Genomic DNA, 140,126 nt, shown 5'->3' with positions numbered 1-140,126 from the left:
CCATACATCCGTCACAATATTTTTGTTTGGTTTGCTCTCAGTAAATGTTGTTCTTTATAATTGCATATCCTGCAATGTCAGAAGGAAATGAGTTTCACCCAAACAAATGATAAGGCCTGAAACACTTAATAAACACCACGGCACCCTAACCTTAATTGTACATTGTCATTTTAGGTGTTATTGAACTGATTAACGATAAAGAATGCCTAGCATGAATGAATGAATGAAGCAAACCAGCTCTTTTTCTCAGCAGCTGTGGATATGAGATTCTTACTTCGGAAGTACTAAGTTTTTCATAGCTGCTTGCTGTTAAAAGTCACTTTTGTTTATTACCGACCCATTTCCTCTTACGCAGGGTCCAACAAACCACTTCTTTTCCCTGCTTATGACCATATCACCTTTGTATGCCAGCTCTAGCAATTGTTTAAATGAAAAAAATTATCTAGCAGAACACTGTCTTTTAATGCCATTTTAGCTAGCACTGAAAGAAAACAGTTTGAACAACCTAGCTCCTTGCACCACTAGCCATTCATTTGCAAGCTGTAATTTTAAAATGAGAAACTGTACCTACATTTTTGCAGAAAATAACATCAAGTACGTTCTTTAAGCTTTTGTGACTATGTAAATGAAAAGTTAAACTGCACTGCTGCATAGGAGTTACCTGTTCAGAATACACAGCTAACTACAGAGATCCTTCCAGAGCATCTACTACCTTCTAGCCCCAGCGTCACAGAAGTCACTATTTTCATCTAAATCTGAATTTGTTTTCATATTTATACAGAACTAAAGGCTATAGTGGCTCATACTTACATAAATGGTTATTTCCATCACCAGTGGATTACATTATCTCACATTTACCAAACATATCTAAGCATAGATGGAATAAATCAGAGGTGTAAGAGAGGTAATGACAAATTATACAACTGAGGCTAATAAAATTATTTAAAACAGCTGACTTCTTAAAAAAACGTATACACTCAGGCAAGCTTATCAAGAACTCCAAATCAAACACTTGATAGACTATGTGTCTAAGGATGGTGGGTTGGGAAAGGACCAAAGCAGCACATGCCCTGGGTACTGAAGAGTTGACCGTGACGCACAAGTCCACTTTGTAATACAGGAGAAACTTTTGGCAAAGACCAAAGCTACGTCCCCTTCTGACAGAGCCACGTAACTCTGAAGATGTGACTCTGGCCACTTCTGAAGCTTCGCCAAAAACCTTTGGAGTTGTACCTGCGTGGTGTTGTTGGGGGTTTTTTTTGGTTTGTTTTTTTTTTTTACTTGAATCGCCTTGCTTTCCATTAAAAGCCAACACACCTAATTCAGCAAACTCACCAGTAACATTCTAGTACAAATAACACATACAGGTATGCCCAACAACAAAATGTCTAAGTAACTAAAAAATAATCAAGCCAAACCATTAGACTTCTACCAAACAAGACTAATCTGCATCCAGACAAATGTAGATGTACCAACGCTTTCTGGACTTCCCAACTGCTGTCTTTTGGACTTGTTCATCTCCTCCCCAAGATACCATACATTCTTTTTTATTTTCTTATAAGTGTCACACATACCCATGCACTTAAAACAACAGAAGTGTGACCAGCACCCAATTTAACCCAAGACAGTTGACTCAGCTCTGTGTGGATGTGTGTGCACGATGCTCTAGAGCAGATTTTTCACAACACTAAGCCACCCCCACATGGATACTGTGTAATTTATATAGTGTTCCTTTGAAAATGCTGCCCTAAAGCTGACTCACTGGCATACAATTCTACCTAAGGCACATTTCTGGGAGTGGAGCTGGCTCTTTATCAGATGATTCATAAATCAGGCCTGGTAGCAATCCTAAAGAATAGGACCCTTCACAACCAACATGGTAAGAGAATTGCTGTGCGAAACAAAAGAAGAAAGGATTAAACTAATGCTGTGTTTCAACTGGTTTTGCATAAACAAATGAAGGTTAAAAATAAGTTGCTCCTACTGAGTGCTCAACAGGCTGCATACACAAATTATCCAAGACTGAATAAAAATTACAGGTATACGTGTTAAAACAAAGGTTTGCTGAGCATCCTTTGCAACCTTGAAAAGCAACATTTTTCATCGTAAATAAGAAGCAAGACTTTACATTTAAATACAGGTTTTTGCATTGTAATGCTTCATGCACATATTCTGCCTCTTTCAAATGACAGGTAACTACCAGCTATGGGTTAGTTCACAAGCCTGCACACAGGCTTCCAGAAACATTCACCAGCTGCACTGGAATCCCACACACACACAAAAAAAAAAAAAAAATCACAGTCCTCATAAAAACAAATTCATTAGCATACAGATAAAGGCACACAGGGTTGGCTGCACTTAGCCTTCTAAAAGCCTCATTTCTTCCTCATAGTGAAACCATTTTTCTCAAGTGTGCAGCGATTTAAAGTCCACAATGCTCTCTACTCTAAAAATTAGAGGGTGCATATTTTTATTGCTATCTGTTCCACAAAATTTAAGCAACTCGCTCTTGTACTTTTTCATTATTTTCAACAAAACTATTGGCAGAAATCAATGCTAGGATAGCCATGCTTCATTTCTTTTTCTCTCTGCCATATATTAGCTTGCAGAAGATCACCCTACTGAAGATAGTCATACAGATGTACCATCTTTTTCTAAGATTTTGAGTTTAACAAATTTTCCCACATTACCTATTCATTTCTGTTACTCAAAGGAAATGTATTCTGTGCTTCCTCCGCTGGTTCATGCCATTCTATATAAACAGACCTCTTCTCCTCAAGAAATGTTGGTCTATTGTTCTACAATGGTCAATAAAGTAATGCTCACAGAAAAGCCACATTTTAAATTGCTTGAGCATAACAGTAACAAATTAATCTTGATTTTCAGAGCATATATTTTCTTTCTATTAAGAACAGTTATCTGAAATATCCTGAAACTAATCAAACATTGTGTTATTCACCAATAGCTCCAACTGGCAGATGAGGACAACTGCAATGTAACTTTGAAGTAGTAAAGTCTTCTTAGTACTGCAGTATTCATTCGAGAAGGGCTTGTGCTGCAGTCGCCTGCAAAAATCAAAGCCGGTCCAGCACAGACAGGCACAAATGTTAATTGCTATTATTTGGGAATCTTGAAGCAGCGATGAGTGCCATGGGACACAGGCTGCAGTTCCAGGAGCCCTCAAGTCCACTTCTCGTAGTCCACTGGCACTGTTAAGAGGAAGAACTGCCTACCTGCTGGGCCAGTTAGCACCCATCAAGTTCTTTTGTAATTCAACTTCCCAGAGGAAAGCTGTGCACCTTAACACGGGGCTAGTTGGCTGGATGAGATCGGAGTCAGGGTCCAGAAGGACAGCAAGGAGAGCATCTTACACAACAGACAGCAGCGACAGGCCTGGAGCAAGGGAGAGCATTGGACCGTTCACCTGATCTTGCAAAACACCACTCCAAAATTGCATAACCCTTGACATCAGGAGGAAAGATAGTCTCAGCAGATAAGAGAGCTGTTTTGTCAAGTTCTGCATAACGTTCCTTTCAGTAACAGTGCTGCCTACCGCACCAACGCTACAACCGCCCGGGCTGTCTTGCGGGCACTTCCACAGCTCACGCAGCGACTCGCCAGCATCTCCCCATCTTTTACAGCTATCTAAGAGCTCAAGTCACCGAACTAGAAGCGGTATGGATTTATGACAGCCATTTAACAAAGATGAGTTAAGAGATATTAAGTGACTCTACAGTTTGTAAGTATTTTATGATCGGACCTTTTTACACATCTTTGCCACAGAAAATAAACAAAACCGACCCTCAGGTATTTCAAAGCTTCAAATACTTTAATTCAACACCAGTACTGTGTCTTTGCTTTAAGCCAGTATCTTCCTGGCATAGGGCAGTAACATACCCATTTTATGGTCTGGCCAACTGAAGAAGAGAGATCAGGTGACATGCCCAAATTCTACAGAAAGGCTGGAAAGGAGCTGTAAGCCAACCAAACCCTGATCTGAAGTCATTTTCTCACCCACAAGCCACTAATATTATTCATTTGTTTCTTTAATTATTAAGCTAGTAATATAAAATCTAAATACTGCAACATGAATTTGCAGTAGGTATATTACTGAAAAAATAAATGCTATCAATACACTAAAGGCAAAGTCACATTGCATTCCAATTATGAAAATTTTAGTAACAGTGAGATACCAACTGTTGTTGGGCTGTTCTTGACACCAAACCCTTGATCATTTTTTGACCAGTAATAAGAGGTCCCAATTGATTTCAACACCCACAAGATTGCTAACGATCGATACCATAGTCTTTACATGTCCAAAGTGCTCCTGAAGAAGAAAGCACTCATGACACTGGTCTATGATGACCTAATTAGGACTCAATAAGCAACAGGTATAGGTAGCTTCACTGGAAACAACCCGCTACCTTCTCACCAAGAAAGCTCGCTCATGCCACTGAACCATACTCAAGAGCACAGCTAACTCAAGTTAGCTAACCTTTGAGTCTGTATCTTTACAAAACCTAACACTCTCACTTGAGCTTTCCTAAGAAACTAAAGCAACAAAAAAGTTAAATTCTTGTAGGATGCCACAGCCACAGACAAACGTCTGCGGGCACTGGCAGAATTAAAAGGACTGTGGCACGGTCTGTTATGGAAGGAGAACGAAGCGTGGTAAAGAAAAAGGACAGTGCAGGAGAGGGATAATTTAGAATAAGCTTTTGACAACAGATGAAAAATCCAGTATGAAGTAAACACAGGTTGGTTCTAAAAAAGAACAAAAGCCACCTTGGGTATTTCAAAAACCAGAACTGATTAGGTCGAAAGCCAGTTACATGTGCATTGTGAATAATGCCTTTAACACTGGTTTTACTATCAGATACTTCTTCCTACAGTGTTTACTCCCAATTGGCAAAGATGAAGAAATCTGACCTCTACTTTGAGAGGATAACAGACAGACCAGGAAACAGACATTTCTTTCCCACAACATACGGAAGACTTTGCATATATTTGACTACAGAAATTAAATAACAGCATGTAAAAGGATACCAAGTTACCAGCTATAAAAAGAACAAAAGAAAATTAAAAGGTAGTTTTCATCAGTACCATACAAGTGCTGTGGGGGGAGGGGGGGGACAGGGGACGACACACAACACAACAACACCCCCCCCCCAAACCCCCAAACTTACCGACCCTTAAATAAAAGCATAATTTACCCCCAAATGATTTGTTACATTATTGTTCTTGATTTAGGAAAAAGAGGCTCAGCTGGCAGAGCTTTCATAAGAATAAAACTAATGGTTAGCAACAGGAGACAAACAATACAACTTCCCCAGCAAAAGAATAGAAGGAAAAAAGTGCATCAAGTCGCGAGTATTAATTCAACCCCATTCTGTTCATTCAACACAGAATCTTATTATTGCTGTACCTTGATGAGTTCCACACAGACAAACAGTGAAATCCACTACAGGTGTTAAAAAGTAAGAAAACCATTTTGATCTTGTAAAACAGAAAAGGGAAATCAAGTGTCTGTTATCAAACCAACTTTAAATTGAGGCAATGTCTATAACTTCATAAGCCCTCAATAATTAGCTGACTCTGGCAAGATAGTCACTAAACTTCCCTAGCTTAGTTTTATGGTATTCACCAATTTCTGGATTTTCTTTATTACAGTGAGCGGACCCAAAGCTTGTGAATTGCCTTTATGATGACTTATTAATATCAGTAACTGGAACCATGGAAAATAAAACTTCACCTTAAAGGCTTTTTTAAAACAATACTCAAAGAAATGGGCTTTTTTATAACTCCTCACAGATTCTGCATAGTGCTGATCAAAAGTATTACCAGCTCTGGAGGAACCATAGCTATTGACAACTCAAATTGTATTTATCAGTCATTCAGCTCACGGGCACTGCTACCCACAATGACAGCTTCATTTCCAAAAGACATCTTACTAAACACAATGAATCCTCAGGCTACCAGCATTTCATCCAACTTACTTCACTAGGAGACAGCCTCTAAACCCCCCTTATCTTACATTGTATTTCCAACCACAAGCATATGGAATTAGTAGACAGCTTCCTGACCTACTCTTTACCAATCCTTCTTCCCTAAAATTTTTCTTTTGCCAGATTACTTAGAACTGTCTCTCCAGTAAGAGCTGGCACTCCCTGAGAGCAAGAACTGGGAGAGTGAGCTGAGGAGTCAGGAGATTACCAGCTGATGAGAAATCCACAGTACAAGAGAACAATACTGTCTTAACCTTACCTGGCTATCATGTTAAGCTGCTGCTTTTTACTTCACAAAGTTTGACAATACTATTGGAGCACGCAGCGCCAATCCCAAACTGGTACCATGGAAATGCAATACTCCCAATGAAAAACAAATTTCTGAAACGGTAATAACTGCATCATCACACAGACAACTCGTATTATAAAGTCTGGCTCTTAGTTATTCCCAGCTCTGCTCCTGTGAGTCACTTGGTCTCTACCCACATTGGATGAATGGAAGTGAAATCTGCCTTCTCTAAAATAAGTCTTGAAAAGCTAATGACCAAGCACCATGAAACAAGACATTACAGCAGAAACATAGCAAGAACACTTATCCAATCATGGTCTGGCTCTTCCTGCTCATTTCCAGGAAATTCTGAAGCATCAAAGCAGAAGCGCATTGTGCAGGGCACTGCAGAAGTCGCACTATGAAGTAAAATCCATGATCCATGTATATTGAAACAAAAATGCTAGCTTGAAAGAGTCTTGAATACTTGCATTTAATTAGAAAGTGACCACCTGTTCTGCTTATGATTAACAAGCTGTCAGATTGAGTCCTAACAGCTTTTAAGCTGTCCTCTTGGAGACCAAATATCACAAGGCATGATGCGACTGAAGCATGTACACTATTCTGCTACTTAATTTCTGAGCATCCAAGAGACAGAATATGTGGTCAAATTGATATAAAACCCTAAATACCTTCTTAAATAAAAAGGGATGTTAGGTTGGATCATTCAGAATCTAAAGCTGACTCACCAGACGACCACGGGCATGTTACTTGACCCCCCCGTGCATTCAGTAATGCATCTGCAGCAGTGTAACAGCAACACCTCAGCAACTGAGCCGCATCTCATTTTCAGTCCTGAATGAGTAATCGATGTGTGCCCAAACTGCAGAAAGTCAGTCATATCCGTGGAGAAACTGTACAGCCTCTATTCATGCTGTTCAGACATGAGAAGAGGGAATACTAACAAGTGGGAATGGGCAACCACAAATTTAAATTCTAACCCTTAGCAGTAACACTGAGCAAGTGACAAGGTATCAGTCACTCCAGTCTAGCTCAGAGATGTACTCTGTTATGAGAAAGCAACTGCAGAGGCTAGTATTTACACTATATGCACATTTTCATTTACAGTCTCTTTCATCCAGTTTTCTTTTTGCTCAGAATTGCACATTTGTAGACGTTGCACTCTATACCTCAAGTCGCAGACTTGGAACTGTATTATGCATTAAAAACCTGGAACAAAGATGCGACAGAAAGACAACACAAATCACCACGAAAATCATACTAAGTTCCCTGCAATAGTATTTGCTGCCACAGATTCTGCTGTTGTAACAGTTCAGCTGCTCCTGAGTTACAGTGCTAAAGTTAAAGGCACAAGTGTCGGTCCTCTGCTGAACTTCGACTCACGTACTGGAAAACCAAGACAAAAGTGGTTTCCTTGCCACGTAAGCCTCGGGTTCTCTCGGAGCTGCAACTGCGCAGTGACACGCACCGTACCACATAACTTTATCCCAGAGCTCTTTCCCAGCACTACGCCTGTCCCCCTCTCCCACTGCTGCTTCATTTCTGGTTCCCCATTGCTACCGATAACATTCAAGCCAGCGAAGATTTTCAAGTCTTAGTACTTCTTTTCCAGAGTGCTTGTTCTGACGTGCGAGTTATACGCTTGTAACTATGGTATTTAAATCTTTCACTCTGATCTAGTAAATGTGTTATTAAATCTGCTGCTCAGTTTCTGTCAATGTTTACAGTTTTCTAAGTCATTTAGTCAACTGCAGATAAAAACACAGAAGCTGAGATTGACCATAGACCCAATTCTGTCAAAAAGTACCATCAACACACTAACTTTGAAACATTATAGAAAACTAAATAGAGGTTGCTTGAAACTATTTACTCATTTTAAAAGTTTCCAAAGCTTTAACATATCTAGTGGTGACATTTCGGTCAGAGGGTAACCAGACAGTTGCGAATGCTCCGTCTGCGGCCGCTTTCACAGCGTGGTACGTAGAGACTCCCATCTCATTAGCAGATGTTTAAGTGAGATGTTGATACACAGGTGGGTCATAGATGGGCATACATCCTTGGTGGAGCAGGGAGTTGACGTGATAATATACAAGAGATAGCGAAGAAAGTGAACAAAATCAAGGCAAGGCAAAGTAGCCTACATTTTAAAGGTAAACAGACTGCAAGGAGATGGGAGGTCAGGACAACCAAGGCAATTCTTTCTTGTTGCTCTGATCAAGTTACACCAACTTATCTCGCTAATGCTTAGTGTTCAAAGCCCCTCATGATTCTCTATATTTACTCTTTGTTCATCCAATCTTATCTTACCTCATTAATCCTCACCTCCTCCACACTGTCAGCTGCCAGCGTGATCTGCCCATTTGTCAAACATACACAAACACCCTTCCTACCTCTCTTTTATCAGTTAGAGCAGTCCTTGGTTTGTGTGTGTTGTGACCACTCCATATCGACCATTCTCAACTGCCTTGCGGTTGGCTTCAGGTTCCTTCCCCTTTCCCCTCCCTCCACAGTACCCAGTTTAAAGTATCCACTCATTTCCCAACTTGTTTGTGTGCTTTAATTTCTACCAAGCAGGCAGCCTTCGTGCACTTATCGAGCACAAGCATAGATGGCCAGGCTGTACTGCAATACACATCATAACGCTTGACTGTGTAAGAAGACCACAGTCCTTTCCTCTTCCTGATTTCTCAGGAATTTCTCATTGCACCTCTTCATGATGCCAACTAGCAATTAGGCTGAAGAGCAAACAGAAATAGTCGACACATTATAATTAAAAATTCAAGTGTTTAAAAATGAGTCAGAACTGTTATCCTCGTACTTGAGCATAAATACCAGCTGCCCAAACTCACGTACTACCTTCCATCACCCCCACTGTCCCTCCTCCTAATCCCCTAGACAAAACACCAGTGTTACTGGTATACCAGAACCACAGAAAGCAGTATTTTACTAGCTTTTCGTAGCCGCATAACCCTCCCCTTTGGAGCTTCTCTTGCCAGCACCAGACTGCTCTAGAAGACTAGATGTGAGAAATACTCAGAAAACGATGCTTAAAAGTGATTGCTGTTGGATAGCTGAGTTCTCTGCACTTCATTCATCTCACTGCTTTTGAATCATACACGTATAAGGGGGGGGATGTTGGGGTTTTAGCAAACACATGACAAACAACTTACTGTACTCCTTAGAGCTCGTTACCAACATATTCGCTCTGCAAAGGCAATGTTTCCCTCCTCCAGGGCAACAGGGGAAGCTGCACTGTTGTGACTGCCTGACTTTCAGCTCTTGTATCACAGAAACGGCAATTACAGGTGTTAACTAGGGCAGGAGAACCACAGGATGAAGACCTCAAAAAAGCACCATACCCAGTTTCCACCTCAAGGTCAAACATTAAGTTTTTTAATAGACTTAAGCAACGTAAGATGCTTTAAGAGAAACATTTTAAATTTAACCTTTCTTTGCGGTTCTAAGGGGAGAGCTATTACTGTTTGTACTTAAAATTTTAGCTTGAAAACTGGAAATAGGCTAGCACTTGCCTATAAGTGAAACTTTTTCGGTCCTGTGCTTGACAAGTACCAGAGAAGACTTAAAAGCAAACAGAATCTTGGGGGTGGGTGGGTGAGGGGAATTCAGAGAAATTTTACGTTTTTAAAGAGATGCTCAAGGGTTCAAAGATTTACTACTCATTCATTTTTAAAAGCTAGAATTACTTGCCAGTGGAAAAAAACCCAAACCAATACCAAACAGGATTGACTTATGCCACAGCACCTCTACACACAGGTTTCTTCAGCCTTTGAAATGCTGTTGGGTACTTTGTGCTGGTTTACAGTGTGTAACTAGTTACAACCAAGACCTTGTTTAACCAAGTTACTGCAGTTACGGTTTCACAAAGGTACCTACAAACTTTAATACAAGTAGCCTTGTTCCACTTTTAACAAACTAAGACATAAATACAATTAGATGCTACTTAACAAAGGGGGAAGCTCTCCCTACCAGCTACACAATGTAAACAAAAAAAAAAACCAAACCAAACCCCAAGTCTTTCAGAGACTGGCCTTTTAAGTAGTTGTCCAATAACCTCAATGCAAGGGAAGTTACAATACTGGAACTGGGGAAATAGTTAAAATATTACAAGTTTGCTCAGACTGCCTTTTTCCTTTTTAAAGAGAACAAGTAGCACAGTTAAATTTTATATTCTCCTCGGATGGCTGTGTCGCCGAAAGCCACATCTGCAACCCATTAGATGTTAGGAGCTCAAGGGGAACTCAGGCTAGATAAGCAACGAACAACTTGAACTTTTTTTCCACATAAAATATATACCCCCACATCATCCAAGGTAAACAAAGCAGCAAAAAAAAAAAAAGAAAAACAACCTAGAGAAGCGTAAAACTAGAGCGATTACACGCCTTGTTTTTCAAAGCCCTTTCCCCCCCAATAGCTAACGCCATCCCACGACGCGTTACAGAAGTCCTGGGAAACACAAAGTGGCCAGAAGTTGCTTCCAGGAGCTGTGGCGAGGCTTTCATCCGATGACTCCGGGTAAGATTAGGACAAAAAAAAAAAAAAAAAAAAAAAAAAAAAAAAAAAGCGGCGGCTAGGCTGGACTCCTGCCTCCCAGGCACCGTGCCGGGCCCTGATGGAGGTCACCCCTCACCGAGGCGGTCACACCTAAAAGCCACCCAAGGGGCCCCCACGTTTGTCCTGAAACCCCTCTCCCGCCGCGGAGGATACCCGGCTCCGCTGGGACCAGGCCCCTCCGAGCCGCCCCGGGGCCGCTCCCGCCGGGCCCTGAGGGGAAGAAGCCGCTACACAAGGCGGACGACGAGGCCGCTACACAAGGCGGACGACGAGGCCGCTACACCCCCCCCCCCCCCCACGGCCACGGTTCCGGCGCCACCGCCGCTGAGGCGAGGCGGCCCGACCCGGCCCCACGCCGGAGAAGCGCAAACGGGCGAACCCCGACCGCGCCGGCCCCACTCACCTCAACGACTCAGGGCCCCTCCTGGCCTCCCCCGCGGGGGGCAGCAGCTGGGACATGGGCGGCCGAGGAGGAGCCGGGTCTCAGCCTTGTTGTTGTTGTTGTTCTTGCCGCCTCCGCCGCCGCCCGCCCCCCCCCCCCCCCCCCCCGCGCCCCCGACGCCAGAGAGAATGTCACCGGAGGCCGCGGGGCTCCGCTGCGCGGCGTCACTTCCTCCCTCCCTCCGCTGCCGCCGCCGCCGCCGGAGCAGCCGAGCGCCGCGCAAGAGCGGCCGCCGCCCGGCAACAGCGCCACCCCGCGGCCAAGAGCGGCGCCGGGGCCGTCAGGCTCCGCCCCCTCCCTCTCTCTCACTCCTCTGCCCCCTCCCGCGGCGACCTGAGGCGGGCGGGCGGGCTGTCACCCACCGCCCTCCTCACACACACCCTGACAGCCCTCACACTCTCCCACCCGTGACACTCACACAGCCCTCCCCGCCCCACAGGTCCTGTGGGGGTCCCCGCGGGGCATCGCCTGAGGGGACGCGCCCGGCTTCGGCCGGAGAGAGGCATGTGGTGGTGAGGCTGAGAGGGCGTGAGGGGAACGGCGGCTGGCAGCCGTCGCCGGGGCTGTTCGCGCCGTGGAGTCGCCCGCCGTAGAGGATTGCTGAGGTAAATCTGGCGGGAGGGAGAGCTGGCTGCGGGCTAACGGCACGCCGCTTGGTTTGGTTTCCCAGCGGCGAAGCAGAAGCGGGCAAACCGAGCGCGGCGGTTGGGGCCGCGCTCACCGGAGGAAAAGAGCAGTGGAGGAAGCAGAAGGAAACGAGAAGAAAGAAACGTCTTGCCCCGGCACAGGGGCCGGCTGACGAGGAGGGCCGAGCTCGGGAGAGACGCGGGCGAAGGCGGCAGGAGCCCGGCAAACGTCTCTCACCGGTCCCTCGGCCGACGCTCGTTCTCCCTCCGACGCTGATCCTGGTGATCCTGCTTCTGCAGTCCGTGAGATCAGAGACCCGGGGACTGGGTGGGGGAAGCATGGCGTGCAATTAGGGCGACATTATAATGCACGCAATAAACCTCGTTCTGACGTTTCTTAATCAGAGTATTTAGCTTTGCAGCCCCGGGGTATATATGCTGCAGAACTGCACAATACATTGTAGGTAGTGCTCGGCAATTTGAAAACGTGGCAGCAATCATTTCAGTATAGTCCCTAAATCCTGATCGGGGCCTACAAGCGCCTGGGAAATTCAAGTGTTGAACGTGCATCGTACAGCAGATGCTGTACCCTTGGAGGATCCCGCTCCTCCACAGCCACTGGTCATGGCACAGAATCGTTATAGGGTTGATAGTATAGAAACACATGTAGGCATCTACCTCCTCCCCCAAATCACGTACATGGATGTGCGAAACAAAGACAGACATCTCATACGACCTCAGAAGAATTTATCACACTGAGGAGAAATAAGAGTGAGATTCAGGTAGGAGTAGAGCTACATATTCGGGAATTCACGGTTCTCTTTTAAAACAGTACGTTGCAAGGTATTTCTCACCACACATGTAAGAAACTTCCTTTGCAAAAGCACCAGCCTTGTTGGTACATCCAATATTGGCGGTGTCAGCAGAAGAGGGAACAAGCAGGGCGCTAATGAAATCTGCACTTAAGAAAAGATAAAACCTGCCCTGCGTGGGGCTGCTGGGGGCTCGAATCCAGAGTCTGCTCTGATTTCCTATGTGGCTCAAGCCGTGCCCTGTCGCCAACTAAAATCAGCCTCCACAATCTGGCCGGCTACTTCTGGGAAAATAATCCAGAACCTGTATTTACAGGGGAGGATGTGCTTTGGAGGCATGACTCCTGAAAGACACCCGGAGGACGGCATGCTGTTGCACAGGCGTTAGGACACGGCGGCAAGGAACAGGCATTGCAGTTTTGGACAGCATACAGAAAAGCATAACGACACAGGCGAGGGCGGTGAGCATCTGCCTCGCATTTGCAAGAAGAGTGATAAATGGAAAGGAGCTGAAAGAGCCACGACTGAAGGAATCTGCAGGCTGGAGGCATTACGAAAGAAAAAAAGAAATTCTGACTATCATAGGTACAATGGAATTAGTAAACTAAGCAGGGAGACATTAGTGATCTGTAAATATTTGAATGAAGTAAGTGGCATGAAGGGAGAAGACTGGTGATACGTTAATGATTTTAATGGGGTGAAATTAGGGAAGGGCATGTTTAAGCTGAGGATCAGGGTGGAAAGCTTTTGAATGGAGAACTGTAGGCTGGAAAATTGTCTCCCTAAGTGAAGTGGTGAAAGCTTTATTGCCTGAGATTTTAAATGCCAGATTAGGAGATATACCAGGGGACTCATTCTGAATATTCAGGGAGATGGCTGTAAGATTAGGAAGGGAGAAGGAAAGGTAAGAGGTGGTACTGGCTCCAGGAATTTAGGGAGTAAGCCCAGCGCCTCTTCTAGGCTCCTTTGGCTTCGTTTTATCATTCTTTGACCACCGCTGCCAAGAGTGAAATGATTTCAGCATTAGTTACCTCCACGGGGAAGCAGCAAGAACTCCTCCACCACGAAGAAATGCGGTTGAGAAACGCGAGTCTCAGTGGGACATCTCTAGACAGGATCACCGGGGAACAGAGCGGCAGAAGCTCCTTCAGCTGCGGAGGGGCCCAGCGGTGCAGCCCCGCGCCCCGGCTTGCAGGGGACCGTCACCGCCACCACCACCTCCCCTCTGCGGCACTTGCGCTTCCCCAAAGACAATGGGAGGAAATTAGCTCAGCGCTGGAGCAGACGGCAGGAGCGACCCCGAGCCACGCTCCCGTGTCAAAGTAAAAGCTGGTTGTGAGAGCACTTTGGGTCCTAAGGGCTTCCAGGCTGGCTTCCCTCACCCGGCTCTTGGCAGGGAGAGCGGAGCTCCTCCGTCCCCGCTCCCATCTCTTCCCCAGCCCCGGGCCAAAAGTTTCCCTGCAGCTCCAGACTGGGAGAATGACTTTTCAAGAGCCCATCGCCATGCATCTGACGGCGGCATCCGTGGGCACATCGCTAAGCATCCTCTGCAGAAAGGAATATATAGAAACTTCACCTTCCAAGTAACATTTAAACAACGCCCGTTTTCCAAGCTGGGCTGCAGGCTGCCAAGCATCTGAAATCACAAATGCGCCGCTGAAACCCAGCCAAGCCATCCCCTCGCTGAGCGCCCGCTCCTTCGCAAAGTCACCCAGAGTCCTCCACAGCCACCGGTGGCGGCCGAACGGGGACCACAGGAAAGGTGCCCGGGACACTGCGGGGTTCACCCACCCCCGAGCTACAGCCCGCGTCTCCTGGGGAAGGAAGAGAGAGAAAACCTTTCCTTGCTGCTGGGTTTTACCAGCCAATATTGGCTAATTAAGCAGCTGTGCTATGCTGCTTAATTAGCATTAAAGGCATATTTAGCAAGGGGCTAGAGGAAGCGTTTATTAGATTAGGTCATAGTTTTGGAGTTGTTGCTTGGGTTTTTTTTACCGGAGATTACACGGTTCAGGAAGGACGGTGTAATGCTGAATGACTCCAAGGCAGATGGAGGTAGTGCTCTATCCTCCCACGTAGGTAGTACCCAGCGAAGAGAGAAGGAACTGCAAGTTTTACTTTAAACACACGCTTACTGGTAAAGCCTCTGCTTACTCGCTTGTGGGGTTTTTTTGCAGAAGAAATATTCCTGAATTGGAGAAGCAGAAATCTTCAGCCCAGTACTGAATTTTTTAATGAAGCGAGCGTATAAGAAAACAAAAATATTTCTAAAGCCACTTGAAGTTACTAACAGCAACTGTGTACTCAGAGACAAACTGAAGGATTTCCTGCAGCATGCAAGGCAGCACAGACCAGGATTACTATTGTTTCACTGCTGACCCTGTAATTTAAAAATTCAAAGAATAGCTCAGAAATACAAAATCTCTCCTACACCTGTCAGAACTATTTAGTACTAGATGCAATGAAAAAAAAAATCTTAAGTATGTTTACAGACATTTTTTGCTTGTAAGTTCCCAAAACAGAATCCTGTATTGGAAGAGTATTTGGCGTTTTTTACTGGAGACGGTGTAAAATGCAACCAACTTACTTTTAAAATAAACACTGAAACTACTTTAATATTTTTAAAATCGTATTTAATTACAAAGTCCCATGTTAATATTCTCTATCTACTAAAGGATTGATATGAAAAAAAATTTTGAATACTTTTGGTCAAAGGAAACTTGAAAAGCAACCACAATGAAATGTTTGCAACAAATAGAGTATTTCTATAGTACTAGCCAAAATATATAGCCAAAAGAGATTGCATCCGCTTCTTTTGATTCAATGCATTTTGAGTAGATAGATACATATTTCAGCTCAGTAGTCTTAAATTTGCTTAATGTATTTTGCATTTCTCCAGCATTTTATTTTTATTATTCTGGTTTTAGTACCCAAATGCTTTGTTTTAAATAAATCTCTATCCCCTAGCCAAGTTGGGGATGAATTCTAGTTTTTTTCCTAAAGCCATTATTATTTTGCCTATTGGCCTGATAAGAACAGTATGTCACTTTGTGGTAAAACATATACAAGTTTACACTTGAGGTTGACCACGGGTTTTCATATCTAGTGCATAATTTTAATTTTTTTTTTTTTCAGGTGGAATTTGGATCATCACAATTTCCAGGCAGAGGAATTGAGCACACGGTGATAAAGCACACACATCTTTCACACTTCATCCATAAAACTGAGGGGACTGCAGCTCAGCCTGGCTCTGGCTCCAGCCCCACAGCGTCACACACCGTGGGCAGCTGCCCCAGAGCTGCGGGATCTCCACACAAAGCTCCCAGCAAGCACAACTGCTCTCAGCTTGCAGGTGTTAGTAGACGGGTGTCTCCAAAAATCAGGCTGGGAGTTCAGAGCAGAGCAGCTGATGTAATCTGAAGTGAGGCTGAAGCAGCAGAGGCCTCTCCAGGCATTCGTGTCATTCTCAGTTGGGCAATTATTTCATAATATACAACAGCCGAGGGGTCCAGCTGGCAGTCTCCTTCCAGGCTGCCGCAGCTCCTCACCACCCAGTGTGACCTCTGTGGAAACACTCAACAGCTGCCAGAGTAGAGAGCAAAGCCCAAAATCTAACATTTTCTCAGCCAAGCACTCAGGCTGGCGTGCTCCTGTCTTGGCAGGACCTCTGTGAGGCATTCCTGCGCCGGCATCCCATCCCTGCGCTGGAAAAGCTGGACCGCCCCAAAACACCAGCAGCGAGGAAGGACACCTCCGCTTGCCCTGCAAGGCGCTCTGCCCTTGCAAATGCACAACTGAAGAGCTGAGAAATCTTACTGACAGTCCACTGGCTGCATAAAGCTTGTTTATTTGACTTTCCCCATATCCATCAAAAGCTGAACTGTCGCACCTGACAACCGGCTGCTGATTTATGTTGCATGTGCTGCAGATGGCACAGCTGTGGCACACAGCTCGAATGCAGCTGCTGGGTATTTTTTTTTTCTCCTTGCGTTTCCAATGCTAGGAAGCAACACTTGGCTATCTCTGGGCAGCTCTTGAGTCAGTCTGGCCCTGCCGCTGTCTCTGTTCAGGCTCTTTGCCAATGAATGGGACACAGCACATGCTGTGAAACAGCAGCAGCCGGGGAGCGGTGCAGCTGCCCTGCGGGCACAGGGGGAGAACACTCCCCAGGTTTCACAACTGGTGCGGTGTTACATGATGAAGTGGTGCTAAGGGAGTGCCACAGTCCCGGGAAATCCTCCCAAGCCTTGAGTCATGGTTACGCGTGTGCAATAAAAAGCCTTCATCCAATATTAGCTGAGTAACTCTTGAGGCTCTCATTGCAAAGCAGGGCTGGTAGCATCCTCGAGCCCTCATCTAATCCATCTTTCTATCCCAAAGCACGATCAATGCTCCCTCATGTTATAAACACATAAGCAAAGCATTTCTGATCTGCTCTTAAAAGCCCCCAGTGATTAAGATTAAGATTCCTTAACTGTCAGGCCATGACCTCCAGTGCCTTACAATGGCTTTCTTGCTAAATCATTCTCTGATGTCTACCCAGCTATCTTCTGATGCCTTTCAAGATTATGACTTCTTTCCCCTTCCACAAGAGGAACAATCAGATTATGCTCTTGCTCTTTCCAGATTCAAAGACTACTCCCTTGCCGCCTTCTGGTGTTTTTTTGGCAAGAGGCAGCTGTACCTGTAGTCACCCCTGCACAACTGTGCCTGCTCTGGATTTCACATCAGTTACCTCTGAGGTAATTTCCCCTTAGCCAGTTTAGCCTACCTGTACAAAAGACAGCTTGTCCACTTGCTTTTGCCATCTTGATTTCTAGCCCAGAAGGAACTGAAGATAAATAGCCATGAAACTAAGGCAACTAACCCTTTCCTAATGTCTTGATTTAAAAACCTGAAACTAAACAGCAACTCCCACTGGTGTACAGAAGATGAGGCCAAAGATTCCCACAAGCAGCAGCTCTCTGAACATCCTTCAATTCTTCCCCATCACAGTGAAAGAAATCAGGTGAAGAAGGTCACAAGGTGAGGAGGCTGTGGCACTTTACCGACACCAGTGTCATTCCGAGCTTGCGGCTTCTTAGAAATCAGAGCCACACCCTAAGCATAATCAGACACAGATCTCATGATCCTATTGCTTCAAGGGAGGACATGAAGCAATAGAAAGAATCTCTTCCTACAGATCAGTGAAATCAATTTCTGCAGTGAAGTAACAGCTCCGGGGGACAGGCACACCATGCTAAATCATTACCATAATCTTTTGCAACTCTAATCGTAAACAGATGTAGCTACAAATTGTCACCAAGAGCACTGCTGCTATTTGTCTGGACTTTGCCCAGTACAAACAAGCCCTAGTCCCTGCTTGGTGTCCTTAAGTGCTGCCACCGTATCCAGATTTTCATTTTTCCCCCATCCACAGGAGATTTTCCTATTTTGGCTTTAGTACAAAACAACTTTAAAAGCTGGGGTGTTTTAAGGCTGGTGTGGTGGTGGCATGGAAGTAAGAGGAGGGCTCTGGGGACCCTTTTGGAAGATGACGTTTGAGGTAGAATTGGAAGGGACAATCTAGCTTCAGAATGATCACATCCCACAGTGGTTCTAAAAAAATATTCACGTATTTTCAGACCTAGAAAGGTCTTACTATAAAGCCCATTTTTGTTTTTAAAGCTATCGCTTCACTATCCATAAAGCTATTTTTCTACTTCTGTTTGCTTAGCTCTATTTATAATGTAAGGAGAAACAACAAGTAGTCAACAGTAGACTGGTATCTCTAGGAGCCTTGAACATGGGCAAACCTTACAGGTTAGTGCCGTGAGCTTCCATTTTCTCAACGAAAACTACTGAACCTTAGGAGGTTGATGCTGCTACATCTCAGCTCAGCTCTTACCTGTGCGAGCAGTACAATTTGCTGATCCCTGAAGCCCATACTACGACCCACGTGAAACATGGTCAGAGCTCGACCTCTTTCCACGAAGGTAGACAGCCATCACACACACAAGAAAATCCCCTCTGTGGGCTGTCTCGGATGCTGCAGGGGTTTAGAAGGCAATGGGAACTCCTATTCTGAGCCCTAGATCACAATTTCCATATTGTTCACTTTGATTCACATATCAAATCCCTGCTGAGGACATTAAGGAGAAAATTAACTGTTCACTTCTGTTTAAAGAAAGTGCTCAAACTAAGAAGCACTCCAGGCACGATTCTAGAACTCATCTTCACAAACTTGGTAAACATCAGACAAGCTATTAGTGGGGAAAAAAAATTAAGTGTCCCCAACCCTGAAATGACAAGAGAAAACAAAACAAGGGAGCAAAAGCCAGTGATCTAGCAGATGTAAAGAAAGTCTGTCATCACTGTACTTGCACCACCGAAGAGAGGACTCCAGGAAAAAGCACAATCCAGAGCCTGGACTGGGAAAAAGAAGAAAACCAGACTTCCTGAGCAGTTAAATTCTAAGTGGTAATGGTCAAACAAATCCTCACAGGGACATCTCCTCGCGAAGGTGCCAGCTGGAGTCCAGTTACAGGTGTGTGTCACATATGGAAAAAGAACTGACAAAGAAAACAGTAAGTTTGGGTGTTATTTTATGAAAAACAGGTGATGTTTACAAATACAAGGCAACATGATCCCCTAAAAATGAGCATGCTTGCTGGAAGGTCACAACTGTGCCATCCAACAGCAGGAAGAGTAAGGCAGGAAGCTGCAGAAGTACGTAAGAACTCCAAAATGTTTTACTAGTGCAAATAAATAGACAATACAAGGAAAATCTTCCACACAGGCCTCTTCAGCTGAACTGGAGTTTGCTGGGCTCTGGCATCTCAAGAGTCAGCATATCAATCTGCTTTGAGAACTCAGCCTCCAAGGCATTCTAGTGGGAGACAAAACCAAGAGGAATCAGTGACCATGAAACAGTTTTCTTACGTTCCTGTTAGACAAACATATCTACAATGATCAAACCTTGGGATATTATTAGCAACCCAAGATTAACCCAAGTATTGAACTGGAAGGTCTCACTACTGCAAATGGCAGCAGCCTCTGTAGACAACTACAGAGAAATCTCCAAATGAAGGGCTAAACAAGCTCAGTTGCCTTTACACTGTGCCCCAATGGGATATTAGACACCTTCAAGCTGAACAGGTACTCTCCAGAGGTGAGTATTCTGACCTGGTAAAAGCCTCAGCCTGGTAAGGTGAGCTTGTATTTCTGAATCAAAAACAAGTGGCTTACCAACCTGAGCACTCCCACCTGAAAATGTACAAGATACTCTCAATTAGCTGTGATTTTTTTATCACAGCTTTAAGGCTTATCACTGAATACCTTGTGCTTTATCTATGAGCAAGCAGACAGTAGCCCAAAGAAACAGACAGGTTTTATGCTGAAACATGGCCCAGCTCACTCAGAAAAGCTACCTATGAACTCCCCAAACAGCTTTATGTGAACGTTTCCCAACAACCGTACCCGCAAATTACACAAGCATGGATGAAACAGGCATTATGTTTTATAGGGGAAAGTCCCCATTGCAGTCTACAAGGCAGCTGTTAGATAAAATATGGGCCCTAGAGCCCTCTGAGAGTTCAGGAGCAGCAAGGAAGGTTGTGAGACCAAGAAGCTGCAACGCAGCTGAGTGAATAAACATTCTGACAGGTGAAGCAGACAAAATCCAGAGGGATATAGATACCTAATCCCCACTGATACCATTATGCCCAACTGCCTTTGTAGCTTAGATATCATTCCTCCACCAGTTCCTCCTACCAATATGCACAGCTTCTGCCTTACCAGAGCAGAATTTCCCTCTAGAGATCATTAAGACTACAATCTGAGGTAGATAAATCCACAACCAATATATATAGCTTGTTTTGGAACGACAGCACTCATTTAAATCTCCATGAAAGATAAAAAGCTCTTACCAGTTCTCGTTTTACTTCTTCAATCTTCACTTGTGCAAGGGAAGGATTCTAATGAGAGAAAGTGGCATAAAAATCAATTTCAGCTGGAAACAGAGTCCCTGCATCATTGCAAGAATCTAATGATGTGCTGCAGGGGAATTCAGGGATAACGAAATCAGTTTTGTGTACACCCTTCACATCCATAAGGTACTGAAATTAAAAGCCTACTATCAGTTTGGTTTGAGCAATCGCATATTTTTCAAAAATCTGGTATGGCCTAAAGTCTAAAAAAAAAAAACAAAACCCACTTTCCAAACCCATCAAGGAACTGGATTTTAAACATATCTGTGCATGAATTTTCCTAAGCACAATAAGCTTGCAAGGACAAACCTTCCTCCCTCCTTCTGCCTGCACTAGAAGTGAGGCACCGGGGCTCTCCCTGTCTCCACTGACAAGAAGATGGGAGGGAGGGAGGAACTGGGGAACCTAATCCGAATTGAATGTCCTGTTTTGCTTGAGGAAAGAAGGCAGCTGCCTCTTTGAGTAAGATGGAGTTAAAAGAGAAGCAGTGCCACCCTCTCTCCCTTCATCCTTTTCTTCTAGGAGGGAGACAGTAGTAGTTGTTGAGAGGCAGGAACTCGATGGAGGAGCTAAGGAGGTGAAGAGAGAAGCATGGCCCAGCAGACAGGTCCCTAGTTCATAATACAAGAGATGTGATTAATCGCAGAGTTTCTATGGGTTCCTGGACAAGTCTCTTGGTTTCTCTGGACCTCTATGCCCCATTTATAAGAACCGGAGTAAATCTTTTTCACCTCTTACAGAGAAAGGTCTGAGGTTAGCTCTATTAAAGGCTGTGGGGTGCTCAGATGAGGAGGTAACAGGGGACAGACATAGCAGGTAACTCAAATACAAAACTATAAACAGTTACAATTGTATTTAATAAAACCAAAACCCATTCAACTAATCACACTCCAGTTTTTGCTACTTCTCCCCTGAATGACAAAGAGAAGAGTCCTTAATACCTACCTGTAAAAGGAATGGCAGCCTTCCAAAGGAGGCTGGAAATACTTGGGTTTAGTAGTCCCAAGTATCACAGGTGGCGATGTACCGATGCCGCACAAAGCCAAGGCCTTCTGTTTCATGGACTAAAGCCTTGTTTACCCATGATTTCTTTAAGCCACTATAAAGTTGTTCACAAAATCACGCTTAACTGGAACAATTTTTGTAACAAGCATTCTAATTGGAAAAAAGTAGAATTCCTTTATAAAAGATGCTTCCCACAGCAGTCTGATAGTAACTCCTAGCACAGGGACCAATAGTGACAACAGCCGAAATATAAAATGAAGAAGAGATACAGAGACAGGGGCTTTCAAAACTGCAATTTGGTCACCTAAATGAGAAACCTGCATTTTCAGAGCTGAGTACGCAGCATCCTCAATAGAAATCAAACAAAATGATGAAGCAGCCAGTACTCACACTAGCTAGAGTACTTGTTTAGGGGACAACGCCTACATTTGGCTATTTCTTCATAATCATTAAAATCTTGCTCAGAGCTCCAACCACAGCACAATGTGCTGTGTCCACCATATTGACAGCCTGATGACATGTATAGCTAATATATTGGTAAATCTCAAAAAATTTGTTATACTAAGGAATTATGTTTTCTTCCACATTTCTTTGTCTAACTTCTAGCTAATTTACCTCGATACTGAGCTCAGCCAGCAAATCTGTGCATTTTGTTAGAGCAAAGTTTGCCTGGTAAGCATACTTAATTTCTTGACTTTGATTAATAAATCAATAGACTTCTGTTTAAGTAAAGTCTTCTGTTTACACATTAATAGACCTGTAGGACATCTACCTGTTCACTGAAACCATCACAACAATAGCCTTTACATTCTGAAGTCCATCAAAATTAATCTAATGGCAAATACAATAGAACAGTGGAAAAAATAATTACAGGAGTTAAATCTAGGTAGGACTCCAGTTTCTTCTTCAAAGGCACAATTTCTTCCTGCAGACCAGCCAGTTTCTGTGAAGAGAGCAAGGCAGATTGTATTCTATAGTCTTACTTGTAGAAGTGATGTAAATCAGTGAAATAGATCCACAATTATCTACAGCATTTCAGAATCCACAGATGTTGGGAAGAGCTTTCACAATCCTTCTTAAAACCCATGGAAGACGAAAGCTCTGTTATTCATTCCGTTATCAGTCAAACCCAGCTCAAATTTTACACAGAGGTATCAATGAATTTTTCTTTGTTCTGAAGACATCTTCAGATGTCTTTTCTTACAGTATAACCACCTGATCTCACCTCCCTGAAAGGAGAGGGGATTTGAAATGAGAATCCACCAGACAGAGGATTTTCTCTGTAGGCCAGAGAGAGGACTGAGCCCCAAGGAAGGAGATACACTCTCATGCCTATGGCTTCTGTGTGAAAACAGTTTTGCACACGCGGCCACAAAAAAAGACAACCCTTACACTTGCACTGCTTTGCTTATTCTGTTAACAAGGGGAGATAATTCCTCTTAGGGGCTGAAAATTGAGTACCTTCCACAGTCCTCAACTCTTTTCAAATAATCAACTTAAAAGTGAAAAAAAAACAAAAAACCAAAGCGCTCCGAAGATAAGTCATTTGTGCTGCCCAATTCACTGAGCTCTTGGCAAAGCAGACACAGAAATGCCAGGGAGTCAAACCTGCCCTTACGCTCAGGTTCTAGAAGATGACAGGTGTAGAAAATTGCCTATGACTTTTTCTATGTAAAATTCCAACAGAAATTATTTTTGGCTAGTACGCTTCTGAAACACTGTGCAATGTAAACATTGCCACCCAGTGCTGGTTCATGAGAATGACAACAAAAATCAGGAAACCTGTCCCACTGTTCAACTTAACCGATCTGCAGGAAAAGCTAGAAAAAGAAATGGGGAGAAAGACTAAGTTCTCATTACAGTAATAGCAAATAATATTAAAATGTGGTGAGTGCAGACAGAACACCACAAATACATGTTACATGTGCACAAATGCTTCAGCACAAAGCTCGAGAATCTATAGCTAGTAACTCAAGAAATATGCTTTTTCCTTTAACAAATTATCTCGCTGGGTTTACAATACAGCTGAGAAATGTTGTATTTAAAGACACAAGAAAAAAAAAAAAAGCACACAGTGGTTCAGAATTTGGGTTCCACTTGACCTCCTCCCCTTACTCTGAAGCATTTGAAAGCAGATTTATTTCACACAAACTAGAAAGAATCACCTGGGTCATTCTACCAAGTAATTGCAATACTCAGGTAGCCATGTAACAGGATATAGTCCACAGAATACCCACTGTTTATAACACAGATCACAAAGAGAGGACGCAGATCACGGGCTGCCAATTTTCTTTCAGTGGCAGGGAATTTATTCTGTGGAAATTCTCTAGTAGGCTATATTCCCAATTACAGAGGCAGAAAGAGAAAAGAGGGAAAAACAAAAGGCAACAAAACCAAAGATTCCAATTGTTCCCCTCAATCAGTTCCAGAAGGAAAGCTTCTTCCCAAATCCAAAATAAGCCCACATCTAACCCTGAAGAAAAGGTACCACTTCAGCACCCAGATGCTTCTCAATTTCCAGGAGAGACAAAGCTATCCAACATACTCCAGTTCAGAGATAACCATCTACAAGATTTTTATTTGTGCTTCTTTTTACCATTAATATTTGTTCATGTAACCAAACAGCAAACTACATTTCCTGAAACCACCCAACAAACATGCCTGCTCTGTACCACTGTAGAAACATCCATCTTGTACCAAAAGACCTACCTCAGACAGGCTCATGAGCGACTCATGTGTCAGCGACTGGTCCAACCCCGTGGCAGCAAGCTGCTCCTACAAACAGGAAAGAGTTCGTTCATAACTGACCACAAAATACAACGGGGAGGAGAAAGATTTTTACCATTTCCTTGGGTTTTGATCTAAACAGGCCAACAAGAATGCAGTTCGTCAACACCAGAAATATCTATTTGAACCACAGCTATAGCTAGTATATGAAATCAGTTGCTACTAAAATTTGTATCAAGAATAACAAGTCTTTCCAGAAAACTACTGGGAGAAGAGCACATGGCAAGGCTGCGAAGAGGCTTCTCAGTAAAATGTCATCAACAATGTTTTCCATCTCATATTTGTCAAGGTATCGGACAGCATCCAAGTGTTAAATAAAGCATTCACATATCCTTCATCACACAGGAAAGGTGAAGGAGAAGACAGTGCAACTTCTGTCTTCTGTGTTTAATCATTTATTAATTTCAAAAAATGGCTATGTTCAGAATTTTGACACACAGTTTACCTCAGTGAATCAGCTGCTCTACTGGTAGCTGTCTGTATACTCTTATAGGACAGTACCTCACAATAAGCACAAGATAGTCCAAGCTAATGCAGTTCCCAGTGAAAGAAGAGAAAGTGTCCCTGCACTTATCATAGGATGTCATGGGGAGAGACCACGAATATAGCAAGAACAACTGAAGTGTTGTAACATGTTGTCCTGTTAGCCCGAGTCCTCAGTCCTGGAGTTTAGGAAGCTCCTGGGATGTCTCTGTAACTACATGTTTGGTCCCGACCAACCATGACTCTGCCATCCTGTCACAATGCCTTGTTAGAAAATTCCTTCCATCTACCTCAGCAGCCTTGATCCTGATTTTTAAATCCTCAGATTTATCTTTCAGAAACTTCAAGTTCTGGGATCGGCTGTCAGCTTTGGCCTTTTCTACCTCCAGGAGTTCCTCTGTTTTTTTAAGATCCCTTAAAAAAAAAAAAATACAAACAGAAACAAACTTTTACATTCAAAGAGATACCAGTATACCAATACTGCTTAATTATCTATGCTCAAGCTAAAACCTATAATACAACCAACACAAGAAGGGAGAGAATGGAGAAAAAATTGCATTTCCCTGTGAGATTTCCCTGTGGAAACATCCACAGCTGTTACATCCAGAGTCCCAAAGGCCAGGGAAAAAAAGAGGCCAAGGGGAAAGCCAGCTGCATAAAAGCAAAGAGTAATAGCCTTCTGCATAATTCCCTAATTTAGTTAGAAACCTGCTACGCAAGCTAAACTTACAATCACAGAGAGCAGCCATGGCAAACCTGCACAAAGCATACAGGTCTGGTATCTTTGCTATAAGCAGTGCCACGATTACTACTTTAAAAGACAAAAACCAGAAAATAATTGGACTGGAAGGGGGCTGCAGAGATCATCTGGGTCAATCCCCACTCAAGGCAGGGGTTGATCCTGCTATGCCTGGCAAAGCACTTCAGATTACATCCTCTAGGGAATGGACTTAATACCGATTTTTTTTTTTTTTAATTTTTTTTTTTTTTTTTTTAAGTCTCCCACACACTGGTTAAAGGAAATTCTTACCTGGGAACAGGTTTTGTTTTGCCTGACTCCTTCACTCTGACTTCCTTCACTCTGACTTCAGAGCCCACACTAAATGTGGTAAGAAAATCAGGTTTGCCTTCACCCTCAGATGAAGGCAACTGGTGGCGGATGCAAGCCCGTATCTGACAACTGCTTGTAGACCATTTTTGGTTTAAAATAATGAGTTTGATTCTATCCCGAATCTCCTTTGATTACTGAATGTGTCCACAGCACATGGCTTTCAATATTGTGAATTAGAGATGTCAGAACCCTGAAATTATCTGTGTTAGTTATCATAACCAATGTTCCACACTGCAGAGATCAGCAGTATTGCTTACATCTTTCCCTTTTCTCATCCATTACTCACTCCTCTAACTGCTTTTCCAGCATCACCGCTGCAGTTAGTTTTTTCCTGAGGTTGCTCAATTCCAGTTCCATTTCTCTGTTTTTTGATTCTGTTGCATACAGCTCCGAAGTCATATCATTGATGGCAGAGAAGAAGCTGGTGAAAAAAAGAGATTCAGTGGGAATGCTCAGGAGTCAGCTCTTCTGAAAATCAGAATTATTTTCTCTACACTTTCCACAAATGACTTTTTTTTTTGTTCTCATATTATGACATATCAGATAACTGCCAGCTATTTTAGAGGAGGAAAGTAAAATAAGTCACTAGGGGTATTTGCTTCCCTTAACTAACAAAGATTTCATGTGGAAGCAGAAATGGCCCAGTAATCTGAGTAGGAGGAAGTAAACAAGACCTAGCACTCTAGTGAATATAACCACTGGGTTTGACATGACCAGATGCTCCACTCCTGGCCTGCCAAATTGCCTTTAAGAGAAACTGTGTTCAGTCCCTGAAAATGCACGTCCCTGAGATATGCCCAGCAGTATTTCAGTCTCTTCCTCTTCTCAAATGGTTCAAAGCCGCTATCCCCTCCAGCTCAGGGGAAGAGCTGCAAGAGCCAAGCTCCTGAACATCATACAAAAATTGGATTCCAAGGCAGATTTTGGCCCTTCCTGACTGCCAGTGGTCAGCACAAACCTGCTGTGTTATGGGTCAAAGCCAGGCTAGGGAGAGGGGCCCAGGAAAAGCTGACTAACAGCTGCCATTTCCCTGTGGCTGAGCCAAGGAAATCTCCTAACATTAACTGAGGCCAGGCAAGAGAGGGAAGAAAGAGGAGCCGAGACAAAGACCAGTTACAGTTCCCCAGTCCTTGCCTAAGCAGTACGAAACCTGCTCTACCTTGTGCTACCTGGCATGACAGTCTGAGTGGCAGCATCCTGCAGCCACTCACCACAAAAGCAGGGGCAAAAGAGGGATTTAACTGTGGCTGAGGCACCTCTCAGGCTTCAGAGACTTCCTTTGCTGGGATAATCAGGAGTTAGAGCTTTGTGCTCAGTTCTCCTGTCCTCCAAAGCTGCCCAAGGGGTGCAAAAGAAGCTGGACAAGTAAGGTTCCTGGTACGAGAGTCAGGTTTGAAACTGTTGAATTGAAAAACCAGAGAGACACAGCACAGACCATCACTCCTGATGCACAGTGGGAATAATTACCTAGCAAGAGAAGTGTCCTTTGTTTCAAGTGTCATTGCGCTGTTTACCAAGACACTGAGGTAGCTGGTGCCTTCGCTGGACAGACTGGATAGGGAAAGACCCAGGCTTTCTGCCAGAAGGCCCTGTAGATAGTTAGCTGAAAAACAAATACAACCCAAATTAGTAATTTCATTTTACTGTTCTTTAAGGCCTAGATAGGACTCTCTCTTTTAACATGTGTGTTAAAAATGTAATTACGGTCCCCTGGACCGTTCACTTGCTCCAAAAAAACCACATTATCAAACACTCACTCTAGACAGCTCAAGCATAACTTAATCATCAAACTGCTGTTTCAGATTCCTCAAGCGCTTTGCTTAACAGTGGATTAGCACCAGCTCAGACTCTTAAATCAGCTGTAGGGTTGCTTCCCTGTCTATCCAGCCAATATTTCAATGCTGTGCTACTCAGCCCAGCAGGCTGGGAGGTTTTAGCAATTAATCTGCTTGTCCGTATTTACAGTCTGCTCAAGATGGCTTAAAAAATTGCTCTTGAGCAACCTTATGTCACCGTAAATTTTGCTGACAGGAAGGCATGGAATGCATTGTAGTAAAAGCCGTACCAGAACAAAAGCTGAGTCCATTCCTATATATATTTGTTTGAAAGATTTTAACAAAGACAATCTTCAGGGTCACTGAGAAAAACTAACTTTGATGGAACTGAGAACTGGAGCTTCAAACTCACTTTCTGCTTCGTATTCTGTTGCCTTCTGCTTCATGTCCTCTATCAGCAAAGAAACATCCCTGTCTCTGGCTTCATTGCATTCTACAAGCTCATACAAGATATCAACTGTCCTTGCATTCACTTCGTAGTGTGGAACAGGCCGATTCCCATATATTTTCTTCAGCCATAAAGTAACCTGCCAGAGAAGGGAAAAAACAGAGTTAATGGTCAAGTGAAATGACAGAAAATAGCTGATAGATGTGAGAAATATAAAGTGCTGCAAGCTCTGCATTCCTGAAGAATAACTCCTGCTATATCAGTTGAGGCATGGGTGGAAAAAGGGAATTCAACTTCCTTTGTCTCTTCTTCAAACACCCTCTGTAGTTTAGAAAACCATTTCCATTTTAATCTCCCTCATTTCTCTGGACTCCCGCTTATCTCCAGGTGATGAAATTTTAATGTTTTTATTCACATGACATGTTTGTTACAGACACACTAATGATCCAAGAGATGTTAAATGGGTATTTGGGCAGCTGATAAAAACTGCATTAAAGCAGCGTGGGATAAAACTGCCCAAACCACCATCACTGGGAACAGTCTCTATGGGCTAGCGGGGGAGAACGGGTTACTTCAGTGCGCAGTCAGGAGCCCCGCAGAGCACAGTTTCTACCACTGAAAAGAAGGTGGGAAATGGGAGAGAGATTGTGACTGATAATAATTGAACACATGGAAGTTCAGCACTGAGGTAACAAATTCTTGTCTAAGGCTCTCTAAGCAACCTGATGGAAAAGGACCCAGCCTTTTAACTTAAAAAGACATTTCTTTCTAGCATATCCTTCTTTACGCTTCCACCATACCAGCATCTCAGCTACATACGCTGCACACAGCAAACATCACCCTGAACTATCCCGGGGAGAAAACCATCAAGCCCTTAGAAGCAGACAGCACTAATTACGTGTAGATGAAAACTCTAATACTGCAAGAAAGCCAAGTTTGCGAGCAAAGGATGAATTACATCTTTCTGCCACTCTCTCCAGTGAGAAAGCTTTGAAACGCATAAAACTTCAGGCGCCCAAGACCTCCATAACCCAGCGTCTTAAACCAGCCTTATACTTAAAGGCCAGCGAGCTCGGGCTGTTATCTAGTAGGCAGCAGAGGATGAAGCGGGCGAAGGGAGGCTCCACTGCTGCAAAACCCGCCCAGGGACCACATCTTGCCCGTCCCCCAGCGCTCAGAGGGGCAAGAAACCGACACGGGCTCGTTTCTGCCCTTAACCCTCGCACGTCCGAGCGCCGGACAACCACAACGACAGCTGCCAGGGTCCCCCAAAGCCTTCAGCGACACCGCTCGGGTGTCGAAGGACCCAGACAAACGCTGCCGGCAGAGCGGGACGAAGGCTCCGACAGCGCACCGGGGCCGGCTCCGCGCCCGGGGTGGGGGTGTGGGGGGGGGGGAGACCCGGCGCCCGCCCCTCCGCCGCCAGGCCCTGCGCCCCCGGGCGGGTGGGGGGCAGCCGGACCCGGCCTAAGACGGCCCCAGGACGGGGCCCACCTCCAGGAAACCCCGCACCGTGACAGCCGCGCCCCGGCCCGGCCCCGTCGGTACCCGCCGGAGCTTCTCCTCCATGGCGGCCTCCCGCCGCCTGCGAGCCGCCCGCCTCCGCCCCGGCTTCCCCCGCGCGCCGCAGAGCCTGACGGGAATTGTAGTTCCGGGGCGTGGGCTCCCTAAAGCCCCGCCCGGCAGGACCCCGCCCACTTTCCTAGTTTTAAATTCTTTAAAGGCGGGGGGGGGCAAATCAGCTCAACTCACTGGCTGCAGCCAACGCTTTTACCAAAGTGGACTTAAACGCTCTAAATGTTTTGAAAGAGTTTGCTTTTCCCCTATACCCCATACTTTTAAGGAAATAATCTTGAATCAGTAACACCATTTGAGGGGATTTTGGGTTTTGATGGATGGAACTGTATGTTTCACATATATCACAAGGCAAATTGCAAATAACAGCGTATAAAGTCCTTCATCAAAAAGGCTTAAATCGTATTTTTAAGTTAAAGGCCAAAAATTGAAATTTGAACAGCTGGTATATCACTGCTTACATAAATTCATATAAAAGCTGTGCTCCTTATTAGAAAATACGCCATAAAAATGCATCTTCTGAGTCAAACCCTTTACACAATTATCAAGGAACCACCTTTCTTCAGCAATACAGAAAAAGCGCAATTGCACGAGACTTAAATGGGTTATTGAAATCACGGTGGGTTTTTTTTTTTCAGGCAGTTTTACAGAATTTGAAGTGATTACCGAAATAATCAGTGTAAGAAACATTGCTGAAGCATTGTGTTTGATATGACGCATGCCAAAATGGTTGAGGATGTTTCACTTAACCTTGTCAATTCCCAGAAAGGTCTGCTGTGATCTGTGCTTTACTAACCTCTCTGGATTACCAACGGGGACACGATCACACTGTGCCTGCCTGAGTTTCGGCGCTTTCTCCCCAGCAGACTAAATCCTACGTCTCACCTATGGGACTTGTTGCAAAGCGCGCTGTCCCCACAGGGTTAGGCCTTGGTAGACGGATCATGACGAGGGAGAGATCCCTGTCCGCCATAAGCACAACTGCCTCTTGCAGTGAGATTCTTCTCAGCTTGCGACACTGTGACCCTGTCACCGTCACCTCTGATGGGGTCAGCTTTTAGGTTTCATGTATGTAAAAGACAGCTTGTAACTCCCTGAAACAAAGATTGAGAGAAGCAGCCCGAGGGAAGCATGAACAATGGTGAGAGACAAAACTTGGTAAAGATAAGGGGGGTTGGGGGCAGAGGCTCTCCAAGCCTTTCCAAGGAATATCTCAAACACTCACAAGTACCCTGAACTGAATAATGCAGGATGATGCTCAATGAACTGATGAGGCGGACACTTGACCCATGTGGGAAGAATAGCAATGGATGCGGCTGGGGGAGGAAGCCCTGTGGAGACAGGACAGTTCTGCCCTGGTGTAACTTGTGAAGTTTGTTAACCCTCTGGTTTTGGGGACATCACGTCCGATGAATGACCTTCACCTCATTACCCACAAAATACATATTAAAAGTTGACGTGCCTGCATATGCTAATGAAGATTACAGAGATCGTGCTAAACATATGTGACCACCGCATCCCTCTCTCAACCCAAATCATGCTACATGTCACCCGGAGGAAGGGGGAAGAACCTGAAACAAAGCTGCCACCGTAGCAAGAAAGTGGGTCGTACTGATATGGCAAACATAAAGGGGGAAGATAGGTGCCACTAAAATAAGGAGAAAAAAAAAAGGAGAAGAAAAGAAGAAAGAAGAAGGAAAGTGTGTGGAATTCTGCAGAAGAGCACTCTTACAAACCAGAAACCCCGTTGGCTGGACCAACGCTGGAACCAGGACCGGTGATCTCTTTATCTCCCTCTCTCTCCAGTTCTCTTTTCTCTTAGAGTTGTTAAGTAACACAAAGTGTACTTTACAACTTGCCATAATTTGTCATATACCTAACCAATTAACGGAAAACCTAGTTTAAGACATATACTAATCACTGCAGGAATCTAGCAGATGTTTGTATACGGACCTTGAGAGTTATCTCACCTTAGTCCACACCGCTTGGGATTTGCGAATCTGAGTCACTCACCCTCCTCTTCCGAGTGGGTCGTGACACCGTATTACCAGCAGACTGGCTAAAAAATTTAAGCTCCTCTGTAGCATCGGAAAGAAAACCAACACGGTGCCACACATCGCATCCCTTTCACCCCCGTTTTCCACACTTTTCTTCTGCCACCAGCACCTGCTACGGGACGGAGCAGCTAGGAGCATGAGCACCCGCAGCTCCCACAAAAATTGAAATTTGAACACCCCCCCAAAAAGGGGGACACCCCCCAACCACCCCCTGCCCCACAACCCCTCGTACTCCTGCCCCACAGCCCTCACACCCCGACCTCCCGCGCCTCACACCGGCCGCAGCCCGCCTCATGCCCCCCCGACCCCGCCCCGCCGCCGCTCTCCGCCCCTTCCGCCCGCCGAGGGCCATTTCAAGGGCACCTACCGCAACGGGGTGTTTTTCTAAAAGCCCCGTTTGGGGGTTTTTTTTGGTTATTTTTTTAAAATATATAGAGATATATTCCCTCAGCGCTCTGAGGCGCAGGGAGGGAGAAGGCGCTACCACACCTGAGCGGCGCGATGGCGGCGGGGGAAGCACTTCCGGCCCTCGCCCCGCCCCGCGCTGTGGGCGTGGCCTCGCCGCCAACAGGGGCGGAGCGCGCCGCCGCCATTTTGTGGAGAGAGAGCGGGGCCGGCAGCCGCCTCCCGTCTGCTTCGGTCTTCTCCGGAGGAGCCCCCGCCGCCATGCTCTCCGCCCGAGTGGCTGCCGCCCTCGCCCGCTCCTTGCCGCGGCAGGCCGGTCTGGTGAGCACGCTTTCTTTTCCCGGGGGTGGACGGTCGCAGCCGCTCGCCGCCGCCGGCGCCATCTTGGGGGCCGCGGTGACATTGAGGGGCAGCGGCCTCCCGCTGTCGGGAGTCTGGGGCGGGCTGTATATGGGGGGATCGCCTCAGGGCTGGGTGACAGCGGGGCCCGATCCTCTGATGAGGAACGGGGGTGTCCTTGCCTTGGAGGTGGGGGGGTCTAGGGGACGGCGTGTCCTTCCCCGGGGATGCGGATTGGCACTGTTGGGGTTCAGGTTAACGTCTGAAAGCTGCTAGATCCCCGTCAGGGTTAGGGATTTGAGCTGCGAGGCTTTCCCAGGTGGCATTTTTTTCCCCCCGTGTTTGTGGGGAGAGCGAGGGTGAGAAGATCTGTCAGGACCTGTTACGGCCGGTGTCCCTTGTGAAGGTGAACGGAGGAGAGGCCTGCCCGGGCTTTCAAAGAAACGGCGTTAAGGCTGCATGGGACTGCACTGGGAGCTTTGCTTGGGATGTAGGATTATAATCTTTTAATGCGTTCATTACGACAGATTTTTTTTTTTTTCCGTTTCTGCTATAGTGTTTGTTCTAGCCTTACTTCAGCAATTCTGCAGTTAGATTTTTCTTAGAAAGGCCAACCCTTAAAAGACACGATCGTATTTCTCCCTTATGCAGAACCATGAGGGATGCACTGATTTCTTTACACCCCAAGCTTCTGATGTTCAGCGCAAAGGTGGCCAAGGAGAGGAGGTGTTGCTTTGGGAGCTGCTGCAGTGCTGTGATGGTGACATCAGTGCAATGCAGAAAAATGCAGCAAGTAATTTAGAGCAATCTCCTTTACCGTTTATCCATGCTTAGTACTGCTGGACTTGGTTCCATAACTTCAATTTGTGAATGGAGTGCTGTGGAGCTCAACGCAAAACTGTGAAATGTTAAATGTATGAGCTTATGATCAAAAATTTTGGCGTGTTGTCTCTTAACACTTTTTTTGAATGATAGAGGAAATCTCACTGTTACTGAAATAATTACTTATTTTAGATTTCCAGAAACACCCTGGGTGCAGCATTTGTTGCTACAAGAAACATCCATGCCTCCAAAACATGCTTTCAGAAAACTGGTGAGTCTGAGAAAGGTCTTCATATAAGAGTGCAGTTTAAGAACTTGCTCTATCAGACAAAAAGGAATGTGAATATAGAGTGTGAGGGGTGTGTGTGTCAGTTGACAAAACACTTGGGGACATTTATGTCCTGATAGTATTTAACAGTGAACTGTTACACAGTTGCATCCAGGAGACTTCACTTTAATAACTATTCAAATTAATGCCCAAACCAAAAGAGTGGTCACATGTCAGTTGGCTTACACAGCTTACCTGCTTCATGAGGATTTGATTCAGTCTTCAACTCCTGCAGAATTATTTGAAAAAAATGCCTCAAATTCCAGTTTCCTGTCTTGTTTGTAATAGTGTGAAGGAATGGATAACTTTTCCAGGCCTGCCTGGGTTTGACCTCGTGTCCTTGAGTATAACTTTTTTGCTGCCAGCATCTTGGTGTTTAGAGCAGGCAGTGGCACTGCATAGCTGTATTTGTGGCAGTGGTTTATGTACAATTTTTGAATTGGTTTAGGGTGATTAAAAGTATTATTAGGAAATAAGTTTCAGGGTGTTACTTACTGTTTCATAGCTGAGGAAATAAAAAGTTGTTGGAGGTACACTGCCAAATAAATTTGAGGAAGATGGAGAATGCATTTTTATAGCTTATATCGAAAAACTTCCTCCTTAAATGTATTGAGTTCCTTTAAATATGTTTGGATCTTGGATTACAAATCAGTTGACAGCGTGTTTTGATGCCTCCAGTTGAAGTAAGTGCTCTGCAAGCGGAGCTAGCATGTCTGTTCTTTCTGAGCTACAGCTAATTATTTAGTCGAATCGCTTTCAAGGGAGAGAGATTGCTGGTAGTGTAGGACATAATGAAAGAAATTGATAGCTAAACACCCATCAATGTTTTGATTGAAGCTGGCTTGTAATGATGAGTTGAAGCTGCTTTTATTGGCTGTGAATACAGAAGCTGTTATTTCTTACGCATGCTATGTAACCAAGAGTGTTGCTTGCCAGACCTTGTGGCATACCTGGAAAAGAGTACCTTGGCTTGTGAATTCAAGAAAAGCTTACTGAGTTCATACTGTCCCTTAATGTGCTAAATGTGGTTTCAAATGTCTCTTTCCAGGTACTGCTGAGGTATCCTCTATTCTCGAGGAACGTATTTTGGGAGCTGACACCTCTGCTGAACTTGAGGAGACTGGCCGTGTGCTCTCAATTGGTGATGGTATTGCCCGTGTGTACGGCCTAAGAAATGTCCAAGCAGAAGAAATGGTTGAATTCTCCTCTGGACTGAAGGTAAGCTTTCATTAAAGCAGTTTGTTTAGCCGAGAAATACAAAGAAGACTTTAAGGAGAATGTGAGACTCTGCTCAGAGGTTCCTGTATGGACCTTTTACAGACTTCATTGCAACTTTAATATGTAGTAATTAGTTGAAATAATACTACAAAAAGCAAATATTCTTTGGATTTGTAACGCTTTGATTGTAGTATCTGGTTCTTGGCCAACATTTGAGCTTTATTTGTCTTCATCTAGGAAGTATAAGAACTAGTCTGGCATTGGATTTTGTTTTCTTTGGTTTCAGGCTAGCTTTTCTGTTGCCTGTTGAGTAATAGCCTCTCTGCTCCAATACAGTGTGCAGTTTGCTGACTTCTTACAGTCCTAAGAGCAGACTAGAGTTAAGAAGTTGTCTGACTGTTGTGAGAGTACTGCAGCAGCCCTTCCAGTATTTTTAATGATCTAACTTGCCTTAGGCAGAGAAGAAGCCAGTGCTTTTCCCTTGTCCAATTCTTAGGCAAGAGAAATATGTTGTATTTGAACCCTGCTTATCCTTTCTGCTCTTTTTAGAGAGAGAAATGACTGAATGCTAGACTGCTGCAACTATAATTATGCGGTAAGCTGAAGGCTTAGGCAGGTTCTCTAACCAGTATGGAAGAACATATGTGCATTGTACATAAAAGCAAAACATTGACTGTTGTTACAAATAAGATTGAGGTAGATTATGTTGGATGTTCTACACTGTAGAATAATCACATCGGTATTAAAGTATTAAATTTTTTGTAAATGTCGGTATGGGTTTTTCTCAGGATAATGTGATCTTTGTCCTAGGGTATGTCCTTGAATTTGGAGCCCGACAATGTTGGTGTTGTCGTGTTTGGTAATGACAGACTGATCAAGGAAGGGGATGTTGTGAAGAGGACTGGTGCCATTGTGGATGTTCCAGTCGGGGAAGAGCTGCTGGGCCGTGTTGTGGATGCCCTGGGCAATCCGATTGATGGGAAGGTGAGTGTAACTAGGTGTTTACTACCTCTGCTTGTATCTATGTGATACAGACTACAACAGGTTTTCCCCTCTCTTTTAAGGGTCCTATTACGTCTAAGACGCGTAGAAGAGTTGGCTTAAAGGCCCCTGGGATCATTCCCAGAATTTCTGTGCGTGAACCTATGCAGACTGGTATTAAGGCTGTGGACAGCTTGGTGCCAATTGGTCGTGGCCAGCGTGAACTGATCATTGGTGATAGGCAGACCGGGTAAGTTAAATGCCCAAGCTAAAAATGTTTCCTTAAACAGAGACTTGAATACAGTGTGCGCCAACGTACAGAGCTGAACACAGAACTGCTTAGAGGTTGGGAGAACCGTAGGCAGCTTAACTAATCAACCTCTGTGTTACACAGGAAAACATCAATTGCAATTGACACAATAATCAACCAGAAACGATTTAATGATGGAACAGATGAGAAAAAGAAGCTGTACTGTATCTATGTTGCAATTGGCCAGAAGAGATCTACTGTTGCTCAGCTGGTGAAGAGGCTCACTGATGCAGGTACAGATTTTTGAAGATGGTTGAGCCTGGCAACTAGTGACGCCCTGTTCTCATTATAATTCTGAATACTGCTATGACCTCTCCTAGCTGTGAGTGTGGACAGAATTCTTTTCTTATTAGATCTGAGAACTGCTTGCTTTTCTGGACAAGAAATCTTTCTAGGTATCTGGGGAAAAAAACTCCTCTTTTGCTACATTGCATTAGGAGACTAGTATGAGGCCTGAAAACTGCTGCATTTGTTCTGGAAAGGTCATCTTCCGTGTTTTTCTTAGCAGAGTTCAGAGAGCTTCCTCGTGGTGGTCAGGCAGGCCTGATGACAAGCTATGGCCTGCAAGTATTTATGGACTTGGCAATTGTTTCATATGTATGCAAGTTGGTGTGAATGGCAGTTGCAAGTTTAGAAGAGAGACTTTACTGCCAAAACATAGACTTTACAGCCCAAACCTAAGGGATTAAATGATAGCATCTTGATCTTGATGAGTGATCTCATTGACCAAGGCTGCATATGTGACAGAGCTTGCAAGAGATCGGGCACCTTACCTCTTGTCTGCAGGTCAAGCAGAGTCATACCTAGCAGGAAAATAAACCCATTTTAAAGACAGTAATTTGTTTGGTACTGTGAAAAAAACAGTAGTATCTCCTTGCAGAAGCTAGGAAATCACAGACTTTAAGGCTGAGTTACTTCTAGAACCAAAGTGTATCTTCGTGAAAGTCTAAACTTCATTTTAAATGGTAAAGAAGTCTGCAAGTGTTAGCCATTAGCCGCCATGAACTTGCTCTTGAAACCTCTTCAGTTAGTTGAGCTAATGGATGTGTTAATCTAGTACAGCGGTCTTTCCTGTAACGATGTAGTGATGTTGCCTGGGCTTGCTTCAGCAACTAGTACTTCACGTGCGTGTTGTATTTGCTGATGATGGGTGTGATGAGGTAATATACTCACAGTGGTGTGTGTCTCCAATTCTTTCCAGATGCCATGAAGTACACTATTGTGGTGTCTGCAACAGCATCTGATGCAGCACCCCTTCAGTATTTGGCTCCCTATTCAGGCTGCTCCATGGGGGAGTACTTCAGAGACAATGGAAAACATGCGTTAATCATCTATGATGACTTATCCAAACAGGTCAGGAAATACTGTTTATAGGCTTCATAGTCTAGCATTGGCGTTTGTAGCTGTAAGATCACCTCAGGTTTAGAAATTCAACATTTTAAATGAGCTACTGAAGTCTGAGAGCTTTCTTTATACCGCGCAGGCTGTTGCCTATCGTCAGATGTCTCTGCTGCTGCGTCGTCCACCTGGTCGTGAAGCCTACCCAGGTGATGTGTTCTACCTGCACTCTCGCCTGCTGGAGAGAGCAGCCAAAATGAATGATGCCTTTGGAGGTGGCTCTCTGACTGCCTTGCCTGTCATTGAAACTCAGGCTGGTGATGTGTCTGCTTACATTCCAACCAATGTCATCTCCATCACTGATGGACAGGTAGGAATTCTTCCCATGCCAGTACTTCTGTCTAACTTACTGGCAGGTTGTGTAACTTACTGGCAGGTCTCTGAGGAGGCTTCCAGGCTTCTGACCAAGATGATAATAAAGCAATTTTCTCCTGCAGATCTTTTTGGAAACCGAGTTGTTCTACAAAGGTATCCGTCCAGCCATCAATGTTGGTCTGTCTGTGTCCCGTGTAGGTTCTGCTGCTCAGACCAGGGCTATGAAGCAGGTAAGCGTGAAACTGCTGCTCCTCCTCTCAGCAGAGACGAGTAGCGTGTAGGCTTTCCAACCCATTTCACTCTAAAGAGTTGTGAATAGAGAGGGAATAAAGCTTTGGATTCCTTAGCGTTATGAATTTATAAAAGAACAAACTTTGGGGATCTCTGATACTTCCATTGCCTGCTGAGGGTGGGGGGGGGGTGGCGGGGAAATAGTATCAGTGTAAAGATGTAGGACTAGTAAGTTTCAGTATGCTGAACTGGGTACTGATCTAACTAGAAATAGAGAATGCTTTCTTAACCCCACACTTCTTTTAGTCCAGATAAGGAATTAGAGAGGTTTAATATCAGCTATGCCCATTTTAAAGAGGAATAGTACGCTCATGTTAAAAGGCCAAGCAGATGGTGGGATATTTAGAAATGCGTATAGTCATCTGTCAGAATCTTGAGATTCACTTGACTGGTATACAAGGCAAGCTGACTTGCGACAACTGTCAGCTGAAGATAACCTGCAAACTACTAGACTCATTTAAAAAACTGGTCAAACTCAGTCTGACCTGTGTCTTGTCTTGTAGGTGGCAGGTACCATGAAGCTGGAATTGGCTCAGTATCGTGAAGTAGCTGCCTTTGCTCAGTTTGGGTCTGATCTGGATGCTGCCACACAACAGCTGCTGAACCGTGGTGTACGTCTGACAGAGCTTCTCAAACAGGGACAGTATGGTGAGTGTCTTGGACATAACAAGTCAGCATTTCCCATTAGTCTCTTCTGCTAATGAGGTTGGTCTTTGTGCCAGCATTTACCGTGTCCATTCTGTGGGTGTGGTAAATGCAGACTTACTTGAACCATGTTGTATGTGTGCATTGATCTCCAAAGGAGGACTCTGTAGTACTGATGTCTCCCGCTGTAAGAGTTACCAATGGCACGAGTGCTTTCTTTTCTGCAGTGCCCATGGCGATTGAGGAACAGGTTGCAGTCATCTATGCTGGTGTAAGAGGTCACTTGGACAAGCTGGAGCCCAGCAAAATCACTAAGTTTGAGAGTGCTTTTCTAGCTCATGTTCTGAGCCAGCACCAGGCTCTCCTCTCCACGATCAGGTATGATGATTTATCTTACTTCATCCCAAGGGTGTTGACTTGATGGCTGGAGTGCAGATAACGGTCACTGAACTGTTAATTTAGTGTATCCTAGAACATCAGGCTTTAAGCTGCCTGTACCAGAACTGGAGGTTAAATCAGCCTTCCTACTGTCCTTGTGCTGCTGTCCTGAGCTCAGCTTCATCTGTCCAGTTTTTACAGTTTTTCAAGCATCCAGGTTACAGTTTACAAGCATCCAGCTGATGCTTAAAATGAACCTACCTGCATATGTCTCCTCTAGTCCAATACTTAAGTGACTTAATCTTGTCAGTTCCCATTTTTTTGACAGCTTTAAGCCATTACACTACTGTGGATTAAGTGCTGCTCACTGCCTTCCCTGCTGCTGAGTGAACTGTTGGGGATTGAGTCTTTCCATAGCCCTGTACTGTAAACTGGTCTTGGCTTGTTTTGTCATGAGTCAAATCATGTGCCTTCCATCTCTGAGGCACAGCTGTATAGAAAGTGGAGCCTTGTTGAACTATGTATAGCTGTTTTGAAAGTATTTGTTGACAAACCTTAGTTCTTCAACAGGACTAACTTTTTTAGGAGAAGGGGAGCTACATTAGTTTCGGTGGTATAGCTTCATGCATCGGACAGAAATGTGTTAATTCATCTGCTAATTTTGTTAGAAATTGGAAGGTTTGTTGTAAAGTGTTGTGGGGGTTTTTTTTTTTTGTCCTAGTCCGGGATTGACCATATATTTATTCCTGTGTCAGAAGTTTAACTGAACTCTTTTTAACAGGACTGAAGGGAAGATCTCTGACCAGACAGAAGCTAAGTTGAAGGAAATAGTCACAAGTTTCCTGGCTACTTTTGAGGCATAAACTCTTAAAACTGCTCAGACAGACTGGGCTGTTGTGGTCCTGTGCTCTAGCTCCATCAAAGACTTAAAAGTACGTGCAACTTGAATGTACAGATCCCGGTGAGAATAAAAGTTTCCATGTATAAAGGCTCGTATATTCTGTTCTAAATTATTGCCTTTCTGGCTGGCTACTTGAGCAACACATGCCTTTAACTCTGTGGTTTTAAACTCCCCTGGACACACGCTTGCTAGAGGAACTCGGAAAAAATCGGGGCACATCTTACCTGCTGTGTGGATCAAACTCCCCTTTTAGGAAGGAGAAGGGGTAGCAGCTGGATTCTGTGGCTAACACTGCAGCTCCCATCGTGACAGAGCTGAGGGTTGCTCTTGCAGTTCTTATCCTTTTCACTAGGCAGCTCGTCTCGGAGAAGGACGTACAAGTGGGGAAGCAGTTTGCGCTGTCTCGTCATGGGTGGTAACTAATTGGACCTTGTGGTATTCCTTAACGGTCTGATACTGTGACAGCGTATTTCTTAGAATTGCTGTCTAACCCACCCTGGTACCTGGCTTTCAGAAGATGGGTGCTTTCAGAACTGGCTGTCCTTGTGTCTCAGGACAAGGGCATGTTTAGCTGTTACAGTAGTAACTGCTAAAGTTGTAAATGCCACCATGCTTTGTAGTTGACTCCTGTCAATAAACTCTCTGCAATTGTTAAGGGTTTGGGGGGAGGTTACACACCAGAGCATCTTTAGTTTTGTGACTTTTTCTGCATGCTAGGTGAAGTACAAGATCCCAGTGTTACAACTTCTGTCTGGAATGTGGGAAAGTTAAGTTTAAAGCAGCTCTGCTTTGTGTGGTGTATTCAACTTCACCTGGTACACTGGAACTTGGTCCTTAATCCTCGGTGAGCCTCTGCACCACGGTTACCTGTGATCAGGATTTCTGCTGAGGCTGTTTGCTCTGTTCCCAGCCAGCTGCCTTCACAGGAGCACCCTGCCTCTGAGTTCAAACCTGCTGTGTTACAAGCAGCTGGAAACATTTCATCTAAGCCCTTCATGCGGTTCCAGGTTAACAAGCTTCTCTATTAATAGCTTGGGTGCTTTGAGAGTGTGAGCTCTGGCTTCTGCCGTACAGGAAAAAATAAACACTTCTAGTCTGGGAGTGTCAGACTTCTTTCTGGGAATTGCTAGCATGGCAGAATAATGCTGTGCTCCTGGAGGAGGGCACCCTGTGGGATGCCTTTTGTCTTTCACAATCTCATTTCTTCGACACACAGCTCTAGCACCGGTGCCTGGGAGGCTTCACAGGCACGAAGGAATACTGCCTTGGAGCCTTTTTGCTCTGGCTATCCTGCATCGCTTGTCCCTTCCAGCACAGCTCTTACAGCTTGTGACTCTGTTCTTGCACAGTGACTAAACCCCAGTTACTTGTTGGTGTTGCTGTGCCATGTTTAGCTTGAATGCTGCTGTAGATAGGAAGCAGCAAGTTCAGGGGTGTCTTGGTCCAAAATTGCACAGAGATGTATTTGTTTCTGGTAACAGATAAACACTCCAAAGTTCTGATTTCTCTCCTGTTGCTGCTATGACTTAGGAAGGTGGTGATTTCCTCATCATTAAAGCACTGGGTGGTAAATATCTCCTGTCAAGTCAGGCAGAAGGACGGTGGGGCTGGTTTTGAAGGGTCGGTCGCAAGTCCCTAGAGGTGCTGTGGGCTGCCCTGGCTGCAGGGTGGTTCTGGAAAGCTGAGAAATAGCGAGTGGGTCGTGGCAGTGTGGATTTGCGGTGAGGGTTTGTGCCCTCTTCTCTTGAAGAGCCGATTCAGAAAATCGCAGAAAGATCCCAGAAACACCCTGTGACGTGTAACTGTCAGTGCCGCGGTAACACCCGCTCTCTCTGCTGGTGATGCCAAAGCTGATATGCTGATGATGACCATTAACGAGGGCACGCTGCCCTGAGCTGCTGTGCCTTGATCCACGCTGCTCTGTCCTGCAGGCTTTGGGTCTCAACCCCACTCGGGCTTATCTGCTTGTCCTAAGGCGTGCCCTTCCAGTGCAGTCAGATCAGACGAGGAAAACTCAAAAATTTATGCCAGAATTCACAATTTGGAGTTTTTTGTACGCTTGCAACTGGGCAGATTGTACCTCAGCTCATAGATGTTCCGATGAGGTTGGTAAAACCTCTTCAAAGCTTTCACTGAAACCTTTCGGACCTGAAACGCAGATGTGACAGTACCTCTGCTGCCGGGGCAGCCATGAACACTGAAACAAAAATCCATGCAAACCTGGTTTCTTCAGTATAAAACCTCGGAAATGTTTGCTGAGGGGCAGTGCCCTCAGGTCACTTAACTAATTAAGTGGAAAATGCCTTTTTTTTACCTTACTGGACTGTTTTAGCTGTCCCCGTGTTAAAGCAGAGGCAGCAGGGTGAGGGCAGTGGGTATGATTCAGGCTTTCCGCCACACAGTGTCCTCTCTCATCTGCTTTCATCTTTTTTTAAGAACCGCTCAGAGGTCGCTCACCCACCGCCTCGTCTCGGGCAGTGGCCCCTAATTAAGGACAAGAACAACACAGGTATGGCAAAACCTTCCCAAAACACTCCACCAACCTCTGGCCAAACCAGACGGGGAAAGCTACGATGCTCACCCTCCGCTCTGCGTTCCTTTCGTGAAACCGTGCGGGTGGGTGGGATTTGACCCGTCACTAGTGGGTTTCTCCCCGTGGTGCCTCGCGTCCCCACCGCTCTCATCCATGTGCGCTGGAGATGAGGTGCCCTCTGCAGCAAGCCCACCCCGCTCCCCCCCACCCCAAAACCCCTGGAGAACCCAGGAGGGCGCAGCCAAGCTCCACCAAGCGAGTGGGGTGGACGTAACAGGGTGTTTTCGGTGGGGAGGAAGGGACGGGACACGGGGTGGGGACACCGCACCGTGGGGTGGGGCCAGGCGTGGCCGGGAGCGGCGGCGAAGTTCGGCCGTGGAGTTCAGCCGTGGAGCTCGGCGGCGGCAACATGCGGGAGACGAGGTTCAGGGATCACTTTTGGGTGAGCGGGGGCACGGTGAACTGGGTGGGGAGGGGGCGAGCGGGGACAGGAGCCAGATGGAGCCGGGGGGCTCACAGCTGGGGCGGGGGGGTCACCCCTCTTTGGTCAAAGTTGGTTCCAAAACCGTCTTCGCGGTCCTGGGGTGCTTTTGCTGAAGGCTCCGAGCATCCCGCCGGCGAGCGGTGTCCGTCCACGCGTGTCCCAAGAGCTGTGGCTTTGCAACGTGTCCCCGTGCTGCCAAAATACGCCCCGGTGAGCTGCCGCTGCCGTGCTGGAGGAAGTCGGTGCCGGGCTGAGGGCTTGATTATATTAATTGGCCGCCGGTGAACTACTCGGAGACACCATGGGCAAAAAGGATCCTTTGATGGGGAGCTAATCCCGGACTAGGAGCGAGTCCCTCGGTGTGCTGCTGCTAGCTGCCGAGCTGCAGAGGAAAAGCCGCGGTTCGGGGAAAGCCGCAATTTATTGTTTTGAGTCTGAACTGTGCTTTTGGGAATGGAGAAGTGCTGAAGAGCCGCTTATCTGCTGCAGAGCATGGGCGCTGTGGCTGCCCAGTTCCTCTTGGTGTTCCAGGTAACGGCAACCGGGAAATAAATGACAAGTTTGGTTTTCAGGGCTGAAAATCCCCATCTGTGAATGGCACTCGGGTTTTCCTGGGTGATTCCTGGGAAGCAGCTTCCATCTTGCAGGATAGGGGAAAGGTGCGTGGGCCGTGGGAGGAGCGGGCGCCGGGTTTGGGGCTCCCGTGTGTTGTGGAATGAGAAGGGTAAGTGCAGAGCACCGGGCTCGCCCAGCATCATCAGCGTGTTATCTGGCGCAGCACCGTCAAATATGTAAATCCCACACAGGTGTCGAACCTGGCTTGGAAAATAAAGTCAGCTTTGCATCTGGCAGCCGTTTCTCAGCTATTTGTTGCCCGAGAAATTTCCACCGTGCTTCCTTTGCTTTGCAAATGTGCCGCAGGGGAGGGACGCGAGGGTGACGGCGGTGGCGGCAGCATCCCCCAGGCTGGGGGGAATAATGTGATACCAGGAGAGCTGAGTAGATACGGTTTGTCATGCTTCGGTCGTGCATTGGATTGAAAAATTGGTCCTCGCTGCCAGGCTGGCTTCGGCTAGCGCTGCCCGGTTAGTTCCTCTCCCTCCTTTTTGAAGGAGGATCCTGGAGGAGGGGGCTCGGTGGGAGAAAATACAGGGGCAGGAGCTGCCCCAAGCCCCGAAGGCAAGGAGGAGCCGGGACATTGCATAAGGCGCTCATGCCTGCCCGGTCCCTTTTATTAGCAAACACATCTATTTACTGAATAATTCTCTTGCTGAGTCCAAAACTACTGTCATTGCCAAGGATTTTGCTTGGCTTTTTCCTTTCCGAAGCCTGTGTGCTTCTGTTCCCCCCCTGACCGACGTGCCTGGGGCAGGCAGCCGGGGCGGAGGTTGGATGGGAGCGTGATGGATGTGACTCAGTGGAGAGATCGAGGTCGTGCTGTGGTCGTTTGGTAGATGGAAAAGGCAGGTACCGCCCCAAGCCGTCTCCATGCCACGTACGAGTGACTGTGTATCAGCTGCGAGGGCTGGGAAGGGAGGGGGAGAACGAGAGATGGGCAGAAAAAAACAAATTTAGACGAAGCGCGGAGGGCTGCTCGTCCGGCTGTGGTTTGCTGTTAAGTGCTGTGAGAGAGCGCAAACTTCCTCCTGCAATTTTTCCTCTTAAATTACTTTGCTTAAGTCAAAAAGGGAAGGAGAACTCTGCCAAAGCAAGTGATTTTTCAGTGGTCACGGCAGCCTGATAGGAAAGGGGAGATTTCCATCCCATCCAGGGAAGGGATGCTCTGATTGATGGGACGAAGTCTAAAAAATAACCAAACCCCCCAAAAGCTGAGCCGTTTTTGGTGTTGCATCTTCCAGCTTTGAAACGCGGCTCGTCGTGAACGGCGACCGCCAAATTTCTTTGTGGGGCTAAGCTGCAGCCCCCACCTTGCTCTGCCGGGGCGGCGGGGCTGTGCCTCAAGCCTTATCTGGGGACTGATTTAGCTTTAAACCCCAGTAATTCTGGTTTCTTCGGTGGGGCGCGTGTGTCTGTCTTTTCTTGCATCGGAACCCGGTCCCTGCCGAAGTTCACGGCGCGATGCTTGCGATGCACTGCGTCGAGAAAGCACGCTGCGACCTTGCTCTCGGCGTTGGAGTTTGCTCATGCTCTTAGGTCTTAGAACAAGATGATAAATTTCCTTAAATAAAGGGGTTTGCTCTTTTGCATCCTACCACAGCTCCTGCTCACGCAGAGGCCAAAGTCCGGAGATGCCTGAAGCTGCACGTGCATTGCTCCGAATGCTCCCGTGACGTTCCCTCCTGCAGGCTGCAGCAGCCTGCAAAAGAGCTGTGCAAAATTCAAAATACACCAAAGATCATGTTTGTTTCCTCTTGCCCTGCCTGTAGCAATTGCCGTGAGTTGAGCAAGTGTGGGGTTTTCTTTTCATTTTTTGCAACCTGCTGTTCTTCTTTCACTACATGAGGTCTCTTCTTTCACTTTAATCGTTTTCTTGGTACACGCCTGGTTCTCCCCAAGCCTGTTCTTGCAGAGTATTTCGGGTAACCCAACAGCAAAGGTTTGGGTCTCATCAGAGCACTTTGGTTCTGTAAAACTGTGTGGGAAAAATAGAAGTGATGATAATGCTACGCTTTAAGTCTGATCTATTGGCTAACAGCTTGCAACTCGGAGAGTGGATTTTTGGTCATTTTGCTTGTAATGAGACAAAACCAATGCTCTGCTCTCTGCAGTGTATTGCAGGGTGCATTAAAAAGAAGCATTTGGCAAAATATTAAAAAAATAAGCAAATAATGCTGAAGACTGAGACCTGCTGACTCTCACTGAGGTTGCTCTGGTTAAGCAATTTTTGAAAATCAGACTTAGGTATCTAAATCTTTCAGGCCCTCTCAAATACTTCTTTGTCACGCCAAGCAAAAGCGATGCTGCTAAAACAATCCACGGCTCAGGCGAGTCATCCGCAGCAAAAGCTGCACTGGCATATTTAATTTTCTAACAAAGCATGCAGCAAAGTATCTGAAAACACCGATTTACCCCGCAGCGCATAGGAAAGAGCTATTGCATCTCTTTTTGCAATGGCACAAACAAAGCGTGGGGGGAAAGAAATGCTTTGCCCCTGGCTGCAGAGCAAAGGAACACACCAATGTTTGCAAAGGAACCGTCGATTCCTCCCCGCTGGCCCCTCTACCATGGGTTGCGGGTGATATTTTGTCAGTGCTGCGACTGGCTGTATTTCTTCTTCATTGCCACGATTTTTCTTCTAGCCTCGTGGAGCTGGCCGGGGATAAACTCCTTTTTTCTGCGTCCCGGCTGTCAGGGGATGGGGCAGGGAGCTGCCAGCCCTGGGCTCCTGGGTTCATTCCCTGGCTGCTGACTCACGATGTGATGCTGGCTGGGCCATTTCACTTCCCCTTAGCCCTCCTTGCTCTTCTCTAAACGGGGACTGGGTTGGTGGAGTTCATCGGCAGCGTTGTGAAATCCTCGGGTCGTCGTTCGGAAGGAACAAGGTGGGGTTTGTGGGAAGAAGGAATTGCATCGAGGTGGGACGGTCCGTTGCTTTCTGCGTCTCTGGGATGAGCAGGGTAGGCGTGTCGGCGTAGGGGAAGGAAGCTTCAAATGGCAAGTTATTAATCAAAAAGCTGCTTTTCGCAGGACACCGTTCTCAGGTGGGTGAGGTGAATTTGCAGCGAGTCCTTTTCCTCCCTGCGGTGAGTTTTGTCTGTCCTGTTGTACCCACCTGGTTATGGGATGGGGAGGAACGGCAGCCTCTTGCAGCATCTCCTGCTCTCCTCACCCTGCTCCCTGCAGGCACCAGCGCAAACGTTTTTCTTGGCCTCAGCAACGTCTGCAGGACCCTGAGTGATTCTGAGGCTGTACTGACTGCGAGCAAGAATACCACAGCTACTTATTACTGCATGGTGTTTCTCACTACAGAAATAGTTATCCAACTTCTGCTGTGTTTCCCTAAGCAGAGAAGGCTGAGGAGAGATACTAAGAGCTCTGCGTAAATAAAGATCTTTCAAGTGATGGTCCATGAGCAGTGCAGTGCCCTAAACCTTTCATTTTTGGGAAGGCTGGGACAGGTTGCCTGAAGGTAGGAAGGCTCTGCAGAGGGATCAGGACGGGCTGGATCGATGGGCTGAGGCCAATTGTGTGAGGTTCAACAAGGCCAAGTGCCGGGTCCTGCACTTGGGTCACAACAACCCCACGCAGCGCTACAGGCTTGGGGAAGAGCGGCTGGAAAGCTGCCCGGTGGAAAAGGACCTGGGGGTGTTGGTCGACAGCCGGCTGAATGAGCCAGCAGTGTGCCCAGGTGGCCAAGAAGGCCAATGCCATCCTGGTTTGTGTCAGAAATGGTGTGGCCAGCAGGAGCAGAGAAGGGATTGTCCCCCTGTACTCAGCACTGGTGAGGCCGCACCTCTAGTACTGTGTTCGGTTTTGGGTCCCTCACTACAGGACAGACCTTGAGGTGCTGGAGCGTGTCCAGAGAAGGGCAACGGAGCTGGTGAAGGGTCTGGAGCACAGGTCTTAGGAGGAGCGGCTGAGGGAACTGGGGTTGTTTGAAAAATGTCTTCGTTTGAAAAACGTCTTCACCGAAAGGGTTGTCAAGCATTGGAACAGGCTGCTTGGGGAAGTGGTGGAGTCCCCATCCCTGGAGGTATTTAAAAGACGTGTAGATGTGGTGCTTAGGGACATGGTTTAGTGGTGGACTTGGCAGTGCTAGGTTAACGGTTGGACTTGATGACCTTAAAGGTCTTTTCCAACCTAAACGAATCTATGATTCTCCCATGTCATGGGCTTCATAAAGTGTGTGTCTGGAGGGGGTTTTCCATGTAAAGTGGGGTAGAAGATGGAAACGTCAAGCTCAGCAGCTTGCCTTTTAGCTGTGACTCACACAAGGTCACTTCAGATCCCCACCAGAGCATTTTAGCCTCTCTTTTGGCTAAAAGTGCAAACAAACCCCAAAATATCACAAGCAACACACAAATTCCTTCTCCTCATCGAGCCCATTGGGAGGATGGTGCAATCCCAGGCAGTAGATTGGGAAGGGGGGGGGGGGGGGGGGGGCACGTCCTGCTGAGCCCACGGGCTTGGGAAACATCAGCTGCTGCTTTGTCACCTTGAAGTCATCTGTTTGTAGTTTCCACGGGCTGTCCTCTAAATAGCACATGGGCTCAGAGCTCTGCCCAGTGGGGAGGACCAGGACAGCCACATGCTGCAGGGTGGGAGGAGAGATGCTCGTCCTCCCACGTCCTTCTGGTTGGGGAGGGCTTGGCGCAACTCCCCATCCTCCAGACCTGTCTTTGGCTTAGTTTATTACGTCTTTACATCTTGTCCTCTGCGCCCGTGGCTCTGTGCTCGCCGTGTTGCCTTTCCTCTTTCATTGCTTCCTGCCTTTGGGACATCCCACGGGCACTCGTGCTGGTCCTTTTTATTCTTTCCGTGCCAACATCTGCCCAGAAGGGCGCTGCGAAGGCTGGTTTCACAGCATACAACCCTGCCTGGCTCCTTCTGGACCAGGAGCTGCTCCTGCCTGGAAGCAGCTCTTTTGGAAATCTCCACCGTCTCTGTTACCTCTCATGTTTCGTATAACACCTTGCACTGTGAGGTCTGCTCCAGCCTTAGGCACTTAGGATATATATATGTTCGGGAATTAAATCCTTCTACTGGAGGAGGAAGAGGGATAAAATAAAGAGCTTAGTGCACATTTTTGATGGATGCTCCCAATTTTTCTGCCTGGCGCAGCGAGCCCGAGTGTCCCAGGCAGCAGAGTGGGGTGCAGGAGCCTTCGGGTGCCCCCTGACACGCAGCGATGTGGGTCTCATCGCTCCGTCCTGCCCAGGCTTGCAGCGACCGAGAGTTCTTCTCTGCTTCCATTTTATTTCCTTTGAAACCGGGGATAGGAAGTCAAGTTAGGACGTTCTTGTGTTTTGCAACTGCCACGAAGACTGACTTCAGTGCAAGCGTGTTTCCTTTTTCACAGACCCGATTAGCAAAGACGCGACACAAACTGAGAACTGGTTGTGGGTTTATCAGTAATAAGCCCATTTTGGAGAAACGTTTGTCCTTTGTAAAGAAACAGAAGGTGTTTTGGTTTCTGCTTAGGTCCTGCTCCACGGTTCTCTCTTCCCGTGCGTGCCACGGACGGAGCAAAGCTGATCTGGGATAACCGGGGATTTCCCGCAGGTCCCACTCCACCAGATCTCCGCTTTACTTCTTGTTTTCTGGCCACTGACATTCAAGTCCTTGACTCCTTAGGGAAATCCACATAATTAAACCCTTCATTTATCCCAAATAGCAGCCCTGTTCCTCCTCATTTCTTGCACCAGGTACGAACTCCCAAGAAATCCACCCTTCTGCTGCCCACACTTTCACGCCAGTTCTTGGTGTACTCTCACCCTGGCTTCCAACCATTTCCTGAATCTCTCTGTTCTGCCGTTATTCCTCTTCAAGCTTCTTAATAACTCTTTGTGGCTTTTCCTTCCTTTCCCTGAGTTTTGTATCTGCTCCTACCATTGCTTCCTTTCTGCAGCCTCTTTCCCTGTATTTTTTGCTCCCATATGTGCTGCTCTGTACATCACCGACTCGTCCTCTTTGCAGAAGACGACAAGTAGCACCTTCTGCTCAGCTGCCTCCATCCTCTTCAGGCTTCTTCCAGAGAAGGAGAGCTCATGGTCAGAGCACCTCTTTGTATTATCATAGCACTTAGCAGCCCTGCTCTTAAGTGGTCTCCAGGGTGGTAAATCTTCAACAGTCATAGGGCAAAACCCCATTTTTTGTCGTAAGGCGATTCCAGGCATGGGTATGAGGAAAGAATGGGGGAGAGTTAGTCAACCTTCATCCTAGCCCACCTACATCACTGCTGCATGTATCTTTCTTTTTTGTTGGTTTTTTTAATAAGCATCAGTACAATAGATGTTTTTAAGAAGTAATTTGAAGGAAAGCACTGATCCTTCAGAATTCTATGGGAAGTGTGAGAGGCACTGTGGGGCTGAGAGCCCTGGGTTGGAAGATGAGACTTGGCCCCGTGGGTGGTGGAGGCAGGACCTCTCCATGGCTGTGATGTTTTGTGGGGAGTGAAGAAGCTAGCCCCGTGTGATGTGTTGAAGGGCATACAGCAATGGTGGGGGACGACCTGGTACTTCGGGAAATGATCTTTACAGTGGTGTTTTGAATTGATGTGTGGGACAGTGTTGCTTTTTGCAAGGCCAAAGAGAAGGCTGTTGCAACAGCAGTCGTTGGGTGCATCTATACCTTACTGTGAGGGCAGCGAGAAAAGCCCACAGCTCAGCGATCCTGTGCAGAAAGGTCTGATAAATTTACCTCCAGCCCAGATGTAGGCTCCTACAACCAGATGTGAGGGTGATGCCCAGAATAGTGCAAGTCAACCCTAACCAAGATACATCTCCATGTCTGCAGAAACCGGGAGGAACAGTAGTAAGACGGGCTATATCTAGAGACTTGGAGGGTTTATGGTGTTTGATTTCATTAAGTTAGAGCTGACAGCTAAGCTCCTAGGAGGAGATGCCATGTGCTGTGGGGCCAGCTGTGCTTAGGTCAGGGGGGAGCAAATAGGATGTGGTAAGACTGAGCTCCTCTGTTTTCTGAAATTTATGGAAGTGTCTTGTCCCAGATTGCCACCATTGTTCTCATTCTGGAGCCTCTCCCAGCCCTAAAAGAAAAAACAATCTTATTTCATAAAGAGGCACTTGCCCACTTGCTTCCAGCTGAGCCATCGCTTGTGCAAATGACTGCACTGATGAGGATATGACTGCCGTTCTTCTGTTTTCAGAGTACAGATCTGACGAGCACAGTTGGCTACGACAGCATCATTCAACATCTGAATGACGGCAGGAAGAACTGCAAGGAGTTTGAAGACTTTCTGAAGGAAAGGTATGGAGCTGCCTCTGAAAACGGGTTGGGTTGAACCTGGGAAGTGAGGCGGTGGCACTATTTCTGCTTCTTGTATTCCCAGTTTGGTTTGTGTCACGTTTAGCTGTCCACTGTGTTAAAACACCTTTGATTTTTGACTGATGAGGAACTTGTTTTCTTACACCTTCCTTTCCTTGCACAGCTGGTGCTGTGGTATGAAGTCCATGCCTAGGAATCCTCAGCTGCGAGGCGGTGATGGTGCCCAGAGCTTAATGCTCACATTTTGAACTGTCTGGTAAAAAGAAAGAGGAATCAGGAGCAGTTTAATAATTCAGTCTTACATGTTGCCAGACGTCTGTACTGATGTGTTTGCAGCTGTTGGTGGCCTGCCCAGGCTACACGCTTGCCCATGAAGTTCAGCTTGCAGAAGATCAGGTGAAGACCTTGGCATAGGAGAGGCATAGCTTTGTACTGAGTTTATCTTTGTACATTATGGACAGCCCACAGATTTTATGTTAAAAAGAAGTAGTAGCATTAGATAGCGCGTTTCTTAATCAGAGGATATGACCTAAGTATAGGTTCTGTAGCTAAAAAGGCACAACTGAGATGGTCTGGCCATGTATTTTGACTTTTTGGTTCACCTGGTTAGCAATGGCTAAATATGAATAGCGCTGCAGAACAACCCTGAATTAATGTCATTTTGGTATTGAGAACTGGAGAAAACAAACCTCTGAATACAAGACTTGGTACAAAACAGCCTGGAACAAATGTAATGGGGAGGAAGAAGGGGGAGAACCTGCAGTTAGAAGTGTGTAATACACCTACATCTGTCTAGGCTGTAATCCCACGTTCCGGGAAAATTTGGGCTTTCCAGCTGCCCGAGGAACCATCCGCTGAACCCTGAGAACCGTGTCCCACTCGTCCGTGACAACGGAGAGAGTACAAAAAGCCTCCTCCACAGCCTGTGCCCTGTTCCTCTTTGCTGTTGAAGGAGGTGTAGGTTCCCACCGATGTGTCTAGCCAGGAGGAGATTAGAGCCTGGACCTGGACTTGCTACTGGTACCCCACTCTGAACATGGCCCAGTTCTCCATGTACAGCACAGCTGTTACGTGGTCCCAGCTGTGGAGAACATGCCTGTTGGATCTGATGCTTTGTCTCAGAAGGAAGTTCATGGGAATATTATTAGACAGAGGAAAAAAATTAATTCATAATCTTTATTTTTTCCATTTCCCTACAAGCTTTTGAAGTTTTTAAAGAGTTAAGTTGGGTGAACCCAACGGCCAGACTCTAGAAATCAACAACATAGGCATCTGCATCTGTGTTAGAGATACAGGCATTTTAGGAAGTTATTTATTTCACCCAGTAGACCTTCTAATCCATGCCTCTAGCAGTACTTGTTTCTCTCCCCTGACTGCAGACAGCTAGGGCGGCTTGCCCAGATGGAGATACTTACGTTTGAGCAAGCAAGTCCAGCCCTGGTTGTCTGTACAGAGTTCAAAGCAACTGCAGAGCGCTGGTTGTTCTTAGACTGCAACACATAAGCTTTCTTTCCCCCCTTCCTCTTTCTTCCAAGAGGGAAGGACAATACGATCTCTCAAAGGTGTTATTTACGTTACCTTACAACATGTGGCCTCTTCTTCAGGTGTTTTCCCTAAGGAGCAGAGGCGGGCAGGAAAGAGTACCTATTGCCCCATTTTAATAAGTCCTGAAAAGCTGAAATAGCCCAGCTGAGCTTTGGGGTGCGTGTATGGTGGCTGAGTGGTCTTTGAGGTGCCGACTCCCTTCCGTCACATTTGGTTTAAATCAGCCAAATCACCTTCCAAAGTGCTTTGTGTGGATGGACTGAAAATGTGTGATCGCACAAGCCTTGTTCCCATCGGAAACTGAGCTAAAAACTACTCGGGTGACTCACCTGGCTGCATCTAGCCACCAGCTGCACTGGCTGCTTAGTCCTCCATCTCCTGCAGAGGTGGTCCTTGCACCCATTGGCCATGGGGAGATGGGGAGAGCAACGCATCGGGACCACAGACACAAAAACCAAAGCGTTTTCACTAGAAAGGCTGTTGGGTAACTGCAAACAACAGTCTTCCTTTAGCCAACCGCCCACAGTTGGTTTACAGCAGGTCAGAAGGTAGGGAGGGTGTTAAGAGCGGGTTTTGGCCTCTGCTGCAAACACGTACCAGTTTCTGAAATAAGAACTTCCTCTCATTTCTCTCTTTCCTCAACAGGGCAATTATAGAAGAAAAATATGGCAAAGAGCTCATTAACTTGTCGAAGAAGAAGCCCTGCGGGCAGACGGAACTGAAGTAAGTTCCCAGTCCTGTGTGTGTTTTGCTTTTATGGGTGTCCTTGCTTGGAGCAATGAGGGAGGAGGAGAAGGAAGGAGGCTGTGAGAGAGAGAACAGTGTTGAACTGTGATTGGGATGCTACCAGAAGATGATCTGAAATTGGTCTTGTGAATGAACGGTGCATAGTTGGGTTGGCCTTTGCCAAAAAATGAGTTGGACTCCACCAAGTTCCCACCAGCTGTAGACTAACCGAAGCATCACAGATGCTCAGGCGAGATGTGGGCTGGTGGTTCAGCAGAGGGCCGAGGATCATGAGACCTTGTTTTTCTGGCCCGAGGGAAGTGCAGGTACTTCCTTGACTCAAACCAAGCAAATCTTCGAAGCCCAGCACGTTACCACCCTGCAGCGTTGCTGTGGCTGCTGCGGTTAGCTCCGTGAGTGGGTCTCCATTTCCCCAGTAACCCTTGGCACCATCTGCTTCCTTCTTTGTTTCTCTATTTTATACATGCCCGATCTGATATTCTCTGATCATTTATTTACAGTTTTATACTGAGGTGTCACATAAAATGTTTCTAAAATCTTTATGGTACAATGTTAATAGGGAGAAAAGTTCCCAACGTTTCCAGCCACTGGCCAATGCACCATGTAGAAGGTGTTCATATGTCTGAAATGATACTTTTAGGAGGTTGCATGAAATATTTGTTATGAAACTCAGAATTTTTAATAGCATCCAACGTTCAGGAAGATGTAAAGTAGATCTCATACCGAGCGAGCTGTGTTATACTTGCTGAGAGGGAAAAAGCTGGAGGTGTAAAGAGGGTAAATAAACCTGCTTCGAGCTGCTTTGGCTGGCATTAAGTGAGGGACTTGCTACCTGGTTTGGGAAGGGTGCTCTGCTGATGCCTGTGCCTGGCGGTGCTTTCCCACTCTTTTTAAAGCTCTGCCTGTGTTTTTCAGCACGCTGAAGAGATCTCTGGATGTTTTCAAGCAACGTAAGTAATTCTTCATGTTTGTCAGGACACTTGGCAACACCAAAGCCTGCAGGCAACTGCTTGGGAAGAAAATAGCAGAGGAACCTCTCTCTAAACCTGTGCGATGCTGCGGTCAGGCATAGGCTGTCCTCCTGGCCCAGCTCATCCCAGCGGGGTTTGGGACCAAGTGCTCCAGGGCACGGGTGGGAGAGTGGACCCACAGGGTGTCCTTTTGGGGATCTCTTGGGCTTTCGGGGCGGGCTGCAGCTCAGAGGTCGTGCTCGCGTTGTACATCAGAAGCTATGCATGGGAAGCTCATCTGGAGTTTGTTGGACTTGCTCGCCTTGCCTTCTTCACACACATATGCAGTAATTCGCACCTCAAATCCCGTGTTCAGTTTTGGGCCCCTCACTACAAGAAAGACCTTGAGGTGCTGGAGCGTGTCCAGAGAAGGGCAACGAAGTTGGTGAAGGGTCTGGAGGGCATTTCTTAGGAGGAGCGGCTGAGGGAACTGGGGTTGTTTTGCCTGGAGAAAAGGAGGCTGAGGAGAGACCTTATCGCTCTCTACAACTACCTGAAAGGAGGTTGGGGTCGGTCTCTTCTCCCAAATAACAAGCAATAGGACAATAGTAAATGGCCTCAAGTTGCGCTAGGGGAGGTTTAGATGGGATATTAGGAAAGATTTCTTCACCAAAAGGGTTGTCAAGCATTGGAACAGGCTGCTTGGGGAAGTGGTTGAGTCACCATCCCTGGTGGTATTTAAAAGACGTGTAGATGTGGTGCTTAGGGACATGGTTTAGTGGTGGACGTGGCAGTGCTAGGTTTACGGTTGGACTTGATGACCTTAAAGGTCTTTTCCAACCTAAACGATTCTATGATTCTGATTGGAGCATCTAAAAGATGACGCTTTGGCCACCTTACGTTGTCCCTTCATTGCCATATGTCACAGCCCGCCGGGGTACAGGCAGCCAGCACCCGTACCTGGAGACCTAACACTGCTACCCTGTGCTGAGTCCACCCTCTGCCCCAGCCACGTTCATCTACTGTCCCGTCCCTTGGCGGACCCCCCTAACGAGGCTCTGCCCTCGCAGCACCTGACTATTAATAGCTGTGGGTTTGAAACAGCTCTGGGGGTTGAATCGTGAGCTACGGTTTGGCTTAGCTCCCTAGATGAGCTTGCTGGTGTGGTGGTTCACGGTGTGGCCGCTCACCTTCAGCAAGATGAGCCTGAGATTTTTTTAGCGTTAGTTTTTCTGTACCCCAAGTTGGTTGCGTGCTAGCCCAGGGCAATGCTTCCTTCAGACAGCTCCTTCAGGCTGCGATGTGTTGAAATGTGCCTGAATTCATCTGGATGAGGGGGAGATGTGACTGTGCTTGTTTGAACAACCTCTCTTGACATGAGTTTTCTTAAACTGAAGGGCAGGCCCCAGCAGGACTGATCCTTACATAGGCAAGCGCTGCTTGGAGGTTGCTTCAAAAGTGCCGCTGCTTTTATATGTTTCTGCAAGGGGATGTATGATCTGGCATCTGTTTGATGTCAGCTACAACAGTTGACTTGAGCAACAGAGTCTTTTTAGCAATATATATATATATTTAAATTTTTTTCTTTGCAGAAGTAGACAATGTGGGACAAGGTCACATCCAGCTGGCGCAAATCCTTCGGGAGGAAGCAAAGAAAATGGAGGACTTCAGGGAAAAGCAAAAACTGCATCGGAAAAAGGTCAGGCGCTGCGGGAGCATGCTCCTTCACCGCAGGGTGTCAATCCTGCCCTGGCGATGGGCTGCTCCGGGTGGTGTGTCCCACCATGCCCCAAGCCCCTCTGTGCCCCTGGTGCCTGCTGCTGCCGTCCTGAGCTCCTTCCTACGTGTTGCAACCGTGTCGGTGAACCGTGCGGCAACCTCTGACTTCCTTCTTCTCACTGCTGTGTCTTCTCCTTTGGGTGCCTTTTGGGGTCAGCGATAGGAGGGGCTCAGCTCCAGGGACTCCAGCCTCAGCCAGGAATGTTTTTAAAGCATATATAGAGAGAATCATGGATTCATTTAGGTTGGAAAAGACCTTTAAGATCATGGAGTCCAACTGTTAACCTAGCACTGCCACGTCCACCACTAAACCACGTCCCTAAGCACCACATCTACACGTCTTTTAAATACCACCAGGGATGGTGACTCAACCACTTCCCCGGGCAGCCTGTTCCAATGCTTGACAACCCTTTCAGTGAAGATATTTTTCCTAATATCCAGTCTAAATGTCCTCTGGCGCAACTTGAGGCTATTTCCTCTTGTCCTATTGCTTGTTACTTGGGAGTAGAGACCGACCCCCACCTTGCTACACCCTCCTTTCAGGTAGTTGTAGAGAGCGATAAGGTCTCCCCTCAGCCTCCTTTTCTCCAGGCTAAACAACCCCAGTTCCCTCAGCCGCTCCTCCTAAGACCTGTGCTCCAGACCCTTCACCAGCTCCGTTGCCCTTCTCTGGACACGCTCCAGCACCTCAAGGTCTGTCCTGTAGTGAGGGACCCAAAACCGAACACAGTACTAGAGGTGCGGCCTCACCAGCGCCAAGTACAGGGGGACAATCCCTTCCCTGCTCCTGCTGGCCACACCATTTCTGAAACAAGCCAGGATGCCGTTGGCCTCCTTGGCCACCTGGGCACACTGCTGGCTCATTCAGCCGGCTGTCGACCAACACCCCCAGGTCCTTTTCCACCGGGCAGCATTCCAGCCACTCTTCCCCAAGCCTGTAGCGCTGCATGGGGTTGTTGTGACCCAAGTGCAGGACCCGGCACTTGGCCTTCTTGAACCTCACACAATTGGCCTGAGCCCATCGATCCAGCCTGTCCAGATCCCTCTGCAGAGCCTTCCTACCCTCGAACAGATCCACACTCCCACCCAACTTGGTGTTGCCTGCAAACTTACTGAGGGTACCCTCGATCCCCTCATCCAGAGCATTGATAAAGATATTAAACTGAACTGGCCCCAATATAGTGCTGTATGATCTCCATATGGTCTGCTAAATTTGGTAAGCCTTTTAACTTCTTCTGGCTTGAGATTCCTTTGTCTGGAAAATGAGGGAAAACTGCTAGAACCAGGGACTGGTTTGAACCTAGCAGAGGGCAGTGGGCTTCTCAATTTTGCCAGAACCTATGGAGATGATAGAATAGTATGTATTGCTAGGATTTCATTTGTAGAGCTCCTTTGCATACACAAGTGAAGGCTTAGATAGAAGCATAGAAAGATGAATGTCTCGGACGGGTTTTGTGAATATGCTTTGGATAGAAGAAGGTCCTTAAACCCATCTCAATCTGGTCCGTGCCTCTTCCTTTCCTAAAACATGTAGTTCATCCTGGAGTGTTGATGGTCAGTGACATGCTGACTCTGGGTCTGTTGTTTTCACAGATAGAGCTGATAATGGAGGCGATTCACAAAAATAGGAATTTGCAGTACAAGAAGACCATGGAGGTAAAGCAAACGTGCTGCTGTTTCTTGCCGTATGGGTTAACGCTGCTAACGTGCACACACGTGGTGCTGGGGCAGACATAAACGCGAAGGTCTTCCTCCTCTGCTGCAAGTCCCCACATCGCGTCTGCGTGAGCGGTGTGCAGGGCGTGCTCAGCAAAACTGATGAGTATGCGAGGGATGTGGCTGACGGTAGCCTTGCAGGGTTGGATAGGAGTGATTTAGACGTCATGGACTCGATTGCCATGAGCTTTTCATCTTGAATGAAGAGGAGCTTGTCTTGTGAGGTCGGTTTTGCCCAAGCAGTAGGGTACCCGGGACCTTGCGTGCTGTCCCCTGCTCTGCTGGCAGCCTGCATCTGCCTCTTCGCTCGTAGTCTGTGCTTTCCTCCAAAGCCTCCCGCGTGAGCTGTATTTGCATCTCGTTGCTTGCTGACACGCTCCTGCCCTGTTTGGTGGCTCTCCTAGGCCAAGCGGCTCTACGAGCAGCGCTGCAGGGATAAGGACGAGGCGGAACAGGCTGTGCATCGCAACGCAAACCTGGTGACACAGAAGCAGCAGGAGAAGGTACGGAGAGAAGGGTGGCCGTAGGCAGGGGGAGAAAGGGGTGTCTCGTCTCACAGTTTTCTTGCCCCATGCCTCTTTTCCCAGCTTTGGGGTGAGACGGGAGGGCTGGTGATGTTCCCTGGTTGGGCTGCAGTGCCGTCGTTGATGCGCCAGGGCTGTCCTCTACCGTTCTTCTCTCTCCCATTTTTGGCAGCTGTTCCTGAAGCTGGCTCAGACAAAATCGGCTCTGGAGGACTCTGGTGAGTGTGGAAATGGTGGCGTTTGGAGGGCGAGGGGAGCGTTTCCTGGGGCATGGCTCTCAGGTGAGCTCCAGCTCTTGGGTCAGGCACAGGTCCTCAAAAACACGTGCCCAAGATAACGGAGGTGGGCTCCTGCCCTGGAGAAGCCTGCGTGGCCCCACCAAGGCTGCTCCCATGGCACAACCCTCCGTCTTGCTGCCCGAATCTGCGTCCCCTCGCCGTGCCCACCCATAGCCAAGCTCAAGCATTACTGCTGCTTTCTCCCTGACATCCCAGCATTTTCAGGCTTCACATATTACCTTCTAGTGAAGGGTTTTTTTAATTAATGTGAATCAGATGACAGTGTGATTTCTCTCGCAGACAGGAGTTACCAGCAGAGCGTTACCACACTGGAGAAGATCCGGGAAGAATGGCAGAAAGAGCACATCAAAGCTTGCGAGGTAAATGCCCTAAAATGCCTTCATGTGGCAGTGTGTTCCTCTGGATGTCCGTCCCCTTGCTGTGGGGATCAGGGACAGTGCAGATTTGCCTTCTCTGTATTCCTCTGGCAGGTGTCGCAGCCAGCCCTGCGTGTGTCTCATGCTTGGCTTCTGGATTCAGTGTCCCACTACTTCGAGGTTTCTACTCTTTTGTTATTTTTATTTTTTTTTCTTCCACCGCCTTTTAAAATTGACAGAGTCAGTGCAGTAAGTAGTGACATTTTTGCCCATTACCTTCCTGCACATTTGGTGTGGCCGTCGTCTTGAACAGTCACAGTCATGGTCACCTCTGCACACCCGGCGACTCAAGGCCAATATGTGCTATAGCTGCAACACCACCCAGCACACTCTGAAACTCCGAAAGACTTTAAATGACTTTGCAGCAGAGGCTGGTGGCAGGCTGGGGACGCAGGCTGGGGACACAGGCTGGGTGAAGCCACCTCCATGCACCAGGAGCCCTTTACCTTGTATCTCATGGACCGCGTGGTAGTGAGGGAACCCCTCCGAGTGGTTAGATCAGCCTAAAGCAGACTGTCTCATAGCAAAATGGTCTAGCAAGGATTTCTAGCACCTGCTGGGGAAGTCCAGAGCTGGTGGCGAGAGGATAGTGCAGCTGCTTTGCTGCTGACCTGTGTCTTGCAGCTGCCTGTGATCTGTGACCGAGGGATGGACAGGGACTACAGAGATGCAGGTTTTATCCCAGGTCTGCTGCAAGCTTGCAAAAGGTCCTCCCATCCCCAGCCGTGCCAATCCCTTCCCAAGCTATCTCTCCTCAGGGCTCTATTTTACTTTTTCCTTTTAAAATGGAATTTGCTGTCTGTTTTGTGTGGCGTGCGTTGGTGTCTCGGTGCTGGTGTTCTTTTGGGGTCTGGGGTCTCCAAAAACCTCTCTGATGGTGGGGCGTGGGAAGCAGTAGTTTCACTTCCACAGATGGATCATTTGGAGGTTTTCCCCTCGGTGTGTTGCAAAGGTCATAACTGATAACTAGTGCATACTTACACTTGGGATGAAAGGTTATCTTTCATAGAAATGTGTAAAGGCATGTGAAATTGAGGTACACCAGACAACAGATTTCAAAAGACTTGGGTTTAAACTTGCTTGGAAAAGGGCTGGGCAGGAAAGAAGGAGAAGACCAACCAGTCAATGCACCTCTCTTTTTCATACATCCCCAGTGCTTTTTTATTGCTCTGTACCTGTGGGAGGGAAGTGAGCTGGGACCGCAGGACCACGGGGTACCTAGGGAACATGCACTGCCTTTAGGAAGCTGTCTTGGTGTCCTCAGAGGTAGCGGTGTGCCGAGCGACCCCTTCCACATCAGTCCTGCAGACCTTCCAGAGCTTAACACTCATCTTTGAAATACCTGGTTGCATAGAGGGATGATTTCTCCTCTGGATGAGCTGGAGGACTCGTAGTTTCCACGTTTCCTGCAGAAGACCAAAACCACCTGCTCCTCGCTGAGGATAGTCGTCTTTGAGGTGGCACTTGGGGATGAGAAACGATCAGGATAAGAGATTTGCTCTCGTTTTAAAGATGTTAGGGCCGTTTTGTCTGTGTCGTTTCAGTTCTTTGAGACTCAGGAGTGCGAGCGCATCAACTACTTCCGCAACGCCCTCTGGCTTCATGTCAACCAGCTCTCCCAGGACTGCGTCCAGAATGACGAGGTACGTCACATGAAGGTTTCTCCATACCTTCATTTTTCTGTTTGGAAAGCAGAGCCCAATTTGCTTTCCTGTGCACTGAGCTGTGTTATGTCTGAGTTGGGCTGTGGCCTTTGATCGGCCACCAGACACCAGCATGAGTGTGCAGGCAGAAAGTTTTGGCCAGAGCTCTTGCAGATGAGGTTTCCTCTGTCATTCCCACATTTTTTGAGGGTGGTGAAACACTGGAAGAGGTTGCCCAGAGAGGCGGTAGATGCCCCATCCCTGGGAACATTCCAGGTCAGGTTGGACGGGGCTCTGAGCAACCTGATCTAGTGGAAGATGTCCCTGCTCGTGGGAGGAAGGTTGGACTAGATGACCTTTAAAAGTCCCTTCCAATCCAAACCATTCTGTGATTCGATGATTCCCCTGCCATTGAAGCTTGTGTCCTGGGTGAACATTGGACTTTCACCCCATGTGTGATAAATGATTGGAAAAAACCCTCTTGGTTTTTGACCTGATGTATAGAAATGCTTTTTCTTTCCTTTTGGCAGAAATATGAGGAAATCCGCAAGAGTTTAGAACTGTGCAGCATTGAGAAGGATATTGATTTTTTTGTAAATTTACGCAAAACTGGAAGTTTGGCCCCAGGTAAGAGCTCAGTACAATCTCACAAAGTAGTGCTGACTTCCTTGTACTCGTCATAGAGCTGCTGCTCTGATCAGCATAATTTTGGATGCAAAACCATTCATTTTGCAACATTCCTCCTTTCATTAACCAGCATGCAGCACTAGTCTCTGCCACTTATCACCAGCCCCTGAAGATCAGGCATTTTCCCAGAGAGAGGAAAGACTTAGCAGCTGACTGTTGGTGTTGACAAGTAGTTTATGCTTATAAAAGGTCTGTACTTTACTACTGTTAACTTTTCCTAGCTCCTGTTGTTTATGAAAACTACTATAATACACAGAGAAATGCAACTCCTGTGAGAAGTCCGGTTCCTGTACCTATATCAAGGTAAGGCGTATAACATGTACAATAGCAACTGCTATTGCAAATGATGCTCTCCTGCCAAAAAAAGCGTATTTTGTTACTTTCAGTCTATTGGAGGCTTGACTTGTGAGTATTAGAGGAAAATACTTCCCACGCTATGTAGTCCATCACTTTTCACAGCAGGAATTATGCCAGTGTGCTGCCTACTATAAGCTGTTCAAGGACCCCTCAAGCCCAGTCAGAGGTTTTTGCTCCCCCTTTTGGGGTCATTTCTCCCTTCTCATGGCTGGGAATCTTATTGTGACAGTGCTTGAGGTGAGGCTTTGCTCATTTTTTCTTGTAGCAAGCCTATTCCAGAAGTCCTTTGCATGGAGGTGAGGGGCTGTGGTGCTCAGACAGCAGAAAAGCAAGGCAGCCTGTGGAATAGTGATTTTCATGTCTTACTGTCTCTGGGAACTATCTGAACTCCCTTCTACAGCAGCCTTTGATACCAGGAGGGCTTTCCTGAATGATTCTCCACGTGGTCTGTCTATCTGAGGAGAGATGAATCAGTTAAAAGTGTGTGTGGGTAGAGGGAGGAACAGCAGAGCTGAATTGACTCCTCCGGGACAGAAGCTGGGCAGAGAGGACAGGGTGAAAGATGCTTCTGCCGGGGGGCAGATGAGGATTCAGGGCTATTAAAGACTATTGCTAAAGATGAGTGTGCCACTTTGGCTGTTACACTGGGAGAGGAGTCATGTGCAATTATGGCTTCCTGATGTCTCACTCTGGGCAAAGGCATCTAAAAAGGCATGCCCTGGGGCTCACTTGTGAATGTTTCCCCAACTTAATGTTTTTTTATTACTTTTTCCTCTCACCCACCATATCAGCTTCAATTCCTGTGTTTGCCAAGCTGGCTGTCGGTGGTGAACCCACCATGACATGCCTTGGTACCAGGTCTCCATAAAGCCCAGGCTGGCCAAACCTCTTGCCCTCCTGCCAGCTCTCGGAGGGCAGCTTAGGAGTGTAGAGCCAGGGCAATGGGAGTCCCATGGCCATGCAGATCCTCAGCTCTGTGTTTTCTTCTGTGCAGGAGGGGACCTTTACCCACCCCGACCAGCGCGCCAGGTGAGTTACTTGCTTTATGGGGCTTCTGACCCCACAAAGGATCTCTCTGCTCTTGCTCTTCCCCGTCAGGTCATGAGCTTTAGCTCTCTGAAGGGATTGCTTTAGGTGAAGCTCCTGCTGTAATTCTGCTCCCCGCTGAAAGATGCTGGGAAGGTGGGCGCTGACTCTGGAGGCAAGGTGTCACCCAGGAGAAGTTCTGATCAAAGCCCTGCGTGTAGGCATTTTTGGAGCTGAAGGATGTCTAAGCTTGGGATCCCACCAGTCTTTGCAGTTTGCCATTCTCTGCTTCAGCAGCATGAGCTGTATCATTCCCAGTGCCTCTTCAGTGACGGGATACTGCAGCAGGACTTGGTAAAATGAGGTCCTGATTTGGCTCTTCGGCAAATCAAGTCATCTCTTTGAGTCTCATTCACCCTTGCCTCCCATCCCTTTAACACGAGTGGCCAGTGCATGATGTTTCTGTCTTGTGTAAAGTCTTGTAATGAGCACTTCTCGTGAGCAGACCTAATTTTTTTGTGCTCTGTGTTTCAGGTGAGCCTGATTACGCCACAGTTGACGGCTACAGCTTGATACATCACTAACAGCCACAGTAAGTACTCACATTTGATGAAGAAAGGATGTAATATGAGATGCAGCTACACTGAGGAGGGACAGTGGAGAAAGAAAGGCCACCGGTTAAGGGATGACATTTTGAGGTGACTGACTGGGAGTGATGATCATGTCAGCCCTCCCATCGCTTGTCTGAGCTGGAGCTGTGGTTTAGACGCTGTTGATCCTGTTCTGTAGGTTCTCCAGGCAGAAGACACTGTTCATCTGGCCAGCGTGGCAGCGGTGGTGTTTCCAGTTATTCCCAGCCACACAGAGCTGAAGCGCATCTCCATTTTAAGAAAGTATTTGAGGACTCTTATGATTATTTGTACATTCAGAAAGTGCCTATTAAAATCTGTGCCTTTGATCAGCAAACTCCTTGGATGGATATCCCATCTTCACACTCGGGGGAATATAAGCAATCGACCCAGACACAGGGGTGATCTGTGTCAGAAGAAATTTTTGAAGTTCTTCTAAAGTGCAGCCATCTGGGAGAGGCTGGAGCCTGCCACTCTCCAGATAACTAAGAAGTCCCATGTGCCGAAGGGAGCGGTGCGCGATGCTTTGGGCACGCTGGCTTGTGTTCAGGGCACATGTATCCCACTCAGATCTCAGGTTACACTTTTGCCTGTTTCTAAAGTCTTTCATTAATGGTAATTAAACTTGTAATTTAGGTTTTAATTTTGTCTCTCAGGGAGCTTACTTAGAGGAGCACCAACGGTTACACCATCTGTCTGGCTTAGCTGTAGATGTGCTCCAGGCTTAAGCGCCGATACTGGGAGCTGATTTGTATCTTGCCTGGTGCAGCAGTCCACAGCACAGCTACCTAGTGAGAAACTGTGCTGCCACAAACATGCTGGGACGTGCTGCACCCTACAGCGTTGTTGAGGATAGGAGGGGAGTCGGTCAGCTCTTCCAGCCGCCTCTCCAATGAGGGGCTTCCAGTTTTTTAGGTTCATGGTATAGCTTGTCCCTGGTAGGCCCTGGAGAATTCCATTTGATTAACTTCTGGGAATCCCAAAACTTTGGATTTGTTCTGACCATGCACCACTAGAAACAAACTTAGCTACTAATGTTGGGCTGGAGCCATGCAACTCCTTTTCTGACCAGTCTCCTCAAAATTCATGCCCTTCTTGTTAGCGTATATATGATTATGGCTTTGATTCGGAAGCTCACATGCCTCAGGGCTGCTGGTCTCTCTGAAGTCCCTGTGTGCAGTGTTGCTTAACAGCTCCTCAGTGCCTTATGACACTGGACATGGGGACCAGGACACAGTTTAGCTGTCTAAACCTAGTGCCAGGTGACTAACTTTGGAGTAACAGGAGTTGCTAGTTGTGCAATGTTCTTCAAGTTGAATCTGCATGACTTCAGTGTGTGCCTAAGCCCACCGGTCCCCGGGGCTTTTACTGAATTTCCTTGTGCGGAGAAGATCACGGTGAGCTTTAACATCTGTCCTGCTGCATTATAGTGAACTGTGGAAAGTGCCTATGTCAAGGAATCAGTTGTCCTATTTTATTTCTGAAAGACCAAATGTACAAATATTCTTCTGAAGGAGCCTGTTGTAGTCTTAGTTCTTTAAATACGTATTTTAAAAATAAGTTTTGAGGCTTGTGTGCTGGATATGTTTTTTTTAAAGGTTGTCACATTCACTTTCTGTCGGGGCTGGGGCTGGTACACCTTCAAAGCACCCTGGGATGTTCGGGTGGTGTGAATTGCCTCTCCTGGAAGGAAGCGTACAAGAGCATATCCTTGCTCAGCCTTTATTTCAGTACTTGCTCAGTACCAAGACAGTTGTGGGAGAGAACACCCCAAGGAAGGCTGGCATGAGGACAAGTACTTGTGATTAGCCATGAACTACAAACGGTGTAGGGCTGTTTCCCCTGGAAAAGTATCTACTCTACAATACATTGCGTGGTTTCTTTATTGGGATTTTTCAGCTGACTGAGCACAATAGATGGTGTTAGGCTTTTCTGGATGCTGAAGTCCCCAGTGAGGCTGAAACTTGGCTTGCACATTCACTAGTTGCACAGAAGTAATTCCAAAATAGAGGTGCTGGTCCTGAATACACCAACTGTTTGAATAGACCTAAAGCCAAGCAAACCGTGGCCTGGAAGCTGAGTGTCCAGACATGGAGCTACTGGGAAGCAAGTCTGTGTGCCCATGAGCACTGAAACGACTTTTTATCTTCAGCATTTTCCCTTGCCTGGTTGTCTTCCAAGCGGTGCAGAAGACTTTGCCCTCCTCCCAGGCCCCTGTGGAGGAGCCTAGCCTTCTCCTGGGCCCCTATAGTGAGGCTGGGCTTCCTCAGAGATGTCTGTAGAAGGGTCTGGCCTCCTCCCAGACCCCTATAGAATTGCCTGGCCTCCCTACAGACCCCGATAACCAGCTGTGCAGCTCCTGCCTTCCCTCCCCAGGGTGCCCCCCTGGGAGAGAGAGACAACAAATGCCTTAAGACAACTGCTTTAGTAAGATAGAATAATAAGAGGCATACAGATAGCGAGTAAATCTTATGTCCCTTCAGATGCTGGGCACCCTGCCTTAGGGCAGGGTCGGATGGAGCTCTTCCTTTTTGGTCCTGTGAGCTAATACACAAATTATCATAAGAAAACAACTCCATTTGTAAGGAAGTTCACACTTCTCACTGTATTTACAGATACAGGCAGGGCCAGGCAGATGGACTAAGGGCCAGTACCAGGTGGGAGCTGCCCGCAGGCCCCCCAGTTACCGTGAACTGGTTGAGCTCATCCTGCGGCCAAGGGGCTTGTGCAGCACAGCAGAGCCCTGTGCCTGCTGAGGGGGTCACTGGCTCCTGAACGTGCAATGGGCTCCTGGTCAGGATCAGTGCATCCCTGCCTTGACCCACGTACAGTTTACCTTTCTCACACGTATTACAAATTACAGATTACATTACTAACACGGTGGGCTTCTCAAGCTCTAAGTACAAAGCCCAGCAGAGTGGACATTGCCTGTTCAAGATCATTAACTCCTTGACTACGATGTCTTCTGCAAGGTGGGCCTGAGCTCTGCGGGGGCTTGTCTGTCTGGGGACTGGGAGAAGTCACTTCTGCTCCCAGTGGGGCTTGGACTCGCCTCCAGTCGCGGCTCCCTGGGGACAGCTGGGTGCTGTTGCCGAAATCCGGAATAAAACTCCTTAACAGCAGTGAGAAGTTAAGAAGCAGGCACTCCTTTATTGCAGCGCTGGGCACACGGGGGATCGCTCCACCTATCGTGCGCATCTGTCTGGTTTAACTATGCAGGTTAAATGCACACCTGTTATACATATTCACTAGATTTCCGAGAAATGTTATACATAATCATTAGTTTTCCAGGAAACTATTAACATATGTAAATGTCCTTTATGCAAGCGCAGTGAAAGTCTCTGGTGGTCTTCAGAAGCCCTCTGGTGGTCTTCCATAGTCTTCCTCACTTGTCCGCTTCTTGACCTCTCAGGTGATTCTGCGCAGTACGATTCTCACCATCATCTATATTAGTTTACATAAAAATGCATACTATGTCTATTCTTAAATTTAACCTTTCTAATAATTGGTCATTCAGTCACACCATCTTATTAATATTCTTATGTTAAAACAATCATTGGTTAATCTCACTTAACTCTACTGATTGGAATCCTCGATAATTAGATCGAGGTAGAAAGGGTAAGGGGTTTCCAGGCAGCAAACTGGTGTCCATAACGGCTTCCCTAGTTTCCTAAAACAAAACACTACAAACCAATAAATCTTTGTCAAAATTTCTGTGCTTAACTGATTTTAGACAATACTTGAATTCTTATAGTCACACATAGTACATTTTCTAAAGTTCCTAAGACTACATTTCAAACTTAACACTCCCATACCTATGCTTCACAATTTTCTACTTCTTAATCAAACCTAACTCTTTTATAAAATTAGATTTTAATTTCTTTATCAAAATATTTTCAACAGTGCCAGGGCATGGATCAGAAGGGACAGTGCTGCCTGGACCCCCGGGCTGAGCCAGCAGCTCCGCTGTACCTGGAGGTGCCTCAGGACAGGCTGCCCCACTCCAGTGGCACTTCCAGGTCCTGCCATGGCGCAGACAGAAGAGACCACACACTCCGCATCCTCAATAGTAGGGGCTTGGCTTCTCACCCCACATTCCCTCTAGCAGCAGCCTGGCTTCCCCACAAATTCTTACAGGGGAGCCTGGCCTCCTCCCAGGCCCCTATGGAGGAGCCTGACCTCCCCATAGATCCTTATGGGAGAGCCTGGCCTCCTCCCAGGCCCCTATGGAGGAGCCTGGCCTCCCCATAAATCCTTATGGGAGAGCCTGGCCTCCTCCCAGGCCCCTATGGAGGAGCCTGACCTCCCCATAGATCCTTATGGGAGAGCCTGGCCTCCTCCCAGGCCCCTATGGAGGAGCCTGGCCTCCCCATAAATCCTTATGGGAGAGCCTGGCCTCCTCCCAGGCCCCTATGGAGGAGCCTGACCTCCCCATAGATCCTTATGGGAGAGCCTGGCCTCCTCCCAGGCCCCTATGGAGGAGCCTGGCCTCCCCATAAATCCTTATGGGAGAGTCTGGCCTCCTCATAAATCCTTATGGGAGAGCCTGGCCTCCCCATAGATCCTTATGGGAGAGCCTGGCCTCCTCCCAGGCCCCTATGGAGGAGCCTGGCCTCCTCATAAATCCTTATGGGAGAGCCTGGCCTCCCCATATATCCATATGGGAGAGCCTGGCCTCCTCCCAGGCCCCTATGGAGGAGCCTGACCTCCCCATAGATCCTTATGGGAGAGCCTGGCCTCCTCCCAGGCCCCTATGGAGGAGCCTGACCTCCCCATAGATCCTTATGGGAGAGCCTGGCCTCCTCCCAGGCCCCTATGGAGGAGCCTGGCCTCCCCAGAAAGCCTTATAGGGGAGCCTGACCTCCCCATAGATCCTTACGGGAGAGCCCGGCCTCCCTCCCAGGCCCCTATGGAGGAGGTGACGCACCGCGACTCGGCGTGTCCCTCCGTCCCTGCCGTAGCTGCCCCGCTGCTGATTGGCCGCGAGCGGCCGGGAGGCAGTAGCTACAGACCCGCCCCTTCCGCCACCACCCCCGAGTCGCCCGGGCAGCGCCGCAGCGGGCGGGGGCCATGGCGGAGGCCGTGAGGGTTCCCCGCAAGGCCCGAGCCAAGAGCAGGCCCAAGGTAGGGGTGGGCCGGGGCCGGGGGGCGGCCGGGGAGCTCCTCGGGGTGTCGTTCCACCCTCCCGGGGGCGGGGGGCCTCGGCCCAGCGGCGGGTCTGTCACTGCCGCCTCTCGTTGGTGGCGGCTCCGGGCGCCCTGGGACTTTGGTCAAGGGGTCAGGCTCCTATTTGTGTTACTCTTTTTCGTTTGTTTTTTTTTTTTTTTCCTTGTTTGGTTTTGGTTTTGTTTTAAAGCGGCGGGAAGGGTGGCTGCTCCGGGCGGTGTTTATGTCCGTGTTTCTTCGTCTTCTTCTGCTGGAAGCTGTTAGGTCTGGGGGCGGGGGTGGGCACGCTTTTCTAAAAAGAATTCTGAACGTCTGCGCTTTCCTGAAGCGACGTAAGAAGACCTAGCTGGCTGCCAGGTGAAGGGTGTGATAGTTCCTGTGCTGTAAAAGGGTGTAAACAAGGTTTTTAGTCTTATAGCGTATAGCTGTGCGCAGCGAGGCAGCTGGAGCTGCATCAGTGGTGAAGCTGTAGAGCAGTAAAGCCTATTGGCCTTTAGCAGTGTTTTAGTACAATATGGGATGGTGGTCTTGCTACATCTCATACGGAAGGGTTTGACTTTGAAATGCTCAAAACATGAGGCCATGTATAGCAGACGGCAGTGTTTGTTCTTTGTTTGTTGGTGCTGCAGCCGTTAAGCATCACTCTTCCTAGGTTTTAATCCTGTTGTGAGTATGTTCCTCCTTCATGATGTTAGTACTGACAGCTTTCTGAAGGCTTTATTTTCCTTGCAGCTGTGCTATGCGGAATTTCAGTAGTTTGTGGAAATGATCCGAACCAAAATATCTCGCCTCAGAGTTGAGTCTAAATAGAAACATTTCCCTTAATTCCTTAACCTCTTTTATGTTGTAAACTGCACCGCGTAGAGCAAAGGCATTGAAGTCATGGCTGTCAAAGCCATGTGAAAACAAAATTAATGGATTAATTGACCATTGTTTTGTAAAATAAGGGTTAGATCTAAGTGTCAACGGCTGTGATTCCTGAACTCCAGGCAAGTAAAGTTTGGAGGGAAAAGCAATCCCAGAAGAGTAAGTGTGTCATTGTTTTTGTTTTGATTCAGCCCCATAGCATGCGCAAGGCAGTCAAATCTTAAGACTGCTGCTGAAGAGAATCAGTTCCCTGCAGAAAGGCAGTGAGTCACAGATGACGCTGGTAGTTCATTAAGGATGTATATGGTGACTCCAGCGGCTGCTGTGTTTGGCTGTCCCTTCCAGGTGTAATTCACTGTGAAACAATTCACTGGCGATGTCACGTGTGAGAATCCAGAATTCTTCAGTGTTACACATGACCCATTCCTGATATTTTTGTTGCTATTACTATGCTCAGCTCTGTTAATAGGCAGGGGTATTTGAGGATGCAATTTGGGCCTCAGTCACATTAGGGACTTTTCCATCCCCATGCCTCAGAAACAGCCATAATCCTTTGAAAAGCTGAAATTCTTGTGAACTGAGAGAAAGGCTGGCTCAGCTGTGGGGCTGCCAAGTAGTGGAACGGAGCCCAGGGCTTTCTGAAAATAGTAGCCCCAAAGTTAAGCTTGTCCAGCACCAGTAACACCAGACTGATTCAAACACAGTTAGGTGGCAAAACCAGTGAACCTGGAACTGGTGAAGGTGAACCTGTGTGTGTGTCCATCTCGGTGGGTAGCACGTAGTTACTCCAGAGATGTTTCCTGAGAAATGGTAGGTGTCCTTAGAGCTCGAGGTGTCATTCACCGACATGCTAGGAGGGGAGAATGGTTAGGCATGGGACAACGCTAAGGAGCAGCTGTCATCTTTGACTTAAAGGCTAAACCTCGGAAGAGAGAACAGCAGATTTTGCTTTCGTGTTAATTCAGAACCCGATTTCTCTCATCCTTTCTCAGATGAAATCCCTGTTAACGATTATGGCATTTTTTGCCTTGGAAGGTGAGAACTGAAAGGCACTTTATAAATTTTAAAAACAACTATTTTATCTAACAGTAGCATTTGTGAGGAATACAGAATGCTACTGAGAGATAAAGGGAGTTTCTTCTATATGAGGACTGCAAGAGGGAACTTTGAGATTCTAGAGAGGAAAGGAACAGCATGCGTTTGTAAAGTATGTGGATTAGTACACTGTCAAAAATATGATCTAGTGATATAGTGTCCTGTGGAAAGGACTGACTTTGAGTTAATTGTCCGGAGATGTTTATTATAACATCAAGTCCTAGTTTAAAGAATTGTGCTGATCTGTTTTTAACCTCTCACCTGTAGCTTTAGCTAGCCTTGGAGTGTGTCACAACTGTTTCATGATCAGAAGTGTTTACAGGATTTAATATACTGGAAAACACAATCTGTAAGCAAAGCCAGTGTATTGCTGTTTTGTAAAGGAGCTGTGAGCGTATGTTTGAGGTAAAATTAGGCTTGAGGTCGAAGGTAGTTAGGGCCTTGATTTGAGCTGTTTTCTTGTATGCCTTCTCATAAGGCAAAGTCATGTCAGATGTTTAATGAAAGTATATGTGATACTGTCAGCAAATTTCCCAAACTATCATCTTTTCCCCAGTTATGGAGGAATATTGAGAGCTTTTCCTAATTTCAGCTGTGTTCTTTTTTATATTATCTGGGTCATCCAAAACTGGAGCATTGTAACCTAACTCTTCTCAGTTTCGCTCCTAATAAACTGGTAGGTACACACAAACAATTTAAAAATTGGCAAAACACTTTGCCAATTTGTAAAACAAGAAATTGGCAAAATGATTTACAAATTGACAAAATCTTGTTGATTTCCTGTGCAACGTTATTTCCCATGCGGTGCTTTGGGAAGGAGGCTAATCTATACCTTAAACTAGGTTTATGGGAACTATTTACCCCCAAACTGATCTTAATTTAAAAGTGGATAATCAGTTTACAATTTTAATGTCACTGCTAAGTTCTTCTACACCTCTAGTGTGTAATACCTATTGAAAATAGGTATTTCAGTAAATGTACAGATGTTGTGATAGTTTTATAATGTAATTAGGGGGTGCATTCCAGGCTTTCTTTGTTCTGAAATTACTTTTATGAAAAGAATTTTCCATTCATTAAAATATTTCTGTAAAACTTAAGATGAATTGCAAAGTAACTTTTTTTTGCAATATGTTGAAATCTAGTGGCTGTTTTTAGAGGTCAGGGTCCTGTTATTTTGATTATTTTATATGTTAATGAAACATTTTGTCCTGTGATATTTATAGCTTTTTATGTAGAAACGTTGAAGCATTGTTCAAGAGATGACCAAGAAAATAGGCACTGATAGGCAGTCTTCAAAGGGCAGCTAAAGAACAAGGATCTGTTTGGTACATTTGTTTTTACATCTAATGTTATGAAAATTAATGTGTTAAGAGGGGCTTTTGGAGTTGTGATGTTGATAAATCCTATTTTTGGTGATGGTGGGGTTTGGGGATGCAAGGGGGGTAGATTCACTTGGTAATGACACTGTTAATTTTTTATTTTTCCCTAGGAAAAAAAGAAAAAAAGTAGTGAGGAGACCCACATACAAGAGCCTGATGATGTCTTCCTCCCTCCCGTGGCAGAAGTGTCTTCTCAAGCCAGTAAAGTGCAAGTGGAACATCCTGGAGAATTTACAGAAATTTGTCTCAGTGATGAAGTAGAGGATGGAAAAACTATAAAAGATGTGTGCGACATCTCCCAGAGTCATTTATCTTCAGCAAATGAAGGATCTTCGACAGTGACTCTAGAGCCTCCCACAGATGCAGAAGAGTTCAAAGCTGATCATTCCCATGAGGAATGCAGGGGCGGTGTTGAGAAGAGTGGAAAAAGCAAGTTGGACAAACCTCACAGCCCTGTGGAGGTGGTTGCTAGCGGATCAGGAAGCTCTGATTTATCGAGTAGTACATTTCATTCTAGTGCTGCTGGCTCTCGGACAGTAGTGGGCTTTGTACAGGACAAAGTAACTGAAAATGTGCAAGATGATAAAAATCCTCTTGTCTGTTCGTCAGAGAAGCTTCCTCCTAGTATCTTGCAGCAGTCTGAGAAATCCAAAACACGTGTTCAGCGATTGGGATTGAAACCAGTTTATCCAAACTTGTCGGCTGAATTATCATATGAGAGACCAACTGTAATAGCAGTTAAACCGCTGTCACACAACGAAAGGTTGTATCCAGAGCTCCCAACCGAACCAGAACTGGTGCCATTTACCAGAGAACAGCTGAAAATTTTTGAGCCGTGTTCATGGTTGGAGAATGTTGACTCCTATGCAGAGGAATTTGAAAGCGTTGCTCATCAGGACAGGCACGAATTTTATGAACTGCTCCTGAACTACATGCGCTGCAGGAAGCAGCTTTTGCTGGCTGAGGCAGAGCTGCAGGCTATGATGACAGACTGCCAAAATGTTAAGGGGAGATTATGGACTTTTAAAGAAGAACAGAAAACTGTGCAGGTGCTGTTGCTGAAGCTACTTTTGAGCCCAAACTATTGGGATGTGATTCCAGACCTTAATTTTACTTGCTGTCAAGTTTATTGTATTTAAGCTCTGTTGTTTTAAAAGACATGATTGCCTTTGCTTCCTGTCTCTCCACTAACCCCCAGTACTTCAGAGTATCGTTCTGTTGAGACTTAAGACAGTTTGTTGTTTGATTTTTAAACTGATGAATGTAGGGTACTAGGATCTCTGTTAGTGATCTCTTGGGAGTCAGACTCATGTGTAGTCAGTCAGAATGAGCTGTGTACAGCCAGTTCTGCCTGTAGTGTTAGGTGAAGTTTGTGCCACAGTGCTTCAGGTAGATGCAGGGGATACGTGGTGGAGTAGGACGTCAGAATGACTGTAGCGGTGATGTCCCATCTGGCCTGCTGCCTGTAGTGACAGTTTTCATTGACGTCATTCCTGACTGTCCTGCTTTCAGAGGTGGCAGCTGCAGAGGAGATTGAGTCATGCTTGTGGGTGACCCTGTTGCTCAAAGCAAAGGACGTGTGAGGTCCATCCACTTTCAGTAACAGTTGCTCCATAAATGTAGCTGTGGTTTTAGCTACTCCCAGGGTGGTCATGGTACTCTGTAGCATTTCTGTCTGCAAACCAGAAGGGTCTGGAGAGCTCTCTGGTGCACACATCAGAAAAATCTTTCCCCACACTCATTCTGTGTAACTTGTTTTTGGAGCTGAACATTACGGTGGAAGTGAATAAAATTGTTCTGGCGCTCTGATGCTGTTCATAGCCAACACACCATCAAAGTTGTCCAAGGGTGCTAAGTACCTATGTATGTGGTGGCTTCACTGTTGTTTCTGTGAGTGCAGTGCCTCTTCTGTGCAGTTCCTCAGAGCTGAGATGTTGAGAGACATTCACTGAACAGATTTGAATCTTTTCCTTTTTATTAGGGTATAACGCTGAACCTCACTGGACTCTGTTTTGTGTTGATCGCTTTCTACACTGAAAGCAATTTTGGCTTCACTCTTACATCCCCACTGGGCATCATACAGTTGGCTAAGCTTGCTGCTTGCTTTGTTCTATCCTGATTCATTATGTATTTATTGTATGTCAGAATAATTGTTTTATGCCAATTTAAAATTCTTCTTCTACTAATTTAGGAAACACAGGGATAATTTCAAGCTAAGCTTCCAAAGTGCTGGCTCTGAAGCACATTTCCTGGTTGCATAGAAGAATAACAGGAATGTTACATATTGTGGTTTTCTTGTGCTGAAGAATTAGAGGTAGGACAGAGGAAGACTGGCCTCAGCTTTTAATTCCAGTTTGAGGAAAAAAGTTAGAGTACAGTTCATTTCTGAAAATTTTAAATGTACAATGGGGAATTGCTATAAATATTCAGTTCTGGGAGCTTAGAAAAATATTTATCTTGTTTCAGTACATATTTTAGCTTTAAAATAGCAGACCCAAATATTTATGGAAATCTATAAACTGAGAAGCAGTTGCGCTCACTGGGAATAGAGAGACCTGATTTTGTTCACATCTGTCAGTGATACAGGCAAGTCACTTCATGTCTATTTCTAAATCTGAGTTATTGAGGGTTTGTAGAGTAATTTTTTCAGAAGTAAGGGATATGAATCTTCAGTAATCAGCAGCTCTAAAACGTATGTAGGATATTCTGACATGTTTGTCTTTTCCACCTGTTAAGTGGCCCCTTTTATGAAGGCTTTGAAATATGCTGAGGGGACGGTTATGTCAAGGTTAATTTCTGTAAACACGCTTGACCCAACAAAATGACAAAGCCACTTCAATAAAATAATTGCTTTCTTTTCAGGGTGTCTGTGCAGATCAGTGCAAAGTGACAGGTCACCATCGCTACCAGACGGTGGAGCTGAATGAAAGTGTGCTGGGGGAACTGAAAAAGTTGTTTGAAGCCAAAGCAGAGCATGTGCATCAGACGCTGGCGCTGCACTCGTACACTTCGGTGTTGTCCCGCTTGCAAGTGGAGTCGTATGTCTACAGGTTGCTCAGCAGCTCGTCCCTGCTGAGATCAGTGGCTCTTCAGCAGCAAGAACAAGGTGTGTTGCTGGTCTGGACCGCTCCCCGTGCTGTTCAGGGTGCCGAATGCCCTGTTCACCTGCAGTTTTGGAGTCTTGTGGTGGAATTTGTATGCTGGTGTGTTTCTCCTCTGATATTAAAACCTGCTGATCTTATGTAGAGATCAGGGAAACTTTTTTCTCACAGGAGAAACTCCGATTCTCTTGCCTTATTCACCTGGAGAGTAGAAGCTGAATGCAGGATTACCTTCTAAGCTACATACTGCCACTGATTACTGTAGAGGAACACTGGGTGGGGTGGGTCACCCAGACTCCAATCTTTTGTTGTCAAAGGCAACATACAATATAGTCCCTTTTCCAAATTGAGTATGCATAAGTGTAAAACCAGCTGGATATTTTTCCTGCTTTACTTCCTCTTGGAAGGCCATTCGAAATCTTGCAGCTCTAATACTGAGAAATCTTTTTGATTTTCATCCTAGGTATATTACTTACTTGGGTTTGTGCCAATATAATCTTTTAGCTAAAGTATTCCTCCCCCTCCCGCCCCGGGTGTTTATCCTTCCTAGTCCTCCTCCCTTTGCCCTCCACCTCCCAGATTGTTTATATGCATAGTAAATGGTGGTTCTTACAAAGTTTGTTTTGAGGGAAGGCCTTTTGTGAGAGTAACCATAGTAATATTCTTCTTGTAATTAATGTCCAGTGCTAAATTATAAGATGAAATAAAGTACTCTAAATAAGTGTTCTTCTCTGTCGGATTTAGCAAGCAACTGTGTTGAAACATCTTGGTATCTATAGATAGAGAGAGCAAGTTTTCTGTATCGCTTCAAAACCACTACTTATGCTACTACTCTGAGAGCTGCTTGTCAAAACTCCTTAATTCTGTTTTTGATTTACAGTTTCAAAGCAATCAGAAAATCTTTCTTCAGACTTGGGCCACTTGAAGGAATGTATCAGCGTCCTTTTTAGTTTCACTCGCAGAGTTATTGAAGATCCTCAGTTTCAGAGTGACCTTCTCATGTGGCTGCAGAGACTGGTGAGGGAGTAAGCATGGATATATCTGTCTGATCCAACACAAGGGATGAATTTGGGGGTAATTTCTGAAAGTGTTACTGTTTCTCTTACTGTCCCACATGCAATTTTTGGGGGGTTTGTTCTACTTGAGCAACAGAATCTGTTAGTGAATCTTTATAATGAATTCCCTTGGCTGATGAAGTCAACGGAGGTCAGCAGCATTAATGAGGACTGGCACCTGAGCAGCCAGCACTGCTCAGAGTGGACTTAATATTCAATATTTATTATGCTTTTACTTATTTTGAAATTAAAACTATTCAGACTTGTCATTTTTGAGAAACTTCTATTCTTGCTGATTTCTAAATAAATTTGTTTTTAATGCAGTTGTAAAGTAATTCATGTTTGTACACCAGAGAAAATGGTTTGTGGCTCATAAGCCAAGCAAACAGACTTTTAAATATTGCTCTCCTGTAACTTGCTCTGAAAATTGAGGTTTGTTAGAAAGCGTGGGAAGAGAAACGAAAAAACAGTATTACTCTAGTTAGCAAGACTATAAAGGAATGAACCTTGAAATTGTTTACAAGATTCCAGTATACTTCCCTTTAGGTGTCCGTGTTGCAAAGAATTGGCTGTCCAGGTGACCATCTCTTCCTCTTCAACCACATCCTTCGATGTCCAGCTGGGATCAGTGAATGGGCTTGTCCATTCATTCAGGTGTGAATGTTTAATTCTTTATTGTCAGGAAGTTGGAGTGGAGTGGGTAGGACAGTGTCTTGTGCCTAGGAATCATGGTAACAGTGAAGGGTTTGTCAGGGGATGTATTTACCCATGTTAGCCCAACTGTGAGCAGGTTTACAGGGAAACACACTTCTCATTCTTGTCTGGAGAGACTCCATGAAAGGGAGTCAGGGACTTGCGGTTCGCCTCAGAAGGCCTCAGGCAGCAGAAGGTTTGGAGTGCTGTCCAAGAAATAGAAAGAATATTTAGACTTGTCTCATACACAGCTGCTGCTTCAAGTGAGATTGGAGGCAGCTCTGTGATGTATAAGGGGTGAGGAAGAACAGATTTTTATATCCTGCACATTGAAATGGGACTGGTTTCACTGTAAAGTTTATTAGTTAGGTAATTTCAAGGGCAAGGGAAAGAGTTCACTTTGTATAGATCAGAGGGAGTGCAGATATCCAAAGCCACCAGGGCATTCTTGCAAAGAACATTTTTGCCCCTCCAAGAGGGGAAGATGTTGGAAATCTAGCCGTAGGAAAAGGATTGCAATTACACTAACAAGGGAAAGGCAAGCAATGAAATGAAAGCATAGAATAGAATAATAGAATCATTTAGGCTGAAAAAGACCCTTAAGATCGAGTCGAACCGTTAACCTAACATGGTAGGATCCTAACTTCCCCAGTGTTTAACATCCCAATTCCTGCTGGTGTCCAGAAGTACGTGTGAAACAGAGAAGTTGCCTTTTTTGTGGAGCTTTTGATGTGTTGTTTTTTTTTTCCTCCTTTATAAGTAATTATTTTGGACAACTCCCAGTATTTTGCCATAGCAATACTTTCTCCAGGGTGTGGGTACTGTCTTTTATGGATACCTTTTAGTATGAACAAAAAGCTAGTGAAAAACGTAAAGCTCAGAATTCGAATTTCTCTACTAAAACTAATTTGCCCTTTGTTTTACTTGTTTGGATTTACTTAGATTTTTGCATTTAATTTCAGATCAAAGTCTTGGATAACCCATCAGGTGTCTTTCATTTCATGCAATCTCTTGCCTTGCTTATGTCTCCTGTCAAGTAAGTATGAATATGATTTTATAAATATGTTCTGATTATTTAAGAGTAGAAAACATGACACACGATCTGCTTGTGAAACTCAGAGTTCATTGCAGGCAAAGTTATAAAAGCAGGCACAAGACAGACATTCACAGTTTAATTCAAACTGTTTTTACTCATTCATCTTAAAATACAGCCTTGGCAGTACATTCTCCTACTGTGCACAGTATGATGCAGCTTGCTTTCAGCTGTCAAGTAGCTTGTGAAGACTGACATGTTTTGTTACTGTGACTTTTGAAATATAGAGTTCTTGCCTTGCATGACGGCCTGTTCATTATACTGTCTCCTCAACAGAAGCCCTTGAGTAAAGGGTTTGCTAAGTTGGTGTGTATGCTGGTTGGGCTTCTTAACTGATTTTTCATCCTTTTTTTAATCTAGAAGGAATACCTGGTGCTTGGAGAAGCTAGTTGATGAACTCGGTCATTAGTGAAAACTGTTATGTGCTTCAGATAAAATATATAACTTGCCTCCCAGCTGCCCAAATTTTAATGTCAAAGGATCAAACTGCTGGTATTTAGGGTTGTCATTGTGTTCTTGATATACTGACCCTGAGTTAAGTGGGAGTCCTGTTTATTGGAGGCTATTATTTTTAAGGGCTTTGTTTTCACATTTCCAGTCTAGAGCTGCCTGGGGAAACAAGCGTATCCTCAGGGCATGCATACTGCCAATGCATTTTGATGCTTGTGTTTTGAACAAGGTCTACCTTAAGGTGTCTGGAGTGATGCTCTCAACTGTTGATACATGAATGCAGAGCCTCCACAATGGCTGTACTTACTGGTAAAAGAGCTGAGACTTGTCTGTTACAGTTGCTTCGTGTCAGGAACAAGTTTGAATTCTGAATTTGGTTTGTGAAATCAGTGTCTTAAAACTTGTATTTAATTTGTAATAGACTGGTATTATCAGAGTATAAGTTGAAGGTGATCAGGAGGTTGATAATTATTCCAGAGTTTTGTGGCACCGTGTGCAGAGTTCTGGCAGTACAGTTCAAGTTAGAAGGAAGTTGGATGTTATGATTTTAACTTTTTGTATAACCTTTCTGCACATTTGTTTAACTTGCTGGTATGTCTGAACAACTAAGGATTTATACAGTATATAGAGCCTGAAAACTAGTATCCCAGACTTGAGGTGGTCTACTACATGGAACGGGAACTGGGTTGATTTGAGGCAACTCTTTCCTGGAAGGTCTTTAGTTGTGGTAGTAAGACCAGTCTTACTAACATTGATATGGTATCCAGCTAGTGCAGCTACAAAAGTTGTATAGTGGAGCTGGCTTGTGCTTGTCCTGTTTGTTGTTGACTCACCAGATGATAGCCTTAAATGGTTGTTGTAGAGTACCTCTTCTGAAATACGATATCCTTTTTTTTTTTAAAAGGACTTTTCTTACACATGGGCAAGAATAGTGTTATTTCTTGCATATTTAAATATGCTTGCTATACAGGGCTGATAGCCATTTACATTGTTCAGAAAATTGCTTGGAAGATCATTTACAGAATACAGCAGATTGGTGTGAGTCTTGGAGGATATCAGGTTATCGTAGCATCATTTAGAATCATAGGGTCATTTAGATTGGAAAGGACCTTTAAGATCATCAAGTCCAATCATTAACCTAGCACTGTCAAGCCCACCACTAAACCATGTCCCTAAGCACCACATCTACATGTCCTTTAAATACCTCCAGGAATGGTGACTCAACAACTTCCCTGGGCAGCCTGTTCCAATGCTTGACAACCCTTTCAGTGAAGATATTTTTCCTAATACCCAATCTAAACCTCCCCTAGCGCAACTAGAGGCCATTTCCTCTTGTCCTATCACTAGTTACTTGATAGAAGAGACCAGTACCCCCCTCGCTACACCCTCCTTTCAGGTAGTTGTAGAGAGCGATAAGGTCTCCCCTCAGCCTCCTTTTCTCCAGGCTAAACAACCCCAGTTCCCTCAGCCGCTCCTCCTAAGACTTGTGCTCCAGACCCTTCACCAGCTCCGTTGCCCTTCTCTGGACACGCTCCAGCACCTCAAGGTCTGTCCTGTAGTGAGGGGCCCAAAACCGAACACAGGACTCGAGGTGCGGCCTCACCAGTGCCGGGTACAGGGGGGCAATCACTTCTCTGCTCCTGCTGGCCACACTATTTCTGATACAGGCCAGGATGCTGTTGGCCTTCTTGGCCACCTGGGCACACTGCTGGCTCATACTCAGCTGTCTGTTGACCGACACCCCCAGGTCCTTTTCTGCCAGGCAGCTTTCTGACATACTCATTAATTTCTTGTTCTTGTATCTGTTCTCTTAATATCTTCTCTTTACTAAAAGCTGACTTAATTCAGAATTTTTAATTCACTAATTTTTTGTATACTTGTTTTTTCACTTTAAATCAGAAATCGGGTAGACTTCATGTGCCATATGAAACCAAGTGAAAGGAAAAGTTCCTCTTCATCTGGGAAAGAATCTGGAAACTGGACCCTGGTAGATGAAGGAGGTGAAGAGGTACAGCAAATGACTTCTTTTTTTTCTTTTTTTCCTTTTATGCTTTTGCTCAAGCTTATTTTATTGATTTTTTTTTTTTTTTTTTTTAATGAAATGGAGGAAGAAAAGCTGACTTGTTCAGTTAAAAAGCATCATTTGAAACTTTGATCTATTTTACTCTCCTTTTATCTCTGTGATATAACTGTAGATAGTGGAGCTTCCAGGAATGAGTATTAACAGAATATAAACGTTTGAGCTATTGCATGCAAAAGGAGGATGGAAGCAGACATACGTTTGAATAGGTGCTTACCTTCAGAAGGTGGGTTGGACTAAACATAGCATTGCCTCTAGTTCTGTTTCCTAGCTGATGAGGGCTTTTATGTAGAAACACACACAGAAGAGGAATTTAGGAGCTTGTGTGTGTGTGTGAAGGAGAGTTCATTTGCAATTTCTTTGGTTTCCTCTTACAAGCAAACTGTAATTAGTACAGTAGTGAGGCCCTTTTACCATGTGTTTTATTGTAAAGCTACTAAAAGTGACTGTATTTGTCTGTAGGATGAGGATCCTGAAACAAGCTGGATTCTGCTCTTGGAAGATGACTTGATTGCCCTGTTGTCACAGTTTCCGTTTCATGAACTCTTTCAGCAGTTCCTTGGATTTAAGTCTGGAGGTAAATAAATCAGCTGCTAAAGAGCTGTTCTTCATTTTGCTTACGCTAATTATATTAATGACTAAAACTGCCAAGAATGCTACTGCGTTAGAGTCTCTCGGTGAACTAATAATGAACTTGTGCAACAGCTCACAGACTAAATAGATGAGATGGAAGTGTATGCCATGTGTATGGGATAACTTAAAAACTTATAGCAATACAAGCATGCAAAATGTTAGAGTCCTTTTCCCTTAGTTTTGATCTGCTCAGTAGTTACACTCACAGATGTGCTTTCAGGACTAAGTTTTCCCCTTTGCCTCTTAGCTGTAACATTACTGTGATTTTTCTCCAATTATTTATTCATTCTTTATTTTGCTAAATCTCTGGACAAGTACATGAAGGTAATTGCTTGCTAGAGGTCTTATAGCTTGCATAGTTTATTCGTACTTTCATACTTAACAGGTATTTATTGTACATTTCATAAACAAAACATAAATATCAGTTCACTACGTAGCTGTCAAACAATGAACTGTTTGCCAGCTGTATAGTGAATTGTTGTTTTGAGTGCTTGTGAAGTTACTTAAGTCCAGAATTCACAATTTTTTTTTTTTGAGACGTATTTTTCTGTCTTGGTCTTAGGTGCTTATTTTCCTGAAAAAACAACTCCCCAGGAGATGATGAAGATTTTTGCTTTTGCAAACTCGTTAGTGGAACTTCTGTCTGCGGGGTTAGAAACATTTAACAGAGCACGGTACCGACAGTTTGTGAAGCGAATTGGTCAGCTGATCAAGTAAGAGAATATTTTTGCTGTAATACAATTAAATCTTTTTCATACAGTCTGGTTTAAAGTTCAGAGCTGCAAAAAAAGAAAACACCAAAAAACAACCACCAAAACCCAAACCCCACCAACCAAAGCAACCAAACCAAAACAAAAAATCCAAACGGTTCTTGGGTAGATTTTGCTCTGAGAGTTGGTCAGTTTAGGGTTAGCCAATCTGGGAATCTGAAATTCCAGGGTCCTTGACTCTAAAGCTGCCTTTGAAGTGGGGTATTGCAGAATCTAAATGCTGTGGGTACAAAGGAGCCGGGTGAGCTGTGGAATACCAGGCTGGATTGCATCAGGGATGTGCTCAGGCTTGTCTTGGAAAGTCACTGAAATCCAACAAACAGTTTCTCAAATCGCCCCTATTTATAACCATTGTTACTGCTTTCTTTCCATTGTTATCCAGAATTGTTTTAGGGTTTTTAATTTGCTCCTTGAAAATTGTCATTGTTGCAGTAAGCAAATGTAATTGAAACCTAAAAGTTGCTCTTTATTTTTAAATCCATAGCAGTCACTTTATATGGCTTCTATGAGTGTGTTTTCAAGGGGGGGATACAGTTAAGTCAGAAACAAAATCCATGTTTTCCTTTGTGTTATTAGAGCAGTAACTTTCTTGGTATAATTATTCCTGTATGAGTTTTTTGCATGTACTGCCATTTCATCATTTCATCGTCATAATCATTCAGGATTACCTTAAGGCTCCAAAGTTCATACACAAACTAATTGGGTATAACAGAATATTATGCATTGTTTGCTTGCAAAACCAAGGAAGGATAACACAGGAATTTTAGACTAACCCTGTCTGAAGAGGGAAGGGAAATGCTATTTATGTGGAAATCTCTGGAAACCAGAGGACAAAGGATTGAACATGTCTCTTGTGACTAGACTCTGATCTAGTTGCACTTGTCTGCGTTTTTATATGGTGATGATGTACTTAATGATCCTTCTTCGACTTGTTTGTTCTGCTGTGTAGGATGACACTTTGTCATGTGAGTGACCACTGGGCCCAATATGTTAGCGGCAATAAACAGTATGGATCAGTAGCGCATCCCTACTCCGTGGAAAAATTGCAACTGGAGTTTGATGAATTGTTTTTCAGAGCTGTTCTACATGTTCTGAAGGCAAAAAGGTAGGCGGTCCCATGTGGTTGATACTGGCATTGTCTTGGAGGAGTCAGGTAGTTGAAACTGGGATTTGGAATAGCTTTAAATACTTAATGGTTTAAACAAGACTGCAATATGCAGGATTTTTCAGCACATTGGTAGCATCAGGATGGGGAGGAATTATGTCTTGAATTCTAGCCTCTGACAGAAGCTCTGAGGACTTGTTCAGTTCAGAATGAGGTTAGCTCAGAATTTGAGACGCTAAGACACATCCTCACATTCCTAATTCTGTTACATGGCAGAGATGTGGCTGTATGTCTCCTTTTCAAATGTTGGGATTTATCAGGGTGAAACTGTTTCTGTCTGCCTCTTCAAATCCAACAGGTTGGGAGTCTGGTTGTTCATGTCTGAGATGCCTTATGGAACCTTATCCAGCAATATGCTTTGGAGGCTCTTCTTTGTCATGCACTGTGCGGAGAGCGAGCACCTGGAAAAGCTCTGCTCTACTCTGCAACCTGCTGACTGCAAACAAAGACTCAAAGGTAGAATTTCTACACTCAGAACCAATTCTAATTGATCCAGCTACTGCTGCCTCAGCTACGGGTTTAGTTCTTCACATGCTGCATTGTTAAATACACCCTCAGCACCATGACTTGTCCAGAGGCCTTAGAAGTGTCTTGGGCAATTCATGGTCTTCCAGTACTTGTTTGACCAAACTCTCATTTTAACAGGCATTGTCAGATCTACTGTCCTTTTAGTTTTCTTTCTGATGGTGACTGCTACTGGCTGCTTCAGAGAGCTGCAAGAGTGCCATGCAGTAGGTACATCTTGTGTATCCTCGTATCAGGTCCCATCTTGGCCTTCGATAGTATTTAGAGAGTAAGATTTAAATCCTCAAATACAGAATTTTGTATCACTTAGGTGGGTTTTTTTGTTGTGGTTTTTTTTTTTTTTGTGAGCTGTTTACTGTTGATAGTTCTATAAATACCCCAGTCCTCTTCTCCCCCGCCCCGCTCCCCCATCTTGCTAGTTTTGGCTTCAGTAACTTACATTGTAGGAGATCTGCTTATCTTCCACAACTACAGATGTTTCCATTATCTCAAGCCTTCTTTTGATGCTTTTCTTGTCCTGTATGACGCCTTTTCTTTCTGTTTCCCCTTGACTTTGGTCCTGTGTTCATCTCCGCAGTGATTGTGGTGGCTTCAGCTGTAGCGGAGTTATTTAGAAGCCAGCTGGAATGCTACTTCCCCTTTGTTGCTGCCTTCATGGAAAATATTTCAGGACTTGATTGACAGGGAGACAGGTAAACAAAGCAGTAACTCCCTACTTCACAGCTTCTTTGCTGTCTTCAGGGAGAGCAAATATCACTGTCAGTTTTACTTTCCAGCTAGCTGGTAGCCTAGACAGCAGTTACCACATCAACCAAGTCTTTTGATGGAGAAGCAGAAGAAAATGTCGATCTTGAGAGGTTACTGAGTATCTTAACTGTGTGCAAGCTCAGCTAACATTTAAGGCAATGTGAAGTGGGAGAGAGAGATATCAAGGCTGTAGCTGTGTACACTTCATGAAGTGCTGATCTGATTAGCACTTGCCAGCCAAAACAGTAACGGTTACACTGTTTCAGTAGGACTTCTTTATTTTTGTTTTTGCAAGAAATTTTTACTGCATCTCAAACAAAGAGAATGTAATATGATGTAGTGGGTTGCAGCTCTGACAGCAACAAACAGTGGTGTTCTGGTGTGTGGGGTTTTTTTGTGTGGTGGTGTTTTTTTTTTTTTTTTTTTTTGTTGTTCAGCCTTTGTTTTGCTTCTAGCTAACTTCTATGTTTTAAAGTCCCTGGTATGCTGACGCAGGATATTTTTATCCTCTTCATTCTCCTCGATGGGTTATGTCAGCACAATACTATTTTTCACAAATGTCTAGACAGGGAATATCAACGGTTCTTTCAGTGAAATCCATCTAATCTTCTGAAGTAGCTTCTTTTGACTGACACTTACCAATATAATGCTGACTTAATTTCCTGTAATTCATACCCTAAAAGACCATGGCATTAACATTCTCCTGGGAGAGAACCATTTTTATTGATTTCCCTTCCCAGATTAAGTTTGAGAAATGTTAAGAGTGGTGAATCTACAAGGGGTAGCAAGCCTTGGTAATTGATGGAAGCTTTAGGCTTGCATATATGGAGGTGGGACCATAGTTGCTTTTAAGGGATAGGTAGAAAGAGAATGATAAAATGGAGTGCAGTGGTGGAGCTGCACTTACTACGATAACCTCTGGACTATGAAAGCTACCAGATATAAACCCCTTCTCCATGCTGTGGGTAATTCTGCTATGCCTTTATATATAGCAATGGCATAGTCTTTTTTTTTTTTCTTTTATTTTTGTCCTTCTGTGTTAACTTAAAAAAATCCCAAAACAACAACAAACACGGTGCTCTGTAGCTTCTGCTATAAGGATAAAAGGTAGCATTAGGAAAGGGAGATAAATGGATGAGATGTCTATTGTATCTATCAGGAGTGTAGTTTGTCCTACTATATGGAAAACTCTTTACTTAAATTGCCCAATTCTCTAGCACACTGTTCATGAGATGTTTTGGCTGTACAAGTCTGACCTTCTCAGGTTGAAGTACAGTTGCAAAATTCTTGAAAGCCCTTAAAATAGAATGTAACATAAGTGGAAGTGTTTAATCACAAGCCTGCTGAGCACGTGCCTGTGCAGATTAAGTAGTTGAGTGCCACAATGAGTGCTTTTTCAGTATATTCAACTGGTACGGTAAGATCACTGTAAACTGTTTACTGGCATGTTATGCTTCAGAGGAAGCACACCACTCTCCAAACAATTTTACAGCTCAAATGCTAGCTTTCAGTGATTGTTTTGCTGCACAGACTTTAAATAAAGTTATTTGGAAGAAATAAAAATCATTTTAAACTCCTGTTCAGGTTTTTGTTGTACCCTTCCCTTCCTGTTGTCCCCCACCCCAAGGAATGAAATGTTTATTTGCATTTGGCAACATCTCACTCTTGGGTTTAAAGAGGAAACCTGCCTTGAATTCAAGTGAAAGTATCTCTTATCCTTCCTGTCCTGTGCAACTTCACAGTGAAAACTTCTCTGTTTTCAGACATTTTTTTCCAAACAAGTGCATTCAGTAATTTTCTTGTATTGAGTTTGAGAAACCGAAACCGACCTTTCCTTGTAACTCTTGGACATAATCTAGGCCCAGGGCTAGATGCTTGAAGTATTTTTATTTGTAATCGGCATAGAATGATCTCCTCACTTTAATTGCTGCTTGAGATCATGGTATGTGGAATGAGCAATCTCTCAACTTGATCAAAACCTCTCTGCTGTGCTTGATGGGCTTAGTTTTAATCTTCTCTTGACTGTGTGCTGATTAAAATTAGAATTCTTTCATATAATTTGGACTTAAGCTGTGGAATTAATTGCTCCAATATGTAATGGCAGCCAAAACCATGATAACATTTTTAAAAAGCAAAAAGATTCAAGCAATTCTTCCTGTGGATGGTTAACATTGCATAGTTAAAATAATATTAACAATTGAATTCCAGCTGTTCTTGAAGCATTTTTAGCTTTCATTATGAATTATGAATTACTAGCGTATTTACTGAATCATATGGACTCACTGCATATTATGGTGTTTCTTGCACCTTATTTTAAAGCAGCCAATACCAGCCACTTCTGAAGAGAGAATACTAACCCAGTGATGATAATTCTGTTGTCACCGATTCCTTGTCTGGGATTGGACTGTCAATAAATGTATAAATATTGATGATGTATGTCCTATAATAGTTCTTTTATCATGTTGCTTGCATGTGACTCTTTTCTAGACCCAGAGCACCTTGAAAATTTTGAAAAGTATCTCAGATCAATGAACTGCTCAGAAGAAATTTGTCTGCTCACCACATTTGCTCAGATGGCACAAACCAAACGGGCTGATGTTGATGAGGATTTTATCAAAATCATTGTTCTGGAGATATACGAGGTGAGTAATATTACCGGTCCATTCAGGAAAAGAATGAATGCTCTTTTCCTAACAGTGGAAGGTGTGAAACGTTCATGGCTTCTATAGTTTATTCTACCATGGAACTAAGAAAGCACTTCTTCTGAGGTTTATTATCTAGTACTGAATTGAAATACCCTGAAGTGCATGTTCTTCAGGGAGAAGAACAGCTTTTCTGTAGACCAAGCCAGAATGAAACAAATGAACAAAAATATCTTTGTTTTGCTTAATTTTTATCGCATGGATCTAACTTGTAGCTCTGAAATTCCTTGTGTGGTGTTTTTTCCTGTTGTGGTGTGTAGCAGTTTTTTTGTGGGTTTTGTTTGTTTTGTTTTTAGTGTGTGTCTGTGGTTGTGTTGTTCCTATGTTTAGTTTTGCACTTTGTTTTTGTCATTGTGAGGTTATAATTTCCTTGTCTTCTAGGACAATCAGTTTCAGTTTTAGTATTGGTATTTATTAACTTTGTCCAGGATCGCCAAGAGCAATTTAGTTCTGTATTTTTCAGAAGACATTTTATTGCAGTCAGTGAAGGTCAGCCATAACCAGTAACTTCTCTCTGCTCATCTTCTCAGCTGTCTTATGTTAGTCTTTCCACAAGAGAGACATTTTCAAAAGTTGGTCGAGAACTCTTGGGAGCAATTGCCAGCATCCACACACAGATTATTTCAGTACTGCTGGATCGAGTTAAAGAGACCATTGAGAAAGTTGGGATGGTAAGTGCTAATATCCATCATTTAAAGCAGTTAAAACTAGAGGCCATACCAGACTGTGTTACAAGATACGGCTTGGTACGAATGGATTGTGTTAAAGACCCGTCCATGTTTTTTTGATCGTATCACTCTTTAAGATAGAAGGGCATAATGCTGATTATTGTTCCATACTGACTACCGATTAACCTTTTTCTTTTCTGCCCTCAAAGGTTTCTTTATATCTGTTTAAAGAACTGCCGTTGTACCTGTGGAAGCCTTCTTCGTCTGAGATAGCACTGATTCGTGACTGGTTATTAAATTACAGTCTAACGACAGTGGAGAACAAACTAGCCTGCATTATCTTGGAAGGGCTAAACTGGGGATTCGGTGAGCATGTATGTATTAAAAACAGGAGGTCTGAACTTGGTCAGTTTTGCAGAGTAAAAGTATTACTCAACCTGGGGCTATAACGGAATTTGAAGACAGTTAATTACATGCTTTTATATGATGGCTGTACACTTGATGGCATAGGATGGGAATTTCACAGTAGTTTTGCAGCATTCTGCCTGCGGATTTGATTGTGTTGCTTTCTTGTAGTCTGCAGCTGAGATTAAAAGAGATATTTAAGCAGGAGTTTCCTCTCTCTAGAGGAAACAGCTGACAGGACAATTTTTGTGAGTGACTTGATTAAGATATCTCTGGCTGCAGAAATAGAGGAATCCTCCAAGAAGTGTGTATGAGACGGATGTGACTCTAGTTTGCAGGCTGGTATCCAGGTATGGTTTTCACAGTGCCAGAAAACTAACGATTGAAATTAGAGATTTCAAAGCCCTCAGCATTCTTTAAATGGTTGGAAAATATTCCGTAGAATGGGTTATTCCAGGAGCTCTATCAGTTCAGGAACCAACTGAGGGTGAATGTTGTTTCAGAGAGAAACAGAAATAGATTGGGGAAAAAATCCTGTTGCCTGTGTTCAGTGATCCATTTTAGCATTGTAATCTGTGCATTTGATCATACTGAACTCTTCTTTTGGCTGTGCTGATACTTGTACATGAAGATTGCGTTTACTTTTTCTCCCTGTTTCTTGATAAAACATGAAAACAAAGGAATGGTAGGGAAAACTAACTGTGAGGTCTTTGCTGTACAATAACAGTGTCATGTCTGTACCATTTGATACAGGAAAAAATAGTTCTTTAATGTGGCAATTGATAAGAGGAATTACTGTGTTTTGATACAAAAAAACCATGATACCTTTTTTTGGTTTTGTTTTGTTTTTAAAGGAAAGATTTCCACTGTCTGTACTATGTAATTTAAAATGCCATCTATGGATTTTTTGATTAATTTCTATAAATCCACCAAATGCACACGAGAAGTGATTATGGTCCTTTTTTTTTCTGGAAATAATCTAGCTGTCGAGCTTTGTATTGCCCAGTGTGAGCTCATTATTCTTCAATGTTGGCCTGAGATTTTTCTCACTGGCCAAGATTTTGCCTAGGTATTACAATACTTAATCTCTTTCTGGCTGTTCAGATTAAGATTTATTTCTCTGTAGTGCAACTGAATGACACAGTTGTAGAGACCTTTTAAATGAGGCAAAGTTGTTGTGCAATTCTGTTTTTAGCAGGATGCTCTTCATCTGGATCCAGCTGTCCATTCTGAAGTTGCATTGATGGTCCTGGAAGCATATCAGAAATATCTCTCTCAGAAACCATATGCTGGGCTGCTCTCTGAAAGCATAAAACAGGTATTCCTTCTTCAGAATTACAGGGAATAGATTATTGATAGTGATAGATAGGAAAAACTTCAGGCCAAGACCTTGTTTTCTTTTTTCCTTGTAAAAGCTATACTATCTTGATAGTACTAGAACATTACAACATACCAACTCTCAGTATTTTTGCACCCACAAACCTATTTGAAGATACTGTTAGACTTATGTTGAACATCTATATGAGAAATAGAAATTTAAAATTTGTCCCCTTGCAGGTTTGCATTATTATCCAGCCTCTAGTTGGATAGTTGCAAACTGTTCTTGCAAAGCATCCTTTACTCGCGCAGAGTTGGCCAGTACTTGCTTAATCAAAGGCTACTTACTATTACTGGTGAACATAAGAGACATCCTTCCTGTGCCTCCAGCTCTTAGTCTTACCTTATTTAAAGACTCAAGATTTTAGGAGCTTTTCAGTAGTGATCGGTGCTGTGTTACGTGAACACCCTACAAACATTTATTACATTGATTTTACAGCACACTGGTGACTGAGGAAGGTATGGCTCCAAGTTACAGAAGGGGAATGGAAGGATAGAAAGATCAAGGTTAAAAATCCCTTTTTTGGATATTCAATCCAAGATGCTTCTATTTATTTATTCAGAGCTTTTAGCATTGTGTTGTGCTTTGTCTTCTCAGTATTTCTTGTACAGTGCTTTCTCCTCCCCTCCTGCCCTGTGTTTTTTCCCAGTCTTTTCTTCCCCCACTTTGAATGTTCCTTATTGTCTCTGCTCCTTTCTGACTTGCTTCTCTGCACTACTTAAATCATGGTTTGTTGTCTTGTGCCAGCTAGATGACTTTTTAAGCCTATTTCAGCCTTGGTTGCCACTTGTATTGGTGAATCTGTCCTGACTTGCATGAGCTTGTAACTGGAATTTGAGAGAAAATAATGCTTAGATTCTTGTACCCCCACTCGGAGAGAATGAAATATCTGCACTGACTCCCAGCTCTGCAATTTACACTGGTCTGTCAGAGCATGTATAATAGTTTTTCCCAAAGATTTGTAATTCCTTCTGATCTGGACAGGGTTTTTAAGATAATGGACACATGTACGTGACACAGAGACTCTGCCTGTCCACATTACAGAGTTCTTTCTAAGGAGAGGCTACGAGGTTTTAGGCTTTTTTTGACAGATGTTATTTTTGTACATATATATCTTTTGTATTCCTTTCACTAGCAGTCTTAAACATTACTGAAGGTTGTGTGTGTGGTTTTTTTTGTGTGTTTTTTTTTTTTTTAAATAGTAAAAATAAAATTTAATTTGAGACCAATATCTAGTTTGGAAAACTTTAGCCAAACAAGTATAGGTTGATAGCCTTCACCAAAAGGGATGGGTGCGGGGGGAGAGGGGTTGTGGAAATCAAGGCCATAGAAACAGAGATTTCGGATAAATTTAATTGGTGGTGCTACGTGGTGTGTCTGAAAACTAACTACTGCTGCTCTGATCTTGTGTCACAGTATTGTGACAGAAGAGGAAACTCATACAAGCTGACCCAAGTCCTAGACTAGTGCCATATGTGCTGTAATATGGCTGTGCTTCGTCTCATTCCTGTTCCTGCTGCTTTGTTCCAGGTCTCCTACTTAGCCAGCATTGTTCGTTACGGAGAAACACCGGAGACTTCCTTTAATCAGTGGGCGTGGGGTTTGGTTTTGAGGTTAAAGCTTCACAGAAATGACCGTGGCATGCAGCACGGCTGGCCTGCAGTCCCTGTGTCTGACAGAGTGCTTGACATGACAGAGTTGGTCACGCTTCACCCCCTCCTGAAGGCTGTCAAAGCAAGCATCCCTATCGGCTGTTATCTGGCGCTGGCAATGACCACGCTAGGTCACAGGTAAGTGTGCTTTTTTGTGTTTGCCTTGGCCGGATGGCCCCAGTGACTGAGCAGCCTACCTAATGGTGAACTGAGGGCTATTAACATCTTTATGCATGTTTAAAGAATAAAAGCCGTCAGATGCAAGGGACTGAGCAGTCTTTTGGGGACTGTAGTTTCGAACAACGTGCCATTTCCCTTATTTTGCTAATACTATTTTTTGCCTTCTGCGTGTTAGGGTCAAAATAGTCATTAGAAATAGTATTGCAACTGAGGGGTTAGCATGATTGCTATGGACAAGAATAACTTTTAACCACACTTACTGAAAGGGTTGTTCTACAGGTAATTTTTTTTAGCAGGGCTGAAGTAGACCATTCAGAAAATAGTGAAGAGAAAAAAACCACTTATGCTGGTAATGATAGAGAGCTTTATGACCTTGATACTGAACCTCCTAGCCCTGACTGTGTTCCAACAGTCTTTTCCAGTGCTTTCAGCTAGTTTGTAGGTAAGGCTTTGGACGTAATCAAATGTACTAGTTGATGAAGGTACAGAGCCACGGGTAGGTTAATCTCTCCCAGGTCTGTTTTCCCTGAATCTGTGATCTCTTTAATTATCTCTTACTCTATTCAAAATTTTCACTAACTTGTTTTCTGCATATAATACTGCTTTACTCTTTAAAGATAAATTGTCTTGGCTTTCTTCTCCTTCCCCAAGCCATTACTTGATGCTGAGGTTATGCCATAGATACATGTGTGCGTCTTCAGAGCACTGGAGTAATTTGAGACTGATGTGAAGATATACTGGTTTGAGAATGGAAATGTTTACATGTCTTGGAGCATGGAACAAAAGCAAGGAACCTCTTTACTTCTGTGTTGGTTTCCCCCCCTGTCCCCCCTTTGGCCTTGCGAAGAACCATTTGACATCCTTCTCCTGTCTAAACAATAACACTGATATTTATCACATGCAAAAGTTCAAGGCCAGTTATGTTAAGAAACAAAGCGCTGTACTGTATGCTAGTGACTTAATATAATATTTCATTTTCATGATCTCAGAGTAGACATAGGATTAATGTTTTACATCTTTTCCTAATGTGCAACCCTTCTCAGTTAGCAAAACTTGATGCAGAGCAATGTACCAAATACGTTGCTGCTAGTGAGTTTTCTAGACAGTAAGAGTAGGATTCAGCTGACTGCAACCATCGAAGTACCTACTGTAAGGAAACCCTCTGAGCTCCATCTGTAGGTAGTGAAGAAAGATGTCCAGAGCATCATCCATGCTGAGGAGATGTCAAAGCTGGATAATATGAAGCTCCTTCTGTAGGTTCTTTCTTTGCCTGGAGAGGGAGCCTGGTTGGTTAGGTTAGGCAAGAACACTGAGCTTTAAATTGATTGAGGCTTGATGGCTGAAGACCCCCATCTCCAGTGATTTTTGGAGGACAGAACACAACCCCCCCCAGAAGGGCAGGAAATACCAAATCTGTCAGCAATTGAATGACTCCTATAGCTGAAGAAAAAACTCTGTGGATTTAGCTGTTTAGGATTTCAAAGATCAAGTGTAAGTATATGAATGTCTTTACATCTCAGTTCACAAAAAAAAATCAACACCTTGTCTCCTTTTCTTTCTTGCTCGCTTTTTTTTTTTTGTTTGTTTTTTTGTTTGTTTGTTTGTTTTGTTTGTTTGTTTTTTTTACAGCATTGAGAAGTTCTGTGCTGAAGGGATCCCTCTGTTGGCTGTACTCATCCAGTCTAGATATCTGAGAACAGTAGTCCATGTACTGGATAAAATTTTACCCTTATTTTACTCTTGCCAGTATTATCTCCTGAAGAATGAACAGTAAGCATTATACGTTCCTAATATGTTTATTGATAAAGAACAATGGAAGTTAATCTTAACTTATCAGACTTTATTCTGGGTTTTGCATCTGGTGAGAATGTGACGCAGATGATGGGGAAGTACATCTGGTTTGTTTGCCGAGTTACTTTTTGACACTGACTGTGGTTGAGGAAGTAGTTGTAGAAGTGTGTCCTACTGACATCACGTGTACAGTCGTCACTGATGCTGCTGCTGTGCCACAGAAGGGGCCTTCAGACAGCTGTATTTACAAGTAGCTGTTGTATTCAGGTGAATGAGAAAGACAAGCAGCAATACTGTTTAACTGTGTCACTACTGGTAAGTTGAGCAACAACTGGGAGTGTTCTCAAGTGCTGGACCTCAGCTGTGTGTCCTGGTCCTTTAGTAATGTGGTCCCTGGGGTGCTTTTGGCTTGGACCACCTGGCAGTCTCCCAAACGGTTCCTGGGCTAGATTTGGATGCTGATGTGCATCAGGAACTTTATTCAGTCCTGATGAGCTGCATTGAATTACAGTCTGCCATGAACTGCTCATACTGTGCCTATGATTTGGTTAAATCTGTAGCATGGTTGTGAATCAGAGTCCTTGTCTGTGGGTGTCACTAGTGCTGTTGAGCTGGTTTTAAATTCTCTAGAAGCAGGTTTTCTGTATATTATGCAGTAGGAGAAATTTTAGAATTAATTTAATTTGTTGACATCCCTAGGTTTTTATCTTACATCCAACTATTCCTTCATCTGGATAGTGGAGTCCCTCAAGGCGTGACCCAGCAGGTTACCCATAAAGTAACACAGCACTTGACAAGTGTGAGCTATGGAGAAAATGTTAAGCTGCTCAGTAGTATGATACAGGTAAGAAGATTATTTAAATAAAAAAAAAAAAAAATCGAGGGGAGGTTGAAAAACAGGTCAGCTTTTTTGACTGAGTTAGTGTTGAAGGTTAGAAAGGATACTGAATCTGGCAGTTGTGCAGCCACGGAGTACCCTGTGTCAAGCAGAAATAGTTGGGTTTGGTTTCCTGAAATACTTCTGCTTAAACTTGCCTAAATCTGGCAATGCATGTGACACTTGACATGACAACAATATGTGCCTTCCAGACTTCTTGGAAAGCACATTTTGTAATACCAGGTCATAACTGCCTAAAAAGGGACTGTAATATGCAGCCCTGCTTTCTTGCTTGTGTTAGTTGAGGAATGCAGCAGATATATTAATGTTTGAAAGCTTTGCTTTTGACCATTAATTTATGGCTGTGGTATGAAAAAATGTTCCTGTGTTAGGGAACAGTATTTTTTTGAAGTGCAGGGAGGTCAAGAGCCAAGGTCCACTAAGAGAGGGGTAAGGACTAAAGGGAAACGGACATGCTCTGGGAAGTCCTTTTGCAGAAACAGCAGGTTACACTTCAGAAATAGGTGCCATTATGCCTGCAGGTCACAGGGGTCCCACTTATGGCTTTTGTGTCTGGTTTTGGTGATTTTGGTCTGTTTTTGGTACAATCTGCAGCTCTCCAGGCTGCAGAATCTGCAGAAATTTGAAGGTTGGAGATGCAAAGCTGTTTTTACATAGGCATGGAGAGCGTTGTTGTAAACTATTTATTTTAAGGATAGGCCCACAGCCTTATGCAATTTAAACAGTTCTTCAATAATTTCTTAAGCTTTAATTGAAGCTGCGATCTCTTGAATAATTTTACCCTTTAATTTGGCAGACTCACATTTTCCTAAGTGACCAGCCAAATGGAGTGGGGCCGGCTGCAGTACTGGAGTTCTGGGTTCAGGTCCTCACCAGCCAGCAGCTGTGGCACAGGGACCGGGCAACACTCTTCTTGTTGGATGACTTATGTAAAGCTGCTTTTCAGTACAGTCAAGAGGACTGTGTACAAAAGCTGCTTTACCAACAACACAAGGTAAATAGCTGTGGTGTACTGGTGTAGCTATTGAGTAAATGGTCAGTTCATGTGTTGCTCATTCTAATTTTGATATGAATATATTTTTCTGAAATGCAACAACAACAGTCATGATGATAAGTGATAATGGGGGTATGTGATTTGTTTCTGAGTAGGTCAAGATTAATGAAACCTGATATTTTAAGCATAATAATAATTAAAACCTATTTAGAACACAGGTTCATTCATATAAGTTCTATCATATTATTTTAGTTTGTGATCTTTGCATTTCAAATGTTCAATAGTGCATTTAGAACAAAAATAGACACTGAAAAAACAGACACTGTCACTGTAACAGTCTTTTCACTGAGAAAGGCATAAAGTACAAGCAGGCATTTTGGTGGTGACTGGCTGAGCTAAGGTTGGGAAGTAGCAACGTGAGGCAGAAAGGAACCTGGATGAAGGTAAAGTGACAAGTCTGTAGCTTGTAAATCATCTGTTAGGTTGCTTACAATAAAAACCCCAATGTTTAATGTTTCCATGCAGAATGCTTTGGGCTATCATTGTGACAAAGGTCTGCTGTCTTCGCTTGTTAGCTGGATTGTGGCAGGCAATGTGACACCTTCCTTTGTTGAGGGCAATGCTAATTCCTCTCAGGTAAGTGGTATGATGGTGTTGTATGAACAACCCTGGGATAAGCAATATTCAGGTGTCTAGGGTTTGGGGCTTGTTTTTTCTGCTTTCACAGGTTTTTGCAGATTTTTTCTTGTTCCCTCTTTCTTCCTATCCCAGTATTTGTGAGTTTTCTTGTGATAAAATCCTAATTTAGCCTAAGAGAATACTGTGGGTTTATTACACTAAAGGGAACATGGACATTTTGCACAGAGAGAGTTTGTCTGATTTGTGTCCAAGAATCCATATAATAGGATTTATTAGTTAAGATTTCTTTTAATCTTCAGTTGTTCTCGATATATTTAATGACAGAAAATACGTAAAGCCTGACTTTTCTGTTAATCAGTCTTTATCTGATAAATATTTTGAATACTAGTTCCTTTCTCTCTGCTTAAGCAAGTTCCTTATTCAAGCAAAAAGAAAAAAAACCTGCAGTACCCCAAATGAAATGTGTAGTGCAGGTGGGAGAGAGGAGATCTTATTTTACTGCATTTGAGTAAGTTGTTTTCTCCAGAACTCTCTGGATAATTCTGTCAGTTGTCCCTGGTTTCCCCCTTCTTTCTCATGATTGTACAAAATACACAGGGAAAGTTTGAATGTAGATAAGGAGGAAACTGATTTTCAGTTTTCTTGTTCAGATATGATACTGCTTTTGCAACTTTGTAATGAGATTCTGGCAAAAACGTGTTCCTCTTAAGAAAACAGCAAGCTTCCTGATCCTACCCCTGCCGTTTTGTTAATTAATATTTCTGTTACTACTGTGTTGTATAGGTCTGGTTTTCATGGATGGTGTTGAATATGGAGTCAATATTTGAAGAAGATTCACAGCTTCGCAGAGTTGTGGAGGGGGAGTTGGTTATTAATGCTTTAACTCCTGATCAAGCTTTGAAGGTGAGAGAACTGTTCATCCGCTTTTATTAGAGAGAACTGCTGGAGAAAACTGTTCCCTTGTATTGTTTAGTTTTTATCTTACATACTTTTTCTTACCAGGATAAAAGCATAACTAATGCTTTATCTGGCTTTCCAGGAGAAAATACATCTCAGGGAAGTTTGCTTTTACATTTTGAGTTGAACACTTAAAAACTACCATGCAAATATCTGTTTTTTAATATACCATTATTTACAGAAAACTTCAGTCACTAATTAGTGCTCTTGCATGATTATCTGGGTCATCTGAATGCCTTATGATCTTCAGTGGATTTATTCTATACCACTGAGATGGGGAGTGCAGATACTCTTATTTTACAGGTGGCAAAATGTGTCTATATTTCAAACAGCATTTCTCAGATGATCTGAATTTTGCAGAAGTCAGGGCTTTGCTTTTCTCAGTATTTGCTGAATTATTTTCCAAGACTTTCAGAACTATTTAGGTCTTTCCCTTAACAAGGCACTTAGTCAGGTGTGCTTTAAGCCACGTTGCAGCATTTTCCAGGTTCTTTGCCTAAATTCAGTTAGAAATTCTGGAATGAAGCAAGTGGAAACCAAAGCTGTCCAGTCTTGACGTGTAACTTTTGGCCCATCCTTCATCTCAACTTTTTCAGTGTGTTTTAATGAAGAAGGTAGTCTAGAAGCTCTATGAAAATAGGTTTGTTTGGGCTATGTCCAGACTAATACATGTCTTGCATCCTTGGAGACTAGTCTGGAGAGCATTAGCCCCTGGGCTTGCGTGTCTCAATTTAGCTAGAAAACAGTGAGATAGTATGTGGGTAGTGTGTGGAAAAGGGTGCTGATGGTTCCCGAGGTCTAGTGTGGGGGGTGAGGTAGTGCCAGGGTCTGCACTAAGACTTGGGAACTCAGAAAAGCCTCCCATTCCCCTGCTTCAGGCACAGTCCGTGGGAGCTTGGTGTGTGACTTCTTAATGATTTAATGGGTCCGTGGAGTAGCATTCCATGTTGCTAATAGGGAGTGCTGCTGCTCATACGTTGCTTTGCCTTTGTTCTGCTTTTGCAGAAAGAAATTTTTTTTTTGTTTCCTTCTGTATTCTTTCTTCACATTAGTTTTACTTTGTTTTAGATTTTCAATAGGGCTGTATGGAATGTAGTCTGGAAAAAGCTAAAAGTGTCATGCTGTAGGATTCTGTGTCCTCACGTGGCTTAAGACTGTTATTTTTACCAGTTGGAATGTGCCCTGTGCTTCACTATTGCTGCTTTGTTCTCTAACATCATCAGTCTTATGGAAGTCTAAACCAGGAACATCTACTTCTGTGAGGAGGAATGGTAACTGTAATTAACACCAATGGCCCATATGTTGGCCTGGCACCACAGAGCCATCATGCTATTTATTGTTTGTTTTTAAGCATCAGAGGTGTAGCATTGTTCTCTAACAGCTGTCCAACATAGCTGAGCAGGGCAGCTCTTCCTCTAAGACCTGTAACAGATGTGTGAATATTTCCAAAGTTTTCTCCTCCGTAATTGCTGAGTTTTCATGCTGTGTTAATCTGTTAAGTTAACCTGTGACAGCCTGTTACAGGGAACCACAGCAGAACACTCGTCTGAAAATGTTCTTTTTGCAGAAAGCACAGACCCAGCTGAAGCTGCCCATCGTACCATCCCTTCAGAGGCTCCTGATTTACCGCTGGGCTCACCAAGCCCTTGCTACCCCTGCTGACCACCCTCTCATGCCGCTAATCTGGCAGAAATTCTTTCTCCTTTACCTTCACCGACCAGGACCACAATATGGGTGAGTCTGATCATAAGGGCTTTAGCAGATTAGCAAGCACTAATGAGTTTGCACTGCAAGTGAGATGAAATGCCTCACACTAAGACTGCACCTGAAAGCAGTGGGTACTAGCAGCTTCTCTAAAGAGTCAATTTATTTGCAGACATGCTGATTTGACACTTGCAACAAGAGTTTGTTGTGCTGCTTTGTTTATTTTTAGATTACCTGTAGATGGCTGTATTGGAAGACGTTTTTTCCAGAGTGCAGCTCATGTTAACTTACTAAATGAAATGAAGCAGCGGCTAATAGAGGTAGCAGACTTCCACCATGCTGCCAGTAAAGCACTAAGAGTAGAGAGTCCTGCAGAGGGCAGTGACAGATCACCGGAGAAGGCAAGCTGCTCAGCAGATTACCTGACTTCACCAGAACTGCATAAGGAACTTGTCAGGTAAAAAAAAGCCTGCCCAGTTCAATCTTACTCAGTGCGACCACCTGAGCAACTAGTAGAGCACAGGCTTAGCTGTGGGAGGCATTAAGGGATGTGACCCTTGGCTGACCTAGATGTACTGCAGGCACTTGGTATATGCATAGTTGTGGTCAAATCCGTTCCTCTGTTGATATAACTTGTTTTGTTTGAGAGGGGCCTGATTTTACTACTAAAAATAAAACATCGTTGATGGGGTTGTTGCTCCCCTTAGGGGAGAGCTTTGCTTTTTTTAATTAATGGTATCCCCATGCTGGTAAAATATTTGTTGTGTAGACGTATCTGCTACTGGTATGTACGTCACTAGTTATAAATGTAAAATGCTACTTTGTGTGTATACATCTGTTTGTCACAAACCAGGGCCTAAATTCATGTCTGAATAAGATTACTTCATCAGGGAATTTACTGGGGACTTCAACACGTTTCAGTTAGTGCAGTTTACCCAGTTAGCATGCTAAAGTTGAGCTGCGACGAGTGTGTTATGTGCCAGCTGGAAAGTGATGTGTCTGCTTAACCAAAACCTTAGCAGAAGACTGTCGTCTTGTGTTGGAGTAGACTAAGGAGATGGGCATGGTCACTTACTGTGACTCAGCTGATGAACGCAGTTGATGAACGCTCACTTTTTGTAAGGGGTGGTAACTTCTGAGAGCTACGTACCTCATGCACACTGAAACTGTAGCTGTGCTGTTCAGAAGTCCGTGGTTCTGTTACACAGACTTTTGGTCTGAGAAGTCTACCTTAAGAAATGTTTGCAGTATTACAGTATCTGAATATTCCCAGAAACTAGTTGAAAGGATTATTTGGAAAGAGTCCCTTGTTCAGGGGGTTTGGGCATATGGGATCTGAGCTGCTTTTGGAGTGCTCCCCCCTGATTTGCCCCCAGCAATCAGTAGGTACTGTACAAACAAACAAGGGAGATCATAAATCCTCCTTGGTCACTTGTGAAAAATAATCCAGAGATGCTCACTGGGTGTAACTTCATTAATATTTTCAGTCTTTCATTTCGGAGAAGTTCCCTACTCCAACATAAAACCAGACTGCTCTACAGCTAAGGAAATCTTATGCTCAGGATGTTTAATGACCACCTAGACAGGAGGGAAAATATTGGTAGAGTTCATAAAGACTGATTCTTGGAACTAGACTACTTCCATTTTTTCACCAATGACACCGATATAGAAAACAGGAGTTTGCTAATGATATTTAATACCACAGTGTGAAGATTTAATGGCATTCTAGTTCTTCCTTGTCAGGAAAGCTTGGATGGTATGATTATAAAAAGGGTACCACTCAGTAGAATGATGCCAGTTGAAGAAAGAGGTATATTTATGTTAAAATACATTGTTAGCAGGGGAGGAAATGTGAATAAACTAGCTGTGAATTTGACTCTGAAAATAAATTGAAAGATGTAACTCAACTCAGGTGTGACCTTTTGGAGTGGGCATTCTAGAGAAGTCATGGGGTGAGAAGCCAAACTTGCTCAGATGGGCTCTGTTTTTTCCTTTGGTCTTTCGAATGGGATTGTGGATGAGATTTCCTGATATAAGAGACTATTCCAGTCCTGGGTCATGTGCTAATTTGCATAAATGTTTTCCATTTCAAAATTTGTCCTGTTAATCTTTGTTATTGCCCTTCATATTTTTCTAAATAGCTTCTTTTCACTGCTGGTCTTTGAACTGACACTTGGTAAACTAATCACAAAGCATCTGAAACACCTACGTTTTGAGCCATGTCACCTTGTAGCATTATTTGTTGCCTTAACGCTAAACCCCAGAATGAGACTGCTGTGTAATTCGTGCTGTGCATAGAATTAAAGTTCACATTGATTTATTTTTTCCTCTTTTTGTTCTTCTTCTCAGGCTTTGTAATGTTTTTGTTTTGTGGTTGGAAGAAGAGAGTTTCCAGAAAGGAGACACGTACATTCCTTCTTTACCGAAGCAATATGATGCACATAGACTTGCTAAAGTCATGCAGAATCAACAGGTGAACTGCTAATGACACTGCCAATCTGGGATCCCAGATTCACTTCACTCATTAAAATGGGTCCTCCAAAGTAGCGAGAGACTTGGTGTCACTGGTCTTTAATATACATACAGCATGTATGATACCTTCACAGCTCTAACTTTTTTCCTAAAAATCCTGTGCTATCCCAAACTGCCTTCCTTTATGTTTGAGCGAGGACTCATGAGTAGATTTCTTGCCTATCTTAATGAGAACACAGTTCTTATTCTGTACTGTTCTGTAATTCCTTTTATTTTCTAAGACGGTTTTAGAGAATTATTGAAATTGGAACTTTAAATGACAGAATATTAGAAGTCAAAATCTGCTCATGTTGGTAGTCCGTAATATGTCAGGTTCAAATATAAGTTAGCGAGTGGGAAGTGTATATTAATATGTCCAGTAAACCTAAAGAGTTAGTATAATTAAAAAAATGTCTGAGAGGGGAGATTTTGGAAGGGCATTTCCTCATGCCTCCTTCTTTTTTTTTTTTTTTTTTTCATTCCTCCAGTCCTGCTTTAGCCTGATTACAGTTAAATCATGCCATGATGTTTTAGACTGTCTTGGTTTCCTCTGTGTTTCTTTTTTAGGAACAGAGTTTTAATAATCTGTACCCTTTCTCTTATTTGTTAGAAATTATACCGTGTGTGCTTGTCTGATTTCTTCTCTAAGTGTCACGAATGCTTTTCAGTGGCTTATCTGTATATGTGATAAAAATTCTGCAGCTTTTTTCTTCAATATAGATTTCCCCCCCCCCCCCAATAATAATTTTCCTATGACTTAAAACTGCAGGGTCTAGTTTCATGTACTTATTTTAGTTACCCAGCTACTGGATGGATGCACAGTATATGGTACTGACCAAAATGGGAATGATAATTCTTTTGTGCTTTAGGATTTGTGGATGGAGTATGTCAATGTTGAACTCATACACCATGAGTTTCAGGAAGCTCTAAACCTTTGGCTGCAAGTTCAGCTTGAATCACATACAACCTGTGTTTCTGCAGGTCAAACAGATTTCACCAACCCTTTATCAGGTAAGAGATAAGAATATTGTTAATGAAGCTGGGTCAGAAAGAATCATTAAGCATGTTGAAGCCCTGGTTTCTTTTCTAGCCAAAGAGAGGATAATGAATAATTTGAAGAAGTTTGATACTCCCAAGCCCCCTCTTCCGCTCCAGACGATGAAAGCTCCTGTGCCAGTTATTTCCTCTGCCAGTCTAGTAAGTCAGAAAGAAGCAATTCAGCTCATGCGTATGGACCTTAACATCTTGCAGCGACATGCCAAGTAAGACATAGCTGTTTTCCTTCTGCCTCACTAGCATGTCTAGCAGCGTCTTCAGGTGCCCTTTGCAGCAGCCTCATTTGTGGTGTTGGCACAAGGCTGTCAGTACTTGGCTTCCGCTTCTTGTCGCATTTTTTTTTTTTTTTCCTTCTTGGTTATCATGTTGTTATTTCACTCCTTTAACTAAGATAAGACTACACAAGTCTTATCTAATGACTGACATTACATTAGCTAACATCTAACTTCTACAGTTTCTTTTCTCATTTGGCATGCTTCTTAAAATAAAGCCTCCCTTTAGCCTAGATTTGTTGACAGTAAGTTAGTTAACTCTTTCGCACTAATGTAGTAGCTGCAATATGAAGTACTGGAGCCCCTAAGAGAGAAATCTGATTTCTGGAGCTATTAGCTTTGTGAGTGAAAGAGACTTTCTGTTTTTAATATTGCTACTAAGAGAATCCAGCTGAATTATTTTCAAACACAGTTGATGAATCTATAGCTGTTCTCACCCAATGTAGTCATTTAATAACAATATTATAAACCAACCCAAAACTTGCTAAGCCCAAGAGAGGATGTGTCTAAACAATTCCAGCAGCAATTTTAAGTGGGCTTTTTTCTGTTGACAGAATCATCCCACAGTCCAGCTTTTTTTGTCTGGTGGAAAATTGCATTTCCTACAGAGGGTGATCTGTTTGATTTCCTTCCAGGTTGTCATATAGAATAATTAAAAAATTCACGCAGACTTGAGTAGTTTTGTAGTTATAAACCTATTTCTTTATTACTTTGAAGTGCTACTACTTTGAAGTTTTAACTCAATTTCATTTAATAACCTTTTATGTTTTCTAGGAAAGTGTCACAAGTTTTTTTTACAGCACATTAAATTGAAGTCTCATCTCTTGCTTATAAATTCTTAGCATTACTGTTTTCAATAAAGGTTTTGGTAACTTTATTAATGGATGCTTTTCAGAATTGCAGCTCTCTGGGAATCTCAGCATGTTGCTCTTAATAGTGAAATATTGGACACGGTACCTAAGCTGTATGTCAATCGGGAAGAGCAGATCACCCTCCATTTGGAGTGCCGGGGAACTTCAAATAAAGGCTGTCAGGGAGCAGCTCTTCTAACCATCCAGGTTAGAGACATGGCATCACTTCTATTTCGGGGCTGTTGGACATGGATAATGAAAGTGAAATGGCTGAATGGTTACAAGAATGGTAGCAGCTGACTAAATAAATCCATACACACATAATAGTTACCTGAAATAACTAGTATGTAATGCTCAAAAGGAGATGCAGATCAAAGGCTGAAGAATAACTTGTCACATAAAGTTTGTTTTGCTCATAGCATCCATTCTAAACTGCTTCCCAATGTGTGAATGTGTGAATATGCTCGCTGATAGGAATAGAAGCATGAAAATGTTTATAGAAATATTCCCATGTTGCTTGGTACATGAATTTCTTGATTCCCCTCTAAGTTTCAGTCCCTGTGGATTAAAAGTCTTACATAAAAGATGTGAATTATATTACTGTGTGATAATCAAATAGGAACGTGACCAAGGATGTGTGCTTGGGCATGATGTACTAAATCTGCTCAAAGCTCTCGGGGAAAACCATCTATATTCAGAATTTTCTTACTGGGTTCTGCTTCATTTTTACCAATAGGTGCAACATAGAAGAATTTTAGAATTACTCTGAAATGAATGTGTCTTTTTGTCATTTAGTTTGAAGGGAAACATAAAAATGAAGCAGTGAGCCAGCAGCTTCATGCTTTGCGTAAAGAAGTGAGACAACTGCAGGCAGAAGCTACGAAGCCACCTTCTCTGGGTGTTGTGGAAGCAGCAGTACATGTGGAAAATTTTATAACGTAGGTTGTTCAGACACTGTTTTAGGTAGTGATGTTTTGTATTTCTTTTTTATATGTTAGAGTTAAAATGTGGAACCTGTTTGTGTTTTTTGTAATGCTTATCAGCTTGGTTCGACAGCAGAGCTGGAATCCCAAGACCTGTATGTTTGTGACACAGACCTCTAAAGGAATAACTGTATTATCAGAAGGTCATTCAGCCTCAACAGGGCACACAGTATTGTTTTCTACTTCAGTTTATTGTACTGTGTATTAGTATAGCCCTTCTAACCCTGCAAAACAGGATGACAGGAATGCTATGTTAAACTTTAGGAAGTGGCAAACTTGTACCACAGCTGTCTCAGCCATAGGCTAAACTATGCTTTTAATATCTCTGTAGGTTTTTCCCTGTTATAGTACAGGACGTAGCTCTTTAATAGAGAGTTATGATTTGAGGTAGGTTTTCAATGTGTGAAACAAAACCATGCAGTGGAAGAGGATTATATAATACCACTTTTTGGGGGGGGGTGTGTGTGAATAAGTGGATTAGTCCAAGACCCTCTGCCTCTTGAAGACCTTTTAGAGTTCATCCCAGAGGTCCAGTTTTGCAACACCATTCTTCTCAATCTTCTAGATTTCTGCTGGGATTCTTTCAGTGTAGTTGGTTTCCTACAGAGTGTACTCACTGTACAAGTAAAAATATTTGGTTACTATTTCTACATGTTCATTCTTGATCATTAATTTGAAAAACTCTGGATGAGCTAGTTCTTGGGATTTATAGCTGTCGAACTGAATGTTTTTCAGATGTTTAAATTCAGACTCAGTGAAGATGGGGGTTTGAGCTCAATAAAACACTTACTTGGCAATGCACAAAAAAAGGTTGATTCTGTTTTAATTCTGTTATTGCTGAGCCTGTTAAGTAAAATGAGGTAAATTTTCTTGCAGTACAAATGTAGTTGAGACGGCCTAAGAACATGCTGAACACATGATTTGAGGGAGAAATAATCTGTTGGAACTATGCTGTGAAAAATCTTTTGATGATCACTTTCTGACTCTGATTATGGAGACTTTCTAAGGTTTGGAGGTACCCGTTTCAGGCAGCAAAATGACTCGAGCTAAACCTGGGACTGTTCAGCCTGGATATGAGAAGGCACAGGGGGTTCTCATCAATGTGTAGAAATACCTGAAGGGAGGGTGCAAACGAGATGGAGCCAGGCTCTTTTCAAGGGTGCCCAGTGACAGGACCAGAGGCAATGGGCACAGAGACACAGGAGGTTCCCTCTGAACATCAGGAAACGCTTTTTTACTGTGAGGGATGACACAGGGTGCCCAGAGAGGTTGTGGAGTCTCCATCCTTGGAGATGCTCAAAAGCCAACTGGACATAGACCTGGGCAACCAGCTGTAGGTGGCCCTGCTTGAGTAGGGGGGGTTTGGTCCAGAGATCTTCAGCGATGCTGTGATTCTGTGAACCCATGCTTGATGATCATGTGAGCCAGAAATATCCATCTCAAGCTATATATTGGCAAGAAACCTTTCTTTATTGTCGCATATTATTTTCCATGTGTAAATTTACTCTGCCTTTTTTTTTTTTTTTCAGGGCCTTAATAAATATCTACAAGGTGCAGCCTATGCCTGCAATCAAGAAAGTTGGAATTAGTTTATTTTTTATGTTAGTGGAATATGTGTGTGATGAAACTCAACGCAATCCTCCCACAAGGCAGTTCTTCACGTCCTGCATTGAGATTCTAGGCCAAGTGAGTCTATCCTCTGATTTTTGGATGCCTAATGCTTATTTCAATTGCCTGTTGATATTGGCGGTCTAAAACATTCAGAAGCCTGAAAATTAACTTCTAAGCTTCTATCCCTTTCAACTGTTCCTTTCAATTAATTGTGTAATATTGTTGTGGTTTAACACCAGCCAGCAACTAAGCACCACGCAGCTGCTCACTCACTGCCCCCCCACCCAGTGGGATGGGGGAGAAAATCGGGAAAAGCAGCAAAACCCGTGGGTTGAGATAGGAATGGTTTAATAGAACAGAAAAGAAGAAACTAATAATGATAATGATAACACTAATAAAATGACAACAGTAATAATAAAAGGATTGGGATGTACAAATAATGACCAGTGCAATTGCTCACCACCCACCAATCGACACCCAGCCAGTCCCCCAGTGGCGATCCCCCGCCCCCACTCCCCCCAGTTTATATACTGGGCATGACGTCACATGGTATGGAATACTCCGCTGGCCAGTTTGGGTCAGGTGCCCTGGCTGTCCACCGTCCCAACTTCTTGTGCCCCTCCAGCTTTCTCGCTGGCTGGGCATGAGAAGCTGAAAAATCCTTGACTTTAGACTAAACACTACTGAGCAACAACTGAAAACATCAGTGTTATCAACATTCTTCACATACTGAACTCAAAACATAGCACTGTACCAGCTACTAGGGAGACAATTAACTCTATCCTAGCTGGAACCAGGACAAATATACACAGTCTTTAGGAGAGTTTAAGCTTGCATATAAGCAAAATAAAAACTGTAGCTCTGAGATGCCTGCTTAGTGCTAATAAACGCTCACTGTGTTAGTTAAATGCTAAGGTAGGCTGGATATTTGGGCAGGTGACTGAAGTTTGGGTACTTCCAGAGTGTAAAAGAGTGTTTTGGCATATGTTTTGCTATTACTGATTGCTTTTTCTAGCTGACGTATATCTTGTCAACCTCTGTATTTAGACACCCCTCTTCTACAGCCTTTAAGTATTCTTTGTGTAGAGAGCTAGCCAGAAGTTTACTGGTAGAGAACATAAGTGCTTGTTGCTGTTGGTAATGTTTGCCATGGGGAATGCATTACGTGGGGGCTCTGAGAAAAAGCATTAGCCTCTGCTTTGGGTTCAGATATTTATTTTCATCTCTAAGATACAGTTTGTTCCCATGTGCAGCTGTCCTTAAGCGCCTCTAACAGCTGAAGTGCTGAAAAGTTCTTCATAGCCATAGTTCTGTTTACATTTTTTTCTAATATCAGGCAGGGCTGCTGAAATCAGGGTTTGTTTTCTTTTGCTATCCCATCAGAAAAATTGTATTTCTAGGTATTTTTAGACACCATGTGTGATCACAAGCGCTGTTCTTAAGCATGCTTGGGAAACATGATTATTTTACATTATATCTTGTGGAACAGCAGTATTTAGTTGATGTTGATCTCGTACAGTCTGTCATTTTTGAGAAAACTTTCCTTTTAGAAAAGGACCAAAATTGTACTTGTCTCGACAAAAAGCTTTAAGAGGTCGGTTTTCCAATAGAATCATACTGGGACATTTTTCTCACCATTCCCAATTTCCTCAGGTGTTCATCAGTGGGACCAAGTCGGAATGCAAACGTCTCCTCCAGACGATCCTGCAGAATCGAAGGCTCTGTACTCTCCTTTCTCCCTACTTTACTCCTGTTGCCTCTCCCAATGAATTTGTGACTTTATATGAAAAAGTAGTGGCCTTCCTGAGTGAGGATAACAGTGATGTTGTCTTCATGCTTCTGACAAAGGTAAAGTACTCATTGCGTCTGTTTTGTGGGTTGCTTTTGTGGGTATTCTTTCCCTAAAGACACTCTGACTTTAGGCTAAGGAAGAAAGAGGTGCAAATCTGGTACTTTAAAATAACATTGACAGGTTTTATAGATCTGTGTTGCTCAGCCTGAATGGTATGTGTTATATTTAAGCTCAAGAGGGGCTGGAGACAAAAGCAAATAGGAAGCTTAAACTACCCTTTCCTAGCCCAGATAGTATCAGTATGTGCTTCCTAGGGCTTACTCTTCAGTGCACTCTTACTCTTGAAATTAAAGCAGGTTCTCAATGGCTTCTTCTGCCTGATATCTCTGCAGAGACATTTATCAAAATAGCCAGTGAATCCCAGGTATCTTAAAAATCAAACAAAAAAAAAAAATTTGGAACAGTGTCTGAGTCTTCCACCTCTGTTTGGCACCCATGTCCTTCCTGCCTATCTTAAAACATACAGAATTAGGTAAGAGCGAGTGATTTGCACATCTCTTGTTTCAGAGCTGCATGATACTGTCTACCTGTATTGTCAGTGGAGAAATTACTGTTATACTTAGGCTTTGATATCGACAAGGTTTGACAGCTGTGAATAGCAGTCAGTCTGTTTTGAACATGACTGTGAGCTGTCCTTAGTGGCAATGATGAGCGTTGTCCTTGCTGACCTAGGTCTGAACAGATGGCCTAGAGGCTACAAAAGCTTTGCACCTCCACCTGAAAATTTATGGACTATGGAGATTAGCCCAGTCTAATGCTTCTAAGTGTTTGTTTGGCAGTGGTACTGAAGCTTGGAAGTTCACACACATCTTTATGAATCTGAGAACCCCTGCCAAGGGTTGATTTATAAATTCAGGGACTTCTGCAATATGCTAAATCAACCTTTGGAGACTATTATCTTGGTTTTGAGTTAGGGCTAATGAGGTGCAAATTCATTAGGTTTTTCTTAAATATATAAAAACTTCAGGATTTTTTTTTTTTTCCCCTGACAATTTCTCCCTTCTCCTAAAGGTGTTGTGGCTGTTAAAGCTTCTACTTACAAATGCTTCCTGTCCTCTGTTCTAGTTTGACCTTACACAATGGTTAAGTGTTGCTAAGCCACCTCTATCTGAACGTACCAATCTTCTGGAGTCTATTCACTTGGCTCTCAATGCATGTGGCCTTGAACCTGAAGAAGATATTTTGATGCCATTTAATATCTTCTGCAAGCATTGGACTAACCTTCTCCAGTATCAGTTCCCTGATCACTATAGTGATTTCCTAAGATTGTTTGTGCAAAGTGAGTATCTGAATTGGTGCATACACTAAGCCTTTTGTACAGAACTCTTCTGGCTTGAAAATATGAACTGCATGCGGTAGAGTTAAATAGCAACAAATACAGAATGACTTAAACTTTCTTAAGTTTCTGTATGCACTTTTACGTACGTGCTATGCGATATGTTTTTGTTAGACGTATTTTAGCTCTACTAGAAAGAAACACTCTTTTGCAGATTGAAGTACACGCGTCAGTGACAACAGATTTTCATCCTTCAGGAGAAGGATGGAGGAGAGGTTTCTATTAATGGAAGCACTTAATTATAATTATGCCACAGTCTCTAACGCAGCATCCTTGTTCTTGAGCACCCTTTAATGTCAAACTGAGAACTGGAATTATGGAGACTTGGGATTGATACTGAAATTTGCTGAAAATGTCCTGGTTCACATTAGATGCTACCTATAATCTGATGAGCCTCTAAAATGAGAACGAAAGTACTTCCTTTCTGTCAAACCATATGTGCTGAGGCAACAACTGTCTCTTAATATGTGTTTGTAGCCAGGGATGTACTAAGTGCCTGGGAAACTCTCTAAGAGGAGAGCATGTAGATGCCAAAAAGGAATGTTAAATTACTTATCTTTGGGAATTGGAGGTTTCTCTCACCATTAACTTGGGGCTTTTAAACTCCTGCCTCACCTAATTTTTTTATGTAGCAGGGAACTCTAATTTCAACCTCTTCTGACTTGCATTGAGAAAGGGACTAATATCCTTCTCCTGATTTTCACAAATGTATTCCCTTCTCTTTCTTCTTAAGGCTCATCAGAGCAGCTTCTAAGCCCTGACTGTTGGAAGGCATCACTTGAAGCTTTGGGATGTGGTTCATCAGTGACTGAACAGGGAAGCTTCAAGAAAAGTGATTCTACTGAAAGTCCTGTATTGCGGGATGCTGCAAAAATTCTCCTCTCTGCAGAACAGGTGGGTGCCTCTTTGGTTGATCTATTATGTTTTCTAGCCGAAACAGATGTCTACCAGTGACAAATAACACCGCTGTGCAGTCTTTCTGTAGCTGATTAATAGTTTCCTTCTTTTTACAGGTTAGAGAGACAATAGAATGGCTTTCCACATCTTTCTGCAAACTCCGACTGGCTTCGATGGACTTCAGGACTTTTGGCCTGTTTTCAAAATGGAGTCCTTATGTGGCTGAAGTGAATAAATTTCTGGAGTATCTTACTAAACGACTTATTGACACCGAAGTTGCCAATTTAGCCCAAGAGCCTGTTGGCAGTAACAGAATTCTAGCAGGTAATGTGTCTTAAAAGCAAATTACTTAAGAACAGGCACTCGGTTTCTCTAATTTCCTCTGTTAAAGACCATTTAAATATACAGTAAAATCTTCTTACTCTGCATTTGTACGATGATGAGAACGTTAAAATACAGATGGGAAATGTCGATGCTGCTTCATGGCCATGTGAGACTTTATGCTTTATCTTTATGCTTGCTGGAGGAAGCTTGTTTATATTTTAGCTTGCTTTAAAATTATTTTATGAAGAGATCATACTGTCTTCAAAGAAAAATACAGTCTTTTGCACTGAGCAGAGGTTTGGCAATGAGGGACTACTGAATTTCATCACGGTGTGATTTTGATTTGGAGAAGCTCACCAAAACCCATTTTAGTATATGCAGGTTTAAAGTGTGAATCATCATTACCCCCACAATTTCAGATGTGTTAAAGTGATATTAATAAAACATCTAAGCAATGCAAAATGTTTATGATTGTTGTTACAACCACCATATTGTTAACGAGAGTTACTAATAAGCATATTGTATTTTAAATTTTTATTTGATGAGGAAGAACTGATTAAATGTTGGACTAAGCAAAGGACGCTGTATTCAAGTTTAGAAAAGTGTAATATGTTCACTACTGCTGATTTGAAGGAAAAAAAGCAACTTTGTTTTGTTTTCTTCTAGCATTGCAGTCCTTGTATTCAGTCATTGCTGGACTCTTTAAACCATGGATACTGGTCTTGGATAAGGAAGATGCAAGGTATATATTGCATTTTAATATGAAATGAATTTTTGCTAAAGTAAGGACTTCAGCCCTATAAGAATGGCTTTCATTGTTAACCTGTTTTTTTCTAAATCATGACTGTATTGTGACCTTCCATTTAAATAGCTGTTACTTGTGTCATATCCGTAATAATTACGGAACTAATTCAAATTTTCCAAGGCTTGGATTGAATAATTATTTTAGATACAAGAAATATCTCTGCTTCCTGACCAGAGCTTGGTTATGAGAAAAATACGGATTGTAATCAGTTCTCAAAACACTGAAATTTGAATTTTAGATTCCTTTTTTTTAGCTTCCACAATATCTATAATGCCTTAGTTTAAAACAAAACAAAAAAGCCAAACAAATACAACCCCAAATGCCAGTGGTATGTAAAGAAACTTCAGTCTAAATCAGTTCTATGATGATCTATTGTCTTGTATACCTCTGTCTTCACATGGACAGTTATTTGTAGTATTACACATTTAAATTGTACTTTCTTCCAAAACCAAAAGCTTTTTGAGTTGTGAGCGCATCTTTAGCACTTGATTGGAAGGCTGACTGCAGGTAGTATGTGCTGTCATTCAGAAATTCCTGTGTTTTGGTCTTTAATTCAGTTATGAAATATCAAACAAGTAATCTGTGCTTACTCAGTGGTGTCGTGGATCCTCAGTGTGATATTAAGTATGTACCTGTTCTAAGGTCGAAGAGTTGAGTTTGAGAGAGCTGCTGATACCTGTACTATATTGATTTACTATGCTTTAGAATATTTAAAATGCTTTAGTGTTTATGATCTGTTTATGTTCTGGTAGCTCAGCACTGAAATTTGTGTTGCTTCACTACTTCTTTTTTTAAGTAACCAGCCCTGCTACCCTTGGTTAGAGAGCGACACTGCTGTAGCATCCACCGTGGTCTGTTTGTTTACAGATTGCATCAAGCTTTTGCACGAGAGCTTTAAAGGTGGGTGAAGTCCATGCTATTTTAATGTAGTGGCACTTTCTGTTCTATCAGACCAAAAAAGATTTTTGACTGAGTTGTGGGACGTGAGGGGATTTTGTTTGTTATGAACATTTTAGCCAAGATGATCACTGCAGTGGTACCAGGAGCATTTCTTTATTTCATCCTTAAAAGACAGCTTTTTTCCTTGGCAAGGGTAGATAATGTGATTGATAAATGCGTATGTCAGTTAACAAAGTTAATGTGAAGGAAAGCAAAACAAAATGAGCTGTCATGAGAAGTGTATGACTTCATTCCAGGTCTGTATGTTGTTCCCATATAACATATGCAGTAGCATGTCACGATGACCAATACATGTGTCTCGACAGCTATTCTTGGGGATAATGTAATTTCCACAACTGATCATTCTGAGCTCCTATTTAGCATTGCTTATTGTGCCTAATATGTAGTTAGATGTAGGAATGGGAAAAAATTAATTTCACAATACCTCTTAACAACTTCTAGGGATGAGCTAGATTCAAACTTATCTTGTAAAAATAAATAATTAAAAATAACATTAATGTGTGTTTTATAAAATTCGAGATACATAAGATCTTTTTAAAAAAACCCCAAAGAACCCAACATAAAAGCAATGAAGTCCTACACAGAAAGAGTATTTTATAACTTCAGATTATTGTCCAGCAACTCTTCAAAAGATCGAGGAAGGGCATGAAATCATAAGCTTCCCCACTTGTTGATTTGGAGAAAAAAATCCAAAAGGTTGATGTGCTTTTTTTTTTTTTTTTTTGACAAATATATTTTAGCGTAACTTGCATGTATGTTTTTTCATCTTCAAAATTGGACTTCCTTCTGTAATCAAGCTTTCCCTGAATTTTTGCTGCTGTTAATTCAGCTATTATCTTTGAATCTAGATAAGCTGTTGCCAAGCCACCATGGGCCGCTCTGGTTACATCTAATGCATTACTGTGAATGTTGCACAGCTCCCAGAATGCCAGAGTTTATTCTCTATACTTTCCATACTGAGTTCAGAAGGCTCCCATGGAAGGAAATGCATCCAGACCAGGTGCTTATGGAAGAGTTCTTTAAAGTGAGTACACAGCATCTGTTGAATTAAGTTTATAATCGGTGTTGCCCTTGAAAATAACTGGAGAGCTGGAGACGGTTCTTTTGGCAAGTAAGCTTTTGAAGTTTGTTTGTAGCATTCACAGCTGCTCGTTTTGTGATTGATTTTTGTGAAGGAGTGCTACTGAGTCTTGGACAAAGTTGTGGAGAGGTGTAAAGCTGGCAGTCTTTGTAATCTGTCATTGCTCTATCTGAATGTCTCATGTATTACATATATATTTAATATGTATTTAGTTGGAGTTAATATATTTTACTGTTACCGTGTTGTTCTTACTTCCAATTTTTCTGAGACAATGTAAAGCTGCAGATAGGTGTGGAAGTGCCTCAGGTTTTACTGCTTATCTGTTTGGGATGAGTTCTTCTTGGAGTTCTAAACAGGCTTAAAGTTTCTTAGTTTCTCTTAGAGTGAAAAGAAATGGATGCAATCACGCAGCTAAGAGTTTGTAATTATTTTTTTCTAGTTTGCAGTAGCTTGGTATTCTGTACTGGTTGTTTGAGAGGCTTAGAAAGTTATATGTGCAACTCTTCTGGTGGTGGTGGGCAAAATGATGGAGAAGTGGCATCTGTCTACTCTTCTGCTGAGCTAAAATGCTGCTGTAGATTTGTAGTTGGCTAAGGAACTGACAAGTATGAAAGTGTTTACATCTTACATTGTTTTATGTGCCTGTCTTTTTATCTTTTTCCTTCCTAGATTGAAAGAGGCAGCCCCAAGAGTTGTTTCTTATTCTTGGGTTATGTTTTATGTGAAATAAACTGGGTCAGTGTCCTCTCTGATGCCTGGAATCCCAACCCTCATCCTCAGACTCACAATATGATTGTCTGTTTGCTGTATATGATGGTCCTGTTGGCAAAGGAGGAACAACTTGCAGGCAAAGAGGTAATTTTTGGAAAAGTTCATACCTGTCTGTCTTAAAAGAAGAATAATCTTTTGCTAGCAAGGGCACAGGATGTGACTTCTTTCTCACTTGCAGAATGATTAACTTGGAAGTGTTTTTTGCATAGGTAAAATATCCAAATTGTATTCCAGAGATGGCCAAGACTAATTCCTTATGTGAGGCATTTTGTATAACTTGTGTGAAAAAAGAAGACCTGCTGTTCATTTTAAGAAGCTTCTGTAGGTGCTGTGATCCAGTAGTGTTGCAAAGAGTAAGCAAATAAATACAGTTTCCTGGAGTTACAAAATGATACTCTGGGTTCTGGAAAGAACAAATATGTATGCTAGTTTCATTAGTGTTCAAAAAATTATTGTTATTATATAAAGCCACTGTGCAGTTGTTTTTCTTTTCATTCAAGTATGGGATGCTGTACTGTATAGTTTTCTTGTCTCTTAGGCCATCCCTTAATTAAAATGTCCATTTCCTTTTCTCTTGCCTGGTTTTGGAGAGCCTTAGTTATAAGCACATGCAAAGTAGAGGTAGTATTAGCAAGAATTTACATATGCACCTATAATACATGTGCATATATATATATATGTTATGTGTACCTATACATAGATGCATATGTATTGTGCATGCATATATATATATATATGCATGCACAATATTATGTATAACTTAAGGTGAAGCTTTTTCTGACAGTCTGAGTGAAAACAGTGTCTTGCGTCTGCCCGGTTTGATTCAGGCAGTCTGCTGATGTGAGTGCAGGAGCAGCTCGGACTGTGGTGTTCGTGTCTGTAGCACCTGTGATGCCGTGAGAAGAATTGGGAGGCTCACTGAGTCACATTTATTCTGTCACGGCCAGTCATGTAAATCTCTGCTGTTCCTTGCTGCTTTTTCTGAGTGGCAAACATGAATGTGTGGAGGGATGGTCAGGAATTTTATGAAAATTCCATTTATGAAAAGCGTATGCCTGGCTCTGTGTCTTACTGTGCATGTTCGTGATGTTTTCCAACCTGACCTTCAGTACTGGTCACACTTCCAGTTGGTTGTGTTAAGCACAGCTCAGCAATGGGATTAGTCCCTGTGAGGTTAGGAGCAGCACTTGATCTGAGCGTAGTTTTTTTCACAGCTGTCTAAAAGGAAAATATTTAGTTGTCTGCTTGAACATGTTTTCTCAGGAGTTATTTATAAGTGTTGTTCAGTACTTACTCAGAACTGCTTTTGCAAACATGTATTTCTTACCATAAAATGCTCCCCTCCTAACTACATATGATGTGATGACAAGTCACAATGGTGTAACAACATCTTGAAGACCAGATATATTTTTAATATATATATAAGCAGAAATATGTCTGCTTCTGGTGAATTACTGGGGACAGATTACTTCATCTGTTGAATCATAGGTTGAGTTTTCTTGTCGCCTTACTCTGAAGGGGGATTTGATCATCTGTGGTTTCTCAGGGCTTTTCCCATTTATAGTTGCATTCCAGTATTTCTGAATTGTTAGACTAGGAAAGAGAACACTAGGTGTTAGGATGAACTTTCCAAACCCTGCTTTTGCTGAGAGCTCTGTGTGGGTAAATCTAGCATGGTCTCGTTCAGCCCATTCGTTCTAGAGGACTCTTCCAGAGGGGCTGGGTAATCTTCAAGAAGTCCCATTTCACATCTGCCAGCTTTCTCCCACTTGGAGCATCTTCCGTTTTCCATTTCCTCTGAGGCATTAGGAGATGCTGTGTCAAGCTGTCACCAGCAGCCTTTGATCAACGTCGTATTCCAGTTTTGGAAAATCGCCGGAGTTCACGTGCTTTGACCTGAATGTATTTGCTTATCTGAAGCTTCTCAAGCTTGGAAAGATACCTGTTTGCACATTGTATGAGTCAGCCTCAGGAATTCTCTCCTAGCCTCCAGCAATATGTTAAACTGACAGCTGCCATCACTTGTTTTTTACCTCCCAGAATGTTCCTGTGACACCTTGACCTCAATCTCAAACTTTCTCAGCCCAGTGTTCCAGTGCATGAGCAACTTGAGAAGTACTTGATGTACCAGTGTCACGTTCTTGTTGATGTAGTCTAATTTGGGTCTGTTCTGGATCCTTAAAGTCTTTAGGTTGTGTTGGATGTCAACACAATTACAGTATTTGTTCTTTCTAGAACATGTAATAATTTGGTGTTTCTCAGTGTCCAGGCGGGCCCTTTTGTATTGCAGATGTATACGAACCTGTGGGAGGAGGATGGCAGTAGCTGAGGATAGACTCTCTGCTGCTTGTAGACAGAGAGACTTTACCATCTACATACTTGCACTGCCTGTGTGAGCTGTGGATACTGTAGGCTGCTGTACTGTTCAGGATGGTATTTACGAGAATAAGCACTTGAGGAGTCCCCCAGGTTGCTAGATGATTTACTGAATGGAAAATCGAGGGACCAGGCTTCTGTAGCTGGTTCAACTGTGAACTTAGATTAATTTTTTTTTTCATAATTTTTTTTTAATGCCTTTTTTAAACCTCTACTGAAGTGACTTTACCTTGTAGGGTCTCCATTTCTTTCTAGCTGTCTTTATGTGTTTACATGACAAATTTTAATGTCTCTCACTGACTTTTTTGCTTGGTTAGAGCTGCTGCAGCAGTCTAAGTACTGTTGTGTGAATGCTAGAGATGACATACACATGTTGCTTGAATGAGGAGTTGCTTTTCAGCCAGACTCCCAGTGGTCATCTATTTCTGCTCCATCTCCTTCAAATTTTGGAGTCTTGGCTTCCTTCCAATATTGAGTACTGTGAATATTAATTTAAAATGGCAAAGAAGGTGGAGCTTAGACTGATGTCTTTAAATCTTCAGGAATCGCCACTCATCAATCTTCTTGGACAGACCAGCTCCCTTCCTTGGCAGCTTGTGGGCATTTCGTCTTATCAAAGCATCATCAGCTACTGCAACAGTCACTACCCTCCCTCTGTTATCCTTGCTAAGGATACTGCAGCTGAACTGATAGTGAAGCTCCTGAAAATCTCAGCAGGCTTTGGTTCATCTTCGGATAGCCACATCCACCTTGTAAGTTGCACTGGTTTTGCAGTGTCTCTGAGCTGTTCTTGTCATTTGCAATGTTCTGCTTTTGTATATTATGGAGTGTGGAAAGAGTACGAAGCATGATTTTTTTTTCTAATTTATTTTAATTTTGATTACCAGGATGCAACGCTGAAGTGCCGAGCGTATATTCGCCAGGTGGTTCAATTTCTCAGCACCTTAGAACAAAGCGGAAAGATTACTCTTGCAGTTTTGGAACAAGAAATGTCCAAGTTGCTAGATGATATAGTCATCTTTAATCCGCCAGGTTTGTGTTAAAGAAGCGGCAAATTACTTTAAAGCTGTCAAGATCCTTACTCTACTGCATGGATTGTTGAACATCTGTGACTATGTAATTACTTGCATTACTATAATGTCTCCCTTATGGGCAGCAGGGCATGTTGCTTTGGTGATATATGTATAGGTGGTCTATTAGTGCAAAACAAAAATATGAACGTTACCCCATAGAGCTGTCAAGAGTGACAGAACCAACAGAAGAAACAGGGGTTATGTTGTGAGTAAAACTGATGACACAAATACACTCTCTTGGTCCTGAGGGATTGGGTTCTAAGAAACGGTTCTAAACTGTTGTGCATTTGGGAAAACTTGACTATATTGAAGTAGGGGAATTATGTTGATGTACGCTAGTAGTATGGTGTATCCACACCCACAGCATTTATATTGATCTCATTTTTAGTCTAGTACCATCCTGAGCTTCCTCTCTCAAACTAAAACTGCAGGTGAAATCAGTCTTCTTGCTGTACTACACAGAAATACTTGTCAGGAGTCGTGTCTCTTCCTATCTATGAGTCACAGAGGTGTGCTAGCAAGAGTGTCTGAAAGTGTCTGAAAATCTGAGAGTCATAACTGTGCCTCAGTATTTGTGTTGCTACTTGGGGAAGCTCTGTAGGACAGCCCCGTAGTCCGTAAAACTCTTTGCGTCTTGGAGACGTGAAGGCTTGCCTGTTGCTGCTGACGCTCCTTGTGGCTGAGAAATTTTGGAGGAGACAGGAGCTCCAGTATCAGAGGAGTAGCTCTGTTTCATGAACCCCTGTGCACGCTTGTATGCGTTAAAAGGCTGAAAGAGAGGATGCTCCGTGTTGCTCGTGCCCGAGGATCACTGATGCAGAGTGGCAGGGAGGTGGTGGTGTGTATCAGATTTAGCTTCTCTGCGCGGTTTGGAGGGGGCTGGCAGAAGTTTTTGCAAGCAACACCTTCTGTTGACAACAGCTGAAGAGGAGAAAGCTGGACTTCTCGTGTGGGCAGTGTGCCAGGGCTTGTCCCAGAGGATCTGGTGGGCTCTGGTGTCAGGTATCTGGTGGTGGTCCCACTCGGTGGTCTGCAGCCTGTGGGACTTGGCTGTAAAACTCGTTGTGACCGTAGGCAAGTCAGTTAACCTCCTGGCATCGTCTTTCTCGGTTGGTCTGGGATAAGAGATTTTTACCTTACTGGAGAGCTGTGCCGTGACAGATGACTTTTGGGGCTTTTTTTTTTTGTGCCCCCCCCCCCTTTTTTTTTTCTTAGTAGGTAGATACGGACAGAATAGCTTAGTTTGGAAGGGCTTTTGGAGGCCTGTAGTCCAACCTTCTCCTCAAACCAGGGCTAGCTTCAAAGTTAAATCAGGTTGTTCAGGGCTTTGTCCAGTGACCTCCCAAATATCTGCAAGTGTGGAGGTCTCAACCCCTTTGGGCGATGTTTTTGCAGTGATTAATCCTTCTTTGTGCGCAACTTTTCTTTATAACCAGTTGAAATTTTTCCTTCTACAATGCCTGATGTTGTTTGAAAAGTTTCTTTTATAACAATAGTGGCTTTTTTCATCAATATGTGCAAAGGTCTGCTCTGTAGTTAAACTTTTAAGAGCCAAGCGCAGGAAGCATTTGTGCTTCAAGGGTACTGTTACAGGTGGCCCGTGATAACATGTTCAGGCAACGCCAAGAGATGGTTTCAAAAAATATTCTGGGGCAGAACACTGGGTTTATCAGGAAATCTAGAATCCTGGAAATGCATGAGGGGATTGCAACATTTTAGGGTTCATCTTGGTCATATTTCAAATTGAATCACCTATAATCTTGATTGTTTCACTCTAAGCTGTCCTTTAAACTGTGTTTTAATACCCAAGTTTTCTTGGAGACTGTAAATGTGCTTTATCATTCAATTTATTTGCACTGTAGTCATGGTAAGAGACCGTAGGTGAAAGATGGGCTCCAATGTACTCTGCTGTACAGTGTTATCAGCTGTCTCTCTGTTTAACAAATGATGAACTATCACATCAAGGGAAGAGACTGCGAGGAACGGGTGTCTTACTGCAGCTTCATAAGTACAGACAAGGAATTGAGATGTGTAATGAGCAAGAGGCTTTTCCCAGTATCTACAGAAAGCGTTCAGTGGTGAAGTTGAATTTGGGTTCTAGTGTCTCTTTACTGAAACAGCTCTCTTATTTCTGACTTTCAGATATGGATCTGCAAACACGTCATATGGCCCTCAGCAGTCTCTTTACAGAAACGCTGACGATGATGAACAATTCTAGCGTTACAACAGCTGAGTCGCTACGGGGGAGCTTACGAAAGTGGATTGACAGCAAAGTGCACGGGTTGTTAGCAATGCCTCTTCTCACAGCAGCGTGTCAGAGCCTGGCCTCTGTGCGACACATGGCAGAGACGACAGAAGCCTGTATCACTGCTTACTTCAATGAAGGTAGGAGTCTGTCTTCTGCTGCTGCTTGTCTCAAACTTTGATCAGTCTTGGATGCCCATTAAATACAAATAGTCTGGAATCCCTATAGCTTCCTGCTGCCCAGTACTGGAACTGGGTTTTAATCTGGTTTCTGTAATCAGAGCTCCTTTCTTTGTATCTAATGGCTCCCAACTGTCACACGTATGTGCTGTAGTAACTAGTTGTAGAAAAGTTAGGGCACTGTGGTTTGGGTTTTTCAAGTGCTCTAACTGTGTATTTTCTTAACAACTATACCTGTCTCTGTGAAAAATGATTTGCTCTTTTGCAACTTTTTAAAAAAACAATCATTTCAAGAGAACAAAACAGGTATTTGTCCCCTCCTCTAGTGTTCTGTGGGCTAACTTAAGAAAAAATATTCTTGATTGGTAAAACTCTGAAATTCTGTGGTGTGGGGGGTTTTTTGGTGTGGGTTTTGTTTGTTTTTTTTTTTTTTTTCTTTCTGTTTACATATTCCTTGTGGAACTACATTTCAATTTCTTCCACATTCTGTGTGATCAGATTTCAGTACACCTGAAGGAAATATTTAGAATTCCATCGCTAAAATTTTCAAATTTAATCCTGACTGAATGCTGGGAAAATATCTCTCCTTGACCTCAAGGAGGTGCCCTATGATAGTGGAATTTTTCTTTTCTCTCCTTTAGAGTTGCATGACAAACTGATTACCTGGAAAACAGCTAAACCAGCCCAAATTCTGTAACTTACAAGAACACAGTGAAGTAGTTCCAGTTCTTAGGTTTTACCAAGTACTGCTTTCTCGCCTGTTCTTTGTTCTGTCCTTTTGTTTTCTTTATAGATTTTCCTCACCACCAGGATTTAGGCTGGGGCCCTATACTTGCCTCCCTCCAAGTTCCTGAGCTAACCATGGAAGAATTCCTGCAGGAGTGTCTGTCTTTAGGAAGCTACTTGACCCTGTATGTCTACCTGCTGCAATGCCTAAACACTGACCAAACTCTTACCAATGAAATGAAAATCCTGCTAACCATCAACAAATGGCTGGAGCAAGTGTACCCAAGGTACAAAATTCAAGGCTTCTGAATATACTTTGACTTTTAAATAAGGCTGTAGTTGTATAGCTGGTATAATTAGGTGGCCAAGTTAATTAGGTTCATTTCACCAGGCTGCTGGATGAAATGGCCGAAGTTTCTATATCCACTGTTAAGGAGTCTGCTCAACGACAGTGCCAACGCTAATAGTAGTTGTGGTTAAACAGAAGAAGGAATTTTATTCACTTGAACACTTCTGGTGCAGTTTTGGTCGGTTTTCAGTCAGAGAAGCTTGATTTCAATGGCAGCCTGGATTTGTGTTCAGTTAAAGCTACTTTAAGCAAACCCTAAATCACTGTGGGTTCCACTCTCCCGAATGTCCACTAGGTGGGATGAGTTATGTGCTAAATATTGAGTTTGACACTCAGACACCTGGCGTTCAGCATCTGTGAGCCAAATCTGAACCCAGTGGATTTGGTGGGGTGCCCAGAGTTAGGGGCCTGTATTGCTATAAAACAACTTACTAGATAACAGGGTTCCAGCGGGAAAGGATGGATAGCTTTGGGATTAAAATGATAATACTTTTTACCTAAAGTATGTAACAGCTGTATTTACAGTAGCTGTTGAAATTGCCAGAATTTAGCAAGCATGGTGAATATTTTTCCATGTTAATGTTCATGTTTGCTGTGAAAGAACATTTTTGGAAAATGTACATTCCCACTGTTTCTTGAAATTCAAAGAATACTTTCACTGTTGTAGGTACCATAGTAATTCGATTGCCAAAGTGTGAAGGAGACAGCAAAGCCACCATACGCAGCAAATTAAACCTTGCTCTAAACATCAAAGCTGAGGGTGCCTGGGATGGGAAATGACTGGGCGGAGTAATGTGAGGATAGTCTGATGCAGGAAACTCGTGCTGATGCTTTATGTGGAAAATCTGAGCTTGTTAACTTAAACTGCAAAATGTTTGCGGGAAGATTAAAAATATCATAGGGGGAACTTCACTTTGTGCTTTGCTCAACAAAAAACTTCAACGTTTCCTTTTCTAGAAGATCATATTAAAAGTCTAAATTGTTGTGGAAACAACAGCTAGTGCTTCCTAAAGTGTTTTATTGGTAAGCGAAGAGGAAAAAAAAAAAAGAGTAGAGATACAGCTTCATTCCTTTTATACCAAGTCTTAAACAAGTTTAAATCCTGTTATGGCTGCAATATAATTTATTCTCAGTTGTAAAGCTTAAAAGGAAGCATTGTTTTTTGTACTCTTATAGGCCCTTAAAACCTGCTAGCTGGTGTCTGGATCAAATCCAGAACAACGGCAGTTACAGTGGTATAATAACTGGTGGGGTAGTATAGTTATGCTATCCTCGTATAGTAAGATTAGCTCTCATTAATAAACCATCTGAATTCTTCATGGGCCTAATGGGGAGAGACACAAACTTCTTAACCTATGCATCTGACTCTCTTTTGTAATTATATTTTGTTTTATTTTATTCTTTAAATCTCACCTAAAGCTCAGCGAAGGAGGAGGCGAAGCTGTTTCTTTGGTGGCATAAAGCCATGCAGTTATCCTTGATTCACATGGAGCAAGATGACACCGTTCTGATTGAATCTGTCATTCGGACACTGCTGTCGATCCAGGGCAGGCAGAGTCAGCTGGCTGAAGAGAGACTGACTTCTGGAATACTTGGTGCTATTGGTCTAGGCAGGAGGTCTCCTTTGTCACCCAGGTAAGGGTTGAAGGTGTGGCAAATTAATTGGTTGGAGTCATCATGTTAAAAAAGCTGCAGCCTAGGTCCAGACTGCACAGTGCAATGTCAAAAGATGTTCTGAATCCATGCTGTCCAAATTTGTAAAGTTGTTTGGGCCCATCACAGAAAAAATGTAGCAAGTTTTTTAATCTGGTTAAGAAGTGAAAATGAACTTCTTCAAAGTTTGTGGTGGAAAAGGAAAGAAAATGCAGTTGTGATTCTGGCTTAATGTCCATCTCCAGCAAAGTTTGTAGGGAAACTGTTTGTTACAGGAAGATACTTTCAGCTAGTCTGCAGAAGACTGTTCCAGTTGACCTCACGAGAATTTTGTATGATTACATGCATGTTGCCTTTTCCATCTTGACCTTGAGGGGTTGGAAATGTTAAGAGTAGCTCAAAGAAGTATTTGCTTGCTTGTTACTCACTTTACCTTCTAAAGAGAGACACCAAGTTTGGTTGTTAGGTATTAAAATCAAGTTCACCATGGAAAGAATGCCAAGAAAAAACACGTAAATGTTTGTGGTTCAACACAGTACTTAAACATAACTTTGTGTTTATAAAGACCTTCTGGGATGCAATCCTGTTGAAATTGTTCTGAAATCTTAGTCTTGTTCAACTCGCCCTTTGATTTGGGTGATGACACTGTTTCAAAGGCTGTGAAATGAAGGAGTATTTCAGATGTGACTTCAAAGCTTCAGCTAAGCTTGGAACAGATGTAACATTTCATACGTATGGTATTATATTATCCTCTAGTATGTATGACATCCTGTTATGTATATTTTAAAGTGATTTATTTTTTTCTAATGCATTGAAAAAGATCCTCTAAAGCCTTTACTATGTTCCTCATCAGAGAGATCTCATAGGATAGAACTTCCAGTTTATCCGCTGTCGAGAACTTGCAAATTTGGTATCACCTTCTCTCTCTGTCCTTTTCCCTATGCAAGGTTTCGGGTGGTTGCCCGCAGTTTGTCCGCCTTCCTCTTGGTGCAGATTCCTGCAGAGAGTCAAGTCCGCTTGAAAGCGGGGTCAGAGCCAAAGCTGTCGCAGAAGGCCCAGCAGGTAGTGTGTGCCAATTGCTGGCTTGTTGACATGCCCTCTTTGCATGCTTGCTCAGCTTGTGGGGTGAAGCTTATAAAAGTCACCGCAAGCATTTTTTCGAGCTAAATCCTGCTCTTAGCTTGTTGATTTTATTCGGCGCTGAATGCCCTCAATCTTTTTTTACTTCTGCTTTACACCTGGCTCTAAATTCTGAATTTCCGAAATAGCTTGCTGCTCTCACTTGTCTTCTCAGGGAAGGGGGTGTATCACAAACCTGTGTACTATTTTGCTATACATCAAAACACCATGTTGGAATTTGCCAGAGACGAGGCCAGGTGCAGCATAGGCCAGATGATGATGCGAGTTTGCTGAACTCTGGTAGCAGGACTGTGTGCCTGAGCCCTAACCTAAAGTGATCCTAGGTAAAACTGTTTATACAGCGTTCTGTATAAGTATGAGGGCATCAGTATCTAATCTGATATACTGAAAAGGTGCAGGTGAACTTATGTCTGTAAACCCTGAGTTCAGAAACTTTGGAACATAGCAGGTCGAAGGAATTTAAAACAAACAGGAAAAAACAGTGCTGCTGTGATTGCACTGCTGTTCAGTGAGAAAGAAGGGCTACATTCACACTAACGCTTGTTTATGTGAGATCAGGGCTTAAAAGCCCTATGACAAATAAACGTGCCTTCTTCAGCATGTGCACTGACCATGTTGTTGTTTTGGTAAGTGCATGGGAAGAGGAAGGAGGAGTTGATTAGAAACCAAAGCAAAGTAACTTACTTGGTACAACTTGTTTCTCTTCTAAGAAATGAATGAAACTTGTTCAGATATGTTTCCAACATTTGCCCCAGCTGGTACTGCCAGCATAGGCTCTTTTACATATAATTTTTAACTTGACATTGTCTCTGTAATATTATTAATGGGAGTAAAATAATACTTTTATGAAAATCAAGATGTTCATAAGAACAACCTGAAGTGAATAGTTCAAGTGTGTCACAGTTTGTAGTTCGGTGTAATTCCCTTGAAACTATGTCTTGAGTTCATGAAGTAAATATTTTATGATATTTGGGTTACAGAATCCTAGCAAGCCTTGATAGAACAGTTGCTACATTGATCTCAGAGAGAGAACAGCTTGAAAAATACGAGTTGACTTGAAGCACTGTTATGTGATTGTATTTTACAAATGTTTTGTTCCGAATACTCTGGGTTTTCTAGGAGATAAGGATCTTCTAGTGAAATTGTGCATATGATGGCTCATGAAGCAGTTTGTTATGGACCAAAGTACGCACAGCTAACAGAATTTTCCCTTGTATCTATAGGCACTGAATGCTCTTGAATCTATGGCATCAAACAAACAATATATGGATTATCAAGAGCAGCTCTCCCAGTCTTCTCAGTTCATCAAGCATCCAGAACATTGTCTTCGAGATGGCAATAATCTCTTGGCTCTCCTTATTAACACTCTGTACCCAGAAGTGCATTATTTGGACAGCATACGATAGCAGCACTGAGCTCACAGAATCATCATGCAATGTTGATTGCTGTGGTTTACATATAATGTTGTTATTGCACAAGTAATTTTTACCTTCGGAGTTCCACTTAATTAAGTCAGAAGTGTGAATGGGAACTGCACACTGGCAAGTTTTCTCCCCTTTAAAGTTTTCTTTCTTTTCTTTTGATTTGTAGGCCTGTGGAATTGCTTAGTTTTTGTTGACTGAAAACACCTGAGTATCTTCCTGTGTATGGTGCGTATCTGAGAGGAGATACCTGAGGATAGGTGTACAAATCATTAGACAGCAAAGCTCATCCTGTAACACCTTAAGTTTTTGCTTTGTGCCTTTTTTAATTTTTCCAACGTGTCATTACTCAGGCCAGTTCAAAGTGAGTGGAGGATTGTGTGTAAAAGAGGTTTTGACGTTCTTAACCAGGATACCTCTGAATCTTACGTGAGTGTGTGTCTGGAGACTTGTGAAATCCCTGTATTTGGCAAGATAGTGGTTTAAATTTTTACTTTTTTTTGCTATCCCACAGAAATCTGTAGTAGAAAGGTAAGCCTAAAATCTTCTCTCACTTCTGTAAATACAAACTAAAGTTTGAACTAAAGAACTTTGGTTTTCCCTGTTTTCTAAATATTAGCGAGTCTGTATCCGTATTGCTTGATTAAATGCAAGTGACTTCTACCCAAGTCAGGTGATTTAAATCCAGAGATGGATTTTCTGGATCCCCAGTGTCTGGGAGGGAAATAGCCAGTTATGATCATGTTAGATAGGATTCCTTAGTTCTGAAAGTTTGGTTGTTTAGGAAATACTGATTTAACAAGTGGACACCCACCACTTAATTATATTCTTTTCTGCCTAGCTGGGCATGACACGACAGGATTTTAGATGACACTGTGAAAAGGTATTTACCTTGTATTAAATTCGGTGATCACTTGTTAGAATTCTATTGCCAAAGCATGAACCACGAGCCTGTAAATGTATTGTCTCAGCTGAATGATCCCTGGTTTTGTTGCCTTGTCTGACCATAAGATGCACTTTTGTTCAGGGAAAGCAGAAGGCGAGTTTCCCCAGTTGCTTGTCTAATGTCCCTTTTATCACCGATACATTTGAGGTGGCCCAAGGTCCTGCAATCCCAGTCTGTACACCTCTATGAAGGAACAATGATCACTTCTCTTCCTCCATTAATTGTGCCTTTCTGTTTAGAACATGGTTACACGTTAAAACATTGGTTCTGGTCGCTAGAGGAAGGATATGTGCTACCTACTGTCTGGTCAATAATGCTTTGAAGTGTTGCTCTTAACTGTGGTTCTGGTGCTGGAGAACAAATCACCTTTTTCTTCTTGACAGATTCTGCTAACTGCGCCAGCTGGGTCATTAGATCACCTTCATCCTAATGTGGTCTTAGAGTTCTTTGCTCTATCTGCGAGCCTATAAATATATATATACATATGTACATCTCTCTGTATACTAACCAGGTATTGATGCAGCATGTTTTTTAACAGACTCTTTTGGAAAATTCATGTCTGGAAGAATACATTCTGCTGCTTTTTTCCCCCCCAAAGACTTAAAAGCACTGGGTTTATTAGATTCTATGTTATTGATCAGTTGCATAAAAATGTGAAAAAGTCAGTTATATATGTGTTTGACATGCATTTTTAAAATGAGATATTGTTTCAGCTGTTGAGTTTTTACAAATGTTGTATTTATAACATGCTATGTCTGCAGAGACCATGCAAAATAAAAATGAAACCCCAAGTAATTTGTGACAAACACCATGATATTTTCAAGAATCATGCTGGAAGAATCCACATCAGGTAATAGGTAATTGTTCTTGGAGAGGAATGTATGATGGGGGAATGCCACGCAGTTGCTCAGTTGACGGAGGTCTGGAGACTCTTCTCTTTAACATCCTGGATTCAACACATGTGTGACACAACAGCCTGGTTTTGTGCCCAGAGCCCAGGAGAAAGCTCATTTGTGTAATGGCAGAAATAATGTTTCTCTGTCCTGGCAAAATCCCCCAAAACTCTGTGGTAATGTAGGGTGATGCACTGGTTCTGTTCTTTCAGCACTAACAACTGACCCAGACTGTGGAATTTGGTATTTATCCCAAATGAGGGGAAAGCTGGTAGTGTGGAGGGAAGTAGGAGAAAACTATGCCTCCAGTGCTGGTGGTACAACATTCTTTCTCAGGGCTTTGCTGGTAGGCAGGGTTGGACCAGGCTGGGGTTACTGCTGTCAGCAAACACCATTGATGCCATCATCACGTCCATTTGTCTTGACCATTGAAACAGCTTCTTTAATAACTTACTGCTTAAAATGTAATAGAAATGATGCTGTTGACTTTTTTCCCATTTCTCGATCTAATAATTGTGAGGAAGACAATGTGTTTTGTCATGGTTAAAGTCCTCTCTGTATCACACTATGGTAGGTCCTAAGAAGTAGGGAGAACTCACCGTAAGCTACAGCTTTTGCTTTATGTGTCACCCACAAACCAATCTTCTGGCTTCTCGGTGACCATGCTAGCAGTAGAAGTCTGAACCTGTGCTTTCCTCAAATACAGGGGAACAGTTTTATGAACTAACAGATCCACTGGCAGTTCTCTGTCACAAATGTGAACTCCAGAGCTTGGATTATTCTCGGAGTGGTGCCCAACAGATTGACTTTTCATTTCTTCTGGTTTTACTGGAAAGACTTTCACATTCCCAGCATCTCCCACCCTCCCTCCTACCCTAAACTGCAGTGTTCTTGTTCACATCATAAATGGAACCAGGCAATCTCAGAAGGAAAACTGAGTTTTGTGGTGTTTCTAGCATTATAGATCGCAGTGGAAAGTGTGCCTTTTGGACAATTCATGCAGTTTAGTTGGAGAATGAGTATCTGTGGCTTTTTGAATGTTTGACTCGCACAGCAGTTGTTGCACTGGGATGAATTGTTGCCTGTGGTTGGCAGCTTAAGTATTTATTAAGAAAATAAGGTCAAATAGGGAAATGAACATAACAGCTGAATGTGGCATTAAGTTAGTGGAACGGAGAACCAGAAGTTGAGCAGCAAGATGTGTGAAATGTGCAGACAGTGCTTCCTATGCAGGCTGCCTCTACAGCGTCCCACAGGGGCTGTGGTATTGTGGTGATGGGAGTTGGTATCGTTTACTCTGGAAGCTAAAGTGCTCAACAGAGCAATGGCCAAATCCTCCCAAACCCTGATTATGTATAAACCGGGAGAGTGGGGGGTGAAGGGGAGGAACTGGAACACACTTGTTAGGCCAAAGGAGGTCAGTACTAGAAACCTCCTGGCATGTGCTGTGTTTTGTCCCTCCAGTATATACTGGTTTGAGTCCTCTGTGAGGACCAGGGCCTGTCAACGTGGGGTTTCTTCCTTATGTACTGCCTGGGCAGGTGGTCTGCAGTGGACACCCACCACACCATCACCTGTGTTTGCTGGCCTGCTAATGCTGACCTGTAAGCTCTCAGGTGGCTCATCCTCAATCCTGTAGGGGTTTGGATGGGTTAAAGAGGTCCCTTACTGGGGAGAGGGACAGGATTCAGGCAAACTCATTTCTGTGCCTTTCCTGGTGTCCAGGGCTGTGGTGGGTTCCTGTACCTGGACCTCCTTGTTCTCCCATTTGTTGCACTAACGTGGACTGTGCTTTGGAAACCAAATAAAGTAAAAGTCGAACAGCGCTGATCCATGAGTTTCCTCGCATCTAAATTGCTGCAGCAATTTTGTGACATGCGTTTGCTGGCAGTGCTCCGAGTGTAGGGTGCTGACAACGTGCAACAGGGCACGCTCAGTGCATCCCGGGTGGTTTTGGGGCACGAGGTCTGATGCTTCTATTTGGACCCAAACTACTTGAGTTAAAGAAGTAGTTTTCAAGAGAAGAATCCTGTAAGCCAAGCCTCAATCCCATAAAAAGGTAGAAATGGGTTCTCATTACTCTAATACATGTCTATAAATCATAAGGGCTCAGAAATTCAATTCAGTTTGTCCGGTTAATATTGCTGATGTCTCTTTCCTCCTGTGACACCTGTGAAACTGAGCTTACCTGTCCATGACTACACTGTCTGCTATAACTTCCTTTTTATCTTTGCATCTCTTTCTATTTGTATTAAACCTGGCTTTGCCACTGCTGGGATTTTAAACTGGGATTGAAAAGATCAGGTTCAAGTATTTCCTTGCGTTTATTTTTTTCTTCCCTTTTTTTTTTTTTTTCCCCTTGTTATCCTGGCCAAGTCATTTAAAGTTGTGCTTTACTTTCCCAGCGCAGATGTTATGAAGAGCTGAACTTTAAAATATTAATTCCCAGGCTGGGGGTGAGCTTGCAAGCAGGACCACAGGCTTGATGGTAATTCAGTAGCAGCTCGGGCTTCCAGCCAGCGGTGGTTGTTACCAGAAGCAGGATCGTTAAGGGAAGAGTTTTGGAGCTGCTGCGCTGGAATGATCGCACGGAGCATTGAATCCAGTGATACAAACCTGGAAGTAGGTTCTTGTCACTTCTTTGCTTTTCATTCTTTTTTCTCCTCCTCTATGCCAACCCATCGCTCTTCACAGCCCTCTCCTGGACCTTTGTCTGACCAAGACGCCAGGTTGACTTGCATCATCCTGTACCATAAGCTGGGTCTATTCACCTGGTCTTGGAGCACGTTCCCAGTTGGGTTAGAGACTTGTCGGTGGATGGCCAGAGACTTTGTAGTAGCGACTTCATCGCAGAAGAATTTGAAATGAGCAGTCAGGCCTTAAAGGACCTTTTTCATGTAATACAGAGATGGAAACTGTTTAGAAATAATTTTGGGGGCTTTTTTTCTTTAAAAAAAAAAAAAAGCCCATTTGGTTTATTGAAACATTTTCACAGGGTATTTATCAAAAAGCTCTGAGATTCTGCTTGTGTGGGCACTAGGAGCTGCAGTAGAGTTACAATACAGACCACCCTTTGCGTGTCTTGCTTTCAGCTCCACCACCTTCTGGAAAACCTCTTTTCCTTTTTGCTTGGGCTCCTCTTGAAAGTTAAAATTTCCTCCAAACTCTTAAATAAACTCTTCCGGAAGTTAAGGAATAATAATAATAATAATAATAAAACCAAACCAGCAGAAATTCCAGTAGTGTTTTTTTCGCAGCTGGTATTTGAAACATGAAAATGGCTCACTTGCTGGCTTTCGGAAGCTGCATGTGTTTTGACAAGTGGAGTGGTGAAAACTGCTTTTTGAAGTAACTTTTGAAAAATAGCAAAGCAAAAAGATGTGAGAAAATGGTGGACCGTTCTCTGCTTGCTAAACACTATCTGATAAGGGCTAGAAACACACAGGTTGGTTAGAACTGACATCCTATGTAGATCCTCTTCTGCTCTTCCAGCTCCATCCCTCTTTGTTTTCTCTTTTCTTTCTTCTGTTTTCCCTTTAAGGGCTTCCCTTGCTTGTAAGCAGCAGCGGGGATGGAAGTCACGCACGTGCAAGGCCTGTTTGACCTTCTGCGCATCAGTCAACGTCAGTCTTATGTTCGCTGGGAAAAGGCACCCTTGTAGAGAGCAGACAGGAATTCGAACTGTGCAAGCGGGTGCGGATGAGACGGCCCAGGTCCTCAGCTGCGTCTGGATGCTGTTCTTTCTGTCGGCAAAGTCTGGCCGCTGCCGTGTCTGCGGTCAAAATTCTCGTAGGTGGAGTCTTGTGGCTGTGGCCTGGCAGTGGAAGAAGTGAATAAGGTGAAGACACATTTCTGGTTGCTCTAGACTTTATAAGTGGCTTTAGCTAGTAGTTAAGGAGAGTCGGAGTTAAGTGTCTGCAATACTGTCTGATACGGGTCCTCCCTTCTGCAGCAGGTAGTTTTGAAGTGTTTGAGTTGCATCTAACGTTTTACATCTTAAAGCATCCAGAATGATCTCCTACACCGTTAGCATTAACTGTTCTGCTGCTCAGAGCCTCAGGAGGTTGCGACAAACTTCTCCTGAGAGGATCTGCTCTTGCAGAGCGTGGAGGAGCTTGGTTTTTAAGCTTTCATCTATGTATGTATCTATACAAATGTAATCAAGGGTGCAGTATGGTTTAGACACTGTTAAAGCAGCAAAATGATGCTTTTGAAAATAATTATTACAAATTTAACTGTAGGATTAAATTCCCTGTTGCCCCTTTCGCTGTGTCCTGATGCTGTACGCTTGACTGTCCTGCTGAAATGCCCGTCTTTCTTGGGTAAGGGGAGGGAAGGAGACATCACATAGGGATAACTCGGGTTGGAAGGGAGCGGCCCCAGGCTGATGTAATTATGCTGACCTCAGATACAGCTTCTTTAGGTTTAGCCTAAGGGTTGTTTTTGCATTTTAGTTTGTTGTTTTTTGGGTTTTTTTTTCCCCCATCCCTTCCTGGCTTGGCCACCACAGCTGTCGGGAGTGTCCAAGGATGGCGTTGTGCTGGGTAGTGGGAAATGCCAAGGGTACCGTGGGAGCGTGGGGTGGATGCCAGCCAAAGAATTGGGCCCTGCCCCACCTGAGCTGACTCTGAGGTGGGCCGTTTTGCATCTCCCTACCTCTTCCATACTTGACAGATCTCATCAGCTTTGGCGTGGACCCTTTTTTTTTTTTTTTTCCCCCCATTAGAGACTGGGGTGCAGAGGGAGGGGAAGGTTTCTGTCGCACAGTTTCCCCCCCCTCTCTCGTTCGTCATTCCTCAGCCTGGCACAGACCCCGTCCCAGTCTGTTCCCTCGGGTGGGTGGTTCTCTTGCTAGCTTAACGTGGCTTCCTACCACGCTCTGGGCCAATGGCCCACCTAAACTTCTGCTAGCCCTTTGCTGCCGCAGCATCCGCGTGCCGTGGTCTCTCCAACCTGCTCTCCCTTGTCCTCACACCAGTGGGGTCTCTTCTCAGCTGTACCCAAACCAGAGCCTCCTCCCAGCAGTGCCCAAGCCTTGGTCCCTCACACCGGCTCGCCTGGCCATCACCCCAACCCTGTCCTTGTCCCAGGAGCCTGCTCTCAGGCCAGGAGGTTGTTGCCAAGACCAAGGACACGTTGCGTTTCTCTCCTTAGCCATCTCTACCCTCTTGCTGATAACGTTGAGTAGAAGGCAAGACATCCTTACCGGGCCAGGCTGGATGGAGCGGAGGAGGGACCTGTGAAGTGAGAAGGTAGACGTGGGTTAGCAATGGGGTCAGAGCAAGGTGGGCAGCCAGGACTGACCTCGAGCTGTCGGGGAGCTGCACTGGAGTGTGGTTGTGACACTCCAGCGACTGGGGAGAAGACCTTCTGTCAGGCGTGTGGCCCTCGTGGGAGTGGGAATTAGGCACTGGAATACAAGGAGCAAAGCGTTTCTGGTTGGTCTCGATGCTTCTACGGTTTTGAGACAAGCGGTGGCTTTCGCAAGGTGTTGACGTCAGACTGTGCCTACAGATCGAGTTGCGGTGATGTGACGGTTTGTCCAGCCTGAGAGGCAGAACCCCGGATCCCTCCTGGTCCCCTCCTGCCCACGCCATCCCATGGCAGGGGTGGTGGGCACAGGGGGGCCAGTGGTCTCCGGGCTTCTTGGGAGGTCTCATCCCTCAGCCCGTGAGCTGATTTTTGTCTCCTACGAGCTGGGCTTTCCCTGCTCTCATGGCCTTGGTGCGGTTGGGAGGTGGGATTTCACTAACGACGGGGAGCACCTGGGTAGCGAGGCCCAGGAGACCACGAGGGGCGGTTTGTAAAATGACGATGCCCACCCCAGGAGATTAAACTGTTGTGTGGGATGCAGCGAAGGTAAATCCTGCCCGTGGGCTACAGGGGAAGAGGTAGTAATTAGTCTGCTTCAAGAAAAAAAAAATTAAAAATCTGGTTGCGTAGGCAGTGGGTTCTCTGCTAATTGCCCATCTGTTAGTTTATTAACCTTTCTCCTCAGGTAGGGAAACTCCTGCTCCCTCTGTCTCTTCAAAGATCCCTTCCCAAAGGAGACCTCCTGTCCGCAGGCTGCGACTCAGCCGGCCAGGAGGTCCCTCTTACTTGTTCTTAGATTTCCCATTAGAAATGTCCTTCTAGGGTGGAAAATCATGAAATCATTTAAAAAAACCCAAACCCAAACAAACCCAACCCCTCCTGCCTGACTTTATCTCCCATCTGGTTACCAGTCTGATGGAGGAAGACTACCGAGGGAAACAGCAATACGTACCTCCTCTCGAGAAAACGGTGGAGCTCAGTATCACCAGTAAAATAAGCACTTTAATTCCGAGCGGCACAAAGATCAGGATCAGGAAGAAGGAGCTGTTGGATGCTTTGAATTTATAGAAGTACACAGCCCCTTCTGCTCTCCCATGGGTGTTGACAGCGGTACAGGTATATTTTCCGTCGTGGGTCAGGTACCGGAGCTCCTTAGTGACGCGATGGTTCGTGCTGGTGATGGAGGTGATGTTGCTGTAGGGTGGTCCGGTCCAGGTCAGAGCGGGCGCTGGTTCCCCCTCGGCAGTGCAGCGTGCCTGGAAGGTACGATCCCCGTTGGAGCTGACGGTGATGTTAATGATCCTGGGGGCAGCTGCAGAAATAGCAACAGGGGAGGGAAAGCGGTCAGGTTTCAAAGGCAGGTCTAACGCAAAACACCTGGAAGGAAGTCTTGGTGCACCCCCGGTGTGCTATATCAGGGTAATGTTGGGATCAAACCTCCCCTTCCTCGTTTTTTTTCTCGGCACTTTCTTTCCCTAGATTTCCCCACCCTGCCTCTGTTGGATAGAGGAACAAAAGGATTCACCCAGCAAAGCCTGGGTGCAAGGATGTGTACTCTATTTGTGTTTTATCCCTGTAATGCCATTTTTCTGAACTTCGGTCAACTTCAACTGTTGTGACCTTCCACGGTGGCAGAAGGCAGAGGCACTGTGCTGTAAATCGTCCATGAAGAAGGGCTGCTTTCTGCAGTTGCACCGTGAATCGCAGCCCACTGCTGTGCATGACATAGGCACAGGGTGCAGCTGGTGACCTTTTCGGACCGGCTGCATTTGCACGTGGTCGGGGACAAGGCAACCACGGTCCTCTCCTGCAAGTGTCTCATGGCTGTTCCTTTGGTCTCTGACCTCCAGAGCACCCATGGCTGGATCCGTTTGTGCGAGCCCTTTGCTTGGTGCCTGAGACTTGCCAGATTTGGCAAATTATTGTCAGGAAACATTTACGCTCCTTGCTACAACCTATTTTTGATGTATTTCTCCAACCCTGTAGCGACCACCCAACAACTGGTGTAGGTTCCTGGTTGCTTTGGCGTAGTACACCAATACCAAGGTAGGGCCACTAATTTTGTGTCCTGGATTTGTAGCATATGGGATTGTGTGACTGCATGAACAGTGGTAAAGATCATTTTGGGGATGCAGAATGTTAAGACATGCGCTGTTGAACATGTCATCTTTGGTTTAGTCTGCTAAGGAGGCGTAGGTGATACGACCAAGCTCGTGTTACCCATCGATCCTCCCCTCTTGGGCCTGTTGACCCATTTAATGCATTTGGTTCCTAAAGGCACTGTGAAAACTGAAGGGAACTAAATGAGTGTCCTCGCGGAGGAAAAGCAGGAGTTCAATATTGATTTAATTTTTGGTCAGACTAGACAACAAATATATAGCTTTCAACCACCTACAGCACGTCTTCCCCCTTGTCTATGTAATGCAGGAGGAGTTTGAGGCTGGAGGACTGATCCATAAGAAAGCTAGCTGTGTTAGTCGTGTGTCATGTGTCTGTGTGGTTTGGTGTTTCAAAAATAACCTTTTAAGCATTATTTAACCCCTCCCATTCATACTATCAGGGTCCATTCCCCAAACCATTATCTGTGCAATTTATCATTCCTCTGGTGTTAAAATCCAGGCAGCCCCTGAGAGACGGATCTTGCTGCCGTCCTGCCCTGGTCATGCTGTGTGTGTGGGTGTTTAGGAGCTGCTCCCAGTGAAGGAGAGCCTTTACGCAGAACTTCCCAAGAAGTAACCGAACTCATCCTCTGGTCCTATCTGGACGCCCACAGTGCACAGCAGGCGTAAGGCAGTTTCACTTTGCAAGCAAAATCATCCAACTTGTGGCAGCTTTGCACTCACGGGTAAGGTCTGATGCTGTTCCCGGGTCTCAGCACTCCCTTGATCTGCGAGCGCGCCCTGGGACACGGGATTAGCATTTGACGTTTGTTATGAGCTGGTTTTTCAGGCTGTTTGTACTTAATGTTTCCTGCTGCAGAGGATTTTTGGACCTGTGGCGTGTGGGTGCCAGGTATCTTGTCTTTCCAATCCCCCTTCTTGTGCTTGTATTTGCTAACACGTGCTCAGCGCCCAGGCTCTCCTCTTTAGATTCTGATGAAGAGGATGCCTTTAACCCTACGCCATCGGCTGCTGACCCCAGCTTGCCTCTCTGCTGCCTGCACAGATCCTGTGCTGCAGGGACAAAGTGGGATGCCCAGGACTTGGCTGGCTCTTACCCCAGCAGCCAGAGCCTTGCTTTTTCCTTACCAGTTTTGTTCCTCTTCCCTTCTCTGCGTTGCGCTCATCGCCTCGTACTGGAAGGCTGCGGAAGGCAATGATTATTCCCTGCCCAAATGTTATAAACTATCCACGGAGCTGGAAAAGCCAACCCTTTGGAAGACCATTTCAGGTCAACTTCTGCTACCATCTCATCAATTTCCACCTCTTGTGGCTCTCGCTTCCCTACGGGGTGGCTTTGGCTCTCACGCCCTCTTACCAATCAAGTGCAGCTTTATCCCATTCCTGCTCTCATACTTGTCGTGGATATCTCCGGACAACTCCACCCGACAGAAGTATCTCTCGCTGTCGCTCCAGGTCAGATTGTCAATCCTGATGGAAAGGTCCTTGTGCCGGGGGTTGCCAAGCAGTTTGTATTTGTTTTTGTAGCTGATGGCAGTCTTACAGAGCTCGCTGGTGCTCTGGCTGATGCACTTGAAAACTATCGTGCCATTGTAAGGTTCCTTGATCCTCCAAATGGCAGTGAGGGTCCGGTCAAATGTTTTGTAGGGGTGCGTGAAAGTACAGGGCAGGATAACCATCTTCCCAAGCTCACCAGTAACGTCAGATGGAACATGAACAGACCAGCCGTTGGACTGCACACCTAGAAGCAAAAAGAGATATCGACACTGAGTTATCCGGAGTGTTTAAGAGGGAAATTGGGCATCCTTCCTGCATCTGCTCTGTTGTTGGTCAGAAAACAGATTCTGCGTTCTCGTGGTGGGCCCTGTGCTGCTTGATGTTCTTGCTGAGGACTTGCAGATGATTGCGCAGCCCAGTTACTGTGGCTGGATTTGGTACCGGTCTGCAGCAGAGCTCCGGGGACTGACTAGCTCATGTTGAAAGTGATTGAATTCCTAAGCAGGCTTCTTGTTTGTCGAGTGAACAATAGCTCCTTAAGTTGCGTAACAGTCTTTTGCAGTTAACGGACATTTATGTGCTTGGAGGGACAGCTTAGTTTTTTCTTTTTAAAAAAAAAAAAAAGCTAAAAATAGAAGTTTTACATGTATTGAGAAATCTGGTGGCTTTAGGCACTGAAGTGCAGGAAGCGTAGCAGCCCTGCGTTTGAGTGCATGCACACACGCACTCCGACGTTGTAGTATTTGTTACACTGATCACTTGGTTGCATTACCCCTGGGGAAGGGAGTAACAGCTGAGGTTTCTAATGATCAGTGCTACGATCATCGCAAAGTAGCATCTTACTCCTAAGCTGTGACAGGATCTGAGCAAAGACTTTAAGATCATTTTACACAGGCTGGTGAGAAAAGGCAAGTTCTCTGTATCAGCTCTTGCCGTAGGACAAGACTTGGCAGTACAGAAAGCATCTCCCTGTTAGCAGAGCATCACTGCACAGACTCGAGCTGCCAGGATCTTCCCAGACAGGCATTGTCCTGGCATCCCGGCAAGGGAAATCCTGAGTTTTCCAGCTGAGATGTCACAAACATTGGTTGGGATTTTGCTGTCTTGGCCAAATTAGGTCACAGTAAATCCTAGTGCAGTCTGGGGAGCTGAACCTCGCTGCCACCAGAGCCAGTCTGATCATTTTTGTGCAGTGATGAAAACAGCCTTCACCTGAATGGACGCTCCCTACCTTTGAAATATATAGGGAAAACTCAATGTCTCATCCGTTCCTCTTCCCCAGGAACCAACAGCATCAACAAACAGCACCTGTTAAGCAATGCTTTCCATATAGCTATGTGTATCTATCCACTGTCTTGCTAATTGCAACAGCTGTAGCAGCAGATTGTGGCTTCAGGAATGTCTGTGGCTATGTTCCTGTCTTATGAAACTCACTTGATGGCTTCATTAAATCAGCGCTTTCCCCTCAATAGCTGAGAATAACTGCAAAAAATGTAAAGGCATCCTGTAAGTAACTGCCATCCATCCCTGGTCTAGCTGGCTTCACTCTGGTCTGCAGGTATTCAGCTGTTGGGTTACTCGTGTAAGCTCTAAGATAAGATTTGTTGCTTGTTCATATATCTGTTCTCCATAATATTTGACAGATACCTCAGTGGCGGTGCAGCTTGTATTAATCTATTGTGCGCTGCACAATGGACAAAGGCCAACCTAGGACCGGTTCTCTGCCATTAAGTTATTTATCTGGAGTCAGTGCCAAGCCCGTATTTTGATTACTGAGATTTGAAGTCGGGCTGCCTTGTCATTCATTATAATGATACGAATACCTTTTGCAGCCTAGCTAATCTAATATACAAGGCTACGCGGCCACAGGACCTCTAGGAAGCTCATGGACTTTGAGCACAAGGACCTGGCAGTGAAAACAGAAAATGCTATTGCTTTCTAGTTTATTTCATGTTATTTTGGTTATTTTACGGCATGTCACTGTGACCCTTACTTTTGGAGAACTGCAGATCATGTGCTTTTGAGCACGTGATTTGCTTTTCTCTGCCACCTCTTTGGTTTGCATTTTTTTTTCCTAATCTTAAGCAAATAACATTCTTTTTAGCACATAAACATCCCCTTGCCCTCCACATGAGAAATAATGTTAAAAATAAGTGCTTCTAATGTTACCAGCTCCACCCATTTCTATGGAAACACAGTTTGCCTAGGTTATGAGTGGAGGGAGTTGTCAGCATCTTGTCTATAATTTAACCTTAAAGCTTCAGCATGGTAGGTCTTCCGTGGCTTCCTCCTGCTAATATCCAGCTTCCATTTGTTCCTGGAATTAAAGCTTTCACAAGAAACAGGGAAGGTCATAGGTAAATAGCCTACACGCCTTACACGAGGTAACTCCCAAAAGCAGTTGTCAGGTCAGTGGACCTGTTAGTTGTCAATGGAAAGATCATGAAGACAACAAGATCGAGAGCTGGAGACCACCACAGACACTAGCCTTGCTCTAGCAAACAGTTTGACAGTATGTCTAAGCAAATCCCATTGAGTTTAATGGAACTTAAGTGCATACTTGAAGATAAACGTGAGTTTAAGTGCTCAGTGGAACTGGAGCAAATTGTGTTTGTTGCGTAATAACTCCTAGGAATGTGAAATAGCATTTCTGGGTGGTGATGGAAATGCTGCATCCAACTGAAAACGCACAGGAAAAGTTAGATGAACTCCTTACACAAGTTAAAAAAGCAAAAAAAAACCTTCCAAACCCAACCAAAGACCTCTCTGACAACTGCAGAGTCCAGCCTTTGAGTTATTCCAGTATTCTCACATGCACCTGGAATTTCAGGATCCTTTTAAGCAATGCAAGGGATGGTGCAATTCTTGGAGAATTTATTGTACCAGGCAATTCCCAGGGTACTTTGACTAGAGCACAAAGAAAAGCCCTGATCAGACAGGGATTCGTAGCAAGCTCAGAACTCACCCTTCCTGGAGATGCGAAGGAGGCACAGAAGAAACAAGCCAAACTCTCTCATGCTGGTTGACGTTCTCCACTGAGGTGTATCAGCAAACCAGAACCGTCTCTATTGCATCTGAGCTGCTGGTCTTGCAGTCACAAAACATTTTTCCAGGGTTGGAAGAAGTTGTGGTTTTCCTCTCCCTGGAGGGAATGAGCTGTCAAGCTGAACCAGCTCTGGATTCAGATATTAATAGTTTTGTGGTCAGTCATGTGAAAAATACACCAGAGGGAATCGGAGTATTACCATTTTCCAGCTAAAGGAAGGGGACTGCAGATTGAGGCTGCAAACACCCACTCCGTGCGTGTGATGGGGCAAGAGGGGACGGCTTTCAAGTGCTACCAACTCACCAGTCTGGAGGAATTTCTTACAATCTGCTTAAGGAGGTGGTAAACAAGACCCTTGCTCTCCTGGCTTGAGGCAGTTCTTTCTCCTGAACCTGGAGCCTGCAAGCCGACTGTGCTTTTACCCCTTATGCTCCCTGGTTGTTGTCATCCCTAGGTGTAAAAAAAAAAAAAAAAAAACCAAAACAAAAAAACCAAAAACCCAAACCAAACCTCTCCTCTTTGGAAATAATCTGAGCACTTGTGCCAAGGTTCAGCGGTGGAAGAGTGCTCCGGTGTCCGCTGGTGCCCTGCTCTGTCCGGACTCCCGTGACCCTGATGAGTCGCGAGTTGTTCTCCTCCTTGTTGTTAACCTGCGTTTGACATCAGCTGAGCTCCAGCTTTTGCCCAGAATCCTTGCGCAAACGCTCGTTCTTTCCCTCTGGGTTTAGCTTTAGCAAACTTTCTGTGCAGTTTGCTAATCTGCGGAGCTCAGGGCTTGTGGAGAGCTGACCGTGCTCCCCTCCACGTCGTCTCCCACACGGTGATCCCGTGACATTGTTAAGTTTAACCTTGGTGCGTGTATTCCCCGCTGGGGCTTAGCTTGAGGTTCGCTGCTTTTGCTTCAGACCGGAGGGAGGGCTGATGTCCGACTCCCTCTTCCCATTTCGGCAGCTATGCTTGCTGTAGGGTCCCGCTGCCTCTCTCCTCTTTGGGGATGGGGACAGCAGCACCCACGCGATTCCCGCTGGAATGTGGGTGTGCAGCCGCTGGAGGCCTCCCAGACCCAATATTAGAAGATGTTGCCGCTTTTGCTGCGCCAAGAGCCAGCGCCTTCTTCCAGCAGAGATAGCAGGGTTCCCCTTTGCTCCTCACCTCTTCTCCTTAAACTCTCCATGTATGTTCCTTTCTTAACTTGTTGTGCAAAAGCTCCTAGAAGAGGGACTTGGAGATTTGGTAGTATTAAGTGTGTTTGCTGCTTTCTGAACCCTTTCTTTGTTCTGGTCAAAGTTAGAGTGTCTGTGAAGGGAGGGATTTTTGTTTTCCCAGACTTTTTGGAGGAGGCTTTGAGAGTACCTAGCTGTTATTTACGGTGGCTCGGACCTGTTGCTACTCAGCAGAGGGTGGTATTATTTCAACTAATGACTTAGAGCCCTGCTCAGTCCCTATGCATGTCCTCCTCGAGCAGGAGGATCAGGACCCAGTGCTGTAACTACTTTGCAAACTGTCCTTAGTAGCTGTAGAGAG

The 140,126-nt window shown here is 44.1% G+C and overlaps 6 protein-coding genes across 13 annotated transcripts in view; 3 read left to right on the top strand and 3 right to left on the bottom strand.

Annotated features, from left to right (window-relative positions):
* Nucleotides 1-11,361, bottom strand: part of ARK2N (arkadia (RNF111) N-terminal like PKA signaling regulator 2N) — a 43,967-nt gene extending 32,606 nt beyond the window's left edge. For all 3 annotated transcript variants that reach the window (XM_052776203.1, XM_052776205.1, XM_052776204.1), the window contains exon 1: nt 11,270-11,361. The gene's annotated coding sequence lies outside the window, so the exon portion shown is untranslated. The remainder of the gene's footprint in view (nt 1-11,269) is intronic.
* A 7,952-nt stretch (nt 11,362-19,313) lies between these two features.
* HAUS1 (HAUS augmin like complex subunit 1) lies at nt 19,314-30,984 on the bottom strand. 2 transcript variants are annotated; one of them, XM_052776680.1, is made up of 9 exons: nt 30,783-30,984; nt 28,287-28,461; nt 27,567-27,702; nt 26,386-26,520; nt 25,279-25,402; nt 24,428-24,493; nt 22,590-22,661; nt 20,654-20,701; nt 19,314-19,614 (listed from the first exon to the last, which is right to left on the bottom strand). In XM_052776680.1, the coding sequence occupies exons 2-9, from the start codon at nt 28,318-28,320 to the stop codon at nt 19,531-19,533; spliced, it is 699 nt and encodes a 232-aa protein (XP_052632640.1). In that variant the 5' UTR covers nt 28,321-28,461; nt 30,783-30,984; the 3' UTR covers nt 19,314-19,530. The 2 variants fall into 2 exon arrangements, with proteins under 2 accessions (XP_052632640.1, XP_052632639.1); XM_052776679.1 differs by lacking the exon at nt 30,783-30,984 and adding an exon at nt 29,871-29,942.
* A 1,552-nt stretch (nt 30,985-32,536) lies between these two features.
* On the top strand, nt 32,537-40,380 carry ATP5F1A (ATP synthase F1 subunit alpha). Its single transcript, XM_052776678.1, has 12 exons — nt 32,537-32,680; nt 33,713-33,791; nt 34,897-35,066; nt 35,877-36,050; nt 36,131-36,297; nt 36,442-36,590; nt 37,559-37,710; nt 37,841-38,065; nt 38,193-38,300; nt 38,865-39,009; nt 39,234-39,384; nt 40,166-40,380. Exons 1-12 carry the CDS (start codon nt 32,621-32,623, stop codon nt 40,245-40,247), a joined length of 1,662 nt encoding a protein of 553 aa, XP_052632638.1. The 5' UTR covers nt 32,537-32,620; the 3' UTR covers nt 40,248-40,380.
* A 2,785-nt stretch (nt 40,381-43,165) lies between these two features.
* Nucleotides 43,166-63,865, top strand: PSTPIP2 (proline-serine-threonine phosphatase interacting protein 2). Of its 2 annotated transcripts, XM_052778433.1 has the most exons (15): nt 43,166-43,260; nt 51,092-51,192; nt 53,401-53,478; nt 54,418-54,452; nt 56,045-56,151; nt 57,825-57,887; nt 58,352-58,450; nt 58,644-58,689; nt 59,050-59,129; nt 60,731-60,829; nt 61,360-61,456; nt 61,738-61,819; nt 62,868-62,902; nt 63,434-63,491; nt 63,689-63,865. In XM_052778433.1, the coding sequence occupies exons 1-14, from the start codon at nt 43,228-43,230 to the stop codon at nt 63,481-63,483; spliced, it is 1,005 nt and encodes a 334-aa protein (XP_052634393.1). In that variant the 5' UTR covers nt 43,166-43,227; the 3' UTR covers nt 63,484-63,491; nt 63,689-63,865. The 2 variants fall into 2 exon arrangements, with proteins under 2 accessions (XP_052634393.1, XP_052634392.1); XM_052778432.1 differs by having other exon boundaries at nt 63,434-63,865.
* A 4,685-nt stretch (nt 63,866-68,550) lies between these two features.
* EPG5 (ectopic P-granules 5 autophagy tethering factor) lies at nt 68,551-126,524 on the top strand. Of its 4 annotated transcripts, none has more exons than XM_052776087.1 (44): nt 68,551-68,652; nt 72,146-73,084; nt 74,898-75,141; nt 76,017-76,153; nt 76,738-76,845; nt 77,847-77,920; nt 80,327-80,435; nt 80,970-81,084; nt 81,703-81,853; nt 82,860-83,015; nt 83,374-83,531; nt 86,835-86,989; nt 87,580-87,720; nt 87,927-88,091; nt 89,321-89,440; nt 91,031-91,290; nt 92,962-93,102; nt 93,823-93,967; nt 94,818-95,015; nt 95,541-95,651; nt 96,438-96,557; nt 98,179-98,345; nt 98,545-98,772; nt 100,665-100,788; nt 101,696-101,837; nt 101,917-102,088; nt 103,050-103,212; nt 103,801-103,943; nt 105,518-105,674; nt 107,253-107,447; nt 108,517-108,730; nt 109,521-109,681; nt 109,801-110,008; nt 110,675-110,750; nt 111,610-111,713; nt 112,622-112,797; nt 113,524-113,709; nt 116,544-116,753; nt 116,889-117,033; nt 119,217-119,459; nt 120,292-120,511; nt 121,993-122,208; nt 123,174-123,288; nt 124,590-126,524. In XM_052776087.1, exons 1-44 carry the CDS (start codon nt 68,599-68,601, stop codon nt 124,770-124,772), a joined length of 7,749 nt encoding a protein of 2,582 aa, XP_052632047.1. In that variant the 5' UTR covers nt 68,551-68,598; the 3' UTR covers nt 124,773-126,524. The 4 variants fall into 4 exon arrangements, with proteins under 4 accessions (XP_052632047.1, XP_052632048.1, XP_052632046.1 ...); XM_052776088.1 differs by having other exon boundaries at nt 89,318-89,440; nt 124,957-126,524; XM_052776086.1 differs by having other exon boundaries at nt 89,318-89,440.
* Nucleotides 126,525-130,322: 3,798 nt separating this feature from the next.
* SIGLEC15 (sialic acid binding Ig like lectin 15) lies at nt 130,323-139,024 on the bottom strand. The gene is made up of 5 exons (XM_052776090.1): nt 138,522-139,024; nt 135,417-135,800; nt 132,892-133,251; nt 131,833-131,863; nt 130,323-130,440 (listed from the first exon to the last, which is right to left on the bottom strand). The coding sequence occupies exons 1-5, from the start codon at nt 138,571-138,573 to the stop codon at nt 130,344-130,346; spliced, it is 924 nt and encodes a 307-aa protein (XP_052632050.1). The 5' UTR covers nt 138,574-139,024; the 3' UTR covers nt 130,323-130,343.
* Between the last annotated feature and the right edge of the window lie 1,102 nt (nt 139,025-140,126).

This window comes from Harpia harpyja, chromosome Z, assembly GCF_026419915.1.
Source record: "Harpia harpyja isolate bHarHar1 chromosome Z, bHarHar1 primary haplotype, whole genome shotgun sequence".
Lineage (NCBI taxonomy): Eukaryota > Metazoa > Chordata > Aves > Accipitriformes > Accipitridae > Harpia > Harpia harpyja.
This window is presented reverse-complemented; position numbering and strand designations above follow the sequence as displayed.

What these genes read in the sequence shown, in the direction of transcription:
- EPG5 (XM_052776086.1), top strand. Translation starts at nt 68,599, where the DNA reads ATGGCGGAGGCCGTGAGGGTTCCCCGCAAGGCCCGAGCCAAGAGCAGG. An exon ending in CCTAAGATTGTTTGTGCAAA is followed by an intron (nt 108,731 to 109,520) that starts GTGAGTATCTGA and finishes TTTCTTCTTAAG; the next exon opens with GCTCATCAGAGCAGCTTCTA. An exon ending in TGTCGCAGAAGGCCCAGCAG is followed by an intron (nt 123,289 to 124,589) that starts GTAGTGTGTGCC and finishes TTGTATCTATAG; the next exon opens with GCACTGAATGCTCTTGAATC.
- HAUS1 (XM_052776679.1), bottom strand. Translation starts at nt 29,891, where the DNA reads ATGGAGGAGAAGCTCCGGCGG. An exon ending in TGGAGGAGAAGCTCCGGCGG is followed by an intron (nt 28,462 to 29,870) that starts GTACCGACGGGG and finishes CTTCTCTGGCAG; the next exon opens with GTTACTTTATGGCTGAAGAA. An exon ending in AAGAAGTAAAACGAGAACTG is followed by an intron (nt 19,615 to 20,653) that starts GTAAGAGCTTTT and finishes GTCTCCCACTAG; the next exon opens with AATGCCTTGGAGGCTGAGTT.
- ATP5F1A (XM_052776678.1), top strand. Translation starts at nt 32,621, where the DNA reads ATGCTCTCCGCCCGAGTGGCTGCCGCCCTCGCCCGCTCCTTGCCGCGG. An exon ending in AATTCTCCTCTGGACTGAAG is followed by an intron (nt 35,067 to 35,876) that starts GTAAGCTTTCAT and finishes TCTTTGTCCTAG; the next exon opens with GGTATGTCCTTGAATTTGGA. An exon ending in GAAGAGGCTCACTGATGCAG is followed by an intron (nt 36,591 to 37,558) that starts GTACAGATTTTT and finishes AATTCTTTCCAG; the next exon opens with ATGCCATGAAGTACACTATT.
- PSTPIP2 (XM_052778433.1), top strand. Translation starts at nt 43,228, where the DNA reads ATGCGGGAGACGAGGTTCAGGGATCACTTTTGG. An exon ending in GGTTCAGGGATCACTTTTGG is followed by an intron (nt 43,261 to 51,091) that starts GTGAGCGGGGGC and finishes TTCTGTTTTCAG; the next exon opens with AGTACAGATCTGACGAGCAC. An exon ending in TCTGGATGTTTTCAAGCAAC is followed by an intron (nt 54,453 to 56,044) that starts GTAAGTAATTCT and finishes TTTTCTTTGCAG; the next exon opens with AAGTAGACAATGTGGGACAA.
- SIGLEC15 (XM_052776090.1), bottom strand. Translation starts at nt 138,573, where the DNA reads ATGAGAGAGTTTGGCTTGTTTCTTCTGTGCCTCCTTCGCATCTCCAGG. An exon ending in GATAAAGCTGCACTTGATTG is followed by an intron (nt 133,252 to 135,416) that starts GTAAGAGGGCGT and finishes CTATTTCTGCAG; the next exon opens with CTGCCCCCAGGATCATTAAC. An exon ending in GCTCCATCCAGCCTGGCCCG is followed by an intron (nt 130,441 to 131,832) that starts GTAAGGATGTCT and finishes TTCCACTGCCAG; the next exon opens with GCCACAGCCACAAGACTCCA.